Source organism: Petromyzon marinus, chromosome 9, assembly GCF_048934315.1.
Source record: "Petromyzon marinus isolate PM22_M1 ecotype Great Lakes invasive population chromosome 9, UKy_Petmar_22M1.pri1.0, whole genome shotgun sequence".
NCBI classification, from domain to species: domain Eukaryota; kingdom Metazoa; phylum Chordata; class Hyperoartia; order Petromyzontiformes; family Petromyzontidae; genus Petromyzon; species Petromyzon marinus.
Genome location: NC_133675.1, coordinates 9398968 through 9520863, shown reverse-complemented (window position 1 = coordinate 9520863; position 121896 = coordinate 9398968). Strand labels below are relative to the sequence as shown.

General features: G+C 44.2%; 1 protein-coding gene and 1 long non-coding RNA gene across 2 annotated transcripts; one reads left to right on the top strand and one right to left on the bottom strand.

Annotated features, from left to right (window-relative positions):
• Positions 1-3066: 3066 nt before the first annotated feature.
• On the bottom strand, positions 3067-21491 carry LOC142924152 (uncharacterized). The gene is made up of 3 exons (XR_012941316.1): positions 21416-21491; positions 6940-7142; positions 3067-5364 (listed from the first exon to the last, which is right to left on the bottom strand). It is a non-coding gene; the product is annotated as an uncharacterized LOC142924152 (long non-coding RNA).
• LOC116940569 (ventral anterior homeobox 1b-like) lies at positions 21150-99234 on the top strand. The gene is made up of 3 exons (XM_032950545.2): positions 21150-21505; positions 82261-82448; positions 97777-99234. The coding sequence occupies exons 1-3, from the start codon at positions 21274-21276 to the stop codon at positions 98170-98172; spliced, it is 816 nt and encodes a 271-aa protein (XP_032806436.1). The 5' UTR covers positions 21150-21273; the 3' UTR covers positions 98173-99234.
• Positions 99235-121896: the final 22662 nt, after the last annotated feature.

Below are 121896 nucleotides of genomic sequence, written 5' to 3'. Positions count from 1 at the left end.
ATCCCAAGAACCTGGAGTTGCCCGTGTGGTGCACCCACTGGGATTGGTGGTGCTTGTCCGCATGCGACATTTCAGCCGGAACAGTCCGGGTCGCTGTTCCTGGGATTATTTTGGCAATAGCGCATCCATGTCACCTTGTTTTGTGCTCACGAATACTGCACCTGTTTGTAGGATGCTAGGCATGCAGTATATGCTATTCGAATCTTGCGAATGGCAATATTATTCAGGAGCTGCATGCCAATGTCGAAGTTTGCTGCCAGCCACGAGAGGGATTCATGAGAGACTTCGTGTGGTTTTGCTATTCCTCCTCGATCAAAGGAGCGCAGACTGCAGTGGTTTAGAATACGGTCCACGGTATGGGTTGCATGGACACAATCGCACGACTCTGGCTGGTGTCTTTAATTGTCCATTCACGAAGGAGACGGTGCGGATCCGCCTGTTGATGTCCTGATGCGGTTGATGGCTCCACCATCGGTGGCTTCGACGAGGGGTATCAAAGCCAGGAGGTGCGATCAGGTTTGTGTCTCGAATGTGCTGCTCATTCTGGACGCGCCAGCGTTGTTCCACTCCGTCTCGCCAGCGTTCTTCCGGATCTGGGTGAGAGTCTAGGATGGTGACAGCCGCACGATCCCAGAAAGGGGGGATCGGGACGCGAGTAGGCGGTGGGGTACATTGTTGAGGTCTTGGTTGATGGGTAGGGTTGCTGGAGTTCGCAAGAAAACCGTCTGCATGTCTCTGCCGTTTTCAAATCTCTGCGGATATTTGGTGGCCGAATATTCGCCAGAACATCGGAGCCAGGGGATTGGCTTCGGTTTTAGTGTCCCGGTTATGATGCGCATTGCGTCAAATGTGAAACTACTGGGCAACTGTGAAAAAAGAGCTTTATAGCTCATCGGATTCCTCCAGTGTAAATACACATTCTGATTTCATTGTGCGTCTAGCAGCTTAGTGTACGAGATCCTGGACCAGGCTGAAGCGCAGTGACTCTGCGACCGAGGAGATCTGTGAGAGGGCGGCAGCGGGTGGGAGGAGGCATGACCCGTTCACACATCGCTCGCCGCTGGTGTTCGCCATCGTCTGTTGTCGAGCTTGGGCCAGCCGCCTTGATAGTCAAATGCGCCAACTGCGACGCGACTTCGCACACGGTCGGTGCTCGTCTAACATGCCGGTGTTTGGGGTTTTTTTTGGTAGATTCTCGTCTCTTGGTAGATTCTCGTCTCACGTTGACTTTCTCAAATTGCATATCATGGTTTACACCTTTTCTGATTTAATAAGGCGCACTTTTTTCCCTTTTTTTTGTTTGCAAAAGTTTGGAGCGGGGGGGGGGTGATCAGATTTGTATTGCTTTATTGACAACCGGCACACGATTGTTGTGCGTTTGCCCTCCTGCGGCGTTGCATGAGACAGAGAATGCCCGAACGTTGCTGAAAGGACACAAAGAGAAAAAAAAACGGTTCTGCAAATATCCCACGAACCTATCTAGGTGCTCTCTGAAATAACTTGTATTCAACATTCTAAAGCCCAACAGCGAGCTTTGTGTAGCTGCATGCGTGTGGGGAGCGGTATGGAAACGCAAACAAGACTTGCCCCGACAGTTTGTTAAGGCTATACGGGGGGTTTTGATCTTTGTGTTTGGGGAGCTATGCGAGCTGCCCTACAAAACCCGGCGTCTCGAGTTTGATTCCCGCTCACGGCTACCCCCAGTGATGGAATTATCTGAACCGGTCCTGTGCCTCCCCTCGGTCGACTCAGCCTAAAATGAGTACCCTTTGCAGTGCGGTAAACATCACCACTGGGGGAGGCAAAGGCGGTCGGGCGTGGTGCTAGCTCCATACCCCTCGTGTGCTGTGTAGGCCTTTATGTGTGCTCGCTAACAACACTTGCCCCAACAATCTGTTAAGGCCATAGGGGGATCTTTGTATTGTGTGCCTCATGATAATTACATACCTAAAGTACATAACATAGTAGATTAATGATGTAAAGGACATGAACATTTCCTTTGTTAAAATAAAATATAGCACAATCTCGAATAGTGGCAATCTTCCTTAGATTGCGTCCGCACTACCAATTTACACACACACACAAAACAATCTTTGCCCGTGATTGTTTGGGACTGGAAAATGTACTCACGTTATAATATATATTTTTTACATAGACACGAGAAATTGCACGGACTGAAAATCTGACAAAGACCCAGCAACTGCCGGTAAAAAAAATGTATATGAAGAAAAGTGATCGCTTTATATACGTGGGCAAAAGAGAAAAAGCACCCTGGGTACACGAATGTGACATTCGGTTGTAAAAAAAGAAAACCCAGAATAATCGCAAGGTCACACAAGTGATGTACAGAGTGATTCCACTCGAGAAAGGTGATTATGGTTTTCATTGTGTAAAAGTTAATGACTATGTCCGAGATGCATTGGCTGAATTTGGTGTATGCGCGTGTGTCCGTTTTTTTTCATTATAAAGTATCTACAATTCCAAGAAGAAAACGTTTCAAAATACATTTCGAGTGTATGAAAACAGGGAAGCTACGTGGCATGCAGAGACACACAATAGCACGAGAAATTGGGAGAAAAATGATCAAATCCCAAGTGGGTTAAAAAAAGATGAAGTTCTCTCCACTCAAATATGTTCTACGTTCACTCAGCCCCTTACACTCGGCCCGACTTCACGCTGACAAATGAACCCATCACCACCCATTGCAATTCTAGACAACTGATGCTTCTCTTCAATCGTTCCTCCACTCGTCAAGGCTCTCCTGCGTGGATATATTCACGCTAATGTATTCTCATTTGAAGGTATTTCACATTTAAGTTGTAGACCCATGGTGCAAAATACAGCAGACTATGCTGAAATTAGCTGCAAAGATTGGCTTTGTTGAGTGACTGTTGGTTTATTTGCGCGGTAAGCAGCTGATGTTGACGTGGAGAGGTGCTTCGTGCCTCTGCACGATGAAGCACGCTACCACGCCTCTATTTCTAACCACGCAAAACGTAATTGGCGAATTATGTGACCCGTTCCGAGTGCTCACTTCACCAACCCGCATTGACCAGCGTGCTGAAGTTTTGTCAAACACTCATGATTGATATTAAACTGTACAAAAAAAGACTGAACTAATTTTTTATTTTATAAGTTAAGGCCCACTGAGCTATATAGCTATTTTTCAGAAGCGACCTGACCATAAATTATAGCTCAGCGAAGTGGCTTATCCTCTGTGCAAATGTATAGCAGTAAAATACTCTAAACGCATGTTTATTCTAAAGTGTAGAGGGAAACCCGGAGGAACCGCGACCACGGGGAGAACATGAAAACTCCAAATATACAAGCGTCAAGGTTGGAGTCGCACTCACAACCCCTGTATACCAGGCGAGGCAGTTACCATTCACCACGGAGGCATGGGAAGGCCTCTATCCAGCAGTGTATTGATAGGCATGTTTACACTATTACCATTACTGAATATTGAAAGCGATTGTGCTTCATATGTGCGCTATGAAAGCGAGGTTCTATACTACAAAATTAAACCTGCATGCCAACTTTGTCGGTAAATGACAAACTTCTTGCATAGTACAGTAAATGAGCTAACATTTAATAATAAAAACATTCCATCGATGACAAAGCCATATATTGTGAAAAATAACTTCATGGGCAGTGCTTCGGTGGAATCACTCGGACATTGCATCCCTTGAATTGCTTGCTCATGTCATTCAACAAATTACAATATTCCATATGCCTTTGTCAATCCACTCTTGCATTGATGCATCTACCACAATGTCAGTCATGGGTGTGAGGGTGCTTTTAACCAAACTTTACCACAATCAACCATGTGCGTTGATGCAGGAGGGTTTGTGAATAGGTGCCACGGATTGAACTCGGATTGGCCGAGCGTGTAATGCAGTGCGCTAACCACCGTACCACCCCCACTCTAAGGCATAAAGCAAATCAACTTAAATGTATCAGACTGTTTAAGAACAGCACAGAATTCACATAGACTGCCTGACAGCTAATTCACTTTGTCTGACGTATGTATATATGTTGAACTTCTTTCGCACCGTACATAGGCAACCGTGCTAATCGGTTAAGGACAACAAAATAAACACAACACTGCCTACCAAATGCATTGATACTGCCTTAAATAACGTTGCAGTCTGACTGAAATACAGGCACGAGCAATTTGGATTTGCTGAAAATTCGGAAAAGTTTACCTGATGTTTTTGTTAAGTTGTTCCTTCATCTGCCATAAAATATATTTAGATTGTGGCTCACATATAGCCTTGAAGTCCGTATACAAACATTAAATATACTTGGCTGACCTCATCAAGGCGTTCATCAATTCTTTAAGAGTATTCCTCAGGTTTACGATGTAGGCATTCCTCGCGCCAGGAACGACCCTGCATGATTCTCTTAAACTCTTGATGACACCCCTTGCATCCAGTCAATCAATCAGCGGTGCAAAGAAATGAATAATCAGGCTCATTTAATTAACTCTGCAAGGTATGGCTTTTTTAATGGACTTCCCATAATGAATAAGCAACCGAACAATCAACGGCTCAATTGAGGTGGGGGCGGGGGGGGCATTGAATGGACGAGCGGGCTGCATGGTTTGACGCTGTCCAGGTGATGGTCATTTACTTTAATTTAGCGTCGCAATTGCTCGTCAATAGACCATTATGGTACACGTGTACACACAGAGCCTAATTTAAAAGACCACACAACAATTGACTCGATGCTTTGCTTTTTTATACGTCGCTATACTGCAGCTCAGCTTTCTATTGATGGACTGTCTATTCACACGCGGTTCATATATTAATATATATCAATACCGGTCCGCATGCATTTGTAATAATGCGAACGTCATGAATTGGTCTCGATAGACTTTCCGAAGCGCAAATTGTGGAAATGAAATGACGGTTGGCCTTTCTCCCTGTATGCACACCACACTGGGTCGCTTGCCATTGCACTCCCATTTAAAAGGCAAGACCTTCGCTCTCAGAACCGTAACGACCTTCGGGATGCATTCATTCATTTACCCGTGGGTGGAGATGGTTTTTTGTTGTTGTGTTTTTTTTTGCATTAACATTTGAATATAGGTCAATGTCAGATGAGGAGCACAAGAAATGCAGAAAACATACGTATACAGTATATATATATTTATTTTTTATGCAGTCACTTGAGCACGAGGGTGGTTGCGTGATGCCTGGAGGTATCTTCCTTGGCTTCGGGTTGTGGATGTTTGGGCTGAGCGAGAGAGCGCTGAGGCCGAGGTTTGCGCGAGGAATTCTCAGTTCCCCGACTTGGCGTCTCATCCCAAATACAGACGGTGCCTGGGAGCAGTGGCGCAGAATCGCCTGGTTGGCATCGTCCCTGGTGCAATCAATATACGGTGGCGAAATGTTAACTACCTCGCCTGGTACATATATATAGGAGATCGTGTGTTCGATGCCGACGTTGACGCCTGTATATTTGGAGTTTGCATGTGTCTCTGTCTCCCCGTGATCGCGTGGATTTTTATCTGGGTCCTCCGGATTTTCCCTCCACGTTTAGAAACATGCGCTTAGAGTATTTCCACGTGATAAGCCACTTCGTTGAGCTATCGTTTGTGGCCAGGATGCTTCTGAAAAAGAGCTACATAGCTCAGTGGGTCTTACCCGGTTAAATAAACAAAAAGTTTCATAGTTTAAAAACGGGACCATCCTGATCCAATTTCCTCCCCTCTTTGCAACCTGTCCCATGGTGCCCTCTGACCCTTGCGTCCCCACCGGTGCAGTTGCACTGCCTGCGCACTCGTTAGCACAAGATCCCAATCCCTTTGTGATATGAAAAGACGAGCTTACATGCCGAGGACACCAGCAATCTTTGGACGTGATCCTATTGAAGTGGCCAAGAGAATCGCCGGAGTTTCGTGCAGTTACATACACGTGGAGATGGAGCAGTTAAAGTAGCCTCTGTGCGGGCGCATGATGATATGTCACACACGTAATCACAGGATCAGCGTGGGGAGGTCTGTATCCAATAGTGGATAGACCACGGCTGCGAATTACAATCATGATGATGATACCGTGCACAGACTTATCTCTTGCTCTTTGCTCTATCCGGAGCAATGTCTGTTGGCGTGCGTGTTGGAGTGGGTGGTGGGGTGAGTGTTGGAATTGAGAAACTTGATAGATGGGGAAAACAATACGGCACCGCTGCGTGATGTGAATGTGCGTGATCCGCGCGCGTTATTCACACGCAGTGATCGTCTCTGCCGATGCAGTACCGGAATGAGACGTGTGGGTGGGTTAGTAATTCGCCGGAATTGTTAAGCATGTTCGAAAGATAGGAATATCATGGCAAGACAGGATAAGCAATGAGGAAATCTGGAAGAGAACACCATTGCGGGTTTAGTGTTTGTCAAAATAACAAGGCAAAAACGGCTGCGCAGGGTGGAACGTGTGTGTAGGATGGTGGAGGGTCGATGGTTCACACTAACATTGGAGTAGTCTCCACGAGTCCAGCAACAAAGAGGAAGAGCTGAAAGCAGATGGTGGCAGACTGCCAGGGCAAATCGTGGACGTTGCGTGCCTGTGCTGTGTGCTGAGGCAGCTAGGCTGGCGGCGAGGTGTGGCGATATCGACGGCTTCGGCCTATAATGACCTCTTGATCTTTATCCTTGAGATGTCTCCGTGTCTACACGTCTTCACCTCTTTTAAAACTAAACTATTTTATTCTAGCAGGCAAGGCCCACTGAGCTATATATATATATTCATCTCAGAAGCAGCCACAAATGATAGCTCAATGAAGTGGCTTATCACGTAGAGATTGAGCAGCCAAATACTCTTACGGTCCAAGTGTCTACGTCACTAGTCTGCAACAAATGAAAGAGTCATACTTTTTTTAGAAGCAGTAGCAATAACCAATAACTAGTATCGCATCTCAAGCGTTTTGCGCGGGTCTCACGTTTACATGGCGGTGGTCGTGATTTCCCATGCATTCCACGTGCGTGAGGTCCGAGAGTTGTTCAGCGTTGTTCCCTTTCGCTTCACGAGTGAGAGCGGGTGTGCAGGAGCTCTGGTGAGCCTCGTTCACAGGGAGGTGCACTTGTGACTTCCAGGAGGTTTTCAGCGGTTCTGAGAGCAGGTGTCTTGTCTCTGTGTCCGGTTCTGTTCAGTGGAGACTATCGCAGACAAAAAGAGAGAGACGGAGTGACAAAGGTGCATACAAATACCAGGAGAGTGAACCTGACCAAGGAGTGAACCCGGTTGTATTAAGGGGACGCGTGGTAGTGGTGCAGATCCCATCTCAGCAGCCTCCTAACAATGGCCCTGCGCTCAGCTAGAGTTGCCGTACGGTTTCCGACTTCGTTCAAGTAATCACCCCGCGGTGTTTCGAGAACGTAAGACAGCTACAGGAGCCTTGTGCGATTCGTCCATGAGCTGAGTCGCTAATGTAATGTTCACGTAAAACGGAAGTTCGCTGAATTGTCTGGAACGAATTGATAATTTAGTCAAACAGTGTTAAGATAACAAAAGGGGTTCCACAGGGTTCCATCCTCGGCCCCCTTTTGTTCTCTCTTTATATCAATGACTTTGGCACTGACCTGGATCATTCCAGGGTACATCTTTTTGCAGATGACACGATACTGATTACTGCTGGCCGCTCTCCGGAAGACGTGATTGCTAAGCTCCAGGGTGATTTCAACAAACTACAACATCAGCTAGTTGCTCTTAAACTAGTCTTGCATACCTCCAAAACCAAGGTGCTATGCTTCTCACCAGGACTAAAGCAGGAAGTTATTTTTCCCCAATTACATTCCTTAAATAATTATCAAATAGAGCAAGTCAAGATCTATAAGTATCTTGGGGTCATCCTGGATTCAAAACTGAATTTTGAAGATCACATTGATTATATTGGTAAAAAGACAAAAATTTAAATTGGTTTTCTGTATCGACACAAGCACTGCTTCCCCCCAATGTTCCGTTTGGAATTGATAAAAGCTACCATAATGCCTCTACTTGACTACTGTGACATCGTGTATAAATCAGCCCCAAGTACTGTACTGAAGAAGCTTGATTCCATCTATCACTCGGCCTTAAGATTTACATTGAACTCCCCATATAGGACTCACCACGGTGATATCTACATTGGGTCAAACTTAACATCTCTTAATGTTCGACGGCTTGTGCACCAGATCTTATTTATTCATGATGTACTTACAAAAAAACCCGCAGACTACCTGCTGGATCTCCTCTCTGTTTCAAAGAACAAATTTGACCTCAGGTCTTCGCTCATTTACCAGCTACACATTCCCTATTGCCGTACAAAAACTGGAGGAAGGGCCTTTGCTATTGATGCCCCCAGGGTCTGGAATTCTATTGCCAATAAACTGCAACTTGAATCGCTACCAATGAGATCTTCTCTCAAAACTGCTCTAGAGGAGTTGTACACCCCTAGCTGCCACTGCTATTCATTGGCGTAAAATCAAATCAAATGTTTCGCTCCGGATGACGCTGCAAAGTATTATCTGTATTTTGATTTAGCGTGCTGATCTTAAAGGTGCATTGGAAAATTTGATACTCCGACTGATGCTTCTGTTGTTGTGGAGTAACTCATGCAGTCAGCTATGGCTCTAGGATTTGGTGTTACATGTTATTTATGTAGTTTATGGTAAAAATTCGGTCACAGTCTCTGTGATCACTGTTACGTTGCAATGATGGCTTTATTTTTTGGTGATTTCGAAAAGTTTTTTGGTTTGGACATGTTTGTTTTGTTGTAGTACGGAGTTAGACTGATGGCCTTAATCTAAGTTTTCTTGTGGTTGTTGTTGGTGTTTGACTTGCATCCCACTGGGATTTTTTGCACACAGCGTTGGTGTACGGTGCTTTTTTCAGGAATATTTTGCTGTTTTTTTTCATGGATTTTCTGTTTGAACAGTCACATAGTCACTTTAAGATGTTTTTCTTGTTCGTGTTTTTGTTTTTTTTGTTTGTTGTGGTTGCACCCGATTCAAGAGCCGAATGGCTCACAGGGCTATACCAAAATCAATCAAACTGAAAAAAAACTGCGTGCGTGCGGCAAGAGTACGAGTCAAACTGGAGCTGCGAATGATCATGAATGACTTGTACCCACTGAACAGCTGATAATCTCGTGGGTGTTTATGTTGTCGATACTGCTGTGGGTTGCGTAGAAAGAGGATGCAACCTATATATAAATTAGGTAAAAAAAACTGTTTTTCAATGCACACTTTCATTTGCACACAAATGTAGAAAATACATTATTTGGACCCCAGATATAATATTTGCTTTCCATGCTTTGAGGATTTCTATCTCACAAACAAATAGCAAGGTTAAGCATAAAGTACGTATTTCAATTTTAAAAAATTCTGTAAATTTGAGATTTACTTATACAGATAAAGTAATAGTATCAAAACTATTTCAAAGCATTTTGAAAATGTAATAATATTACTATACTTCATGTTAGTTGGGCAATTCTCTTAGTTGAATCATCTCATCCAGTAACTTTTTGCTGCATACATTGCTTCCTGTAAGCTTGGTGCATTCCAATTCTTCAAGTTTCAATCCATCTAGTGATCGCACTCTGCTCAATGGCAACATACGCTTGACCAGCAGCAAACGCCTTTGAACCTAAATTGGCAATGGCATAGTTCATGCTAGATCCCTGCATTTTGTGCACCGTTGAAGCCCAACAGAGGATGAGTAGTAGCATGCGTCTTTCTGCGGTTCCAAATGTATATTTGGCAGGGAACCAGAAAGACATTGGCTCCATCCGGTGAACTCAAATCTCTGTGAAATATATCTTTACCGATGGAATGTCCTCTGCAGACAACTGTGCTGGACAAAAAAGAGGCCAGATGATGTCAGTCATATGTCCCATCGCTCCGTTGACGAGTCTTTTTCTAACATTGACATTGTAACAACAGCACCACTTTTGCGCCTGTAATCAGGGTCCGCTGTTTTGAAAGGCATGCGGTTTTGTTGGCATCCGATGGAACCCATCTTTCCAGATCAACTATTTCAGTGCTTCGTGATCAGTGAACAATATAATCCTGGGCTGTGATCACAGACATTTGGATATTTTGATTGTGATCATGCTGAAGGACTTTGTTGTTATGAGCATCTACTTGGTTGGTCGTTACATGGATATGCAGAGCCTTTTCAATGGCAAAAATTCTCCCGAGCTCTTGTCCTCCAATTTTTTTTTACACAAAAGGTTGATATGCTCACTTTTGATCAAATCATTCAGAAATTCGATACACGTGGAGTCTCCTTGTTAGCGCATGGTCTGCGTTAGCTCACAAAATGAGATCTCCTGGCACCAAAGGGTTGCTGGTTGCATCCTTTCTGCCTGCTCGAAGACTGCACTACCATGCACTGGAGGAAGCTGCGCGAGATCACCAAACAGGAGGACGTTGAGGCCTCCAAGGATAATAGGGTTATCCTTAAGCTCTTTCAGCCTCTGATCAATCATGCTGAGCATTTTGTAAGGCGCCATGGATATTTCTTCGATGATTATGAACTCGATGTCCTTCAACTGTAATCTCAGGCGTTCGAGGGTTCACCAACTTGCCATCCCTTTGCACCGGAAGTTTCACAAATGAATGCAGTGTGTGTCCATGAATCAATCTTGCTGCGACGCCAGTCAAGGCACAAACTTTAACAGCTACATTATCACCACTATAGCATCAGCGGATCTGCTCACTCCAGCGCTGTCCTCGAGACAGTCTGGTCCCTTCACCTGATGAAGGCCGCTTGTGTTGTGGCTGAAACGTCGTGATTTTTGTTGTTTTATTTTTTACCTACGTCACTTTAACGAATAGAACCAAAGAGTATTGAGTGTAAAGGTTTTGCCAGTGCCTGCTCCTCTGTTTATGAACAATTTTAATCTCTCCTATGATCCATCTTCCAATGAACCACGGATCTTACGGGTGATGAAATTGTATCGTAGCTTGCTTGGCTGTGTAAAAATAAGCATTTCCCATTGGGATGTCCTACATGTTGTCATTCATGCTCTCATTATCAGGTGGATCGTGATTTTTCAACTCTTCAAATGCATGCACTTGATTAAAATCATTTTCCAACTGACGATTCCATTGCCGTTGAATTACCATGTGAGCGTTGGACGTCTTCAACAATTCTTCTTTGGAAAGAAATGCTGCCTTAGCTGTTTCAAGCCCTCAAGACGTTCGTGTTCATTCCTGAAAGAAGAATATTGTGCAAGCAAGCTGTAGTAGTAGTTCTCTGGATCAGATGAGGATTTGAAGTAGGGAACTCTAACAAAAGCCGGACGAGTCCTAATTCGCATTTTGCCGCTATCTTGCAGTGTAATCAATTGAATGTTGATCTGTGCAGTCGGTTATTGATAAGCATCAGCATTTCCGTCATCCTGATCAACTTGATCTGCCCTCTTGGTATAATGGGGCTCGAAAAGCATGGCAAACTCTATCAGGGACATGTTGTTAAAGTCATAGTCGGGGTGCTTAAGTGGTCGCTTATCGTAACGATGAAAGATGATGGAACAAAATTCAGACACCTCGTCATCAAAGTTAAATGCAAGAACTTTGCAGCGTTGCTTAGGTTTGCGGCTGTTGAGAAACACATTTTTAATGAACTTTCTCCATTTTAACGTGGCACAATCGATAGACACATTCACAAGCATACACTTGGCATTGATTCCGCATCGACATGCAAATTTTACTAGCTTTTGAGATACATCTCCTTCTTCTCGGCAAATTTGGTTGCTCGCACATTATAGACTTTAATTATTTTCTGATGACTCGTTCTTGGAGATATGCTTTACAATGTAGAAAGTGGATCCACACGGTTGAATATACATGTTGGCCTTCCAGAGCTTCAATATATAAGCATTGTATTTCAACACGTATTGCTTTTGCGACCAATATCACCCATAATATTTATATTTTTTGGCTTAGAGCGCGTAAATATAAATATCGTTAAACCCGTGACAAACCTTACTAATTGGCTGTGTCGGGTGGTGGTGGGTTTAACGACACATTTATATTCACGTGTTCTAACCCCAAACCCTACATTATGGAGCATTGTATTTGTTGACAAATTCCTCTTCTTTGCACCGTTTCAATGTGCAAATCCTAGCGCCGTTTCTGATGAATTCATCGGATGAGTGAGCTTCAATTGTAGCCGAATCAGAAGCTTTGCGTGGGAAGTTGAATCTGCAAGATGTTGAAAAGTTCTTGTTGCATGTGTGAGTGTGACGATGAATTTGTAAGGTGTCCACTAGCTGCTCAATTACTGGATTCTATTGCATTTCACATATAATCAGTTCACCGATCCTATTGATGCCCTGTTCGGTGTCAAGATCAGGAGTATTCCCGACCCAAATAACCATGTGAAGATGGGGAGATCCTCGAACCTGGAACAATTCACCACTAGTAGTCAACAATATTTCCACCAAAGAGCTGATCACTTGATGTGATGTAGGAAATGAATGCATTCAATCGGATCATCAAATGGTGACTGCCAACAGTTGGATAATTCTCGACCAAATATTGCACATCATGTATTGTGAGCTTCGTCGGATGCCTTTCTTTGTTCCCATCAACTTTTAGCAGCGCCTTGATCATGTTTGTCCAGTGCAGATAATCGCAGCTCAAGGTGATGAAGTAGTGAGGTGGCCCCAAGCAGTGAATTTGAGCAATCAGGTTATTGAGGGCCCTGCTCCAATAAGCACCAGATCCATGCAAATTTTTGCACATGTAAATCTTTCTGCCACAAAACAAAATATTTCACTTGACCCTGTAGAACTCGTTCATGGAGTGCATAGAAGAGGTCATTGTTGCGCTGAAACCTGAGGTCGCTGTAAGTATTCGATATTAGAAATAGTCCAGTGGTATGGTATTTACCAAAACAGTTTTTTTTTCAATCCATTTTTGCCTTTTGAAACAGGCAAACTCTTCCATCTTTAGCTCGTGTGCCTCATTATCAATGTTATCCGTAGTTTTGAGCTTGATCTGGTTAAGGTTGGCATCACCTTGAGGAACTTCTTCCAGCACTGCATCTTCTCTAGGCTGATGACCATCTATTGGCATCAAAACGGAAGTCTTAACAGGCAAAGTATCAATAGCTGATCCTGTTCCGGCAGCGCTTGTCTCTTCATTGTGTCTGGTGTGAACTGTCTGGGCTTGAATTATGACATTTTTGGCCTGGACCTCAATGAAATTCAAAGCGCACGCTGAGTTAGTTGTAGCGTTTATGTTAAACTGTGTTTTATATATGGTGAGAGATTGTAAAAAAAATTACGTGTTAGTCCCATGTTAACTATTAAGAACAGCAAGAGTCTAAACATGAATGCCTATGAACAAATCACCCGAACTTGGAATGAGGCTGATCTGTTTGGACCTCGAAAGCCAAGCATATCTGAGCCTGGATAGTGGCTGGAGGGGTGCGCACCATGCACAAGCAGGTTGTCATAGGGCTGCAGGGCCACGTTGTGCTCATATGCTGTTGTACTATGTGTCTATGCTGCCCGCCTTTAGCAATTCGCAGTGACCAGCCGGAGGTGAAGTATGGTCGAACGGCCTCCACAACCAGCGTGGAGTGCGGAGGCCTTCATGCAGCAGTGGCATGACAAAAGGTCTCTATGCTCTCTACGGGCATTGTGCAGCGCCCATCTCCACCAGTGGCAATTCCTCATTCCCATGACAGGGGCCACCTTTAACAACCACTGATGACTGTGCCTGTGGAACCTATTTTATTAACTGTAGAGATGACAATGATAGCTTGGGTATGTCAACCGTTGACGCTACAATATATGAAAGCATGGCTTTTGTGTGACCTCATCTTTGAAGTGACCTATTGATGGACGAACGAGCACGCGGCCTCCCCAGTTTCGACGCGAAGCACAAGTGTGTTTGCGAGCACCTATTAAGGTCAACACGGCACACGAGCGGGTGGTGAAGCCAGCACCCCGAAGGGGGGGGGGGGAGTGGTCTTTGTCTCTCCAACGCTTAATTAATCACTCCACACCTCACTTAAGGCCGTGTCAACGTCGAAGAGGCCCATGCTATGTTCAGATGCCACTTGCTACTGATGTCCACGGCTTACCAATGGAATCTGGCATTTACCGGTATTTTTTTTTAATATATATAACAACCGCAGTTCGCCACTAAGTGGCGGTGACGTTACGACGGCACTTGTGCCATTCTAGGTGCACCTTGAGACCACGTGACGTGTGGATGGCTCGCTGCTGTTAGGTCACTGGACAGAGCCAGGTGCCGTTGGATGATTGGCTGAGATGACTCGCAGATGCACAACCTGTGCTCCCCTCCAGCACACACAAAGATCCCCCGTGTAGCCTACGCAGACTGTTGGGGCAAGTGCTGTGTTAACAAGTACGTATGAAGGCCAGCACGGCACACACCGGGGGTGGGTGGCCAACTTCGTGCAAGGCCGCCTTTGTCACTCTAGTGGTGAGGTTTACACACCGCACAAGATACATCTTTTTTTTTAAAGGCTGAGTCGACATACGGGAGACTCCAGAACCGGTCCAGATAATCGTCACTGGCGTTGGCCGTGAGCGGGAATTGAATTCGGGTAGCCGGGTCCATAGAGCATCGTGCTAACTGCTACACCACCGCTCCTTAACAACATATATACAGAGACACACAGACATACACACAGACTAGCATACATTACATATTGTTACACGTTGCTTTTAAAAGCAGCGATCATATCGGTATGTGTCAATAGACAAAGCATTGTGGACCTTCTAAGGTTAACAATGTTAGCAATTTCGAATTTCTAACACCAAGGTAACCCTAGCCTCATGCGTGCATCGGCACCCCTTTTAGATAAATGCTGTGAGTGGTCGAGGGGGGGGCATTGGGGTCTCGGCAACAGCCAACAGTTCCTGCGATTGAGACGAAGAGATTTTGGAGGCGGTCACTGTTCAGTGCGATTATTATCGCGATAATTATCGCACTGAACAGTGACATACTTTTCACCCAACTTTAATAAGTAATGATTTCAACTTGGAAAGAGCACAGTGTTCGCTCGCTCTCGAAGAGGTATAACGAACGACTCAGAGCTGCGAGGAGCCACAGGCAAGCAGGGAAGGCAGCCACGTGGTGATTTGGCGACAACGATTGCCCCAAGCTCTGCAGTCCTATCTATATATTAATGTGTAATCGGCCAATTCACGGGTGTTGACATGTGAGACCGAGAAACCGGAGAACCCAGAGGATACAACAGGTGGAGTTCACATTTTTCTGTACAGCATTCTCCTCGCAAGCCAGGGTATGTCACCTCCTCGACACCCACGGGAAGGGTGTTTCACAACCTTAGTGTGATCCACTAACCCTCACTGCTGTATTATAGGCGTGCATAGTCACCACCTCCCGGCTATCCGTCAAGCTACATTTTAATCCTTCACACACTAGAAGTCGCACTTTCCGACACACTGCAATGATATTTGCTCGCCAGGTGACAGTCAAATATTTTAGAATGTTATTTTCGGTGCGGTCAAATGTAATCCTGCTGAGACCATCAGCTCCACACACTTGAGACTCTAGTTTAATGACGGACATCTGCAACGGGGACGCGAACTCAGGTGCCCTGACCTCTGAGCTACTCAGCCACCTCCGATTATCTCGCCTTTTTCACTTCATATCTTCAGCCAATTCCAACATCTTTTTTCTCGCTCCCAACGTCCGATAAATACTTGTATCAGGCACGTGGATTACAACACGTCCTATTGTGTACACTTTGATTCGTTCATTTACGTAAAAAGCGCAGGCGATTGAAACAAACAAAAATCCGTAATGCGTTCTGCGTATTTAAAATTGACAACGATTGGTGGGACGTAGACCCCGACAATGCCAGATGCACAAACGCTCAAAATTTGTCCAAACAAGCACGGAGAGAGGAGAGAGATGAGAGATGCGTGCTCGAAATTGCCACTGAGAGATGGGAAGAGGTGCGCGCGGGGATCAAGGAACAAACGCAAACCAGGGACGTCGTGTTTTACCCTCAAAGACTGTCGACTAAGGGGAGGCCCGGACCTGGTTAAGGTATTCTCCACTGATGTTAGCCGTGAGTGGAAATCGTCATCGGAATGCCAGGTTCGCAGCGCGGTGCGCTCGCCACGCAAACCCCCGGACAAAGAACCCCTCCTGTACAGCCTTTAACATACTGTTGGGGCAAGTGCTGCTAGCGAGCAACACCTTTGAAGGCAGGCACGGAACACGAAGAAGGCGGTTGGCCAACACGGCGAGCTACACAGGATGATGATGATGGCCCAGTGGACGAGACGAGTGATGGATTGGCTGCCAATGGGGCGAACAGGGCGGAGAAGTCGAAGGGGTACGGCAGATGGCATCGGCTCACGCGCAGGAGCGAGATGAATTGCGGCATCGCGGCACCGTGAGGGATGACGACGGCGTGAAGAAGCCTTCATCGAGCGGTGGATAGAACGTGGTGCTGCCGATTGTGCTTGCTGATGCGTGGCTTAGCATGCGTCAGCCACATGTTAGAATGTGTTTCTACACTGCCCTCTGCTGCCCATAACAATAATAATAATACATTTTATTTGTGAGCGCTTTTTTGAATACTCATAGACACTTTACATAAAATCATAAAAGCAGCAAAAACAACATCAAATTGTAAAAACACTAAAAACACACCAAACTTAGCTAAACATTAAAAGCAATTTTAAAAAGGTGAGTTTTAGTCAATGATTTGAACGCTGGAAGGTCGGTGCAGTCACGGATTTGTTTTGGGAGAGAGTTCCAAAGTGAGGGGACAGCTATAGAGAAGTAGCCCAGCAGCAGCCTTACACAACTGATTTATCTTCGGCGGTGGCCAATCCAAATAAACTATTTGGGTCTTTCGGTAGTCACGTTGAAAGACCCAAAGAGTATGCATTCCTGCAGCCACGAAAGCTTTCCAGGCGTAAATCCGCTTAGCTTCCGAGATATGGCGAGATCGGGCGAATGTTTCGTGATTGGGAGGCACCGAGGGAATGTTGTCGCACCAGCGTGGCAGTAAGCAAAGCAGGAGGCTGCTCGTGAGACAATGAATATCGAGACCGGTGCAGAGTTTGGCTTCTATTGATACAAATGCTGATGAAAAAAGTCCACTCCCAGAAGACTGTTCAGGCGATGTGGATACGCAAAAAAGAAGCTGTAATAAAGTGTTTTTTTTTAATTTGGAGAAATAATGATTGGAAGGAGGCATTGTTATGTTTGAGTATTTATTTTGTATGAGATCGAGCGTTTCATTTGGGGCTGAAGCGTCTCGCTCGGCTCCCATGCTGATGTACATTGAGCACCGTGCGTGCCTTCGGGTAGCGAAGGATATCCGAGTGGACGCGCGCACACGGGGACGTAAAAGAGGGAGAAGACCACGTCAATCTGCCACTGTGGCACTTATTTAGTTTGCGGGAAGGATTTTGGTGTTTATCATTGGAGAAACGTTTGCGTAGCGTGCAATAGGCGCGGATGCACGACACTTTTCAATCTCGCCTTGCGCGTGATGGCAGGGGTATGTTCAGTCTCGCCTTGCGCGTGATGGCAGGGGTATGTTCAGCCTCGCCTTGCGCGTGATGGCAGGGGAATGTTCAGGAGATAAATGCCCAATGTCAAGTTCTGCCAGTCACGACGAGAGGGCTTCAGGAGAGAGTTCGTGTTGTGTTGCTATTTCTTCATTGAAGGAACGCAGACTGCAGTGTTTTACTATATTGCCCATTGACTTACATTGCCCGTAGACTAACACTGACCATAGACTAACATTGACCAGAGGCTAGTCTTATTCTTGCGGATAGCAACAATATATTGAGGAGCTAAATGCCAATGTGGAGGTCTGCTCACCACGACGAGAGGGCTTTAGGAGGGAGTGTCGTTTTGCTGTTCCTCCTCCTCCGCTGAAGGAACATAGACCACAGTGGTTTACTCTTTTGTTGTTCATATCGATGGGATATGGAATGGACGTTGTTGATTCGAATCCAGATGACGTCGTACGATTGATACAATTAACAACACAAATTAGAGTCTGCGCTGCTTTACATTTGCCTGGGCGAAAATTGGGCGACATTTTTTTTACCTAATCCTGGCGAGCTGGCTGAAAAACAACTTAATAAATAAACAATATCATAAATAGGCATCTCGGCTCGGAATACCATGCACGAGGTCGGTTCTAAAGTACGTTTAAGACTAAGTTATCACGACATACAACACTAGAAGGGACAGTGGATTGGGGAGACCATCCATTATCCGGCAGCGGATTGACCGTGGCTAATGATGACGAGGATGAGCATGTGTATGACTTTTTATTCAACGCTCGTTAGGTGATGGTGAGTTGTGTGAGTGTTGTAAAAAAAAAACACGAATACGCTAATAATGTTCTGGGCTATAGAGCTTAGATTCAACACAATCGTAACTAGACAAAATACAGAAACTATTGTTTTTTAGTGGGCCGTCCAAATATTACTTGCCGGTGAGTTGAATGTGTTTACTGCAAGGACGATCTGAGTCATCGATGAATCAAATATTTGATGGAAACGAAATATTGAATATATTCTATGAGCAATGAGTCGAATGTACACGTGTACGTGTGTGATGCTGTACATGTGTGAAGTTACGTGTGATTATGATTGTGATATTATTTGTTCCGGAGCGGTAGTGCAGCGGTTCTCGCGTTGTGGTTCCATCCCGGCGTCCCGAGTTCAATTCCCGCTCACGGCCAACACCAGTGACGATAAAGGGATAGAGTGGATGAAGGAGTGATAGCAAGATAGCGCTAGAGAGGGGTGGTGAGAGAGAGAGTGATAGTGAGAGCGTGAGTAAGAGTGAAAGTGTGATCGTGATAGGGTGAGTGAATACGAGAGAGACAGATAAAGTGAGGGAGTGAAAGAGTGAGAGTGGAAGGTAGAGAGGGTGAGTGAGAGAGATAGAGAGATAGTGAGATCGTGCGAGGGAGAGTGAAGGCAAGTTGGAGAATCGATTCGAGAGTGAGTGAGTGAGAGCGAACGAGAGAGTTACGGAATGAGAGTGAGTGAGAGTTACTTGGGAGATAGAGTGAGTGAGACAGGACGAAAGTGAGTGGGAGCTAGCGTGAGAGAGACAGTGCGATGAGTGTGTGAGAGAGCGTGTGAGATAGAGAGTGTGTGAGAGAGTGTCAGAGAGGGGAGCTTTTGTGTCGAGAGGCCGAACTTTCGGCTGTGTCCCGCGTTGTGACTGACAGATTGCCGGCCGGGCAGCGGGTCCGCTGGGTGTGACGCCTGTCACTCAACCTCGCCTCGACACGTGACCTTTCCCCCCCTCCCAGCTCCCTCCGGCACCATTCATCTCTGCCCAAGAGCCACACGCGGAGGGGCCTCGGGCCTCGTAATAACCCAATTAGGTAATGGTCGTTCACTCACGAAACCCGCCCCCGCAAAAAACCGCGGCACAAAGAAGAGAGCCGCGTGGCTCCCGCACCCGACGAGGAGTCGGGAATCCGAGCGACTCGAGCGAGAGCGAGGCGAGTCTCGTCGAGTTTATCTCGCTCTCGCTTCGTCCAAGCAAGCAGCCTTAGCTCCTATCCCCCCCCCTCCCCACTCACTCACTTGTCGGGACACTCTTCACTCGGTCTGCGTGTCTCTCTCTCTCTCTCTCGCCGGGGTTACCGGCAGAACCCGGGAGGACCAAACTGCACGCCTCACACCCGCCACGCTCGCTTGAATTGACGCATTGTGCGACCATCTCAATGGTCTTATGGGGGGGGGGTGATTGTCCGATCGGCGGAAAGAAAGGGGCGATGTTCTGACAATGGAATAACTGGCCCGAAACTCGCCCCTCCTTCCCTTGTGCGATCGCCTTAAACGCATTCATTGTTTTTTTTGAGTGGCCAAAGTCTATACATAATTAAATAACCGCGATTTACCGACGTGCCACAATTTGTTTTGTCTCGTGCGCCACTTTTGTAATGTTTATATAGGGTGCCTCTTGAGAAAAAAAAGCGTCTGACATGAACAAAGGGTCATTGCCCGAAACGTCGCATATTGTGCATTATATATTCATCTTAGTGCAGTGTTATTCACGGATGTGTTGAGTTTTAGGCGGCGGCGGGGCGGTGGTCTCGTGGTTTCCATTCACACGTGGCCGTGGAGTTTTCGCACCCGGAGCCTTCTGGGTAGTGGCCGTGGTTGTGAGAGAGACGCGCGCGCTGGCGAACTCTCCGAGTGAGTCGATCTCGCTGCGCGGTGCACGCGTCCACGTCTACCTGCCCCTGCTGCTGCTGCCCCTGCTGCTGCTGCTGCCCCTGCTGCTGCCCCTGCTGCTGCCCGGGCCTCTCCTCCACACAGTCGCTATTTGGGGGGGGGGGGGGACGGCGGGGGGAGGTGGAATCGCGGGAAGTGGAGCTCCCTTCGCGCGCGTAAGACAAAAAAAGCAGAAAGCGCCTTGAAATATTCGCCTCTATTTCCGATCTATAGTTTGTCACGCGGAGCGGACGCGCGGGGGGGTTAGGGGGATGGGTGGAGATGGGGGGCAGTGTTTGGGAGAGTGGGGGGGGGTCCGGGCAGTGTGGGGACGGGTGGTGGAGTGGAGGTGGGGGGGGGCTCGGGTAGGGAAGAGAGGGAGGGAGAAGGGCGGGATACTGGCTTGGCGCTAGGCGCTTGCTCTCGCAGAGTTGGCCTATTATTCAGTCAATCAAAAGGCGGATGATCATAGGAGCCGGCATCATCGCCGCTCGCACTCCTCCTGACCGCGCACAGCGGCCGCGCCGAGGCCTCGTCGCTCGCCACCGTTGCCTCGCCGCGCCGCGCGTGCAGCAGCAGCAGCAGAATCCACTGCACGGGTTGCCCGCCGTGCCCCCGACCGCATCGCACGCCAAGGCTGTACTGAGAGCGGTGTCGACCACGCTTCGGGGCCCGGCGAAGATTCCAAATCACCGCTGTCTCTCGCCGCTTTCTCTCTCTCTTACTGCTTGGCAGCGCCGGACCGCTCGCGCTGTGTCTGCCCTCTGTTTTCCATCACGACTAAACCCCGCTCTCAGCTCTCTCTCTCTCGCGCTTTAATTTATCCGCCTCTCTCATTCTTACTCTCTCGCTCGCTCTCTCCGCCAACTCTGCCCGCTCACGCTTGCCCGCTCTCTCACTCTCTCGCTCTCTTTGTCACGCGCACGCACAGCCCTCGTTATCTCCGTGTCTCGGGCTGCCTGCGATTTGGCTCACGGACCCGCGGGGAACTCGGCGAAATCTCATCGCAGCGAGCGAATCGACGGGCCCATGCCCCGTGAGTGAGGGGCGCCTGCGCGGTGGGACATGGAAGACGAAAGCGCCAAGGGGCAGGGACAACAGCAACATCAGCAGCAGCAGCAACATCAGCAACATCATCATCAGCAGCAGCAGCAGGGTCGGTCGAGCACTGCAGCTAAAGCAAGGCGAGAGGAGGCGGGACCCTCACCGGACCTGCCGCCTTCTGGCCAGGACTGCGCCAAGGACGGGTCTTCGGATCCCACCGGTCCCGACTACTGCCGCAGGATCCTTGTGCGAGGTACGGGGTTGGTTGTGGTGGTTGTGGTGGTGGTGGTAGGGGGTGGGAGGGGGATAGTGGGGGGGGGGGTGACTTCGCCTAGGCAGCAACGCGTTCCCTCCAGCACTTTAGTCGAATCTCAAGTTCAAACTGCAGCGTCTATTCATTCATTTCACACACACGCGCACACGCTCGCACAACAGCTGACGTGCGCCACTAAGTGGCGGTGACGTCATCGCGGCGCTTGTGCCAGGCTAGGTGCACCTTGAGGCCTTCACGTGAAATTTGGAAGTCTCGCTGCTGACAGGTCACGGAACAGACCCAGGTTGACTGACGCAAATCAGGGCTGCACACTGCGCCACCTTGCTGTGTCTTAGCCGCCTGGCACTACAAAGACAAAGATCCCCCGTATAGCATTGACAGATTTTTGAGGCTGTTAGCGAGCCCCTATGAATGCCGGCACGGCAAGAGATGGGTGGGGGGGCGGATATCCAACACCACGCCCGGCCACTGTTGTCTTCCCAGTGGCGATGTTTACACACCGCACCAGCTACTCATTTGAGGCCGAGTCCACCCAGGGGCGGCCCAGGACCGGTTGAGATAATCGTCACTGGTGTTGGCCTGAGCAGGGATCGAACTTTATGGCCATGTTCGCGGCGTTGCTCTCTCGCGGCAACCCACCATACTACAAGACGAGGAAAAGATCCCCCGTATAGCTTTGAATATATTCTTGGGAAAAAGAGCTGTTAGCGGGCACCAATAAAGTCCGGCGCGGCACAAAGACACACACAGACATTCGTAATGCGTTATTTTACGCGTTTTAAATAAATTTTAAGAATAATTTGAAATGTCTTAAGAAGCAAAACTGTTCGAGAAGAAGCTTCGCTTCGCTCGGGGGGGTTTGGATTTCCTCTACCGTTGTCAGAAACTTGGCAGCGGTTGTTCTGAACGCGTACACCTGTTCATTTGTTGTGATTGTTACCTGTGTATGTTTAGGTGTGTAGGTGTGTTTAGGTATGCTTGTTTGTGTGTAGGGGTGTATGTTTTTATCTGTAGGTGTGTATGTTCTGTCTGTAGGTGTGTATGTTATGTGTAGTAGGTGTATGTTGTGTGTGTGTTTTGTGTAGTATATAAGTTGTGTGTTTACGTGTATATATGTACACAGTTGTGTGTTTACGTGTATATGCGTATGCATCTCTGTGTAGGCTTACGTGCATGTTCACGTGTATACGCGTACGTGGATATGCGTGTGCATGTGTACGGCCTTAATATGCGCTCGCTAACAATATTTCAACCTGAAGTCTATAAATGTTACCCTAAGCCGTGTATTGTTGTTAATTGTATTTGTGCACAACGTGGGTATGTTGTTGTATACATGCTGATGTATACACCTACATGCGTATAGCCGTATATACAAGACAAATATCTCACGGCCATAACAGGCTTTATTTGAGCACCTATTTAAATTTAAGCCGACGAAATTCAACAATTTTTTTATCGGTGCGTATTCCACACTCGCCTACCGACAAGACTACAGGCCGATCGACCGAACGTGACCCAATCACGAAGATCGCGTGGGACGAACGATCATTGCAACGCGCAGTTGAACGCGTCCATTCACAGACACGCACGTACGGAAGACGCACAGCACTCGCCTCGCACACATCACACGCGGATCGCACACACACCACTCGCCTCTCACACAGCACGAACTCATCACACACCACTCGCCTCTCACACATCACGCACTCATCACACAGCACTCGCCTCTCACACATCACACGCGGATCGCACACACACCACTCGCCTCTCACACAGCACGAACTCATCACACACCACTCGCCTCTCACACATCACGCACTCATCACACACCACTCGCCTTTCACACAGCATGCACACATACACACGTGTCGCGTACAACACGATCGAATACATAGCCTTGTTCTGACAAGCAGTTCTTAGTTTCAAACCGGAACGGCCTCGTACTTGTTTAGTCATCGTGACACTTATTTTGTTCTCGTAAAATAACGTGAATATCGAGTAGAGTACAGTAATATAGTATTATGGTCAGGGGGTACCTTCGCATTGCAGTGGTAGTGCCTTACGCAGATAATCCAAGCCAGCCTAAGTTATCAGCGCTCCTCAACATATCGAGCGAGAATGATGAAGCCCTCAATACAAGCATCATGTCCCCCGTACCGCCGTACTTGCATCGCGTAAATAGGGTTAGTGACGGCCCATTCTCGCTGGCTGGAGTCGCTCTTGTATCTTTGGTGTTAATCGCCGCTGTTGTTTTGTAACCGTGTTCGCATTTTACGCCTTCGTGAGGATGAGAATAACTCGACGTCAACAGCGGACGACAGTGCTTGCGACGGGGGTGTGTGTGTGTGGGGGGGCGAGGGTAGGCCAGCCCAGAATTCTCCGGGCTCCGTGCTAGAGGGTAGAATGATGATGATGATGATGATAAATCGCACAGCAGCAGCATGGTTCAAGTGCTGGGCCCTCCTCCTGCTCCTCCTCTCTCGAGCCGGGCCGCGTGAGTGACGCGGGCCCCGCGCGCACGAACAAAGCCCACGCGCGCGCGTGATTGACGCCCGTGAATGAACTCGGCAGTTGTTTGCAAATCATTAGCAGTAATTATGAACTCAATCCACTCTCCCTCCCTCTCTCTCTCTCACACTCACTTTTGTTTTCTTCTTCTTCCAGCAGCATTTATTTATTTGTAGGGAAATAAGAAAAGGGGCTCCCACGCATAATACTTCGCTGCTGTATTGTGACAGCCGAGGCCCTGCCGAGATGTAGAAGGGTGCGAGCGAGCACTGAGCGTCCGTCTGTCGCTGCTTACAGACGAGTTGATGCGCCTGATCGTGTGAGTCGCTCGTCACAGCGTGGACGTAGCCCGCTCACTTTATTACGCTATAGCTCAAAACTACATCGGCTTAATTCGCAATTCGTTTTTTTAAGTTCGTTTATTTACTTTTGTTATAAACGTAAGAGTATTATTCTTTTTTTTTGGGGGGGGGAGGGTATTTCCGTAATTTTGCCATCTCTGTAAGTCCATGCGATGATTCGAAATCGAGCTGTTCGCTCGTCGCTTGGCTGAACGCATAGATGTCGACAGGCGTATAGTGCAGCACAACACACAGCGCGCCTCTTGCAAATCAAACTTTGTACGTGCACAACCGTGACCTGAAATAGACTGACATAAACTCCCGTGCTGTGCTAACCAAAATATGCCACGACGTATTCACACGCGTCCGTAATCGGTTTACGAGAGAAGAGATTTTTAAACATCGCGACGAAATAAAACAAAAAAAATAGTTCCGGCAATGTCCGTTTATTTCAACATGTTTGTGTTCCCGTGATACCGCCGTTGGGCAGTGGCCGCATACGCGCCGCTGTGCTAGGCCACTTCCCGAAACGTCGCGTACTAAACGAGCGTTTCCTTGCAGAGCAGGCGGGTGGTGTTCATTGACGAATCCGTTGCATTTTGCTTTGTCTGTTCCAAGTGCCGGTTGTAGTTACCATCACCTTCGCAGAGGATACCTGACCCGCACCGAACGCACTCGTCTCACTCGCGAAGAGCGCGCTCGTCGCTGCGTCAATGCGCACGCTCGTCCTGGATGATGCGATGGTTATGGATACGTGACGATGTCGCAGCAAACGTAAACAGCGTGACTACGCGCGATTAATTGTTCAGATCTCGTTCACTCGCCACGAATGAATTCCGGATATTATTTTTCATATTTCACAATTGAGGCTCAAACAAATAATCCGAACCGTTGGCAATATTATTTCGGACGTGCTAATTCGCAATGTGCGTACACATTGCCGATGTACGTAAGCGTTACCGCTTAGTAGCTGGCGGTGAACATTTGCAATGCAACGGTGAAGATTGGAAGAGCGCGCTAGATGGAAAGATATTTTTTGAAGGTTATTTTACAAACTATTTTACTACCGCACAATTAATTGCAGGTCCGTGCGCTCTCATCATACCGCTTGAAGTGTAATTATATCGGTTTGGCGAGAATTTATTAACGATAGTACGTGTGTATTTATTATTATGTTGTTTTACACGAAAAAAAATACGTTGTAATTAAAATTATCACACGTACAAGGAAATTAATAAGTGCTATTTCCACCGTAACTATCTAATCAGTTTCTCCGTAATGTGCATGTACAACATACGCTTTCACATTTTCGGTCGGGGGGTAATGTTTTATTATCACGCATGCATACAACATACGGGCAAATAATTTAAAGCCTAACGTGTGTAAAATATAAATGCGTGTGTGTGTGTGTACGCGCATACCAGATCTAAAACAGAATAATTATAACATTGTGATATAACACTTTCATCTCCGTTTCCCCATGTGTTTAAATGCTTCCATATTTTCGAATTAAATAATATTTAACGACACAACGTACTATTTGCATTGACGAATGGGTTCCGGATATTATTTTTCAAATTTCACAATTGAGACTCAAACAAATAATCAAGTATAAATAAATGTATATCACAATTCGAATTAATACTAATATACACACGAATTATAGTATCGATAAATATTTACAGACAATACTCATAACATAGGAATTGAATAGCCATGTACGCGTATATTCCTACCAGCAAATATTCGCCTTTGCTGATAAAAATAATATATTTCCCTTGATAGGTGCTCGTTTATAATAACTAGAACAATACTCACCCCTTACCACGCTTCTTGTAAACTACACACACGTGTACGGATTTACTCCGGTTGCAAGTAAGACAATAAAATGTTAACTCTTTAATCGTATTTTTGGGAGTGCATCTTTACCAGTGCTTACAGCGGGCACATCCAATTAATCGCGATACGCGTGTCACTGTTGTTGCAGGCGGTGAGATTGTTTTAATGTTATACATATATTGTACTAACTTGATTTAGCAGCGAACTCTAGATTATATCCTTTTCATTGCGAAAGTGACGTGTGTACGGTTAAGGGGCACCTGAACGTTTTATCGACAAATAATTTATGACAAAAAATTAATATCACAATCGATAATGCTCTTATTTGTTCAGTGTATCGTAATACAACTCGGAGAGAGGATTGTCACGAATATATTTACATCAGCTGTAATGTATTAACATCGCTGAATAGAGAGCTGTCGATAGATCGAATGATGAGCTGTAATTAATATCAAAATCGACGGAGAGAAATGCATTTCATTTGTAGCATAAAGGCGCGTTTGTTAATATAATCCTAACACGCAGTTCTCTAAACTTTTTGACCGCTACGGGCATTTGCGAATGCACATTTCTCATACGCTACACGTGTGCGCTTACGAGTACCGTATACCAAAGTATGTATTGCATCATCAGCAGCGGGTAGGGAAGGAGGCAGCAGTAGCCAAGGTCAATCCACTGCTGGATAAAGGCCTCCCCAAGTATCGTCGCCGCCACCACCTATTACGATCCTTGACGATAATCATCGTGTTTGTTTGCTACCAATTAAATTGACGTGCAAATTGAACCTGCACGCGTGAATTCATTGTATTCGTACACGCGCACAAAGGTCCCCCCTATAGCCTTAACAGGCTCTTGGGGCAAGTGCTGTTAGCGAGCAGCACCTATGAAGGTCAACACGGCACACGAGGGGGTGGGTGGCCAGCACCACACCCGGCCGCCTTTGTCATCCTCGTGCTTATTGTTTACACGTCTCACCAAGTAATAATGTGAGGCCGACTCGACCTAGGGGAGGCTCAGGACCGGTTCGGATATTTACAAATGATTTTTGGTGTTAGCCGTGTTGCGGGAATCGAACTCGGGACGTGTGATTCGTTGCGCGGTCCGCTAACCACTACACGTGCACACTACACACACGCACACACTAATATGCACGTGTGAATGATCACGTTTGTATTTTCACGCTTGTTTATTGATACGGCGCTGTAAAACGCTCGAGTTACACGGATTTCCGAGGGACTGTCTTTGCTAAAGCAACACCGATGGCCTTCCACATCACACGGCCGCCCTGTCCTCCCATCCTAACGCACGTGCTTGTTACAGTCTATACAACACGTGCATAGCCTGTGCCACAATCCGTATGCATCGTCCATGTGTACGAATGTACTTGTATACACAAACACACACACACAGATATTCATTGATTTATTTAATCACGAACGATAATTCGAAACTTTGCCCCAGACAGCTCCGACTGAAAATGAAGCCGTGTATACAAAACGTAGGTCCTACAAATACGTACACCGATGTAACATATTCACTCGCATGTGTCAATGCGAGGAACCTATGCAATGCGGTATAGGAATGTATGTATGCATGCATTGTCTATAAGTTGTACGCGTACGAATACAGAATCTGTAGCCCGCGCACATGTAGTATACATTACTTTTGTCAATCTACTGCTGGATAATGTCGTGTGGGTTATTAGACTACACTTCACCCCGGTTGGTGTACGGTGTATAGTGAATGCACGGGGAGCAGACGTGGGAGCATATACGTACAGTACAACAATGGATGTTTTGCTGTACTACCCTGTACTCCCCAACATTTAGAGCCTAGAGCACATTTTTGTACGTGCTAGTCGCCCATCCACGCACGATCCAGGCTCAACTGGGCTTAGCTTCCGCGAACGGCTACGATCGGGCGAATTCCGGGCGATTTAGCCATAGGTAACATGTGCATTATCATCATCAGCCCCATGTTCAATCCACTGCTGGATGAAGGCCTCCACAAGTCGCCGGAGCTTTTCACGAATCCTGCGATGCAACAATCCACCCGGTACCAGCGCACAAACTCACTGAATCGTTCCATCTCCCCGACGGTTCGAGGACATCCTCCCGGACACGTTCCATTCGTGCGTAATAACCGTGTAATTATAAACCAACGCAATGCGTTCATGGATAGACGCCTGTGTGGTAGATGTGTTGTATTATAGCGTAAAGTACTTGGTTCAACGGCATGTTTAGGCCCTATATGTCCACATTGCGTCAATATATCTCGTGCACAACATGTGCAGTACAGAGTGACTCTCTCTCTCTCTCTCACTATGTATGTGTGTGCACAATGTGTATGCCACCTCCGATGAGTGCACGGGAACGCGACCCATATATTGCACATCCCTCCTTACGGAACACGCACTGTACGCGCTCGCCACCGTGAGCATGCTGTGGGCCCCCCCACACTCACTCACTCCCAGCCGTCGCGCGAGACGGAAAGGGGGGTTGGGAGTTGCGGGGGGAAGCAATGTAGGGAGGGAGGGGAGGTGGGGGAGGGCCACGCCGCCACATCCTATCGGGAGGCGCGCTCATTAGCGAGCCCTGACCTGGTTTGAGAGCCCCAGGGAAGGGGAGGGGGCAATCTCGCTGGGGAGGTCATTCCTGGGTCAGCCGGGCGCTCCAGGTGCCGCACAAAAGACCGCGGAGGGCCGCTGCTACCGCCTGCACTTCGACTGGTTCTCCTGCCCGCCTGCCTCGCCTCACTGGCCGCGCGCCGGCTTACCAGCCCGCCTGCCCATTTTCCCGTGTACTATCACGCCCTCCAGCCCGTTTGCTTGCCATGCCTGCCCGTCTGCCAGCTCACTAGCCCGTCCGCCCACCTGCCCACTTAACAAGCCTTCCTGCGCGATTCGAGCCTGCCTGTTTACTCGCATTGCTGGCGAGTGAACCTCCTTGCCCGCGTGCTCGCCCGCACGCCATCTAACTCGCCTGAACATGTGCAAAACACGGACCCCATGAGTGGACAGCGGGGACATTCTGGCCAAAGGCAAATCATTCAGGGGGCCCAAGAATTGACCCAGCCAGGCGGTGGATGGTCCCGGTGTGCGTGGTCCGCATCTGCCTTGCAGCTCCAGTTGGCTCTCATATCTGTCTGTTCCGTGACCCTGCAGCCACGGACGCCAATCTCAATTTCTCGCCCGTCCACTACGGCGATACGTTAGACACGACAACCACGGCGTCGCGTGCCTTCGGATGGAGGTCGTTGCGCGCTCGCTGGAATCTTCAGAGGCGGGGTTCGGAAATGTGCCAATTCGTAGGATTGTTTGGACCCGATTGTATTTGCTCGCAGCATCGGTTGATGCTTTCTAATATCTGCATGGGGGGGGGGTGGTGGGTGGGTTTGGGCAAGCTAAGGTCTTCGTTTAATTAATTAATCATGGCTATAGATGAGGCGTGCATGTGGCTATAGAATCTGGTGACAGTAGATCACCGATTACGCATTAAAAAAAGGTTCAATACGCATCGCATTACTATATTACACTCTAACATTTTTTCCCCCATGCATCGCGTAAACGTTTAATTCTAATTTAAGAGTGTGTATGCTTTGGTAGGTTTAACAGATAATGCTCTCTATATTGTATTTATTTTGTACTGCCATATGGTGGTGCCTTCAGAAAATGGCACGTGCGAATGAAATATGAATGTCGCACACGTGACCTCGCGAACCCTTGGCGTAACGTCACGTGCACTGCAGTAGAGCGCGTGGTTTTCACCGTTCGCTCGGAGAGGGACAAAACGCGGGGAAGTATGACGATCTGTGCATTTTATTCGAGGTGTTCGCCACGCGATACACGGTATCGCCGATTCACGAGCGCACGTGCTAAATGACACCCACAAACGCACCGATATTATTATTGTTACACTATCGTATGTAAAATAATTACGGTCATCGGCATCATCACCGGCCACGGTCAATCCACTGTTGAATGAAGGCCGTAGCCAGGCCATCACCGCTACCAATCACGATCCCTGCGATATGACAAATCCACCCAGCAGCAACCCAGGCACATGAGTTGAGTTCATCATCGCTCCATCTCACTCGGTTGGACGTCCTGTCGGACGCGTTACGTCTCTTTGACGCATGTCCGTTGCTATTCTTGGGCTTCGCCAGGGCACGCTGATAAAGAAGGGACCGATGGTCAAGGATATAAAAAATATAATATGCATGTAAATGATCATATTTGCTCTGTCGTGTAATCTCTAGTATAAGTTGTATGATAATATATTTAAAGGTGTATTTATTTAAAGGTTAATAGCTAAACATGAATAGACAGTCGTATGTGTACGTGTTTGTTATTGTTTGCTTTCCTTGTGTGAGTTGAAGCGTGATCATAACAGTTACGTACACTGACTGCCTGGCCTCGGAATATCGTGCTAAATTATTGATGATCGGCACTCAAAGGACCGCTATAAATATCATAATTAATAACACTGTACCCCTCTCTGCAGTAACTCGTCTGTTTTTTGACAATTGCGCAATACTTTTTAAATGCAGTTTATTGTATTTTAAATACGAAAAGTTAAGGTGGGTGCGTGTGGGGAGACCAGATTTGGATCATTTTCTAATGACACCGGGCACGTGTTTGGGGGAACGCAACTCCATTGCACTGCCACCCCCATCGCGAGCTCCGGAATCCATAATGATCGATCGATGAATCGACGATGGCTTATTATCACCCCTCCACCGCCACCACCACTAACCATCACCACAACTCCGAGTAATAGCACGTACAGTAGACAGGCCCGCAAGGCTTCTCAATGCGCGCAGTTGAAACGCCACTGAAATATTCCCACCCACGTGCGCGTGCTATTACACTAAGTGAGGGGCGATGCTCTAACGTTTGCGTGCGGCAGACGCAGCGTGCATTTAAATGCCCGCACAAGGCCATTTTAAAGTAAATCTATCCTTTTGTTGATCGCGGGATGTGTGGTGCTAAGATAATGCGATGGCCTTAGTGCAACTGAGGTTTCAGGTTGTTTCATTTTTTTTATTTAATTTTTGTGGCAGGCGGAAGGCGCTCGGTGAGTTGGACGTGAGGGATACTGTGCTTTTGTGAAGTATCCAAGGACGTTGGTTGGAATCCCACTGCACGCATCTTTCTAATGCGATGTTTGCATATGCAGGCATCGTTAGCCGTTACCAATCGCCACAAAGCCGACGATATGTCACGGTGGAATAATCCACACCTCCCTTCTTCCTCAACACACGAGCTGATTTCATGGCTCCATCTTTCCCGATGGACGAGTCCTCTCCGTCGATCTCGTTCCATTCCTTGACTGCCGCTCCGTCATTTCTCTTCACCATGGCCCATCGACCCTTCTCGCCTTCCGCAGCGTTCCTGACCAAGCCTCCACGCCACTACCTTAATAGTTTGAATGATGCACTTGAGCAGCGTACGTTCTCTGATCCGTGTGCCTCTCTTCCTGTCTCTGAATGTCATATAGATAGAGACGGAAAATGTATTCTTGATGCAATGCGATGCGTAAGTCTTGCCGAAGCGCTGCAAGGGGGGAGGGGGGGGTCGTAGCTCTGATTTAGCATGGACACGAAGCAACGTGAGTCAACACGATGTACAGCGGTGCACAGTTGAATGCTACTGCCGTTCAATGCAGCGACCTGACACGCACGTGATGCGCATTGTGGTTGTCCTTAATCCATCTTCAACGTTACAACGTTTAAACGAATCACGCCGTAACAAAGGAAAACGAAAGAGGGGCTGGGGGGAGCTTGGGGGGGTGGAGGTGCAGAGGCCTTCATCCAGCAGTGGATTGATCAAGACAGATGATGAGATACAAACGTGTGGCGACGTTTACGATCGCGATGAGAATTTTCTTCGCAAAATCGCGCTTCCATCGCCGTCAATGGATGCGAGGGTTTGTGTCAGCTGTGGTCTGCATGAATCGCATCTCTGTTTTTTTTTCTTTGTCCGGTACTTTGCCTCAAATACCAAGTGCATTGCCTGGGACTAGACTCCATCACAGCCCCGAGTTGAGCTTAGCTCAGAGTTACCAGCAGCCTAGATGATGCGAGTGTGTCATCATCAACATCATCATCATCCCCAATCAGTCACGATCACTCCTCTCCTGAATGCTCCACCTCCCGATTGAGTCGTCACTCCTCGCGGCCTCGAGACGACGCAGCGATCCATCCAGTCGCTGCGTCGCTTTCATCGCTCCATCTCCGCGGTGGTGCACGCCAATCTCGGACCGTGCTACTTTCCTCCTTTGACTGCGACCCTTAGAGGCCGTGCTCGTAATCGTCATTTCGTCACGCTCTATCCACTGCTGCGCGAAGCCTTTCACCCAAACCTGCCGCCACCCCTGTCACGGCACCGTGCGACTACAACTGGAACCGAGCGAGCAGCCGCTACCGCGGCGGGCCGATGCAACCGCTGGGCATCCTTAACGGGAGGGTGTTTTCCTTCTTCGGCCAAAAGAGTTCATGGGCATAATGGGGCGATAGGTGCAAACGCAACGCTAACGTAACATGCAAATCGTGGAGTGTTGGGTACGGTGCCGCGTGTGATGCGATAAGAGGCTATTCGGACGCGATTAATGTCATTGAGTGGTACGACTCGAATGCAACACTTTACCAATACACACAAGCTAACGTGGTCATCAAGTGTGACAACACTGTTGTCAAATGTAAAGTCGTAACCCAGCGATCTGAAATACACCGATGTGTATAGCTCTTGTGACTGACAGACGTATATGAAAAGTGGGTACGATTAAACTAGTCTTTGTTTTTTAGCAATAAGAACACACGCGTCCAATGAACGCCTTTTAAAACAAATACTATTCGTATACAGTGAAGGCCCCCTCCCGTGGCTGCATCAGTAAAAGGGGGGTTGAAAGTTTCACCATACTTCACCACGCTGGTCAGTACGGGTTGGTGAAAGGGTGGGAGGGACCGTTTCGGATCTCGCTCGCAACTCACATGAACCCTGAGGGGCAATCCAACTCAAGAAATGCGAGTTGACAAGCCCAGAGCGATAACAAACGCGCCGCGTCTCTCCACCACGTGTATAGGAATACTATGATAACACACAATCAAAATCAGCCTTGGTCAATCCACTGCTGGATGAAGGCCTGCTCCAGCCGCAGTCACCTTTCACGATCATACGATGTGACAAGCAACCTAATAGGCACATAAAGATGTAACAATCTACCTGTACATGATGTAACAATCTACCAGTACATGATGTAACAATCTACCTGTACATGATGTAACAATCTACCTGTATATGATGGAACAATCTACCTGTATATGATGGAACAATCTACCTGTGCATGATGTAACAATCTACCTGTACATGATGGAACAATCTACCTGTGCATGATGTAACAATCTACCTGTATATGATATAACAATATACCTGTGCATGATGTGATAATCTACCGGTACAAGATATGATAATCTACCTGTACATTATGTAACAATCAACCTGTACATGATGTAACAATCTACCTGTAAATGATGTGATAATCAACCTGTACATGATGTAACAATCTACCTGTACATGATGTGATAATCTACCTGTACACGATGTGATAATCTACCTGTACAAGATGTTATAATCTCCCTGTACATGATATGACAATCTACCTGTACATGATGTGATAATCTACCTGTACACGATGTGATAATCTACCTGTACATGATGTGACAATCTACCTGTACACGATGTGATAATCTACCTGCACACGATGTAACAATCTACCTGTACATGATGTGACAATCTAACTGTACATGATGTGCTAATTTACCTGTACAAGATGTAACAATCTACCTGAACATGATGTAACAATCTACCTGTGCATGATGTAACAATCTATCTGTACAAGATGTGATAATATACCTGTACAAGATGTAACAATCTACCTGTACATGATGTAACAATCTACCTGTGCATGATGTAACAATCTACCTGTACATGATGTGATAATCTACATGTACAAGATGTGACAATCTACCTGTACATGATGTGATAATCTACCTGTACATGATGTGATAATCTACCTATACATGATGTGATAATCTACATGTACAAAATGTGATAATCTATCTGTACAAGATGTGATGATCTACATGTACAAGATGTGATAATCTATCTGTACAAGATGTGATGATCTACCTGTACATGAAGTGATAATCTACCTGTAGAAGATGTGATGATCTACCTGTAGAAGATGTGATAATCTACTTGTACAAGATGGGATGATCTACCTGTACATGATGTGATAATCTACCTGTACATGATGTGACAATCTACCTGTACATGATGTGATAATCTACCTGTATAAGATGTGATAATCTACCTGTACATGATGTGATAATCTACCTGTACAAGATGTGATAATCTACGTGTACAAGATGTGATAATCTACCTGTACATGATGTGATAATCTACCTGTACATGATGTAACAATCTACCTGTACATGATGTGATAATCTACCTGTACATGATGTAACAATCTACCTGTACATGATGTGATGATTTACCTGCACAAGATGTGATAATCTACCTGTACAAGATGTGATAATCTACCTGTACATGATGTGACAATCTACCTGTACAAGATGTGATAATCTACCTGTACACGATGTGATAATCTATCTGAACAAGGGATGTTATAATCTCCCTGTACATGATATGACAATCTACCTGTACATGATGTGATAATCTACCTGTACAAGATGTGATAATCTACCTGTACAAGATGTGATAATCTACCTGTACACGATGTGATAATCTAACTGTACAAGATGTGATAATCTATCTGTATAAGGGAGGTTGATAATCTCCCTGTACAACATGTGATAATCTACCTGTACAACATGTGATCATCTATCTGTACAAGATGTGATCATCTACCTGTACAAGATGTGATAATCTACTTGTACATGATGTGACAATCTACCTGTACATGATGTGACAATCTAACTGTTCACGATGTGATCATCTACCTGTACAAGATGTGATAATCTACTTGTACATGATGTGACAATCTACCTGTACATGATTTGATAGTCTACCTGTACACGATGTGATAATGTACCTGTACATGATGTGATAATCTACCTGTACAAGATGTGATAATCTACCTGTACAAGATGTGATAATCTACCTGTACACGATGTGATAATCTAACTGTACAAGATGTGATAATCTACCTGTACAAGATGTAATAATTTACCTGTACATGATGTGACAATCTACCTGTACATTATGTGATAATCTACCTGTACAAGGGATGTGATAATCTACCTGTACAAGACGTAATAATCTGCCTGTACAAGATGTGATAATCTACATGTAAATTAAATGATAATCTACCTGTACAATATGTAACAATCTACCTGTACATGATGTGTTAATCTGCCTGTACAAGATGTGATAATCTATCTGTATAAGGGATGTGATAATCTCCCCGTACATGATGTGATAATCTACCTGTACATGATGTAACAATCTACCTGTACATGATGTGATAATCTACCTGTACAAGATGTGACAATCTACCTGTACATGATGTGATAATCTACCTGTACACGATGTGACAATCTACCTCTACATGATGTGATAATCTACCTGTACACGATGAGATAATCTACCTGTACACGATGTGAAAATCTACCTGTGCAAGATGTGATAATCTACTGTAAATGATATGACAATCTACCTGTAAATGATGTGACAATCTACCTGTACACGGTGTGATAATCTATCTGTATAAAGGATGTGATAATCTACCTGTACATGATGTGATAATCTACCTGTACATGATGTGATAATCTACTTGTACAAGATGTGACAATCTACCTGTACATGATGTGATAATCTACCTGTACACGATGTGACAATCTACCTGTACATGATGTGATAATCTACATGTACAAGATGTGACAATCTACCTGTACATTATGTGATAATCTACCTGTACAAGGGATGTGATAATGTACCTTTACAAGATTTGATAATCTACCTGTACATGAAGTGATAATCTACCTGTACAAGATGTGATAATCTACCTGTACAAGATGGGATAATCTACCTGTACATGAAGTGATAATCTACCTGTACAAGATGTAACAATCTACCCGTACATGATGTGATAATCTACCAGTACAAGATGTGATAATCTATCTGTATAAGGGAGGTGATAATCTCCCTGTACAACATGTGATAATCTACCTGTACAACATGTGATCATCTATCTGTACAAGATGTGATCATCTACCTGTACAAGATGTGATAATCTACTTGTACATGATGTGACAATCTACCTGTACATGATGTGACAATCTATCTGGTCACGTTGTGACAATCTACCTGTACAAGATGTGACAATCTACTGTACATAATGTGATAATCTACCTGTACATGATGTGATAATCTACCTGTACAAGATGTGATAATCTACCTGTACATGAAGTGATAATCTACCTGTACAAGATGTAACAATCTAACTGTACATGATGTGATAATCTACCTGTACAAGATGTGATAATCTATCTGTATAAGGGAAGTGATAATCTCCCTGTACAACATGTGATAATCTACCTGTTAAACATGTGATCATCTATCTGTACAAGATGTGATCATCTACCTGTACAAGATGTGATAATCTACTTGTACATGATGTGACAATCTACCTGTACATGATGTGACAATCTATCTGTTCACGATGTGATCATCTACCTGTACAAGATGTGATAATCTACTTGTACATGATGTGACAATCTACCTGTACATGATGTGATAATCTACCTGTACATGATGTAACAATCTACCTGTACATGATGTGATAATCTACCTATACAAGTCGCGATAATCTACCTGTACAAGATTTGATAGTCTACCTGTACACGATGTGATAATGTACCTGTACATGATGTGATAATCTACCTGTACATCATGTGATAATCTACCTGTACATTATGTGATACTCTACCTATACAAGATGTGATAATCTGTCCGTACAAGAAGTGATAATCTACCTGTACATGATGTGATAATCTAACTGTACACGATGTGACATTCTACCCGTACAAGATGTGATAATCTACCTGTACACGATGTGATGATCTACCTGTACACGATGTGATAATCTACCTGTACGTGATGTTATAATCTACCTGTACAAGAAGTGATAATCTGCCTGTACAAGATGTGAAAATCCACCTGTACATGATGTGATAATCTAACTGTACACGATGTGACAATCTACTGTACATGATGTGATAATCTACCTGTACAAGATGTGATAATCTACCTGTACACGATGTGATAATCTAACTGTACACGATGTGACAATCTACTGTACATGATGTGATAATCAACCTGTACACGATGGGATAATCTACCTGTACACAATGTGATTATCTACCTGTATAAGATGTGATAATCTATCTGTAAATGATGTAACATTCTACCGGAACACGATGTGATAATCTACCTGTACATGATGTGATAATCTACCTGAACAAGATGTGATAATCTACCTCTACACGATGTGATAATCTACCTGTACAAGATGTGAAAATCTACCTGTACAAGATGTGATAATCTAACTATACACGATGTGATAATCTACCTGTACAAGATGTGATAATCTGCCTGTACAAGATGTGAAAATCTACCTGTACATGATGTATTACTCTGCCTGTACAAGATGGGATAATCTACCTGTACATGATGTGATAATCTACCTGTACATGATGTGATTATCTACCTGTACAAGTAGTGATAATCTACCTGTACACGATGTGATAATCTACCTGTTCAAGATGTGATAATCTACCTTTACAAGATGTGACAATCTACCTGTACATGATGTGATCATCTACCTGTACAAGATGTGATAATCTACCTGTACAAGGTGCGATAATCTACCTGTACATCACGTAACAATCTACCTGTACATGATGTGATAATCTACCTGTACATCATGTAACAATCTACCTGTACACGATGTGATAATCTACCCGCACATAATGTGATAGTCTACCTGTACACGATGTGATAATCTACCTGTACAAGATGTGATAATCTACCTGTACATTATGTGATAATCTAACTGTACATGATGTAGCAATCTACCTGTACACGATGTGATAATCTACCTTTACACGATTTGATAATCTGCCTGTACAAGATGTGATAATTTACCTGTACATTATGTGATAATCTACCTGTACACGATGTGATAATCTACCTGTACATGATGTGATTATCTACCTGTACAAGTAGTGATAATCAACCTGTACCCGAAGTGATAATCTATCTGTACAAGATGGGATAATCTACCTGTACAAGATGTGACAATCTACCTGTCCATTATGTGATCATCTACCTGTACAAGATGTGATAATCTACCTGTACACGATGTGATAATCTACCTGTACACGATGTGATAATCTAACCGTACACGATTTGATAATCTACCTGTTCATGATGTGATAATCTACCTGTACAAGATGTGATAATCTACCTGTACATGATGTGATAATCTGCCTGTACAAGATGTGATAATCTAACTGTACACCATGTGATAATCTACCTGTACACGATGTGAAAATCTACCTGTGCAAGATGTGATAATCTACTGTAAATGATATGACAATCTACCTGTAAATGATGTGACAATCTACCTGTACACGGTGTGATAATCTATCTGTATAAAGGATGTGATAATCTACCTGTACATGATGTGATAATCTACCTGTACATGATGTGATAATCTACTTGTACAAGATGTGACAATCTACCTGTACATGATGTGATAATCTACCTGTACACGATGTGACAATCTACCTGTACATGATGTGATAATCTACATGTACAAGATGTGACAATCTACCTGTACATTATGTGATAATCTACCTGTACAAGGATGTGATAATGTACCTTTACAAGATTTGATAATCTACCTGTACATGAAGTGATAATCTACCTGTACAAGATGTGATAATCTACCTGTACAAGATGGGATAATCTACCTGTACATGAAGTGATAATCTACCTGTACAAGATGTAACAATCTACCCGTACATGATGTGATAATCTACCAGTACAAGATGTGATAATCTATCTGTATAAGGGAGGTGATAATCTCCCTGTACAACATGTGATAATCTACCTGTACAACATGTGATCATCTATCTGTACAAGATGTGATCATCTACCTGTACAAGATGTGATAATCTACTTGTACATGATGTGACAATCTACCTGTACATGATGTGACAATCTATCTGGTCACGATGTGATAATCTACCTGTACATGATGTGATAATCTACCTGTACATGATGTAACAATCTACCTGTACACGTTGTGACAATCTACCTGTACAAGATGTGACAATCTACTGTACATAATGTGATAATCTACCTGTACATGATGTGATAATCTACCTGTACAAGATGTGATAATCTACCTGTACATGAAGTGATAATCTACCTGTACAAGATGTAACAATCTAACTGTACATGATGTGATAATCTACCTGTACAAGATGTGATAATCTATCTGTATAAGGGAAGTGATAATCTCCCTGTACAACATGTGATAATCTACCTGTTAAACATGTGATCATCTATCTGTACAAGATGTGATCATCTACCTGTACAAGATGTGATAATCTACTTGTACATGATGTGACAATCTACCTGTACATGATGTGACAATCTATCTGTTCACGATGTGATCATCTACCTGTACAAGATGTGATAATCTACTTGTACATGATGTGACAATCTACCTGTACATGATGTGATAATCTACCTGTACATGATGTAACAATCTACCTTTACATGATGTGATAATCTACCTATACAAGTCGCGATAATCTACCTGTACAAGATTTGATAGTCTACCTGTACACGATGTGATAATGTACCTGTACATGATGTGATAATCTACCTGTACATCATGTGATAATCTACCTGTACATTATGTGATACTCTACCTATACAAGATGTGATAATCTGTCTGTACAAGAAGTGATAATCTACCTGTACATGATGTGATAATCTAACTGTACACGATGTGACATTCTACCCGTACAAGATGTGATAATCTACCTGTACACGATGTGATGATCTACCTGTACACGATGTGATAATCTACCTGTACGTGATGTTATAATCTACCTGTACAAGAAGTGATAATCTGCCTGTACAAGATGTGAAAATCCACCTGTACATGATGTGATAATCTAACTGTACACGATGTGACAATCTACTGTACATGATGTGATAATCTACCTGTACAAGATGTGATAATCTACCTGTACACGATGTGATAATCTAACTGTACACGATGTGACAATCTACTGTACATGATGTGATAATCAACCTGTACACGATGGGATAATCTACCTGTACACAATGTGATTATCTACCTGTATAAGATGTGATAATCTATCTGTAAATGATGTAACATTCTACCGGAACACGATGTGATAATCTACCTGTACATGATGTGATAATCTACCTGAACAAGATGTGATAATCTACCTCTACACGATGTGATAATCTACCTGTACAAGATGTGAAAATCTACCTGTACAAGATGTGATAATCTAACTATACACGATGTGATAATCTACCTGTACAAGATGTGATAATCTGCCTGTACAAGATGTGAAAATCTACCTGTACATGATGTATTACTCTGCCTGTACAAGATGGGATAATCTACCTGTACATGATGTGATAATCTACCTGTACATGATGTGATTATCTACCTGTACAAGTAGTGATAATCTACCTGTACACGATGTGATAATCTACCTGTTCAAGATGTGATAATCTACCTTTACAAGATGTGACAATCTACCTGTACATGATGTGATCATCTACCTGTACAAGATGTGATAATCTACCTGTACAAGGTGCGATAATCTACCTGTACATCACGTAACAATCTACCTGTACATGATGTGATAATCTACCTGTACATCATGTAACAATCTACCTGTACACGATGTGATAATCTACCCGCACATAATGTGATAGTCTACCTGTACACGATGTGATAATCTACCTGTACAAGATGTGATAATCTACCTGTACATTATGTGATAATCTAACTGTACATGATGTAGCAATCTACCTGTACACGATGTGATAATCTACCTTTACACGATTTGATAATCTGCCTGTACAAGATGTGATAATTTACCTGTACATTATGTGATAATCTACCTGTACACGATGTGATAATCTACCTGTACATGATGTGATTATCTACCTGTACAAGTAGTGATAATCAACCTGTACCCGAAGTGATAATCTATCTGTACAAGATGGGATAATCTACCTGTACAAGATGTGACAATCTACCTGTCCATTATGTGATCATCTACCTGTACAAGATGTGATAATCTACCTGTACACGATGTGATAATCTACCTGTACACGATGTGATAATCTAACCGTACACGATTTGATAATCTACCTGTTCATGATGTGATAATCTACCTGTACAAGATGTGATAATCTACCTGTACATGATGTGATAATCTGCCTGTACAAGATGTGATAATCTAACTGTACACTATGTGATAATCTACCTGTACAAGATGTGATCATCTAACTGTACACGTTGTGATAATCTAACTGTACATGATGTGATAATATACCTGTACACGATGTGATAATCTACCTGTACAAGATGTGATAATCTACCTGTACAAGTAGTGATAATCCACCTGTACATGACGTGATATTCTCCCTGTAGAAGATGTGATAATCTACCTGTACAAGATGTTACAATCTACCTGTACATGATGTGATCATCTACCTGTACACGATGTGATAATCTACCTGTACAAGATGTGACAATCTACCTGTACAAGATGGGATAATTTACCTGTACAAGATGTGATGATCTACCTGTACAAGATGTGATAATCTACTTGTACATGATGTGTCAATCTACCTGTACACGATGTGATCATCTGCCTGTACAAGATGTGATAATCTATCTGTACAAGATGTGACAATCAACCTGTACATTATGTGATAATCTACCTGTACAAGGGATGTGATAATCTACCTGTACAAGATGTGATAATCTACCTGTACATGATGTGATAATCTGCCTGTACAAGATGGGATAATCTACCTGGAAAAGATGTGATAATCTACCTGTACGTGATGTGATAATCTGCCTGTACAAGATGTGATAATCTGCCTGTAAAGATGTGATAATCTGCCTGTACATGATGTGATAATCTGCCTGTACCAGATGTGATAATCTACCTGTACAAGATGTGATAATCTACCTGTAAAAGATGTGACAATCTACCTGTACATTATGTGATCATCTACCTGTACAAGATGTAATAATCTAGCTGTACACGATGTGATAATCTACCTGTACACGATGTGATCATCTACCTGTGCAAGATGTGATAATCTACCTGCACAAGATGTGATAATCTAACTGTACACGATGTGATAATGTACCTGTGCAAGATGTGATAATCTACCTGTACATGATGTGATAATCTACCTGTACACGATGTGATAATCTACCTGTACAAGATGTGATAATCTACCTGTACATGATGTAACAATCTACCTGTACACGATGTGATTATCTACCTGTACACGATGTGACAATCTACCCTTACAATATGTGATAATCTACCTGTACAAGATGTGATAATCTACCTGTACATGATGTGATAATCTACCTGTACACGATGTGACAATCTACCTGTACATGATGTGATAATATACCTGTACACGATGTAATAATCTACCTGTACACGATGTGATAATCTACCTGTACAAGATGTGATTATCTACCTGTACACGATGTGATAATCTACCTTTACACGATTTGATAATCTGCCTGTACAAGATGTGATAATCTACCTGTACATTACGTGATAATCTGCCTGTACAAGATGTGATAATCGACCTGGACAAGATGTGATAATCTACCTGAACATGATGTGATAATCTGCCTGTACAATAAATGATAATCTGCCTGTACAAGATGTGATAATCTTCCTGTACACAATGTGATAATCTACCTGTACAAGATGTGATAATCTACCTGTACAAGATGTGATAATCTACCTTTACATGATGTGATAATCTACCCGTTCATGATGTGATAATCTACTTGTACAAGATGTGATAATCTACCTGTACAAAATGTGATAACCTTTCTGTACAAGGGATGTGATAATCTACCTGTACAAGAAGTGATAATCTACCTGTACAAGCTGTGATAATCTATCTGTACATGAAGTGATAATCTGCCTGTGCAAAATGTAACAATCTACCTGTACATGATGTGATAATCTACCTGTTCATGATGTGATAATTTACCTGTAGATGATGTGACAATTTACCTGTACACGATGTGACAATCTACCTGTACATGATGTCATAATCTAACTGTACACGATGTGATAATCTACCTGTACAAGATGTGATAATCTATCTGTACATGATGTAACAGTCTACCTGTACATGATGCGATAATCTACATGTACATGATGTGATAATCTACCTGTACATTATGTGATAATCTACCTGTACAAGATGTGATAATCTACCTGTACAAGATGTAACGATCTACCTATACATGATGTGACAATCTACCTGTCCATGATGTAGCAATCTACCTGTACAAGATGTGATAATCTACCTGTGCACGATGTGATAATCTACCTGTACAAGATGTGATAATCTACCTGTAGAAGATGTGATAATCTATCTGTACAAGGGATGTGATAATCTACCTGTACAAGATGTGATAATCTACCTGTACAAGATGTGATAATCTACCTGTACAAGATGTGATAATCTACCTGTACATGAAGTGATAATTTACCTGTACCAAATGTGACAATCTACCTGTACATGATGTGATAATTTACCTGTAAATGATGTGACAAGCTACCTGTACACGATGTGATAATCTACCTGTACAGATGTGATAATATACCTGTACAAGATGTAACAATCTACCTATACATGATGTCACAATCTACCTCTACATGATGTGATAATCTACCTGTACAAGATGTGATAATCTACCTGTACATGATCTAACAATCTACCAGTACATGATGTAACAAACTACCTGTTCACAATGTGATAATCTACCTGTACAAGATGTGACAATCTAACTCTACAAGATGTGATAATCTACCTGTACATGATGTAACATTCTACCAGTACATGATGTAACAATCTACCTGTACACGATGTGATAATCTACTTGTACAAGATGTGATAATCTACCTGTTCAAGATGTGATGATCTACCTGTACAAAATGTAACAATCTACCTGTACATGATGTGATAATCTACCTGCACAAAATGTGATAATCTACCTGTACATGATGTGATAATCTGCCTGTACAAAATGTGATGATCTACCTGTAGAAGATGTGATAATGTACCTGTGCAAGATGTTATAATCTACCTCTACAAGATGTGATGATCGACCTGTACTAGATGTGATAATCTATCTGTATAAGGGATGTGACATTCTACCTCTACATGATGTGATAATCTACCTGTACACAATGTGATAATCTACCTGTACATGATGTGATAATCTACCTGTACATGATGTGACAATCTACCTGTACATCATATAACAATCTACCTGTACATGCTGTAACAATCTACATGTACATGATGTGACAATCTACCTTTACATGATGAGATAATCTACCTTTACATTATGTGATAATCTACCTCTACAAGATGTGATAATCTGCCTGTACAAGATGTCATAATCTACCTGTATAAGATGTGATAATCTACCCGTACAAGATGTGATAATCTACCTGTACACGATGTGATAATCTACCTGTACATGATGTGATAATCTGCCTGTACAAGACGTGATAATCTACCTGTACATTGTGTGATATGCTGCCTGTACACGATGTGATAATCTACCTGTGCAAGATGTGATAATCTGCATGTACAAGATGTGATAATCTATCTGTACATGAAGTGATAATCTACCTGTACAAGATGTAACAATCTACCTGTACATGATGTGATAATCTACCTGTACAAGATGTGATAATCTATCTGTATAAGGGGTGTGATAATCTACCTGTACAAGATGTGATAATCTACCTGTGCAAGATGTGATAATCTACCTGTACAAGATGTGATAATCTATCTGTACATGAAGTGATAATCTACCTGTACAAGATGTAACAATCTACCTGTACGTGATGTGATAATCTACCTGTACAAGACGTGATAATCTACCTGTACATGATGTGATAATCTGCCTGTACAAGATGTGATAATCTGCCTGTTCAAGATGTGATAATCTACCTGTACATGATGTGATTATCTACCTGTACAAGATGTGATAATATACCTGTACAAGATGTGACAATCTACCTGTACATGATATGATAATCTACCTGTACAATATGTGATAATCTACCTGTGCAAGATGTGATAATCTACCTGTACAAGATGTCATAATCTACCAGAACAAGATGTGATAATCTATCTGTATAAGGGATGTGATAATCTACCTGTACAAAATGTGATAATCTACCTGTACAAGATGGGATAACCTACCTGTACATGATGTAACAATCTACGTGTACAAGATGTGACAATCTACCTGTACATGATGTGATAATCTACCTGTACAATATGTGATAATCTACCTGTACACGATGTGATAATCTACCTGTACAAGATGTGATAATCTACCTGTGCAAGATGTGATAATCTATCTGTATAAGGGATGTGATAATCTACCTGTACAAGATGTGATAATCTACCTGTACAAGATGTGATAACCTACCTGCACAAGATGTGATATTCTACCTGTACATGATGTGATAATCTGCCTGTACAAGATCTGATAATCTACCTGCACAAGATGTGATATTCTACCTGTACATGATGTGATAATCTGCCTGTACAAGATGTGATAATCTGCCTGTACAAGATGTGATAATCAACATGTACATGATGTGATTATCTACCTGTACAAGATGTGATAATCTACCTGTACAAGATGTGATAATCTACCTGTACAAAATGTGATAATCTATCTGTACAAGGGATGTGATAATCTACCTGTACAAGATGTGATAATCTACCTGTGCAAGATGTGATAATCTGCCTGTACAAGATGTGATAATCTGCCTGTACAAGATGTGATAATCTACCTGTACATGATGTGATATTCTACCTGTACAAGATGTGACAATCTACCTGTACATGATATGATAATCTACCTGTACAATATGTGATAATCTACCTGTACACGATGTGATAATATACCTGTACAAGATGTCATAATCTACCAGAACAAGATGTGATAATCTATCTGTATAAGGGATGTGATCATCTACCTGTACAAGATGTGATAATCTACCTGTACAAGATGGGATAACCTACCTGTACATGATGTAACAAACTACGTGTACAAGATGTGACAATCTACCTGTACATGATGTGATAATCTACCTGTACAATATGTGATAATCTACCTGTACACGATGTGATAATCTACCTGTGCAAGATGTGATAATCTACCTGTACAAGATGTGAAAATCTACCTGTGCAAGATGTGATAATCTATCTGTATAAGGGATGTGATAATCTACCTGTACAAGATGTGATAATCTACCTGTACAAGATGTGATAACCTACCTGCACAAGATGTGATATTCTATCTGTACATGATGTGATAATCTGCCTGTACAAGATCTGATAATCTACCTGCACAAGATGTGATATTCTACCTGTACATGATGTGATTATCTACCTGTACAAGATGTGATAATCTACCTGTACAAGATGTGATAATCTACCTGTACAAAATGTGATAATCTATCTGTACAAGGGATGTGATAATCTACCTGTACAAGATGTGATAATCTACCTGTGCAATATGTGATAATCTGCCTGTACAAGATGTGATAATCTGCCTGTACAAGATGTGATAATCTACCTGAACATGATGTGATATTCTACCTGTACAAGATGTGTCAATCTACCTGTACATGATATGATAATCTACCTGTACAATATGTGATAATCTACCTGTACATGATGTGATAATATACCTGTGCAATATGTGATAATCTACCTGTACAAGATGTCATAATCTACCAGAACAAGATGTGATAATCTATCTGTATAAGGGATGTGATCATCTACCTGTACAAGATGTGATAATCTACCTGTACAAGATGTGATAACCTACCTGTACATGATGTAACAATCTACGTGTACAACATGTGACAATCTACCTGTACATGATGTGATAATCTACCTGTACAATATGTGATAATCTACCTGTACACGATGTGATAATCTACCTGTGCAAGATGTGATAATCTACCTGTACAAGATGTGATAATCTACCTGTGCAAGATGTGATAATCTATCTGTATAAGGGATGTGATAATCTACCTGTACAAGATGTGATAATCTACCTGTACAAGATGTGATAACCTACCTGTACATGATGTAACAATCTACCTGTACAAGATGTGATAATCTACCTGTACATAATGTAACAATCTACCTGACATAATGTGACAATCTACCTGTACATGATGTGAGAATCTACCTGTTCAAGATGTGATAATCTACCTGGACATGATGTAACAATGTACCAGTACATGATGTAACAATCTACCTGTATATGATGTGATAATATACCTGTACACGATGTGATAATCTACCTGTACATGATGTGATCATCTATATGTACAAGATGTAACAATCTACCTGTACAAGATGTGATAATCTACCTGTACACGATGTGATAATCTACCTGTTCAAGATGTGATAATCTACCTGCACAAGATGTGATATTCTACCTGTACATGATGTGATAATCTGCGTGTACAAGATCTGATAATCTACCTGCACAAGATGTGATATTCTACCTGTACATGATGTGATAATCTGCCTGTACAAGATGTGATAATCTGCCTGTACAAGATGTGATAATCAACATGTACATGATGTGATTATCTACCTGTACAAGATGTGATAATATACCTGTACAAGATGTGATAATCTACCTGTACAAAATGTGATAATCTATCTGTACAAGGGATGTGATAATCTACCTGTACAAGATGTGATAATCTGCCTGTACAAGATGTGATAATCTGCCTGTACAAGATGTGATAATCTACCTTTACATGATGTGAATATCTACCTGTACAAGATGTGATAATCTACCTGTACAAGATGTGACAATCTACCTGTACATGATATGATAATCTACCTGTACAATATGTGATAATCTACCTGTACACGATGTGATAATCTACCTGTGCAAGATGTGATAATCTACCTGTACAAGATGTGATAATCTACCAGAACAAGATGTCATAATCTATCTGTTTAAGGGATGTGATCATCTACCTGTACAAGATGTGATAATCTACCTGTACAAGATGTGATAACCTACCTGTACATGATGTAACAATCTACGTGTACAAGATGTGACAATCTACCTGTACATGATGTGATAATCTACCTGTTCAATATGTGATAATCTAACTGTACACGATGTGATAATGTACCTGTGCAAGATGTGATAATCTACCTGTACAAGATGTGATAATCTGCCTGTACAAGATGTGATAATCAACATGTACATGATGTGATTATCTACCTGTACAAGATGTGATAATATACCTGTACAAGATGTGATAATCTACCTGTACAAAATGTGATAATCTATCTGTACAAGGGATGTGATAATCTACCTGTACAAGATGTGATAATCTGCCTGTACAAGATGTGATAATCTGCCTGTACAAGATGTGATAATCTACCTTTACATGATGTGAATATCTACCTGTACAAGATGTGATAATCTACCTGTACAAGATGTGACAATCTACCTGTACATGATATGATAATCTACCTGTACAATATGTGATAATCTACCTGTACACGATGTGATAATCTACCTGTGCAAGATGTGATAATCTACCTGTACAAGATGTGATAATCTACCAGAACAAGATGTCATAATCTATCTGTTTAAGGGATGTGATCATCTACCTGTACAAGATGTGATAATCTACCTGTACAAGATGTGATAACCTACCTGTACATGATGTAACAATCTACGTGTACAAGATGTGACAATCTACCTGTACATGATGTGATAATCTACCTGTTCAATATGTGATAATCTAACTGTACACGATGTGATAATGTACCTGTGCAAGATGTGATAATCTACCTGTACAAGATGTGATAATCTACCTGTACAAGATGTGATAATCTATCTGTATAAGGGATGTGATAATCTACCTGTACAAGATGTGATAATCTACCTGTACAAGATGTGATAACTTACCTGTACATGATGTAACAATCTACGTGTACAAGATGTGATAATTTACCTGTACATGATTTGACAATCTACCTGTACACGATGTGATAATCTACCTGTACAAGATGTGATAATCTACCTGTACATAATGTAACAATCTACCTGACATGATGTGACAATCTACCTGTACATGATGTGAGAATCTACCTGTTCAAGATGTGATAATCTACCTGGACATGATGTAACAATCTACCAGTACATGATGTAACAATCTACCTGTATATGATGTGATAATCTACCTGTACACGATGTGATAATCTACCTGTACATAATGTAACAATCTACCTGACATGATGTGACAATCTACCTGTACATGATGTGATAATCTACCTGTACATAATGTAACAATCTACCTGACATGATGTGACAATATACCTGTACATGATGTGATAATCTACCTGTACACGATGTGATAATCTACCTTTACAAGATGTGATAATCTACCTGTACAAGATGTGATGATCTACCTGTACATGAAGTGATAATCTACCTGTACAAGATGTGACAATCTACCTGTACATGATGTGATAATCTACCTGTACACGATGTTATAATCTACCTGTACAAGATGTGATAATCTACCTGTACAAGATGTGATAATCGAACTGTGCAAGATGTGATAATCTACCTGCACAAGATGTGATATTCTACCTGTACATGATGTGATAATCTGCCTGTACAATATGTGATAATCTACCTGCACAAGATGTGATATTCTACCTGTACATGATGTGATAATCTGCCTGTACAAGATGTCATAATCTGCCTGTACAAGATGTGATAATTTACCTGTACATGATGTGATAATCTACCTGTACAAGATGTGATAATCTACCTGTACAAAATGTGATAATCTATCTGTACAAGGGATGTGATAATCTACCTGTACAAGATGTGATAATCTACCTGTACAAGCTGTGATAATCTATCTGTACATGAAGTGATAATCTACCTGTAAAAAATGTAACAATCTACCTGTAAATGATGTGACAATCTACCTGTACATGATGTGACAATTTACTTGTCCACGATGTGATAATCTACCTGTACAAGATGTGATAATCTACCTGTACAAGATGTAACAATCTACCTGTAAATGATGTGACAATCTACCTGTACATGATGTGATAATCTACCTGTACACGGTGTGATAATCTACCTGTACAAGATGTGATAATCTGCCTGTACAAGATGTGACAATCTACCTGTACATGATGTGATAATCTACCTGTACACGATGTGATAATCTACCGTTACAAGATGTGATCATCTGCCTGTACAAGATGTGATAATCTATCTGTACTTGAAGTGATAATATACCTGTACAAGATGTAACAATCTACCTGGACATGATGTGATAATCTACCTGTACAAGATGTGATAATCTATCTGTATAAGGGATGTGATATTCTACCTGTGCAAGATGTGATAATCTACCTGTACATGATGTGATTATGTACCTGTACAAGATGTGATATTCTACCTGTACAAGATGTGATCATCTGCCTGTACAAGATGTGATAATCTATCTGTACTTGAAGTGATAATCTAACTGTACAAGATGTAACAATCTACCTGTACATGATGTGATAATATACCTGTACAAGATGTGACAATCTACCTTTACATGATGTGATAATCTACCTGTACATGATGTGATAATCTGCTTGCACAAGATGTGATAATCTATATGTACAAGGGATGTGATAATCTACCTGTACAAGATGTGATAATCTACCTGTACATGAAGTGATAATCTACCTGTACAAAATGTAACAATCTACCTGTACATGATGTGACAATCTACCTGTACATGATGTGATAATCTACATGTACAAGATGTGATAATCTACCTGTACAAAATGTGATAATCTACCTATACAAGATGTAACAATCTACCTGTAAATGTTATGACAATCTACCTGTACATAATGTGATAATCTACCTGTACACGATGTGATAATCTACCTGTATAAGATGTAACAATCTACCTGTAAATGATGTGACAATCTACCTGTACATGATGTGATAATCTACCTGTACACGTTGTGATAATCCACCTGTGCAAGATGTGATCATCTGCCTGTACAAGATGTGATAATCTATCTTCACTTGAAGTGATAATATACCTGTACAAGATGTAACAATCTACCTGTACATGATGTGATAATCTACCTGTACAAGATGTGATAATCTATCTGTATAAGGGATGTGATATTCTACCTGTGCAAGATGTGATAATCTACCTGTACATGATGTGATTATCTACCTGTACAAGATGTGATAATCTACCTGTACAAGATGTGATCATCTGCCTGTACAAGATGTGATAATCTATCTGTACTTGAAGTGATAATCTACCTGTACAAGATGTAACAATCTACCTGTACATGATGTGATTATCTACCTGTACAAGATGTGACAATCTACCTTTATATGATGTGATAATCTACCTGTACAAGATGTGATAATCTACCTGTACAAAATGTGATAATCTTTCTGTACAAGGGATGTGATAATCTACCTGTACAAGATGTGATAATCTACCTGTACAAGCTGTGATAATCTATCTGTACATGAAGTGATAATCTACCTGTGCAAAATGTAACAATCTACCTGTACATGATGTGACAATCTACCTGTTCATGATGTGATAATTTACCTGTAGATGATGTGACAATTTACCTGTACACGATGTGACAATCTACCTGTACATGATGTCATAATCTACCTGTACACGATGTGATAATCTACCTGTACAAGATGTGATAATCTACCTGTACAAGATGTGACAATCTACCTGTACATGATGTGATAATCTACCTGTACACGATGTGATAATCTACCTGTACAAGATGTGATAATCTACCTGTACAAGATGTGACATTCTACCTGTACATGATGTTATAATCTACCTGTACACGATGTGATAATCTACCTGTACAAGATGTGATCATCTGCCTGTACAAGATGTGATAATCTTTCTATACTTGAAGTGATAATCTACCTGTACAAGATGTAACAATCTACCTGTACATGATGTGATAATCTACCCGTACAAGATGTGATAATCTATCTGTATAAGGGATGTGATAATCTACCTGTACGACGTGTGATATTCTACCTGTGCAAGATGTGATAATCTACCTGTACATGATGTGATTATCTACCTGTTCAAGATGCGATAATCTACCTGTACAATATGTGATCATCTGCCTGTACAAGATGTGATAATCTATCTGTACTCGAAGTGATAATCTACCTGTACAAGACGTAACAATCTACTTGTACATGATGTGATAATCTACCTGTACAAGATGTGATAATCTATCTGTGTAAGGGATGTGATAATCTACCCGTACAAGATGTCATATTCTGCCTGTACACGATGTGATAATGTACCTGTACATGATGTGATTATCTACCTGTACAAGATGTGATAATCTACCTGTACAAGATGTGACAATCTACCTGTACATGATGTGATTATGTACCTGTACAAGATGTGATAATCTACCTGTACAAGATGTGATAATCTACCTGTACAAGATGTAACAATCTACCTGTGCATGATGTGACAATCTACCTGTACATGATGTAACAATCTACCTGTACATGATGTAACAATCTACCTGTACACGATGTGACAATCTACCTTTACATGATGTGATAATCTACCTGCACATGATGTGATAATCTACCTGTGCATGATGTGACAATCTACCTGTACATGATGTAACAATCTACTTGTACATGATGTAACAATCTACGTGTACATGATGTGACAATCTAACTTTACATGATGTGATAATCTACTTGTACATGATGTGATAATCTACTTGTACAAGATGTGATAATCTACCCGTTCAAAATGTGATAATCTATCTGTACAAGGGATGTGATCATCTACCTGTAAAAAATGTGATAATCTACCTGTACATGATGTGATAATATACCTGTACAAGATGTGATAATCTACCTGTACAAGATGTGATCATCTGCCTGTACAAGATGTGATAATCTATCTGTGTAAGGGATGTGATAATCTACCCGTACAAGATGTCATATTCTGCCTGTACACGATGTGATAATGTACCTGTACATGATGTGATTATCTACCTGTACAAGATGTGATAATCTACCTGTACAAGATGTGACAATCTACCTGTACATGATGTGATTATGTACCTGTACAAGATGTGATAATCTACCTGTACAAGATGTGATAATCTACCTGTACAAGATGTAACAATCTACCTGTGCATGATGTGACAATCTACCTGTACATGATGTAACAATCTACCTGTACATGATGTAACAATCTACCTGTACACGATGTGACAATCTACCTTTACATGATGTGATAATCTACCTGCACATGATGTGATAATCTACCTGTGCATGATGTGACAATCTACCTGTACATGATGTAACAATCTACTTGTACATGATGTAACAATCTACGTGTACATGATGTGACAATCTAACTTTACATGATGTGATAATCTACTTGTACATGATGTGATAATCTACTTGTACAAGATGTGATAATCTACCCGTTCAAAATGTGATAATCTATCTGTACAAGGGATGTGATCATCTACCTGTACAAAATGTGATAATCTACCTGTACATGATGTGATAATATACCTGTACAAGATGTGATAATCTACCTGTACAAGATGTGATCATCTGCCTGTACAAGATGTGATAATCTTTCTGTACTTGAAGTGATAATCTACCTGTACAAGATGTAACAATCTACCTGTACATGATGTGATAATCTACCTGCACAAGATGTGATAATCTATCTGTATAAGGGATGTGATAATCTACATTTACATGATGTGATAATCTACCTGTACAAGATGTGATAATCTACCTTTACAAGATGTGATCATCTGCCTGTACAAGATGTGATAATCTTTCTGTACTTGAAGTGATAATCTACCTGTAAAAGATGTGACAATCTACCTGTACATGATGTGATTATCTACCTGTACAAGATGTGATAATCTACCTGTACAAGATGTAACAATCTACCTGTGCATGATGTGACAATCTACCTGTACATGATGTAACAATCTTCCTGTACATGATGTAACAATCTACCTGTACATGATGTGACAATCTACCTTTACATGATGTGATAATCTACCTGTACATGATGTGACAATCTACCTTTACATGATGTGATAATCTACCTGTACATGATGTGATAATCTACTTGTACAAGATGTGATAATCTACCCGTACAAAATGTGATAATCTATCTGTACAAGGGATGTGATAATCTACCTGTACAAAATGTGATAATCTACCTGTACATGATGTGATAATCTACCTGTACATGATGTGATAATCTACTTGTACAAGATGTGATAATCTAACTGTACAAAATGTGATAATCTATCTGTACAAGGGATGTGATAATCTACCCGTACAAGATGTGATAATCTACCTGTACAAGTTGTGATAATCTCTCTGTACATGAAGTGATAATCTACCTCTACAAAATGTAATAATCTACCTGTACATGATGTGACAATCTACCTGTACATGAGGCGATAATGTACCTGTAGATGATGTGACAATTTACCTGTACACGATGTGATAATCTACCTGTACAAGATGTGGTAATCTACCTGTACAATATGTAACAATCTACCTGTAAATGATGTGACAATCTACCTGTACACGATGTGATAATCTACCTGTACAAGATGTGACAATCTACCTGTGCAAGATGTGACAATCTTCCTGTACATGATGTGATAATCTACCTGTACACGATGTGATTATCTACGTGTACAAGATGTGATCATCTGCCTGTACAAGATGTGATAATCTATCTGTACTTGAAGTGATAATCTACCTGTACAAGATGTAACAATCTACATTTGCATGATGTGACAATCTACCTGTACATTATGTAACAATCTACCTGTACGTGATGTAACAATCTACCTGTACATGATGTGACAATCTACCTTTACATGATGTGATAATCTACCTGTACATGATGTGATAATCTACTTGTACAAGATGTGATAATCTACCTGTATAAAATGTGATAATCTATCCGTATAAAGGATGTGATAATCTCTCTGTACAATATGTGATAATCTACTTGTACAAGATGTGATAATCTACCTGTACAAAATGTGATAATCTATCTGTACAAGGGACGTGATAGTCTACCTGTACAAGATGTGATAATCTACCTGTACAAGATGTGATAATCTACCTGTACATGATGTGACAATCTACCTGTACATGATGTGATAATTTACCTGTACATGATGTGACGATCTACCTGTACACGATGTGATAATCTACCTGTACAAGATGTGATAATCTACCTGTACACGATGTGACAATCTACCTGTACAAGATGTGGTCATCTTCATGTACAAGATGTGATCATTTATCTGTACTTGAAGTGATAATCTACCTGTACAAGATGTAACAATCTACCTGTACATGATGTGATAATCTACCCTGTACAAGATGTGATAATATATCTGTATAAGGGATGTGATAATCTACCTGTACAAGATGTGATATTCTACCTGTGCAAGATGTGATAATATACCTGTACAAGATGTGATAATCTGCCTGTATAAGATGTGATAATCTACCTGTACAATATGTGATTATCTACCTGTACAAGATGTGACAATCTTCCTGTACATGATGTGATAATATACCTGTACAAGTTGAGATAATCTACCTGTACACGATGTGATAATCTACCTGTACAAGATGTGATAATCTTCCTGTACAGATGTGATAATCTACTTGTACAAGATGTGATAATCTACCTGAATATGATGTGATAATCTACCTATACATGATTTGACAATCTACCTGTACACGATGTGATAACCTACCTGTACACGATTTGATAATCTACCTGTACATGATGTGATAATCTACCTGTACATGATGTGATAATCTACCTGTACAAGATGTGATGATCTACCTATACAAGATGTAACAATCTACCTGTACATGATGTGACAATCTACCTGCACATGATGTAACAATCTACATGTACATGATGTGACAAACTACCTTTGCATGATGTGATAATCTACCTGTACATGATGTGATTATCTACCTGTACAAGATGTGATAATCTAACTGTACAAGATGTAACAATCTACCTGTGCATGATGTGACAATCTAACTGGACATGATGTAACAATCTACCTGTACATGATGTGATAATCTACTTGTACAAGATGTGATAATCTACCTGTATAAAATGTGATAATCTATCTGTATAAAGGATGTGATAATCTCTCTGTACAATATGTGATAATCTACTTGTACAAGATGTGATAATCTACCTGTACAAAATGTGATAATCTATTTGTACAAGGGACGTGATAGTCTACCTGTACAAGATGTGATAATCTACCTGTACAAGATGTGATAATCTACCTGTACATGATGTGACAATCTACCTGTGCATGATGTGATAATTTACCTGTACATGATGTGACGATCTACCTGTACACGATGTGATAATCTACCTGTACAAGATGTGATAATCTACCTGTACACGATGTGATAATCTACCTGTACAAGATGTGGTCATCTGCATGTACAAGATGTGATAATTTATCTGTACTTCAAGTGATAATTTACCTGTACAAGATGTAACAATCTACCTGTACACGATGTCATAATCTACCTGTACAAGATGTGATAATATATCTGTATAAGGGATGTGATAATCTACCTGTACAAGATGTGATATTCTACCTGTGCAAGATGTGATAATCTACCTCTACAAGATGTGATAATCTGCCTGTATAAGATGTGATAATCTACCTGTACAAGATGTGATTATCTACCTATACAAGATGTGATAATTTACCTGTACAAGATGTGACAATCTTCCTGTACATCATGTGATAATATACCTGTACAAGTTGAGATAATCTACCTGTACACGATGTGATAATTTACCTGTACAAGATGTGATAATCTACCTGTACAAGATGTGATAATCACCCTGTACAAGATGTGATAATCTACATGAACTTGATGTGATAATCTACCTATACATGATTTGACAATCTACCTGTACACGATGTGATAACCTACCTGTACACGATGTGATAATCTACCTGTACATGATGTGATAATCTACCTGTATATGATGTGATAATCTACCTGTACAAGATGTGATGATCTACCTGTACAAGATGTAACAATCTACCTGTGCATGATGTGACAATCTACCTGTACATGATGTAACAATCTACCTGTACATGATGTAACAATCTACCTGTACATGATGTGACAATCTACCTTTACATGATGTGATAATCTACCTGTACATGATGTGATTATCTACCTGTACAAGATGTGATAATCTACCTGTACAAGATGTAACAATCTAACTGTGCATGATGTGACAATCTAACTGTACATGATGTAACAATCTACCTGTACATGATGTGATAATCTACTTGTACAAGATGTGATAATCTACCTGTAAAAAATGTGATAATCTATCTGTACAAGGTATGTGATAATCTCCCTGTACAAGATGTGATAATCTACTTGTACAAGATGTGATAATCTACCTGTACAAAATGTGATAATCTATCTGTACAAGGGATGTGATGATCTACCTGTACAAGATGTGATAATCTACTTGTATGAGATGTGATAATCTATCTGTACAAGGGATGTGATAATCTACCTGTACATGATGTGATAATCTACTTGTACAAGATGTGATAATCTACCTGTAAAAAATGTGATAATCTATCTGTACAAGGTATGTGATAATCTCCCTGTACAAGATGTGATAATCTACCTGTACAAGTTGTGATAATCTCTCTGTACATGAAGTGATAATCTACCTGTACAAAATGTAACAATCTACCTGTACATGATGTGACAATCTACCTGTACATGAGGCGATAATGTACCTGTAGATGATGTGACAATTTACCTGTACACGATGTGATAATCTACCTGTACATGATGTGGTAATCTACCTGTACAAGATGTAACAATCTACCTGTAAATGATGTGACAATCTACCTGTACATGATGTGATAATCTACCTGTACACGATGTGATAATCTACTGTACAATATGTGACAATCTACCTGTGCAAGATGTGACAATCTACCTGTACATGATGTGATAATCTACCTGTACACGATGTGATTATCTACGTGTACAAGATGTGATCATCTGCCTGTACAAGATGTGATAATCTATCTGTACTTGAAGTGATAATCTATCTGTACAAGATGTAACAATCTACATTTGCATGATGTGACAATTTACCTGTACATTATGTAACAATCTACCTGTACGTGATGTAACAATCTACCTGTACATGATGTGACAATCTACCTTTACATGATGTGATAATCTACCTGTACAAGATGTGATAATCTACCTGTATAAAATGTGATAATCTATCTGTACAAGGGATGTGATAATCTCTCTGTACAAGATGTGATAATCTACTTGTACAAGATGTGATAATCTACCTGTACAAAATGTGATAATCTATCTGTACAAGGGATGTGATAATCTACCTGTACATGATGTGATAATCTACTTGTACAAGATGTGATAATCTACATGTAAAAAATGTGATAATCTATCTGTACAAGGTATGTGATAATCTCCCTGTACAAGATGTGATAATCTACCTGTACAAGTTGTGATAATCTCTCTGTACATGAAGTGATAATCTACCTGTACAAAATGTAACAATCTACCTGTACATGATGTGACAATCTACCTGTACATGAGGCGATAATGTACCTGTAGATGATGTGACAATTTACCTGTACACGATGTGATAATCTACCTGTACAAGATGTGGTAATCTACCTGTACAAGATGTAACAATCTACCTGTAAATGATGTGACAATCTACCTGTACATGATGTGATAATCTACCTGTACACGATGTGATAATCTACTGTACAATATGTGACATTCTACCTGTGCAAGATGTGACAATCTACCTGTACATGATGTGATAATCTACCTGTACACGATGTGATTATCTACGTGTACAAGATGTGATCATCTGCCTGTACAAGATGTGATAATCTATCTGTACTTGAAGTGATAATCTACCTGTACAAGATGTAACAATCTACATTTGCATGATGTGACAATCTACCTGTACATTATGTAACAATCTACCTGTACGTGATGTAACAATCTACTTGTACATGATGTGACAATCTACCTTTACATGATGTGATAATCTACCTGTACATGATGTGATAATCTACTTGTACAAGATGTGATAATCTACCTGTATAAAATGTGATAATCTATCTGTACAAGGGATGTGATAATCTCTCTGTACAAGATGTGATAATCTACCTGTACAAAATGTGATAATCTATCTGTACAAGGGACGTGATAGTCTACCTGTTCAAGATGTGATAATCTACCTGTACAAGATGTGATAATCTACCTGTACATGATGTGACAATCTACCTGTACATGATGTGATAATTTACCTGTACATGATGTGACGATCTACCTGTACACGATGTGATAATCTACCTGTACAAGATGTGATAATCTACCTGTACACGATGTGACAATCTACCTGTACAAGATGTGGTCATCTGCATGTACAAGATGTGATAATTTATCTGTACTTGAAGTGATAATCTACCTGTACAAGATGTGATAATCTATCTGTATAAGGGATGTGATAATCTACCTGTACAAGATGTGATATTCTACCTGTGCAAGATGTGATAATATACCTGTACAAGATGTGTTAATCTGCCTGTATAAGATGTGATAATCTACCTGTACAAGATGTGATTATCTACCTGTACAAGATGTGATAATCTACCTGTACAAGATGTGACAATCTTCCTGTACATGATGTGATGATCTACCTGTACAAGATGTAACAATCTACCTGTGCATGATGTGACAATCTACCTGTACATGATGTAACAATCTACCTGTACATGATGTGACAAACTACCTTTACATGATGTGATAATCTACCTGTACATGATGTGATTATCAACCTGTACAAGATGTGATAATCTAACTGTACAAGATGTAACAATCTACCTGTGCATGATGTGACAATCTACCTGTACATGATGTGACAATCTACCTTTACATGATGTGATAATCTATTTGTACAAGATGTGATAATCTACCTGTATAAAATGTGATAATCTATCTGTATAAAGGATGTGATAATCTCTCTGTACAATATGTGATAATCTACTTGTACAAGATGTGATAATCTACCTGTACAAAATGTGATAATCTATCTGTACAAGGGACGTGATAGCCTACCTGTACAAGATGTGATATTCTACCTGTACAAGATGTGATAATCTACCTGTACATGATGTGACAATCTACCTGTACATGATGTGATAATTTACCTGTACATGATGTGACGATCTACCTGTACACGATGTGATAATCTACCTGTACAAGATGTGATAATCTACCTGTACACGATGTGACAATCTACCTGTACAAGATGTGGTCATCTGCATGTACAAGATGTGATAATTTATCTGTACTTGAAGTGATAATCTACCTGTACAAGATGTAACAATCTACCTGTACATGATGTGATAATCTACCTGTACAAGATGTGATAATCTATCTGTATAAGGGATGTGATAATCTACCTGTACAAGATGTGATATTCTACCTGTGCAAGATGTGATAATATACCTGTACAAGATGTGACAATCTTCCTGTATAAGATGTGATAATCTACCTGTACAAGATGTGATTATCTACCTGTACAAGATGTGACAATCTACCTGCACATGATGTAACAATCTACCTGTACATGATGTGACAAACTACCTTTACATGATGTGATAATCTACCTGTACATGATGTGACAATCTACCTGTACATGATGTGATAATTTACCTGTACATGATGTGACGATCTACCTGTACACGATGTGATAATCTACCTGTACAAGATGTGATAATCTACCTGTACACGATGTGACAATCTACCTGTACAAGATGTGGTCATCTGCATGTACAAGATGTGATAATTTATCTGTACTTGAAGTGATAATCTACCTGTACAAGATGTGATAATCTATCTGTATAAGGGATGTGATAATCTACCTGTACAAGATGTGATATTCTACCTGTGCAAGATGTGATAATATACCTGTACAAGATGTGTTAATCTGCCTGTATAAGATGTGATAATCTACCTGTACAAGATGTGATTATCTACCTGTACAAGATGTGATAATCTACCTGTACAAGATGTGACAATCTTCCTGTACATGATGTGATGATCTACCTGTACAAGATGTAACAATCTACCTGTGCATGATGTGACAATCTACCTGTACATGATGTAACAATCTACCTGTACATGATGTGACAAACTACCTTTACATGATGTGATAATCTACCTGTACATGATGTGATTATCAACCTGTACAAGATGTGATAATCTAACTGTACAAGATGTAACAATCTACCTGTGCATGATGTGACAATCTACCTGTACATGATGTGACAATCTACCTTTACATGATGTGATAATCTATTTGTACAAGATGTGATAATCTACCTGTATAAAATGTGATAATCTATCTGTATAAAGGATGTGATAATCTCTCTGTACAATATGTGATAATCTACTTGTACAAGATGTGATAATCTACCTGTACAAAATGTGATAATCTATCTGTACAAGGGACGTGATAGCCTACCTGTACAAGATGTGATATTCTACCTGTACAAGATGTGATAATCTACCTGTACATGATGTGACAATCTACCTGTACATGATGTGATAATTTACCTGTACATGATGTGACGATCTACCTGTACACGATGTGATAATCTACCTGTACAAGATGTGATAATCTACCTGTACACGATGTGACAATCTACCTGTACAAGATGTGGTCATCTGCATGTACAAGATGTGATAATTTATCTGTACTTGAAGTGATAATCTACCTGTACAAGATGTAACAATCTACCTGTACATGATGTGATAATCTACCTGTACAAGATGTGATAATCTATCTGTATAAGGGATGTGATAATCTACCTGTACAAGATGTGATATTCTACCTGTGCAAGATGTGATAATATACCTGTACAAGATGTGACAATCTTCCTGTATAAGATGTGATAATCTACCTGTACAAGATGTGATTATCTACCTGTACAAGATGTGACAATCTACCTGCACATGATGTAACAATCTACCTGTACATGATGTGACAAACTACCTTTACATGATGTGATAATCTACCTGTACATGATGTGATTATCTACCTGTACAAGATGTGATAATCTAACTGTACAATATGTAACAATCTACCTGTGCATGATGTGACAATCTAACTGTACATGATGTAACAATCTACCTGTACATGATGTGATAATCTACTTGTACACGATGTGATAATCTACCTGTATAAAATGTGATAATCTATCTGTACAAGGTATGTGATAATCTCCCTGTACAAGATGTGATAATCTACTTGTACAAGATGTGATAATCTACCTGTACAAAATGTGATAATCTATCTGTACAAGGGATGTGATAATCTACCTGTACAAGATGTGATAATCTACTTGTACAAGATGTGATAATCTATCTGTACAAGGGATGTGATAATCTACCTGTACAAGATGTGATAATCTACCTATACAAGATGTGATAATCTCCCTGTACAAGATGTGATCATCTACCTGTACAAGATGTGGTCATCTGCCTGTACAAGATGTGATAATCTATCTGTACTTGAAGTGATAATCTACCTGTACAAGATGTAACATTCTACATTTGCATGATGTGACAATCTACCTGTACTTATGTAACAATCTACCTGTACGTGATGTACCAATCTACCTGTACATGATGTGACAATCTACCTTTACATGATGTGATAATCTACTTGTACAAGATGTGATAATCTACCTGTATAAAATGTGATAATCTATCTGTATAAAGGATGTGATAATCTCTCTGTACAATATGTGATAATCTACTTGTACAAGATGTGATAATCTACCTGTACAAAATGTGATAATCTATCTGTACAAGGGACGTGATAGCCGACCTGTACAAGATGTGATAATCTACCTGTACAAGATGTGATAATCTACCTGTACATGATGTGACGATCTACCTGTACACGATGTGATAATCTACCTGTACAAGATGTGATAATCTACCTGTACACGATGTGATAATCTACCTGTACAAGATGTGGTCATCTGCATGTACAAGATGTGATAATTTATCTGTACTTGAAGTGATAATTTACCTGTACAAGATGTAACAATCTACCTGTACATGATGTGATAATCTACCTGTACAAGATGTGATAATCTATCTGTATGAGGGATGTGATAATCTACCTGTACAAGATGTGATATTCTACCTGTGCAAGATGTGATAATCTACCTCTACAATATGTGATAATCTGCCTGTATAAGATGTGATATTCTACCTGTGCAAGATGTGATAATATACCTGTACAAGATGTGTTAATCTGCCTGTATAAGATGTGATAATCTACCTGTACAAGATGTGATTATCTACCTGTACAAGATGTGATAATCTACCTGTACAAGATGTGACAATCTTCCTGTACATGATGTGATAATATACCTGTTCAAGTTGAGATAATCTACCTGTACACGATGTGATAATCTACCTGTACAAGATGTGATAATCTACCTGTACAAGATGTGATAATCTACCTGTACAAGATGTGATAATCTACATTAACTTGATGTGATAATCTACCTATACATGGTTTGACAATCTACCTGTACACGATGTGATAACCTACCTGTACACGATGTGATAATCTACCTGTACATGATGTGATAATCTACCTGTACATGATGTGATAATCTACCTGTACAAGATGTGATGATCTACCTGTACAAGATGTAACAATCTACCTGTGCATGATGTGACAATCTACCTGTACATGATGTAACAATCTACCTGTACATGATGTAACAATCTACCTGTACATGATGTGACAATCTAACTTTACATGATGTGATAATCTACCTGTACATGATGTGATTATCTACCTGTACAAGATGTGATGATCTACCTGTACAAGATGTAACAATCTACCTGTGCATGATGTGACAATCTAACTGTACATGATGTAACAATCTACCTGTACATGATGGGATAATCTACTTGTACAAGATGTGATAATCTACCTGTTAAAAAATGTGATAATCTATCTGTACAAGGTATGTGATAATCTCCCAGTACAAGATGTGTTAATCTACTTGTACAAGATGTGATAATCTACCTGTACAAAATGTGATAATCTATCTGTACAAGGGATGTGATAATCTACCTGTACAAGATGTGATAATCTACTTGTACAAGATGTGATAATCTATCTGTACAAGGGATGTGATAATCTACCTGTACATGATGTGATAATCTACTTGTACAAGATGTGATAATCTACCTGTAAAAAATGTGATAATCTATCTGTACAAGGTATGTGATAATCTCCCTCTACAAGATGTGATAATCTACTTGTACAAGATGTGATAATCTACCTGTACAAAATGTGATAATCTATCTGTACAAGGGATGTGATAATCTACCTGTACAAGATGTGATAATCTACTTGTACAAGATGTGATAATCTATCTGTACAAGGGATGTGATAATCTCCCTGTACAAGATGTGATAATCTACTTGTACAAGATGTGACGATCTACCTGTACACGATGTGATAATCTACCTGTACAAGATGTGATAATCTACCTGTACAAGATGTGATAATCTCCCTGTACAAGATGTGATCATCTACCTGTATAAGATGTGGTCATCTGCCTGTACAAGATGTGATAATCTATCTGTACTTGAAGTGATAATCTACCTTTACAAGATGTAACATTCTACATTTGCATGATGTGACAATCTACCTGTACATTATGTAACAATCTACCTGTACGTGATGTAACAATCTACCTGTACATGATGTGACAATCTACCTTTACATGATGTGATAATCTACCTGTACATGATGTGATAATCTACTTGTACATGATGTGATAATCTACCTGTATAAAATGTGATAATCTATCTGTATAACGGATGTGATAATCTCTCTGTACAAGATGTGATAATCTACTTGTACAAGATGTGATAATCTACCTGTACAAAATGTGATAATCTATCTGTACAAGGGACGTGATAGTCTACCTGTACAAGATGTGATAATCTACCTGTACAAGATGTGATAATCTACCTGTACATGATGTGACAATCTACCTGTACATGATGTGATAATCTACCTGTACAAGATGTGATAATCTACCTGTATAAAATGTGATAATCTATCTGTATAAAGGATGTGATAATCTCTCCGTACAATATGTGATAATCTACTTGTACAAGATGTGATAATCTACCTGTACAAAATGTGATAATCTATCTGTACAAGGGACGTGATAGTCTACCTGTACAAGATGTGATAATCTACCTGTACAAGATGTGATAATCTACCTGTACATGATGTGACAATCTACCTGTACATGATGTGATAATTTACCTGTACATGATGTGACGATCTACCTGTACACGATGTGATAATCTACCTGTACAAGATGTGATAATCTACCTGTACACGATGTGATAGTCTACCTGTACAAGATGTGGTCATCTGCATGTACAAGATGTGATAATTTATCTGTACTTGAAGTGATAATTTACCTGTACAAGATGTAACAATCTACCTGTACATGATGTGATAATCTACCTGTACAAGATGTGATAATCTATCTGTATAAGGGATGTGATAATCTACCTGTACAAGATGTGATATTCTACCTGTGCAAGATGTGATAATCTACCTCTACAAGATGTGATAATCTGCCTGTATAAGATGTGATAATCTACCTGTACAAGATGTGATTATCTACCTGTACAAGATGTGATAATCTACCTGTACAAGATGTGACAATCTTCCTGTACATGATGTGATAATATACCTGTTCAAGTTGAGATAATCTACCTGTACACGATGTGATAATCTACCTGTACAAGATGTGATAATCTACCTGTACAAGATGTGATAATCTACCTGTACATGATGTGATAATCTACCTGTACATGATGTGATAATCTACCTGTACAGGATGTGATGATCTACCTGTACAAGATGTAACAATCTACCTGTGCATGATGTGACAATCTACCTGTACATGATGTAACAATCTACCTGTACATGATGTAACAATCTACCTGTACATGATGTGACAAACTACCTTTACATGATGTGATAATCTACCTGTACATGATGTGATTATCTACCTGTACAAGATGTGATGATCTACCTGTACAAGATGTAACAATCTACCTGTGCATGATGTGACAATCTAACTGTACATGATGTAACAATCTACCTGTACATGATGTGATAATCTACTTGTACAAGATGTGATAATCTACCTGTAAAAAATGTGATAATCTATCTGTACAAGGTATGTGATAATCTCCCTGTACAAGATGTGTTAATCTACTTGTACAAGATGTGATAATCTACCTGTAAAAAATGTGATAATCTATCTGTACAAGGTATGTGATAATCTCCCTGTACAAGATGTGTTAATCTACTTGTACAAGATGTGATAATCTACTTGTACAAGATGTGATAATCTATCTGTACAAGGGATGTGATAATCTCCCTGTACAAGATGTGATAATCTACTTGTACAAGATGTGACGATCTACCTGTACACGATGTGATAATCTACCTGTACAAGATGTGATAATCTACCTGTACAAGATGTGATAATCTCCCTGTACAAGATGTGATCATCTACCTGTATAAGATGTGGTCATCTGCCTGTACAAGATGTGATAATCTATCTGTACTTGAAGTGATAATCTACCTTTACAAGATGTAACATTCTACATTTGCATGATGTGACAATCTACCTGTACATTATGTAACAATCTACCTGTACATGATGTGACAATCTACCTTTACATGATGTGATAATCTACCTGTACATGACGTGATAATCTACTTGTACATGATGTGATAATCTACCTGTATAAAATGTGATAATCTATCTGTATAAGGGATGTGATAATCTCTCTGTACAAGATGTGATAATCTACTTGTACAAGATGTGATAATCTACCTGTACAAAATGTGATAATCTATCTGTACAAGGGACGTGAAAGTCTACCTGTACAAGATGTGATAATCTACCTGTACAAGATGTGATAATCTACCTGTACATGATGTGACAATCTACCTGTACATGATGTGATAATCTACCTGTACAAGATGTGATAATCTACCTGTACACGATGTGATAATCTACCTGTACAAGATGTGGTCATCTGCATGTACAAGATGTGATAATTTATCTGTACTTGAAGTGATAATCTACCTGTACAATATTTAACAATCTACCTGTACATGATGTGATAATCTACCTGTACAAGATGTGATAATCTATCTGTATAAGGGATGTGATAATCTACCTGTACAAGATGTGATATTCTACCTGTGCAAGATGTGATAATCTACCTGTACAAGATGTGATAATCTGCCTGTATAAGATGTGATAATCTACCTGTTCAAGATGTGATTATCTACCTGTACAAGATGTGATAATCTACCTGTACAAGATGTGACAATGTTCCTGTACATGATGTGATAATATACCTGTACAAGTTGAGATAATCTACCTGTACACGATGTGATAATCTACCTGTACAAGATGTGATAATCTACCTGTACAAGATGTGATAATCTACCTGTACAAGATGTGATAATCTACCTGAACATGATGTGATAATCTACCTATACATGATTTGACAATCTACCTGTACACGATGTGATAACCTACCTGTACACGATGTGATAATCTACCTGTACATGATGTGATAATCTACCTGTACATCATGTGATAATCTACCTGTACAAGATGTGATGAACTTCCTGTACAAGATGTAACAATCTACCTGTACATGATGTGACAATCTACCTGTACATGATGTAACAATCTACCTGTACATGATGTAACAATCTACCTGTACATTATGTGACAATCTACCTTTACATGATGTGATAATCTAACTGTACCTGATGTGATTATCTACCTGTACAAGATGTAACAATCTACCTGTGCATGATGTGATAATCTACTTGTACAAGATGTGATAATCTACCTGTATAAAATGTGATAATCTATCTGTACAAGGTATGTGATAATCTCCCTGTACAAGATGTGATAATCTACTTGTACAAGATGTGATAATCTACTTGTACAAAATGTGATAATCTATCTGTACAAGGGATGTGATAATCTACCTGTACAAGATGTGATAATCTACTTGTACAAGATGTGATAATCTATCTGTACAAGGGATTTGATAATCTCCCTGTACAAGATGTGACGATCTACCTGTACACGATGTGATAATCTACCTGTACAAGATGTGATAATCTACCTGTACAAGATGTGATAATCTCCCTGTACAAGATGTGATCATCTACCTGTACAAGATGTGGTCATCTGCCTGTACAAGATGTGATAATCGATCTGTATTTGAAGTGATAATCTACTTGTACAAGATGTAACAATCTACCTGTACATGATGTGATAATCTACCTGTACAAGATGTGATATTCTACCTGTGCAAGATGTGATAATCTACCTGTACATGATGTGATTATCTACCTGTTCAAGATGAGATAATCTACCTGTACACGATGTGATAATCTACCTGTACAAGATGTGATAATCTACCTGTATAAGATGTGATAATCTACCTGTACAAGATGTGATAATCTACCTGTACATGATGTGATAATCTACCTGTACAAGATGTGATGATCTACCTGTACAAGATGTAACAATCTACCTGTACATGATGTGACAATCTACCTGTACATGATGTAACAATCTACCTGTACATGATGTAACAATCTACCTGTACATGATGTGACAATCTACCTGTACATGATGTAACAATCTACCTGTACATGATGTAACAATCTACCTGTACATGATGTGACAATCTACCTTTACATGATGTGATAATCTACCTTTACATGATGTGATAATCTACCTGTACAAGATGTGATAATCTACCTGTACACGATGTAACAATCTACCTGTACATGATGTGATAATCTACCTGTACAAGATTTGATAATCTACCTGTCCACGATGTGACAATCTACCTGTACATGATGTGATAATCTACCTGTACATGATGTGACAATCTACCTGTACAAGCTGTGATAATCTACCTGTACACGATGTGATAATCTACTCGTATAAGATGTGATAATCTACCTGTATAAGATGTGATAATCTATCTGTACAAGGGATGTGATAATCTACCTGTACAAGATGTGATAATCTACCTGTACAAGGTGTGATAATCTATCTGTATAAGGGATGTGATAATCTACCTATACAAGATGTGATAATCTTCCTGTACAAGATGTGATAATCTACCTGTACATCATGTAACAATCTACCTGTACAAGATGTGATAATCTACCTGTACATGATGTGATAATCTACCTCTACACGATGTGATAATCTACCTGTACAAGATGTGATAATCTACCTGTTCAAGATGTGATAATCTACCTGTACATGATGTGATTATCTACCTGTACAAGATGTAACAATTTACCTGTACATGATGTGACAATCTACCTGTACAAGATGTGATAATCTACCTGTACAAGATGTGATAATCTACCTGTACATGATGTGATAATGTACCTGTACACGATGTGATAATCTACCTGTACAAGATGTGGTCATCTGCATGTACAAGATGTGATAATTTATCTGTACTTGAAGTGATAATCTACCTGTACAAGATGTGATAATCTACCTGTACATGATATGATAATCTACCTGTACACGATGTGATAATCTACCTGTACAAGATGTGATAATCTACCTGTACATGATGTAACAATCTACCTGTACACGATGTGATTATCAACCTGTACACGATGTGACAATCTACCCTTACAAGATGTGATAATCTACCTGTACAAGATGTGATAATCTACCTGTACATGATGTGATAATCTACCTGTACACGATGTGACAATCTACCTGTACATGATGCGATAGTATACCTGTACACGATGTAACAATCTACCTGTACACGATGTGATAATCTACCTGTACAAGATGTGATAATCTACCTGTACATCATGTGATAATCTACCTGTACACGATGTGACAATCTACCTGCCCGTTCGTCGATCAGGTGGCTCGGTCAGTAGAGTGACCCTCTCGGCAGTATTGTTGGCGGTGCGAGGCGATGACTCGGCCTATCGTTCATCTGGGGCCGATAAAGTGGAACATCCACCACTGGCTCAGGGCTGTGAAATGGCAGGAAGAGCACCATGTCGGTGCTCATTTGAGACGGCAAAGCACTTTGTATTTACAGTTAAAATGCAATGATCTATGTCCAAGAGAATTGGACATTGATCGTCATTTCAGGCTATAACGGATGGCCGAGGTCGTTGCTGCGGTAAGTTGCATGGACGACGTTTTACCATTTCCCGGTATGTGACTGGAGTCGATGGGCCCCGTGTCTCACTGCGCTTAAGTTGATTTCCCCTTCGGGGCATTAGCGCGGCTACTTTTAATTTCGATAGCGGAATCAGATGACGCTCGCAAGTGGGGTGAGAAATCTCAGGCACGTCTGTCGCCGTCGCCACTAACTATTATCGCAAAACGAGCATTATTATAATAACAACAGCAACACACAGTCCCGTATCAATCCACTGCTCCGGACGAAGGACCTCACGCTGTGTCGATCGTGGGGGTTTCTCGAGCCAATTTCAGTGCCCGGCCGATGAAGGGAGGCAGTGAACCGGATCGGATCACGTGTTGACGATGCCTGGCCGTAGTCGGGGATCGAAAAGCAGTTCGCTTACCATTGAGCCACATCCATACATTAAAAATAAAACAATTTAGTTACCATGGAAAGACTCTTTTTTTTGTTTTCAAGAGGGTGCTGCTACATTGGGATGTAGGGACAAATTCCATCGTGGGTGGTCGGGGGAGGAAACCACACGACCCTCCGCACAGCTTGATTCAAGAATGCATTGACGTAGTGCAATCTCCAAGCCGCCTTCTAGCCTGACCCTACACCACCTGGTATTCCCATACAGTCTACCGTCAAAGTACTAACCAGGTTCCAACCTGCTGCTTACCATCCGAGATGCGATGAGGCCGAGCGCATTCCGGCTGCTGTGTCACGGGCGCGTCGATCAACCAGACCTTTTGTGTACAGCATACACATGTCGTGTGTGCGAGTCTGTGTTCGTCTGTGTGTGTGTTTGTGTAGGGAGCGGTGGCGCAGTGGTTAGCGCAGTGCTGCAAACTCGGTGACCCTACTCACGGCCAACACCTGTGACAATTATCTTAACCGATCCTGGGGCTCCTCTAGGTCGATTTAGCGTTAAATGAGTACCTGGTGTTATGTAGGTAGGGGGTGGTGCTGGCCACACACCCCCTCGTATGCCATTCCGGCCTTCATCGGTGCTCGCTACCAGCACTTGCCCCCTGCGGTCGAGCAAGGTCACGCGGGTGGGGTGGGGGTCTGTGTGTCCTGTGTTCACAATGGCTCGATAGCTGGATAGGGAGCGGCAGTGTAGTGGTTAGCGCGCTGCGCTACGAACCCGGCCAACCTGAGTTTGATTCCCGCTCACGGCCATCACTCAGTGAACGATTACGTGAACATGGTCCTGTGCCGCATCACCGAGGTCGACTCAGCCTCAAATCAGTACCTGGTGCGGTGTGTAAACATCGCCACTGGGTAGACAAAGGCGGCCAGGCGTGGTGCTGGCCACCCCATCGCCCTCGTGTGCATTGGCCGGACTTCATAGGTGCTGCTCGCTAACAGCACTTGCTCCAAAAGTCTGCGAAGGCTGTACGGGGGATCTTTGTATTTGATAGATGCATGGGCATGGTTCGCTGATGAGACTGTGTGAGGGTGAAACCCGCGCCCATGTCTAACATTCTACCGGCGATGTCTTTATCTGGGCAGATTATTGACGGGGCGTTCGCACTCGATCTCACATCGTATACGTCGTTGGGTGTGTGAACTGTTGCGCACGATGTTCAGCGTAATGACGTAATCATATAATCCCGAATATGTTTATTCCTCAAAGCGTTTTACGTGTATTCAGGTCATCACGTGTTCTGATACAATCATGAATAATGCATGTATAGAGTAGCACAAATTACAGTTTACTGCGAAATAGTTATATATGGCTAATTTGCATCTAACCTTTTACATGCTGAGTGTTCAACGCAGTTTCCAAAGATTTTCCAAATATTCATTGTAATAAAAATGCATGTTAAAATATTAATTTGTATAATTATTGCGTTCATGTTTTGTATAATATTATACGAGGACTTTACACCAATAACAAACGGTCATGTTTGAAATAAAACACACGTAGATTGATATGTATAGGAGCGATCCATTTATAGATACCCCGTTAAAATAATATAGACAGATGATAGAGAAGCCTACATTTTAATTTCCAAGCCTCTCCACGTCTCCTTGCTCCGCCAATATCAATGCACGCGTCAAACCAAGGAACAAGTCTCCCCAGTAGGGTACCGAGAAACGGCGTGCACAAAGTTTAGCCACCTGTTGAGAATAAAGTGGGGTCATAATAACGCAGTGTGGTATATATTAATGGATCACCATCAATATGTATATTTGCATAATGCACACACAGTATGAAAAAAAATAAGAAGAGGTTTTAACCGTTCTGGCAAGAAAACAATTATTACAATGTTCAAATACCAAATAGATACCTTTTGCGAGGAATCAAGTCTCCTTTAATCACACGTTCTTGTGGTGAACATGCTCTGATAATATATATATAAACATTGCCTGTGAATGGACCCATGACACACACACACACAGATTGTGCCGGCTATCTTCTTCGGTGGTAATAATTCAACTTAGCATCGGTAGAATTTAAATGCCAGGGAAATGTAACAACGTAACAATATTCTTGACTTGAAGCTTTCGTGACTGCAGGAATTAATACTCTTTGGTTCTTTCCGTAAAGTCACGTGGGTAGAAATAAAATAATAATAATAGATCAAGACGTTTCGATCGCAACAACAAGCGACCGTCTTCAGGTGAAAGGTCGTGATCCCACCCCCTCGTGTGCCGTTCCAGCCTTAATAGGCGCTCGCTAACAGCACTCGCCCCAACAGTCGGTTAAGGCTCTACGGGGGATATTTGTGTCTGTATAGCTCACGATAATTAGTTGACAGCCCCTCGTCAATCCACTGCTGGATGAAGGCCTCCACGTGCCACGTTGATCCGTGCAGGGGATGTCTTGAGCTACAGCGCCACGCTGGTCAATGCGCGTTGTTAAAGGTGAGGAGAGGGTGGAAGGTTGTAAGATCGTTTCGATATAACTCACCAAAGATGTTGGCCATCGCTAGCAATGTAACTCGCGTGCTAACCTGGTCTAGTTATGCGCATTGTGCATTGCGTAACGTATGGATGTAACGGTAACATTGTGAAGATCGTCACGTGGAGATCACGGTACATTACGAAGATTACCGGTACGTTCCCACTAATCCCAAACGTGAACGTATACGCCCGTGCGGTTACGGTGGTTAGCGAGCGCATTGTGTGAAGATTACGCGGCTTTCACAATGAACTCGAAAGTCTCTGTCGCAGGTGCCTCTGCATTCGCGATATTTCACCGACAGTACACGCGCACAGTCTATACATATTGTATCGCGCGGGGTGGAGCGGTGGTGTAGTGGTTGGCGCACCGACCTAAGGAACCTGGTAACTTCAGCTCGAATCCCGACCACGGCGAACATCAGTGGCGAGTGATTATGTTTGTGTCGTCTGAACTGTTCCTGGCAACGCTATACCCGCTTCTCCAACACGCACTGACCGTTGTGGGGAAGTATGGTCAAACACCCCCCCCCCCGCTCACACGACCGATACGGCGTGGGGGGGGCCTTCATCTAGCATCGCGTTGAACAAATTCCTGCACATTACTAACGGTAATAGCTATTAAAAATCACTATTATAGAAAATATTTCTAGGCGATTACATTTGTGAACGTCCTTACATTTTGCTTTCATAATGTATTCGTAAGGCGGTGTTGTTTTCAAACCTATGAATACGTAAACGCTAATACGCATTCGTCACTTTGATTTCAACGCTGAAGGCACATTGTTATATTAGCTTAGGTATAACTAACATCATATTATGATTTAGACAATGCACAACTTGTTACCTATCTGGTCTATATCATAACAGAATACTAAAAATAAAGCGGTGTTTTTTTTTTAGCCGCTTACGAGATGAAGAGAAAATCCCGACGTTTCTGCCTAGTGGCCCTTTTCAGGAAGAAAAAAGACCCGTGTAGAAATATGTATGCCCCCCTCCCCCCCGCATGAGAGAGATGGAAGCGATGAAATGAACTGGTGAGCAGGAGAATGATTATATAATGATTATTGAATCGCGAGACCGTGAGCGGTGACATCGACTTGTGTGGGGGGGGGGGGGGTGTGATTATTGCTATGTATACAAACATGTGCGCGTTTGTATGTATCCACGTGTCATGTGCGTGGGTGTGTGCATGTGTTGTTTGCAGTGTAGTGGTTAGCGCACGACGCGACGAATCCGGTGACCACTGGGGAGACAAAGGCGGCCGGGCGTGTTGTTGCCCACCAACACCACCAGCGCAACCCCCCCCCCCGCCCCAACCTCGTGTACCTTTAACAGTACTTGCCCCAGAAGCCTGTGTGGGCTACACAAAGAACCTTTGTCTTTGTATATGTTACGTACGTATATATATAAAGTGTGTAGTGTTGTCTGTGTAGTGTGTGTATGCGTGTGCTTTGTGTGTGCTGTGTCCTGAGTATTATCAAGTGCGAGTACTGTTGTGTGTATTTGTTTATTGTTAATATATCGAGGTTGTGTTTTGTGTTTGTATTTACGTGTGTAAATTATATTCACGTGGTTGTGTGTAAGTGTTTTTTTGTTGGGTGTGTATATGTGTTTGGTTTGTGGGTGTGTGAATGTGTGTATACATGTTTTTATACTTTGTGTGTTTTGTGTGCATTGTCCTTGTGCTGTGCGTTTCTGTATGCATGCATACGAATGTGCTCTGACAGTATTTAAGAGGTGTATTGTGTGTGTATTTTTATGTATATATGTTAAGCGTATATGTGTGCGCTTTGTAAGTATATTTGTATGTGTACATGTATAGTGTGTGTTTCGTGTCTGTATTCACGTCTCTGAATTGTATTTATGTGGCTATTGTGCCTATGCGTCTGTGTTAGGTGTGTGTGTATATAATAGGTGTGTTGTGTGTGGGGGGAGTTGTTGTGTAACTGTTAGCGGGCTGCGCTACAAACCCGGCCCCTGAGTTCGATTCCAGCTCACGGCCAACAACCAGTGGCGATTATCTGAACCGGTACTGGCCCCCCTCCAAGTCGACACGGCCTTCATAGGTGCTTGCCAACATCACTTGTCCCAAACGTCTACTAAGGCTATACGGGGAATCTTTGTCTTAGTTGTGTGTAATCCATGTGAATGTGGGTTTGTGTGTGTTTTGTAGTTTGTAGCATGTATGTAGTGCAACGTTGAGTGGTGACCAGAGTTGGAATCTCGAAAAGTATTATACACCAGCCTGACTGCCGATGATATCCAAATAGTTTGAAACTCGTCCAGAGTAGCATCAACAAAAAAAATCTGCTGCCTGAATAAATAAGCATCTATGCCATTAAATATGCATCTGGACTAACATATTTGGTTTCATACGTGGAGACACTAAACGGAGTTTAACCATAACTCATGAGTTTGTACTCAGACGCATAGGTATGTACATCATCATTCAGGCGATCTGATCAATAGACCTTGTTAGATCAGCGTGTGTGTGTGCAGCACGCTCAACTGACACATACAGCCTGAGCAGACTTAGTTGCTATTCGCGAGCACCTATGAAGGCCTGCAGACGACACGTACACACACACACACAGAACTAACGTCGCTTGTTTAGCCCTGTTTATACTCTGCTGTTAGCGGGCACCCATGTCACACACTGCCACACGTAACTCTTTCACGCGCATATGGCCCACTTTTACAAACACGTTCTACCTCTTACACTTACACGCCCCAATACGTACCGCCAACGCACTCTTACAAAAAGAAACATCCTGACAGACACAAACCTAGAGAGAATGATACGTATCGCCCGTAACAGACCGTTGGGGCAAGTTCTGTGAGCGAGAATATACGAAGGCCGACACGACACACGCCAGACCGCCTTGTCTCCCCCTGGGTCGAGATATTTACCGAGGGGAGGCGCGTGACCGGTTCGAATATTCGCCACTATTATTGGTCGTGAGCTGGAATCGAACTCGTGTCGCCGGCTTTGTAGCGCCACAAACGCTACACTACTGCTCCCCACATACAACAACAACACCTTAGTGGCGGTGACGTCAACACGGCGCTTGTGCCAGGCTACGTGCACGTTGAGGCCGGCAAGAGGTCACGGGGCAGACCCAGGTCGCCATGGGTGGACTGATTGAGATGACTGGCTCGTTGCACCACCTGTGCCCCCTACGTTACCCACATACACTCACCTACACTCATACACATCCACACCCTCACTCGGACACGCCCTCATGTTTACACAAGCAGACCCCCCCCCCCCCCCTTTACCACACATACACACTCAACACTAACACTTCTTCGCTCACACTCACATCACAACAGCAGCTGTCATTCGCCACTAAGTGGCGACGAAGTCACCACGGCGCGTGTGCCAGGCTAGGTGCGCTTTAAGGCCACGTGAAATGTCGAGTGCTCGATGGCAGGAGGTCACGGGCCAGACCCTAGGTGCCATGGGTCGGCTGACTGAGATGACTTATATGTGCACCAACTGTACTCCCCACTGTGCGAACTCGCGATATCTAGCCGCACGGCCCTCCGCTCGTTGTTGTGAGTGCCACTTCTCTACCCTCCGCTATTGTTGGAGGGTGACTGCCTCTAACTGACCAGTAATGTCCTTCACGAAGCCTCCTCGATAGAAGCCGATTTTTACACCGCTGATACCAGTCATCGGCAGGTCTAATCAGCTCCACATCCTCCTGTACACATCAATCAATCTCTTCTCCAGCCCGTGCCGCGCCCGTTTAGCACCCTCTATCTGGCCAAACATAAGCTGCTTGGGTATACAGTGGCTGGGCATGCGGACAACATGACCCAGCCAACGCAGCCTCTCTTGCCGGAGCAGCTCACTGATGGGACAATGTCCAAGGATTTGTAAGCTCCTCACACAATCCGGCCTGTTTAAAGCCAGGATGGATCGTCGGCAGGCCAGCCTGAATGTTTAAAACTGGCACGTTTTGCAAGCATATAGATAGGAGGGCATAACTGTGACCAAGTAGACCCAAAACTTTGCGTGAAGCAATAGGCCAGGTAGTTTCCACGCTGAGTTACGAAGCTGATGCAAACATAATGCTGCTCAACTGATTCGGAGTACGATCTCTGCTGCCAAACAAGAGCTAGTCAAAAGGACACTGCCCAGGTAAGGACACTTGTCCACTCTCTCCACAACTGTTCCATAACTCATTGGGAGTTGAAAGAGTGGAGCATTTGATGACACAAAATATCCACGCAGGTGCTTCGTGTTGGTGGGGTTGATATTAAAGCCCCATCTCTTCGTGACTCGCTCCAGGTTTAGCAGCAGAGCCTCCAACTAATTCTCAGAGTGAGCAGCAATCACCAGATCATCAGCATACATAACATGGTTGACCAATAGGGAACCATCCCTGGACTGCACCCGGGCATCGATCAGCCTCCCACTATGTCTGTACCAAATAAAATAAAAAGTCCTCTGCTACAGCCATGGAATGTTTCTCGAACTACGTGGTTGAAAAATGTATTAATTAGTTTAGGAGCCTGATGACATCCCTGTCGCACCCCAAGGTAAACAGGGAATGTGTGGGACTCCCAGCCAACCAGCTTTACTGGGTCTGCTCGCATCATAAAGTTTTTTATTGATTGTGAGCAGAATCATGGACCCTGAAAGCACGCAGAACAACCCACAGCCATGGCATATTGATCGTAGCATACGCCTTGACCAGATCAATAAAGCAGAGATGTAGGCCCCATTGTAATTCCCTATAGCTCTGCTGTAGCAGACGGACAGAAAATATGGCATCCATACAGGACTGCCCAGGCCTAAAATCCCACTGGGGCTCTGCACGCCTCTCCTGAGCATGTCTGGGAGATGCTCCAGTAGTTGTTACAATCAGTACGGTCCCCCTCTTTAAGAAGGAGGACATCCTTCCAATCCTGCATAGCCTGTCCTGTGGTGAAGACTGGTGTAATGATGTCATATAGGGCACTCTGCAAACAAACGCCACCCTCTCTCAGCATTTCGCTTGGGAGGTCATCTCTGCCTGGCGATGTTCCTGGTCTCAAACACTGGCTCGCTCCTGGTACTTCCTGAACAGATGACACCTCAGCCAGCTATTTATTCCAATATTTGAGACACTGCAGCCCCAGCAGGGACATCCCCACCTTAACGCGTGATGTTATCTGAGCTTAGGGGTTTGCCCTACCCCAAGATCTCACATAAATACTCATAAAACCTGCAGAGTTGTTCCTGGGGGTCGGAGATCATATCACTATTATTTCCCTTAAGCATGGTAATAGGGATGGCGCTGCAAGTTACTTTTAGATGTCATTAAAGAGTTAATCGTTGTCGTGATCTACTGAAGCATTTACCACCTCCTCTTGTAAACCACCACCACTCATCCTCGCAGAGCCGGACGGCTCTACGAAACTCTGAGCCAAGGCTGTCATAAGCCTCCTCATTCTTCGACGTGGGATGATGTAATCGGTGGGAGCTAACCGGAACACCTCCATCTTTCACGGTTTCTGTGGAACTCTGGGCTGCATGAACCATAGTTCTAAACTTAAAGCTTTCGTGACTGCAGGAATTCATATTCTTTGGGTCTTTCCGTAAAGTTATCTTTCGAAGCTAACCCCCCTTTTCCTGATGACGACCGCTTGTGTTGTGATCGAAACGTCGTCGTTTTTTGTTATATTTTTTGTTATTTTCTTTAAACCTATCTTCATGACTTTACCGAAAGACCCGAAGAATACATAGTTCTAAACCTCACCCATTTGCTCTAAGCATCAGGAGAAGGGGTGGGGGGCGATGCCAACCCCAGCTGAATACTCACTTGCAACTTTCATCAACTAGTTGAGACCAGGCCACAGTGGGTTTGAATGGGGTCCTAGGTGGACACCACAGTAGAAGAATGGCAGGTGCATCTTACAGATGACAAGCCGATGATGACTGGGCTAACCAGCTCCACGGGAGGTTCTGGTATCAAGGACAAGGGCCTGCATCCGTTGTTCGATCACTATGTAGTCAAGCAGATGTTCTTGCTTGGACGAGGCGTGCATCTATGATGGTGTGTGGACGGCATATTGATGATTACAAGCCCATGGCCTGTACAGAAGACTAGCAGTGTCCTACTATTATTGAGCTGATCTGGCCCATGCCTTCCAATCACTCCAGCCCAGGTGGCTATTTTATGACCTGCTTGGACATTAAAGTCATCCAATATGATAACTCCACCCTGTGGGGTCACTTTAGCTAGCACCTGTGTCAGGAGGCTATTCATCAGCCAGACGTCATGGACGCCTGTCCTCCTCGGGCCTCTACACAAGCTTAGTTTGATATTTAATTCGTGGTTTTCTGTATAGAGGCTTACTGCGCCAGGAAGGTCCTTTCACCCAATAGCAATGCTCACAGCCACCACAGCGTTACCGATCTGCAGCCACTGAGGAGGCCGAGGTTGTTTTGCCACCCCTTACACGTAAAGGCAAAGATTCTCCATATAACCTGTAACAGACTGTTGGGGCAAGTGCTGTTAGCGAGCACCTATGAAGGCCGGAACGATACACGAGGGGGTGGGTGGCAAGAACCACGCCCGATCGCCTTTGTCTCCCCAGTGGCGATGTTAACACACCGCACCAGGTACTCATTTGAGGCTGAGTCGACCTAGGGGAGGCCCAGGACCGGTTCAGATAATCGTCATTGGTGTTAGCCGTGAGCGGGAATCGAACCAGGGTCGCCAGGTTCGTAGCGCAGCGCGCTAACCGCTACACTACCGCTCCCCACACACACACACACAAGCACCCACACACACACGCACCCACACACACACGCACCCACACACACACGCACCCACACACACACGCGCCTACACACACACGCGCCTACACACGCGCGCGCCTACACACACGCACCCACACACACACGCACCTACCCACACGCGCACCCACACACACACGCACCCACACACACACGCACCCACACACACACGCACCCACACACACACGCACCCACACACACACACACCCACACACACACGCACCCACACACACACACACACCCACACACACACGCACCCACACACACACGCACCCACACACACACGCACCTACACACACGCGCACCTACACACACACGCGCCCACACACACACGCACCTACACACACACGCGCCCACACACACACGCACCCACACACACACGCACCCACACACACACGCACCCACACACACACGCGCCCACACACACACGCACCTACACACACACGCGCCCACACACACACGCACCCACACACACACGCACCCACACACACACGCACCCACACACACACGCACCCACACACGCCCCCACACACACACGCCCCCACACACACACGCACCCACACACACACGCACCCACACACACACACACCCACACACACACACACACCCACACACACACACACCCACACACACACACACGTGAGCACGCACCCACACACACCCCCACACACACACACACACCACACGCACCCACACACACACGCCCCCACACACACACGCACCCACACACACACACACCCAAACACACACACACCCACACACACACACACCCACACACACACCCACACACACACACACCCACACACACACACACCCACACACACACACACCCACACACACACACACACACGTGAGCACGCACCCACACACACACCCACACACACACACCACACGCACCCACACACACACGCCCCCACACACACACGCACCCACACACACACACACCCACACACACACACACCCACACACACACACACCCACACACACACACACCCACACACACACACACCCACACACACACACACCCACACACACACACACACGTGAGCACGCACCCACACACACACACCACACGCACCCACACACACACGCCCCCACACACACACGCACCCACACACACACACACCCACACACACACACACCCACACACACACACACACCCACACACACACACACCCACACACACACACACCCACACACACACACACCCACACACACGTGAGCACGCACTGCTGCCCCTGACGCGCGCTCTTCTCTCGCCGCCGCGTCGCCGTGGCGCACGCGGGGGCGGCACTGCAGACGCCAAGGGCGCCATCCGCGAACTCGTGCTGCCCAAGGGGTTGGACCTGGAGCGGCCCAAGAGGACCCGCACATCCTTCACGGCCGAGCAGCTCTATCGACTCGAGTGCGAGTTCCAGCGCTGCCAGTACCTGGTGGGCAGGGAGCGCACGGAGCTAGCGCGCCAGCTCAACCTGTCCGAGACTCAGGTGCGTGCTCCGCTTCTTCGCACCCACCGAGAAACGGGAATTATTGCGGCGTGTGGCTGGGGTTGTGGACCACGTGTGTGTGTGTGTGGTACGTGGGGAGCGGTAGTGTATCGGTTAGCGCGCTGCGCTACGGACCTGGAAACCCCTGTTCGATTGCCGCTCACGGCCAACACCAGTGACGATTATCTGAACCGGTCCTGGGCCTCCTCCACTACGTCGACTCAACCTCAAATTAGTACCTGGTGCGGTGCGTAAACGTCTCCACTAGGGATACAACGGCGGCCGGGCGTGGTGCTGGCTACCCACAATTCTAGCCTTTAAAGGTGCTCGCTAACAGCACTTGCCCAACAGTCGGTTAAGGCTATACTGGGGGATCTTTGTCTTTTGGTATGAGGATAATAGTAATGTAATAATCGTCACCATTGTTGCCATTATTGTGGTCGTCGCCATAATCAAAACCATAATCACCGTCGCAAGCTCCATGAACACAAACATTATTCATAATAAAGGTTTTTGGGTTAGATCGCGTTTATTTATAAATGTGTCGTAACCCTCCACCACCCCACACGGCCAATCAGCAAAAAAAGTGTCACGTTGACAAAAGACAAATAATTCACTCTTCAACACACCGGTGGGCTAAAGTAGTGAATTATTTGTCTTTTGTCAACGTGACACTTTTTTGCTGATTGGCCGTGTCGGGTGGTGGAGGGTTACGACACATTTATAAATAAACGCGATCTAACCCAAAAACCTTTATTATCAATAATATTGGTCGCGAAAGCCTACGTGTTAAACTGACAAACATTATTATAATAATTACTCATTTATCCAGCCACACTGAGCCTTGTGACTCTTTTTTTGTTCAGTTGTGTTCCTGCATTGGGGTTTTATTCGAAGATGTCTGTCAATTAATGACGCGTGTTTATACGTGCGGGAGGAAACCGGAGCACTCGGAGGAAATTCACACGCGCGAGGGGGCAACGCTCTATCCACCCTTCTCCCCGTAACGATGGAAAAAGATGGCGATTAGTCCACTTGCTGCACTGCGTTCTCCTGGCAAGCCAGGGTGTGGCACTTCATCGACGCCCACGGGAAAAGGAGTTTCACAACGTTAGTGTGATCCTCCAATCTTTACTGCTTCCAAGTGCTGGATTATAGACCACTTGCATAGCCACCACCGCCCAGCATTATGGTCATCATCATCATCATCCAAAAAAATCAACATCATCACCGTCATCGCCATGACCACCATCGCCAAATATCATTGCCATCATCGCCACCATCACATGGATCATCAACGTGTACATGAAAGTCGGATCGGGGGACAATGACGTAGTCTGCCGTGTTCTGTGGTATGAGTGTCAAATACGGCATGGACTGTGAGTTAGTCCTCGAATTAAGTTGCGTGTAGTCTCAGGCAGTGATTCTCAACCGGGGGTACGCAGACCTCTCGGGATACGTGGCAATGTTCCAGTGGGTACGTGAGGTGACTTATAAATGCGTGAAATGGTATCGTACGTGAGAGTCATTGGTGAATAATCACGTATGAATCTGCCAATATAAATGACTTCGATAACACTTAAATCCATATGGTAACATCGAACAATGTAAAAGGCCTTTCTAGCCTCATTGATCGTAAACAATGTGGTTTCCAAGAGTAACCAGCGAGCACGAACAAATTACGCGACACAGTTACAATACGTTAAAATGTTGATGTTCACTATGCATACATGTATTCCTCAGAACCACGTTGAGTCAGGCAAGGGGGGGGGGGGGGGTACTCGGTTCAAACAAAATTCAACAAGGAGGTACAGCAGCCAACAAATGTTGAGAGCCACTGATCTAAGGGGTCACCAGTTCAATCAAACAGGAATTGGGAGGGAGATTCGGACCGTAGGGGTAGCAGAGGAGAAGAAGCGACCACCAGCCAGCACGTATCGGCAACGTGGGGGTGGGCGGGTGGCAGTGTGCGGGTTGTAGGCAGAGGTTCGGGCCTGGTTGAGGCGGGGCGAAGATAGGCGCATTTGTAACAAAGACAAATAATCACAACTGCTTTCCTTCACTCGCGCAACATGTGGGCTATTAGCTCTCGAGTCTCTTTGTACAGATTGTTTGGTGCTGCTGCTGCTGCTGCTGCAGCGTTGGCGGTGGTGCACAAGCTCAATTAACAACACAAACAACTCAACACATTCGTCAATTACACTGTCAAAAAAACATATCGCCGGCAACATTTTGGACAATGGCCCTACTTCATAGCAAATATGAAATGGGGCCTTTGGGTCTTCTATGACAAATGGTCATTGCCCATAAGGTCACCTCGTGTATATATGTTTTTATTTATTTTACGGCAGTGTTAATGACGAATATGTTGGGCTTTTAAGGATATAGGTGTCAATCAATTATATTATGTTGCTGTATCTGTGAACTACTTTGAAACTGCTGCATAAAATACATGGTTAATGAATAACAATATACTAATTGTCAAAAATGTCAACGTTTAGGCCTCCTGGTCCTTTTCAGAAAACATTGAGTTTTACATGTAGAGAGAATACTCTTTGGTTCTATTGGGTAAAGTCACGTAGGTAAAAAATAAAATAACAAAAATCACGACGTTTCGGCCACAACACAAGCGGCCTTCATCAGGTGAAGGGACGAGACTCTCTGGAGGACAGCGCTGTCCTCAGCGCTGTCCTCAGCGCTGTCCTCCAGACAGTCTCGTCCCTTCACCTGATGAAGGCCGCTTGTGTTGTGGTCGAAACGTCGTGATTTTTGTTATTTTATTTTTTACCTACGTGACTTTACTCAATAGAACCAAAGAGTATGGATCCTTGCAGTCACGAAAGCTTTAAATCTAGAAATGTAGAGAGAATGTTAAAGAGTTCTGGTAAGTCTCAATATGTTTTTGAACAAAGCCAGTCGGCAGAAACGTCGAGATCCTATACTCTGCTCCCAGAGATAGTATAAAAACGCACATTATCGTTTCACTGATCTGTTATTTTAATATCAATTACTACCAGAGTGAGTCAGATATCAGCCATAACGTGGTGGGTACCTGTTATATATTGTTTATCTCTATCCATTCCGTACCCTCGTTTTGTAGATGTCAAACTTTTACTTCAAACGCTTAGGCTTTCAAAAAAATCCCTGTCAGAGGCCACGGACCATTCACATTAATTATGTAGGGTTAGAGGTTAGATTTAGGGTTAACATTAGGGCTGGGGTCATGTCAGTTATATTCCATTATACACGAAAAAAACGTATTAACCAGCTGGGTGCTGTTTGCTTTTATGTCTTGTGCGGAAAGAAGGCGTTTAGGGATTGTTGTTGTTGCAGCTTGCACAAAAGACTTGACGGTACATTGTCTCATTGGCAACTCGCTCTTAAAAAATGCACGTGTCTGTGGTTAACCAATGTACTGCGAGAACTGTGCTCAACAGCGTGTGGCGTTGTCGTGGCCTTTCCTGCCAACAGTCCCTCCGATGCTTTGTTCGCCCCATTTCCTACACCCTCCTCTTGTCAATCCACTGTTGGATGAGAGCTTTCCCGCGCTGTTATTAGACCATATTTGACCACGCTCGTCAGTAAATGTTGATGGAGTGACCGCAGCCCCCCCACCGCCCCCCCCCCATCGTTACAATTACTAATAATATATTTCTGCAACTAACGCTTACAAATGCGTGGTGGATTTTAGTTGTATCTGGGTTACTCTGTGTTTCCTCGCACATGAAGCCATACGCTCCATTAAAACGCGAAGTGGCCAATAATCCCAATGGGGCAGGTACCCTCCGGAAACATCGTCTCTCGAATCAGCGATGCTTTGCTGGATACACAGAGGCCAAATATCACTACGATTATTATCACGCAACGCACTTCGATATCAATTACGTCCAAAGTCTGCAGAGCATTTACATGATGTCCTGGAGATCCCGTGTCGAATGGAACAAAACACATTTCCCTTTGTCCATCCACCTCTCGATGAAGGCCTCCCACCCACGTCATGCCGGTCCAATCTTTCGTTTGACCATACTTCACCACCAATCCTGATCAGTGCGGGCGCCGGTAAATGACCGGGATGCCATGACCGGAGTTTCAGATTACAAACTACTGATCTTAGCGAAATCACGTATCTCGTCCAGCTGGGCTCATGAGCTCAACGCGCTAACAGGCGCGCAACTGCCGCCTTTCAATTGCAGCTCTTTATTGCTATATCCGCAGCTGGATGACGGTTGTGATGGTGATAGGAGTGGGTGGATGGGTGATGCGGCGTTTGGGTGTTTCACTTCGTGAAACAATGAAGCCACCTGCATACCAGACAGAGCCGTTGCGCCAATCCGCGCAGGTCGTTAACTCTGAGCGCGCGCGCGCGCGACAGTGATAGGAGGTAGCTCCGCGCCTCTCCCCCAGTGCCAGGGCGAGTCAATGCGCTTACTCGCCGTGTCCACTCAAGCGCAGGGCACCTCGATTCCTTTGTCACCTCCAGCAGCCACAGTGGCTCAAGCTCACGAGCGAGCGACGCAGAGAGCCAGCTTACGACAAATAATAACGTCGGCAGCGCTTTGTCCATACACTGTTGGCCCCCGATGGATGGAGGCCTCCCTCGCTCCCTTTGACCGCGTGACAGTCATGCGGGGTTGTTTGACCATACTTCACCATGCTGGTGAAGAACGTGCGGTGGGGGTGGGTTTGAGAATGGGGGGGGGGACACCTGGTTCATTGATCACTCGCCACTGATGTTGAGCCGCGCCTTGGAATCGAACTCAGTGAGCACGACACTTCGCTACCAACCCCTTCGAGTCCGTAAGCGTCATGTGTGCCTGTGTATGTCCGCGTGTGTCCGTGCCTTTACTTTTGCGGGGGGCGAGGAAGGTGGCGGTAGATGTGCTGCAATGGTTAGCACAATGTGAACCTTGCAACCTAAGCCACGACTTATCACATCAGTGGCGATTTATCTGAACCGGTCCAAGGCATACGCCTAGGTACGAATCAGTCTTTAAAACAGTACCCGATGCGATGTGTAAACATCGGCACTGGCGAGACAAAGGCGGGCGGGCTGGCGTGGTTCGAGCCACACCACCTCGCTTGTTCGCTTTGCTGACCTTTCGAGGTGCTCGCCGATAGCACTTGCCCCAGCATCCTGCTATCGGGAGGATTTTGGTGATTTTTGTTTAACTATGCATGCGCGAGGAATTGCGTGGGATGATGCAAGCGGAAGTCCCGTTAAAAGCCTCATTGTGAAGAATAATTCCTAGAAAATCTGCACAGTGATCGACACCCGAATGAGCACGGCCTCGGGTATTGCAAAGCAGCAGCAGCAGCGGCGGCGACCTGCACAACGCGCCCGTCCATTATATTGTGTCTCTGTGTGTTCTCTGAAGGGTGTATGTCTGTGTGTGTTTGAAGGTTCGCGCGTGTTTAAAGGGTGTGTGTGTGTGTTTTGGGGGTGTGTGTATTTTGAGCGGGGTGTGTGTGCCTGTGTGTGTTTAGGCAGGGGGAGGAACGGCAGTGTAGCGGTGAGCGCGCTGCGCGACTAACCTGGTGAGCCGAGTTCGTCCCCGCTCACGGCCCACCAACACTAGGGACGATTCTCTCAAACTATCATGGGCCTCCCCTAGGTCGACTCAGCCTCGAATGAGTACCTAGTGCGGCGCGTAAATATCACCACTGGGGAGACAAAGGCGGCCGGACGTGGTGCTGGCCACCCACCCCCCTCGTGTGTCGTGTCGGTCTTCATAGGTGCTTGCTAACAGCACTTGCCCCAACAGTCTGTGAAGGCTATAGGGGAGGGATCTTTGTCTTTGTGCGTTTGAATCTGTATCATGACGGGGGTGTTTAGGGTGTTGTGTTTTGCGAAAGGGGGGTGGACGGTATGTGTGTGCGCGTGTGTGTATATGTGTGTGTGTGTGAGTGTGTGTGTGGGGAGCGGTAGTGTAGCGGTTAGCACGCTGCGCTATGAACCTGGCGAGCCGGGTTCGATTCCTGCTCTCAGCCAACACCAGTGACAATTATGTGAACCTGTCCTGGGCCTCTACTAGTTCGACTCTGCCTAAAGTGAGTACCTGGTGCGATGTGTAAACATTGCCACTGTGGAGACAAAGGCGGCCGGACGTGGTGTTGGCCACCCACCCCCTCGTGTGCTGTTCCGGTCTTCATAGCTGCTCGCTAACAGCACTTGCCCCTACAGTCTGTTAAGACTATACGGGGGATTTTTGTCTTTGTTAGAAGGGTGAACATGTTTGTCTATATTTCCTACGATTTTTTTGGTGATTGGGGGCGTGGAGTGGGTGGCGTTTGGAGCCGTGGTGCGGCTCTATGAGCCCGGCGACCTAAGTTCGATTCCAGGTCATGGTTATCATTCGTGGCAAGTGGCAGCTGAAGCGGTTGCGACCCTCCCGATGCGTTCTGGGGCTTCATATTAACTTCAACAGTGGGGAGATGAAGGCGGTCCGGGCGTGGTGCTAGCCATACCACCCGCATGTGCGCCCCATCCAAACCTTAATAGGTGCTCGCTGAACAGCGCTTGTCCCAGCGGTCTACAATGCTATGCGTCGTTTCTATGCGTATAGGGTGTAGAGGTAGGGTAGTGGTTACTGCACGGCACTCATGTCCCAGCGATCCGGGCTCAATTCCAGGGACTGACCCACCATCATCATCAGTTGTCCAGAACCTCCCCAAGGTTGACTTAGCCTAAAACCAATTACTCGTGTGGTGAATATAAACATCGGTACTGGGAAGACAAAGGCGATAGGGCGTGTTTATGGTTCGGTTGATTCTATGTTTGGCTCATGTTGATAATCAGGATTTTACGTTGGAGGAAACCAGTATACCGAAGAAATCCCACTCATGCATTCGAGGGGGTAACGCCCCAAAGCTCCGCACAGATAGATTTACGAATCTATTGCTGCACTCTAACTTAATGGCCACCTCGCAGTTCATGCCTACATCACTTGATTTCCCCCAGGCAGTCTCTCTGACCGAGCAGTGCACAGACTCAAACCCGCTTAGCTTGGGCCATCTGACGGGAGCTGTCGAATCCAGGGGTGGTGCGGTAAAACGGCGGATACTATTGGATGCAGTGCAAACGTGATGTTCGGTATGCACGGCGTGCACATCACCAGCAAGCCGCGTCGTGTGTGTGTGCATGCGTGCGTAAAGCGACCCGAGTTTTCTTCCCGTGTTCCCTTGCCGCTCACGGCCAAAACCGGTGGCGAATATTTGAACCGGTCTTGGGCCTCCGCTAGGTCGACTCAGCCTCAAATGGGTACCTGGCGCGGTGCGTAAACACCCCCACTGGGGAGACAAAGGCGGACGGGCGTGGCGTTGGCTACGCAGCCCCTCGTGTGCCGTGCCGGCCATCGTAGGTGCTCGCTAACAGCGCTTGCTCCAACAGCCTGTTAAGGCTAAACGGGGGATCTTTGTCTTTGTGTGAAGCAGCATGCATTCCGCTATTTCTGCTACGTGTGCACACAACGTGTGCTATGAGGACACACGGCATTACCATCATGATCATCATCTGCTGCAGCAGCAGCAGCTACGGTCTCTTCGTTGCTGGTTGAAGGCCAACACACGGCAAGCCGCGATCGTCTCTCTCGCGATCTTGCGATGCAACATTCCCTCAAGCTGCTGCACGATGCTACGAATATACTGTACTGTCGATGCGATGGTGTAAGGCTGCCATTCAGCTGTTCCTCGCAACCATTTGCGGGCCAAACGAGCACGCTTGCATTTGACGTTGCACGCTGCGTACGCGCCTGCGCTTGCACGTGAGATGGTGCAGATTAATCGCAGTGGATATTCGCGACGCATCATCACGATGATCGCATGTTGAATCGAGAGCCCGTTGGGTGTTGACTGTCGCGCGTTGCAGGAGGTTGTCGTGAAACGATGCCTTATATGGAAATATTACGGTGCCTTTCCGCTGGTCGCAATGAATTGCCGTTACATATACCATTCGCGTTACAGTATGTATTGTGTTGCATCGCCGTTACACATTGTATCGCCGTTACACATTGTATTGTCGTTACATATTGCATCGCCGTTATATATTGCATCGCCGTTACATATTGCATCGTCGTTATATATTGCATTGCCGTTACACTTTGTATTGCCGTTATACTTTGCATTGTCATTACATATTGCATCACCGTTACATTTTATATTGCCGTTTCACTTTGTATTGCCGTTACACATTGCCCCGCCGCTATTTGGGTGGAGCGGTGTCTCGTTACCGGTTCAGCGCACTAGCGCTACAAACCGGTCCACTTGAGTTCGATTCCCAGCCACGGACACCCTTCCCCAATCCCGCACTGCCCAGCCTGGTGAAGTTGCCCTGTATCCGCCACGACGACCCTGCCCGTGACAGACACTGCAATGGGCAGGGGGGGAGGGGGCTTCAATCCAGCAGTGGATTGACAAAGGAACCGTACAAGTACATTTTTCATTAATATTATTCTTATTTATGGAGCGCTCAGCCACGGCCACGGTGGTGTCGCTGATGCTGTATACGATGCAATAAAATCATCACCGCGATCATGCATCGACCGAGCACGCATACACGTGCTCGGTGCATCATTGACATCGCAGGCTCGTGATGAGATGAATGGCGGTTTGGAGAGAGGCCTTCAAACCCAGCAGTGCGTTGACAGAGGGCAGCAAATGCTGCTAAATGATGATGATGTTGATGATTGTTATTCGTATTATTATTATTATACATGGCAGCCGTCGGCGATGTAGGCCGTCGTCTGGCGTGTCTGCATCGTGTTGCTTGGGTGGGGGAGAGAGCGTCGAGTGAAGAATGATGGAACGGTCCCAAGCAGCGTTAGCAGCAAAGCGCTCTCGGGCGGGTTTGGAGCGCCTCGTTCCGTGATGGTGCGGGCCGCAGACCCCATTAACCGTAAATTAAACATCGCTATGTGTGGTCGCATAGCACGTTCGGCGGTCTATATAATGCGACGACAGGTGTGGGAGTTGTGGTTGCGTGCGTCTCACTGCAATGCCTTTACAGTCGTTAGTTTAAGATACAGCGATTAATATAAATGATGATTATTATGCACGGGCTTTCATCAATCCACTTCTAGATGAAGGCACTCCCCCGTGCTGTGTTGGTGGTCACGGGAGGTGGTGGCTCCCGGGCTTGTTGCGCGTGGGGGTGAAGTGGGGACAAGTCTAAGACCGGCTGAGATGGCACTCGCCACTGATGTTATCCGTGGCCGGGAATGGAACCCGGGTCGCTCGCAGTGCAGCCGCGCTTACCGCTGGGCCACCACCGCTATGAATGTTATGTACGCATTGGAAAGGAGTTTTTGGTTAAATGTTTTCGGTTATCGGATTTTACACCTAATTTAAACAATTCCTCTTTTCGGATATTAAAAATATGAATCTTTAAGATAACGTCATTGTTTATTCTCTGAATTGAATAATTGTAACAATGGTAAACATTAAGCTTTGCATATGTTATGAAGTTCAATCGAGTAAAATACAAATTTCACGTGAAAATGTTTCGATTGAAATGTGATCGATCGTGACGTCACACATGGTTAAATGCCGTCACGTGACAGCATGTTTTGTTACCGCGAAGTATACGAAGTTGACGAAATATTTTCGGATCATTCCGAAACTTCCAATCCGATGCCGGTTTTCGGATATTTTCGAATTGTTCCGAAAATCTGGGGACCACATCCATTGTGTGCATGCAGGCATGCGGTTAGTGTACGTAGTTGACGCGGTTGTAGAGTGCGGTTCTCAGCCACGGCGAACACCACCGGTGATGACAGAAGCTTACCTGGGCGCCTTCACTTGATTTGACTGAGTTTCACATGAATACTCGGTGGGGTGTGTAAACATCAGCACGGGGAAGACAAAGGCGGTCGGGTGTGGTGCTGGTCACACGACCCCTGATCTTGTGCCGATCGGGCCGCAATAGGTGCTCGTTAACGGCACTTGCCTCAATGGTCCGCGTAGGTTGTATGGGGGAAATCTGTCTTTTTGTAGCTGAAATGGGTAATTCCCCGAAACGTTAGCTTATACAGTAGTAATAATTCTAAAGTAGTGTTAATTTACAACGCTGGTGAATGTGTCTAAGCTGGTTCACCACTGCCAACGCAATCCCTTAATTATACAAATTATGCATAATGTGTCTTGTTTACCTATAATAATGCACCTCTGTGTGTGTTTATGTCTTTGTGTTATGCGTTGTGTATGGACGCAATACAATCGTCGGGCCCGAAAGCATTGGGAAGCCATGTTGAGATTTTCCATCGATGCATTTTGCATAGGAGCGGTGGCGCAGTGGTTAGCGTACTCTTCTGCGAACCCGGCCACGTACATTTGATTCCCAACCACGACAAAAATCACAACATTCCGAACTGGTCCTGTTTTTTACCCCCCACCCCACCCACTTCACCAGCACGCAGTGACCAGCGTGGTGAAGTATAGTCAAACAACGCCCCCCGTGACCATCACGATGTTGGGGATCGATGTCTTCTTGCCCGCTGTGAATTAGACAATTCGCTAAACATAAAATTTGACTAAATTATATTTAACAGAAGAGCTCACGTTGCTCATTTATGTACGAGAGAGATTGTACGTCCACGCGTGTAGGAGATTGTATAGAATGTTTGGGAAGCGGAGGCGCATCGATTACCGCTCACGGCCAACACCGGTGACGATTATATGAACCGGTCCTGGGCCTCGCCCGCGGTCGACTCAGCCTCAAATTGGTACCTGGTGCGGTTTTGGGAACACCGCCATGAGGGAGACAAAGGCGGTCGGGCGTGGTGCTAGCCACACCACCACCTCGTGTACCGCGTCGGCCTCCATAGGTGCTCGCTAACAGCGCGTGCCCCAACGGTCTTGTTTAGGCTATACGGGGCACCTTTGTATAGAATGTATACTGTATGTGCACACGTACAGAGGGACTGTATGTGCACGGGTGCAGACGAGAAGGCGTAGGGGAGCGAGACGCTCGAGCCAAGCTCGTGGGCTTATCAGCGATAAAAGCAACTGACATCTTTGCGGGACTAATTAGACGACGTATCATACTCGAGGGGTCTCTTTCTCTGCGAGCCTCATCTTGCTTTGGCACGATTGCAGACCCGACATACTACCACTACCGTCATCATCAGCATCATTAACCATGATCAATCAATCCACTGCTGGATGAAAGGCCGTCCCAAGTCGTCGCCGTCTCTCTCGGCCATGCGATGTTCGCGGCAATTCACGTCGCACGTGCACGCGAGCTGATTTGATTTGCTCCATCTCCGTGGTAGCTTCGGGCGCGTCCCCTCCCTTAGGCTGTCACTCCGGCGTTAGTCTCGACCGCTGTTTGCTTACGATTCGTACTTCTGGCTCAGACTCGATCTTGTTGTCAGCATAAGCAGCGCGGTTGGATTTTCACTTAATGATGGACACAATGTACCGTGTCAATGGTATATATTGCGAAGCAACGCCAGACTGCTTTAACGTGCCAATCACAATGCACAACGTGGGTATTCGTAAATACGAGACGCGGCGACGTTTCGGCGTCACCCTATCGTGCCGAGCACGCGCGTGCCTTTGTGTCCTAATTGACGGTGATTTTAATAAATTGACGTCAACGTGCCGTTTGAAGTTTTTACATACTGGTTCCCGATTCAATATAAATGTTTAAATATATGCGCTTCGTATTTTGAGCGTTTGTCTATACTGTATATACTGCAGGTTTCCCTCGCTTCATGCCGGTACGGTTTGTGCAATTTCACTTACATGCGGCTAACCTTTTTCCCCCCGAAATTTGTTATATGCGGTTTTAATTAACTCATATCCAGCTATGCTGTCGGACTTGGGGCAACAATGTGTGTATGTGGACTGTATGAGCTCCTCCGCAGGCAGCTGTCTCGTGCGGTGTATATTTTGTATTAATCTACGCGATTTCGCTTTGTGCGCCTTTTTTTGCAACGCATCTACTACCGCATACAGCGAGGGAAGTCTGTACAGTCTAAATGGGCATGGGTCTCTGACTTACATTATCGGTCAATATGCTCAGCGCATTGCATTTAGCGTGTTGAGAACATGCGAGATATTATATATCATTAGGTCACATTGAAGAAAGATGTTTATTCGTTTTAAAAGTTATTTAAATGTACTAACTCTACGTCAATAAACTACTGAATAACATTACGTTAATGAGTGACTTTACACTTAATGTGGCAAGCGACACGTCCAATGACCGCTTGGTTGAATGTTTGATGGTTTAATACATAAGTATATATCTATACACACAAACATGAGCCAAGAATTATCTGTGATAAAATATGAAACAAAATACTTTCAGGCCTTCAAAGTTAAACCTGACAGATGCGTCACACGCAACTTTAATTCTCGTTTCGTGCTTTTTTCACTCATCAGCACGTCACACATTTGTTAGATAACTTTTAAAAGTTTATACCTGTTCATTACATAGTTATATATATATATGCATATGTATGTAAGTGGGAACGGTGGCATAGCGATTTACGCGCTGCGCTACGAACCCGGCGACCCGGGCTCGGTTGCCGCTCACGGCCAACACCAGTGACGATTATCTGAACCGGTCCTGGGCCTCCCCTAGGTTGACTCAGCCTCATATGAGTACCTAGTGCGGTGCGTAAACATCGCCACGTGGGGAGACAAAGGCGGTCGGGCGTGGTGCTGTCCACACACCCACTCGCGTACCGTTCCGGCCTTCATAGGTCCTCGCTAACAGCACTTGCACCAACATTATGTTAATGCTATACGGGGGATCTTTGTCTTTGTACGTATGTAACTGGCAGAGAGCGGTCATGTTAGCGGTCAGTGCACTTCGCTACGAACTCGGCTACCTTCGATCAAATTCCGATTCACGGCCAACATCAGCGGCTAAATTTCAAACCGATCCTGCGCCTCTTCGTAGTCGACTCAACAATCCTTAAACGAGTCCTTTTGGGCGTTGTGTAAACACCGAACACCGGGAAGACAAATGCGGCCGCCCCGGATAACATCACTTTAACCCGAACAGTCAGTGTGGCCTACACGGGGGATCTTTGTCTGTCACGTGCGAGCGCGCGCCGTTAGCTCGCGTTAATATATATTTTTTAAAATCATCAAACGCGAACACAAAATAACGCAACGTTTAACTGACGAGTCGACGTCTCGCGTTCAGGGTTCCCGGTGTTCAACGCACGCGGCTCTACGCCGCACGCGCTGCTCATGCGCGCATTCTCCACGGGGGTTTTGCGCGTGACCAATGCAGCCCCGTATAGCAATGCACGCCGTGACTCGTGAGCCGGTCGTAACAGCAACTCCACCGCGGGTAACTTGAGGGGACTTGCACCGCTGAACGCTCATATGTTACGGAATAGCTTGCACGTGTGCACCGTGCAACGTGAGACGGTGGCGTTCGTCAAACTGCCCCGTGAATGTCATTCAACATACCCTGTGTCACGATTAGCCATGGTCGACCCACTGTCGGATAAAAAAAAAAATCCTCCCCGTGTGGGCCATCGGTTTGGTTGTTTGACCATACTTCGCCACGCTGGTCGACGTGGGTTGGTGGGGGGGGGGGGGGGTGGGGGAAGCCCTGAACCGGTTCAGGTTCCGGTTCAGGGCCTCCTCGCCGCACGTGTTATTAGCCGTGTCCGGGAATTGAACTCTGGTTTCGGGATTCATAGTGCAAGTGAGCGAATCGTTCTTGCTTTTATTCTGTAGCTTTTATTCGAGGATTCTTGCTTGCGGTGTAAGGATCCGGATTAGTATCGACTCAGACCTTAAATGCATCCTGCAATATGGGCGTATATAGACCTATGGGGGAGATACTGTATATACTGCAGCCGTCATTGCCAGTAGGCATTGATGCTCGTAACAATTGCTGTACGGCTTGTATACTGTTGAGTAGAATTATGATAATTGAACTTCAATATAATTGGTCATGTTTTTTTTTTAATCGAGACAATAATACAAACGGGACGTCATCAATCTATGCCAGACTTACCTGTGGTTAAGTATAATAGGCGGTTAGAGAGTGCAAACATTGAAGTTGTCTCTATCAAGGGGAAAGTTTAAGTCGGACGGCTGAAAGGTTGGGTCTTAACGTTTACTACAAGTACATTACAACAAATATCAACGCTTTCGTGATTAACACAAAATATAACGTTTCTGGCAATAGCCTTCAGCTCAACCTATTTGAGTTGTGAAATAATTAACGTATGTAAATGTCCATCGACTATTTTACATTGTTGCTAATGGGGCAAACACAACCGCACTAATGAAACGGGGATAAGGCAAAATATGCGACGGAGACGTTAACTTTTAAAAGGGGGAAATAATCGATGGAATCGTGGTAATGCATTATTTTGTTATGGATCGGAGTGCATCGTGACAGGTTAGAGGGTTAATGGTTACTATTAGAATCCGTAGTTTTATGTTCACCGCAATAGGTGGATTAACGATGAATGGCGTGCAATCCCCACTCTCCCTGTCTCCGCCGTAATCCAAGCACGCACACGCCCACCCACTCTCTGCTATTCGCTCAATTCCCATTGCTTTGCGATTCGCAGATGGCAGTGAGGCGGTGACCGCCGAACTCTTGGTATTCACCGTTAAACGTGTTTGCCCACTCTCCAGGTCAGGCCACGCCCACCCAAAACAAACTTACATTTGGGGAAGGTTGTTACAGCAGATTGTTGCTAAAATACTGTAATAAACATTGACGCATGTATGTTGAACTTCTTTCGCACCCTACGTAGCCAACCGTGCTAATCGGAGGTGCGGGCGAAGGACACCAAGCCTAAACACAAAAAAAGCATTTCTAAAGAAATTAGTCTTCAAGGAGTGACAATCAATAGACAGTGGTTTTGTATTTCAGTGGATCGATCGTAGTCGAGTGATGATCAATTACATTGAGAGACAGAAAGTGGAACAAATTGCCTAGAGAACATATGCAGGTTAAGAAACACAAGAGGGCTATTGGGCAGGACACGTTGCTCAAACGGATTATGGTCCATAGTCACGAACAGTGACGTGTCCGAGAGGACGTCGTCCGAGGAGATGGAGCGATTAACTCCTCTGCTCGGTGGATTGTTTGCATCATGGAACGGCGAATCATGGTTTTCATCTAGCAGTAGATGGATTATGACTGACGACGATGATGCAATGCAATGGCACCACTTTATCAACTTGTACAACGATTGCATCAACTCAATCGCACTGTCCTGTCGCTCACGAAGTCCCCGTTTCTCGACTCCAACCACCCGCGTTTTCTCCCTATTCCTCCCACGATCTCCCCTCATCTCTCTGCATCTCCCTCCTTCCATCTCCTCTCCTCCCTGCCACGCCTCAGGTGAAAGTGTGGTTCCAGAATCGGCGCACGAAGCACAAGAAAGACCAGACCAAGGACAGCGCCGAGGGCCGCTCTCCAAGCTCAGAGTCCGCGGCCACGTGCAGCGTCCTGCGTCTCTTAGAGCAGGGCCGACTCCTGCAGCCCACTGGGCCCTCGTCTGCTCACGGGACTGGACACGGCCCACGGCCAGGCCCGCCGGCCTTCCTCACCGCCCCGGGTTGCCCCGGCCTTCCCGGAGGGCCCGTGTTCCCTCTGTCCATGCCGTCGCTGCCCATCCACGTGGGCCTTCCGCTCGAGTTGGCTGTGCGGCCCCTCCACGGGACATCGGCCTTTGAGCCATACTCGCGCAACGGCAAGAGCGACGCGAGCGTCAATCACAAGAAGGGGCATTCCTAACCGGGTGTTACCGTTGTACACTTCTCGACCCGTGTGTGTCTCCCGTCCCGAACGACTGACTGACTTCCCTGTCTGGCCCCTTACAAGGAAGGGGCAGCACTCGCAAAGGTGCAAGCGCGGGCTGCGTGATGCTGGCCGGTCGAACCATGGGCCAGGAGCGCACGCACGCACGCACGCACCCAAGGCTCGTTTTTATTTGGCGGACAGTTTAATGTTGTATCCCGTACATTGTTATAGCCAATAATCGGAAACATTAATCGATGTTGTATATTGGTGTCGTCTTTCTTAGAGGTGTGGTGTGTGGGTGTTCGTTTGGGGTGGGGGCGAGGAAGGGGAGGGGCGGGAGTGACCGTGTGGGGTAGGATGTTCATACAAGTCGAAGAAAACACAATAAAATATGAATCGGTAAATTGGCTGAGGTTCGAGACAAAGCATACTTTTCGTTTTGCTGTGGTTCGTGTATGGTGTGTAATTCAAATTTGTCGAACAAAAAAACTAAAACAAAAATTTGATTACTTATAAAAGTGCGCGCACTCCTTCGGATGTCCATGCATTGTTTACAGAAACTTGCGTTAAGTAGCCTATGTAATTGTATATTTCTTGCCGTTTGTGTCCAAGTTGCGAGCTCAGGTATAATATCAGATGCATCATGTAGCTGCATCCCATGCAGAACCCGTCATACACATGAATGTATTGCTATAATTTATGTCATGAAAAACTGGTGCGTTCTGTGTTTATAATTTCGTTTTTGTTTTATATATATTTTTTTTCTTGACGCAAGCGCGTGCGTTCTCTTCTGTACGCCTCATATAATATAATTGAAAAAAAATACTGTACATATTATAATGTATATCTCGATGGCATTTAATGAATAGACAAACGCGGCGGGGGGAATAAGAGATAATATAATGTAGGCAGACTTACATCACAACAGCCGTGCCCTGTGGCTAACGCATTGGTTTGGTGAATATGTGATCAGTGAAAAATGGTGTCTATATACGTTCACGTCGTGTTTTTTCTTTTTTGTGATTTTTATTCATTGAAATAAAATGATTTATTGTATCTTTGTCGATGTTAATATCCCACAGGGCAAATTGTGTTGTCTGCGTGTTTAAACTTAAAAACTAGAATTACGCAATGTTTCGGCCTGCCGACTCTTTATCAATTGCCATAATTTACCCACTGCCTCTGCAGGTTTTTAAAGATTAATGCCATGGCATTGCTCACTAAGTGAACATTACGTTCTGATATCTTAAAAAAAGATGCTCCCCCCCTCTCCCCCGTATAGTCTCAATAGAATGTTGGGGCAGATGCTGTTAGCGAGGATATATGAAAGGCCGGCAGGGTACACGAGGGGGTGGGTGGCCAGCACCTCGCCCGGCCGCCTTTGTCTCCCCAGTGGCGATGTTTGCACATCTTGAAGCACACACGCTCACATGCATTTGCACGTTGTAATATACATGCATATACGGTACACATATACATGTCTATGTAGTACCGAACATGTGCAAAAGTGCAGTATACCTTATAGAACTACAGATACAGTACGGTTGTATACATTATTATATGGAGGCAAGTTTGTAGATGTTTAAATTAGAAATGACTCTACACCTTTATGCAAATCCACTGCCGGATGAAGGCAATCATTCCCACTGGTCGTGCTGGACGTGATGTGGGGGTTTATTTTGGCCATACTTCACCACAATGATCAGCCCGTGTTGGTGGAGTGGCCAGGCTCATCGCGCAGTGCGCAAATCACTGCGCCACCGCTCCACCTGTGTAGGCATAAACACACACACACACACATATATTGTGTGTATCCGTGTGTGTAGTCGTATATGTCTGTGTGTATTATATTGTTGCATGCTCACGTGTATCGACGTATGTGTACAGGATATGATTGTTTGGTGATGCTGCGTTGGCAATGGTGCGCTAGGCAGAGTTAATAAAACTAAACTTTAACACATTCGTCAGTAACGCTACGTGTGGCCTTACAATATGTAATAGGCGACGTTTCGGGCGATGGCCCTGCTTCGTGGCTACATAGTGCGTACTCACGTGTGGATGTGTGCGTGTGTGTGTGTGAGCGCGCTTGTACATGCAATGTCTCTGTGTGTGGAGTGTGTCCATACGTATGTTTTAATATATATGGTGTATATTGTATGTACACAGTGTCTGTATGTGTATATATGGGGTGTGTATGTGTTCGTATATTTTGTGGAGTTGCGCAGTGTATTTATGTGCACTTTATGTGTGTTTTGCGTGTAATGTATTTGTTTACGCAATGTGTAGGCTGTGCGGCATGCGGGTAGTATACGCACGTGTGTAGGGTGTACAGTATATGTGTGTGTACATATTTAGATACATAGGGAGTATCTGTCTGTGTATATGTGTAGTGTATATGTATAGTCTATGTGCGTATGTATGCGTTTGTAAATTGGGGAGCGGTGGCGTAGTGGTTAGCGCGATGCGCTACGAACCCGGCCCCTCGAGTTCGATACCTGGCCGTGTTTATGATCAGTGATGAGTCTTTGAACCGGACCCCCGGCCATCTATAGTTAGACTCAGCTTTACATGAGTACATGTAGACGCTGCTAGGAGACAAAGGCGGCCGGGCGTGGCTCCGGCCACATCGCCCCATCGTGCGCCGCGACGGCCTTAATAGGTGCTCGCTAACACAACTTGTTCCAATAAACTACATGTCGAGGCTGTATAAGTTGGTAGTGTTTATGCAGAGTGGAGGTGCGGGGGGTACGAACCCGGCACGTAGCCCAGCATTCTATGTCGACTGTGCAGGGGTCGGGGTATTAGCAGTGCATACAGGGTGGCCCACAAGTCAGGACACATAGGACTGTTATTTTTATTTTAACAAATCACGTCGGGTTATTAAGTTTATTTTAACACATTTTCAGACTGGCTTCCATTAACATTCATGCGTCGTGCATGGATTCTCTTTTGAAATGAATTTATTACTTTAAAAAAAACAACTACAGGCGTAATATTTGAACATTCATCATCAACTGTGTTTTGTTGTCTCAATTCATTCGCAGGCTTTCTTGGTCGAGTTTTGTAAACGACGGATTGGAGGGAACCACCACGGGCAGAAGTAAAATAGATGTTTGCAATGAGAATAGATACAGATGTTAACTTTAATAATAAACAATTGAAATGTTTTATTGCCAATGTTAAAATAAATTAAATGACCCCAACGTGTCCTGGCTTTTGGGCCACTCTGTATATGTGGTGAAAATGTGAAATGCACACGGCAAAAAAAGCGCTCGCACCCCACACACACACACACGGACCAACACCTCTCGACCCGTGTGGGAACACGTCTGAGAAGTCGCCCCACCGGAGAGATGGAGCGATTAATTAAGCTCCATTGCAGGCATTCAGTGGAATTATTATTACATCCCAGGATCGTGGAATATGACGGCTGCTTTTGGAAGGAGGTCACCATCCAGCGACGGATTGATCATGACCGCTGCTACTGATCAGGATAGTGTGTGCGTGTGCAATTCACGGATTGGGGAGGCCTTCATCCAGCAGTGGATTGACCACGGCTGCTGTTGATTGATGATTATGATTGATGTGTATGCATGAAGTTAGCAGCGAATGCAGGCCTCCATCCAGCAGTGGATTGATCACGACTGCCGTTGATTGATGATTATTATTAAAATGACGATGGGGTACGCGTGAAGCTATCATCTTGGGGAGGCCTCCATCCAGCAGTGCATTGAACATCGGTAGATGATCATGGTGGTGTGCGTTCGTGTGTGCGTGTGAAGTTAACGATGGCTACAGCTGCTGTCGTCGCATGGCTGAGCGGAAACCGCGGTGCCTCACGACTTTAATAAAAAAAAGGAATCACGGGAGCTGCCAATCATGAGATCATGAGCATGGGGCTTAGGGGTGAAGAGTTCACGGGGGGAGGTGGGGGGGCCGAGTCAGGTAAAGTCGGCGATCGCTGCGGTGGCGGCTCCAGGTGCACAGAAGTTGGATAACATTTCTTTTTTAAACCCTCCCAAACAAGAGCACACGTGGGTCGGTTTAGAGGGGTGTTAACTTATTATTAAGGGAATTCGTAATCTCCTTAATGTGTAAAGCAGTCCTGGAAGACGTGCGTGTGTGTGTGTCGTGTGTGTTCAGTGTCGTGTGTGTTGCGTGTCGTGTGTGTTGCGTGTCGTGTGTGTTGTGTATGTGTTGCGTGCCGTGTGTGTTGTGTGTGTTGCGTGCCGTGTGTGTTGCGTGTCGTGTGTGTTGCGTGTCGTGTGTGTTGTGTATGTGTTGCTTGTCGTGTGTGTTGTGTATGTGTTGTGTGTGTGTTGTGTAAGTGTTGCGTGTCGTGTGTGTTGTGTGTGTGTTGTGTGTGTTGTGTGTGTTGTGTGTGTTGCGTGTCGTGTGTGTTGTGTGTGTGTTGTGTGTGTTGTGTGTGTTGCGTGTCGTGTGTGTTGCGTGCCGTGTGTGTTGCGTGTCGTGTGTGTTGTGTATGTGTTGCGTGTCGTGGGTGTTGTGTATGTGTTGTGTGTGTGTTGTGTATGTGTTGCGTGTCGTGTGTGTTGCGTGTCGTGTGTGTTGTGTATGTTGTGTGTGTGTTGTGTGTGTTGCGTGTCGTGTGTGTTGTGTGTGTGTTGCGTGTCGTGTGTGTTGTGTATGTTGTGTGTGTGTGTGTTGCGTGTCGTGTGTGTTGTGTGTGTTGTGTGTGTGTTGCGTGTTGTGTGTGTTGTGTGGTGTGTGTGTGTCGTGTGTGTGTTGCGTGTCGTGTGTGTTGTGTGTGTGTGTTGCGTGTTGTGTCTGTTGTGTGTGTGTGGTGTGTGTGTTGTGTGTGTGTTGCGTGTCGTGTGTGTTGCGTGTCGTGTGTGTTGCGTGTCGTGTGTGTTGTGTGTGTGTTGCGTGTCGTGTGTGTTGCGTGTCGTGTCTGTTGTGTGTCGTGTATGTTGTGTGTGTCGTGTGTGTTGCGTGTCGTGTCTGTTGTGTGTGTTGTGTGTGTGTGTTGCGTGTCGTACGTGGGGAGCGGTAGTGTAGCGGTTAGCGCGCTGCGCTACGAACCCGGCGACCCGAGTTCGATTCCCGCTCGCGACCAACACCAGTGACGATTATATGGCTGAGTCCCCCTACGGTCAATTCAGCCAATAAAATAGTACCTGGTACGGTGTGTAAACATCGCCACTAGGGAGACAAAGGTGGCTGGGCGTGGTGTTGGCCGTCGTGTGCGGTGCCGGCCTTCATATGTGCTCGCTCACAGCACTTCCCCCAATATCTATGAAGGCTATGAGGGGGATCTTTGTATTTAGCTTTGTGTGTACGCAATGGTTGGTGATAGATGTATCCGGGTAGACGGATAAATGTACGGAGAGGTGGTGCGCATCGCGCTATGAACCCTCCAAATACTCCGGCCGCGGCTAACATCAGTGGCGCAAGATATCCAAAACGGTCACGTGTCATCCACGCCTGAAGCTCATCAACCTGCACTGGGCAGCGTGGTGAAGTATGGACAAAGAGCGCGGCTTAGGAGTAGTGGTGAGATGAATCCAAGCAGTGGAAGTCCGTTATTGAGTAGGAACAGGTATTGTATAACTGTTCGCAAATGTCCTGTATGTATGAAGGGCTCGAACATGCGTACACATACGGTAGCTGATAGCTGTAGACTTTCACAGAGAGATAACGTAACGTTGAAACGTACTCTATATGAGATGATGATGATCGGTATTGGGCTTTGCCTGCTTTCTATCGACTTTAGCGTCACACTCCACGATGGGCTAATGACTAATTATGGGAGACCGTATATTTGAAAAAGTGTATTTATTACAATTAAAGCAATTAAGGACTTTGGGCTGGCCCAAAGTTATCAAAAGTAAAAAAAACTTGAGCATATAATAATAATGTATACAACCATACTGTATCTGTAGTTCTATAAAGTATACTGCACTTTTGCACATGTTCGGTACTACATAGACATGTATATGTGTACCGTATATGCATGTATATTACAACATGCAATGCAAGTGAGCGTGTGTGCTTCAAGATGTGCAAACATCGCCACTGGGGAGACAAAGGCGGCCGGGCGAGGTGCTGGCCACCCACCCCCTCGTGTACCCTGCCGGCCTTTCATATATCCTCGCTAACAGCATCTGCCTCAACATTCTGTTGAGACTATACGGGTGAGAGAGGGTGGGGGCATCTTTGTAAGATATCAGAACGTAATGTTCACTTAGTGAGCAATGCCATGGCATTAATCTTCAAAACCTGCAGAGGCAGTGGGTAAATTATGGCAATTGATAAAGAGTCGGCAGGCCGAACATATATATTAAGCTAACGTTTCAGCCAATGGGCCATCTTCATAAGAGCACTAATATAAAACGCATCGTGTATGCACCGAATATTGTATGTATTCGGTATGTTTAGATACAGTGTGCTATGCACTGCATGTGTTATGTCATGGGTGGGGAGCGGTGGTGCAGTGGTTAGCTCGCCGCTCTACGAACCGGGCGACCCCAGTTCGATACTTGCTCACGGCCAACAACCAGTGGCGATTATCTGAACCGGTACTGGCCCCCCTCCAAGTCGACACGGCCTCAAATGAGCACCTGGCGCAATGTGTAAACATCGCCACTCGGGAGACAAAGGTGGTCGGGCGTGGTGCTGGCACACCCACCCCGTCGCGCGCCGTGCGTGCAGACATGCATAGGTATATTACTCGCAAAGGATACTTGCCCCAACAGTATGTTGAGGCTATCCGGGTGATATCTGTCTTTGTGTGGCTGAATAACAGTTTCTGATTCTGTACGAGTGTGTGAGTATGCGTGGCTGTGCGTGTCTGTTTACGTGTATGCGCGTGTGCGCGTGTATGTGTTTGTCAGAGTATATGTTACGTGTGGATGTGTGGGTGGGTGGGTGGTTGGTTGGGCCACCGTCTGTGCATGACCCTGGAGGTGGAAGCTAAAAATACGACTCCGGAACGGCGTGAATGTTTGAACTCTGCGAGCTCGGGCACAAGGCAAACTTTGGCGGCATGGAAACGAACGGCGATAGAGAGAGAGAGGGAGATTAATAATTCACGTCATGACCAGTGGCTTGCACTTGAAGCCACGTTTTTGAAAAATGCACACATGCCCACAAATACAAAGCTTCCCGGTGTAGGCTCTCACAGGCTGCCGAGGCAAGTGCTGTGAGCGCGCATTTATGGGGCACGGCAACGTGACGGTGTCTTGTGGTGCGTCGCTATCCCCCGCGCACGCCCGTCTTTGTCTCCCCAACGCTGATGTTTACTCACCGCACCAGGTACTCATTTAAGTGTTGAGTCCGATCTGGGGCAGGACCGGTTCAGATATATATTCGTCGCTTGAAGTTCACCATGGCCTGGAATCGAACATAGGTTGACAGGTTCGTAGGGCAGTGCGCCACTAACCAGCACATATACATACTTCTCACGCACTCTCACACATATGCACACGTATAAAAAGACACAAAACTCTCAAATAGCCTTAACAGACTGTTGGGGCAAGTGCTGTTAGCGAGCACCGATGAAGACCGGAACAGCACACGAGGGGGTGGGTGGCCAACACAACGCCCGGCCGCATTTGTCTCCCCAGTGGCGATGTTTACACATCGCACCAGGTACTCACTTGAGGCTGAGTCGACCTAGGGCCCAGGACCGGTTCACTGATAATCGTCGCTGATGTTGTACGTGAGCGAGAATTGAACTCGAGTCCCCAGGTTCGTAACGTAGCCGACGAGCAGCCAAATTACCGCTACACTACCGCCCCCCCCCCCCCCCCCCCCCCACATAGACAAAGACAAACATCCCCCAAATAGCCTTAACGGACTGTTGGGACACAACGTGCACACGAAAACGGGCACATGTCCACGCACGCACGCACGTAGACACACAACCACGCAACCGTGAGCACACAGACACACGGACGGACGGTTGTATCTTTCTAAACGGCTTGGTAATGCATAGCGGTCATCTCACCGCACTAATCCATTTTAAACGGAAAACTGGACATTCAATATATGTAATAATAATAATAGGCAACCTTTCGGTCAATGTACATAGCACGCCATGGGACCTCCCTTGCCAGGATAAGAAGAGGGTTTACACTTTCTGGCAATAAAACAGGAGGTGTTAGGATGTTAAAACACCAAACTGAAACCTTTTTTCAAGGAATCATGTCTGCATTAGCTACATATACTTGTGGTGGACACGCAAAAAAATGCTCTGGAAGTAGATGATGATGCATTGTCTTTGAAACGTATTGGTCCACACAAAGGACAGCTTTTTTTATAGAGCCTCGTCTCAAACAGTGTTAGACCAGAGGACGCCAAAAAACGAACAAAAATCGACACATTAGTCTAAATATTCGTCTACATAACGCTGCTTCTCAAGAGAAAACAACAAACACATAATGGGAGACGTTTCGGCCAACGATCCTTCTTCATAACCTCCAAACGAATTAACATAATCCGCTGACATTTATTTAAAAAAACCGCATATCCAAATATAAGCACGGCACGCTTTTAGTAGGTATGTATATACATTATATGTGATAAACGGGACGGCTCTAAGGCAAATGAAATGCCTCCCTTCCCCCATCAGTACAAGAGATAGACTTTAAATGAGATGGCTCTGTAACTCTCCGTGCATGTAATTTAGTGCATTTTAGATCTCAAAGCGTGCGGTTTAAAGGCAGGGCGTCGACGGCGCTGCGTCACAATGGAATCCGCGCGATATGCGCGCGTCTAAGTGGCTGCAGGTCGCCCCTAACTACCGTCGACTCCCAAAGTAGCGACTGCAATTTAAAACGCATTTAGTCCCCCCCCCCCACCACCCCATGTGTTTTACGTGGACCGTCAGGAAGGCGGCGAGTGAGTGGTGATGGGGGTGCGAGAGGTGCCGAATGTGGGTGGGTGGTGGTGCTAGTGGTGGTGGTGGTGCTAGTGGTGGTGGTGATGGTGGGGGTGGGTGGGGTGCGGGATGTGGGTGGGTGGTATTGCTAGTGGTGGCGGTGGTATTGCTAGTGGTGGTGGTGGGGATGATGATGATGATGGTGGGGAGGGAGCGGAGAAAGGAAGGGATCTTTTGGGTAGAAAAAAAGGCAGTGATGTCGTGGGAGACCGGGGGGAGATGGGGAGAGTGGGGCAGGAGGTTGGCGGAATTTGTGGAGAAATGACTAATGCACGGCCTTTTGGAATAATTTGCTCCATTTTCATATGAAAGAGACGTGCGGTCTGTGCTTTAGGAAGAGTCGTGCTCACAAATCAACCGTGCACTTCGCGCGCCCTCCGTCCCATCTCCTCCCCTCCCTCCCTCCCTCACCGGAGCGCGCAATTATAGGGCGACGTGGGCCCCCAAAGGCCGTCTTGCGGTGGAATTATCCTGCACAGGAGACGCGTCAACGCGTTTTGCTGTTTTGTCAAATTTTTTCCCCGCTTCTCTAAACTTTCCCTTTAATCCAAGGGGTCCTATCCGCGTCAATTCTCAGTTTACTTATCCGGGATAGCAACGCCGCCACACTCATGCATCGTTGGTTCACTGATGACTCCTGTGACAAGGATTTAAAAAACAAAAAAAGCTACGGCATGCAAATCAGCCGCCGTTGTCGTCATTATGAACACGTGCTCCTCTTCCTGTGTATCCACGTGGACTAGAGAACGTACACGCATCACGTCGGCGTCACCTGGACTGTTCAGGGGGACGTCGTCGTGAGCTCGTGCAGGGAACGTCGCGAGGAGAATGCCTGCGGCGTGGTCGAGACGAACGAGGGGGTGGGTGGAAGTCGCAAAAGGTTTCATTTGTCTTCACTATTTATTTAGATTGTACAAAATGCGAACGGGGACGTCGGGTTAACTTGAGCGAACGAGGCGGGACGAATATGGTGGCAACACACGAGACAGTCTAACGATACGAGAGAGTAAAGATGGTTCAATAATATTATTGTGAAGCAATTCGTGATTTGTTGCTGCATCATTAGTCCGCATGCTGCTGTTTATTGGATTCGCAAACTTAAACGAAATGTAGGGAACTATTTAACTCTGCAATACCACTTGTATTTCATAGATATCGCATAACCGGGAAGGCATCTCGTGCACGCCGCACATACACATTAGTGGGCGTGTTCAGTTTGTCGAGAGGCAGTCGTCAACTCGAGAGTTTACCAGCCAGTCGCTATATTTGTTGGACTCGACCAGGGGCAGGGAGTCGGCAGCACGAACGGCTGTATTTATTAAATGTTCCTGTAAACGAAAAGTTACGCGTGTTTTTTTTCTTCTGGTTTACAGGATGCACAGGCAGCCACTGAACACATCCTATAAAGCACACACCACCAATTAAAATCGACATTTATATTTTAAACATCCAAAAAGTTGTATCTGGTGGCCTTGAAATATTACATCGCAGAATCGTGAGAGACGGCGACGACTTTGTGGAGGGTGCAGGGGGGGAGGTGCTCATCCAGCAGTGGATTGATCATGGCCGATCATTAAGATGACAATTGTGATGGCCGTATAGGTTACGTGGTTATACATGCGCTCTGAATGGCTTTCAGAATATTCATTTAGACTGAAGCATTTTTTCACAGATTTCCAGTAAGGGCGGGTCAGAAAGTTACAACACAAACAAAACAAAAACCGATATGGAGGCCTAAACCTAATCACGTTCATAAAATCAACCATGATCAATCCACTGCTGGATGAAGACCTACCCCCCGCCCCACCCCCCAGAATTTTTCACGCGAGCTGATTCCATCGCTCCATGTCTTCCTCCTTCCATATTAGCGTCTGTATTTTTTTAATACCAGTAAAGCTGTTATTAACTTACTCTTTGGTTCTTTCGGTAAAGTCACGTAGGTAGAAAAATAATAAAATAAATCAAAACATCTATTGTATTATTCTGGGGGGGGGGGGGGGGAGGTCTTCATCCAGCAGTTATTTAACTACGTGACTTTACCAAAAGAACCAAAGAGTATGGATTCCTGCAGTCACGAAAGCTTCAAATCAAGATTGTAATTAACTTATGAAATAAAAATTCGACAAACATATAACGTAATTTGTATAAATTTAGCGGGATTAAACTGTAGGATATGTATATATCTGTGTGTATGCGGAGTGGAGTGGTGGCGCACACCAATAACCACTCCGCACTATATGTGTAGCTATTCGCTAAAAAATGACGTAAAATAACTTTCACGTCTTTCTACATCCACTGCTAGATGAAGGCCTCCCCATGCAGTGTCGGTCGCGAGGAGTCGCTTGACCATACCTCTCCGCCCTGGTCAGTACGGGTTGTTAAAGTGGGAATCGAACTCAGGTAGCCGCCGAGTTAATATCGCAGTGCGCTAACAATTGCGCGACCGCTCCCCGCCCTCCAGGGCCCATGCTTCATTCACGACGCCTAAGTTGCTAAGCGCTTAATCGGCATTAACGCTGCTACTTTCATCACGTGGCCCCGAATCGAACTCAGGTGGCTGTGTTTATAGTGCAGTGTGCAAATCGCTATTGTAAAACAAAGAGATTTAATGCTCAAATGGACATTGATGAGGTTCTCGTTTCCCGTTTACAGCCCTTATACCAGCTGTGGAAATTCCATATTCCTATGGCGGGAGTAATTCTACCTATAAGACAAACAATTGCTGACCCGACCACAAATTGGTACTGATTTTATCTACCCTGAAGAAATATGATGTGCGGTATAAACTCCCAACCCATTCTCTTCCCTCCCCTCGACCATTCACTCCCTCCCGACCCTCCCCGATCCTTTCGTGATCTCCAAGCCCCCTCCCCATCCCAGTCACTCATTCCTCAATCCTTACACGCCCATTGCCATCTAAATCATTATATTCTATCACCATTTTTATAACTTGTATCAAGCACCTTTGAGTGAAAGCGCTCTATGAATTTAAAATTATATTCTATTTGAAGTCTTAAATCCGATTTGCTATTCGCTCACTCTGCCGCTTAAGCCTGAAGCAAAGAATAATGAGAACACGCATAAAATACACGATCACGTTTTTCAGTGCCAAACTCTTATTCATGCACAATGTAATACTCTCACTCATCAGGAAAGGTTTATCTACCCTCAATGTATTATTCAGCAGAATCTTGGGGAAATGAGACGAATACATTTCAATGACCATTGCGCCTATAGGTATACTATGGACTATGGTGTAGGTAGACTATGGAAAGGCATTGGACTCCGAAAAAATTGTGCAGTTCACACAGCGCATTAGCACGGTTGGCGAAAGAAGTTCAACATCATAGAGGACGCATCCAGTAAACACAAAAAACAAGGAACTGCACCGGCAGTGGTGCGCAAGCAAAAATCAGGGGCCAACGTTTCAGGCAATGACCCTTCATCAGAGTAAACAGCGAGGAGAGAGAGTGTGCGTGCAAGAAAATCCCACTCAAGCAGCGACCGCAATTGAATTGCTGCACAGGCCGCGTTAACGATGCGCGACCCAAGTTTGTTGCAAAATTCGACGCGCGACTCTTTAAATCGGTGTCAAGCAAGGGGGGAGAAGTTCGCATAAGGTGTTGATTCAACTGGCCACAGGACTCAGAAAGATCGGGGGATCAGAGGGCACGGAGCGGTGAGCAGGGGCCTTGGGGTGTTGGGGGGACGTTAAACGGTGTGGAGTGGGGGGGGGGGCAGCCACGTGGTTAATTAAAGGGGGAGCCCCCCCCCCTCACCAGTAAGAGAGTCACCGCTGGGTCGGTGCGAGGTGCGTGGAGAGGGCACCGGTACGTACGAGCCGTCTGCGTGTTGCGCATGCGCCTCGCTCCTGGTGGGTGCATCACCATCACCACCGGCATCACCACCGGCATCACCACCACCGCGCCTGCTGTGGTGGAGGCACGGGGAGGTTCGCGCGCAGTTTGCGCGGCGCGCGTTACGCGGAGCACCGCGCGCTGCAGCGGCGGCTTGGCCGCGTGAGGGATTTTGTCTGTGAGTGGTTGTGTACCGTGAGTCGGCGGTGTCGGCCTTCGTAGGTGCTCGCTAACAGAACTTACCCCAACAGCCTGTTACAGGCTATAAGCGGGGGGGTCTTTGTGAGTGAGTGTGATCGAGTGGTTGTGCGCGTGATTCGGGACACCCACTTCCTCGTGTGCCGTGCCGGCCTTCATAGGTGCTCGCTAATATCACTTGCACCGACAGTCTGTTAAGGGTATTCGATGGATACGGTATTTGTCTTTGTGCTGTGCACACACGCGCGTGTGCATGCGTGGGAGGGCTTGAGTGCACGCGTCCGTGAGTGTATGCGCATGTATGCGTGAGTGGGAGTGTTTGAGTGCGTATGTGTATTTGTGTATGCGTGCGTGTGGGGAGCGGTGGCGCAGCGATTAGCGCGCCGCGCTACGAACCCGGCGTCACAGACAAAGGCGGTCGGGCGTGGCGCTGGCCACTCACTCTTTCGTGTACCGTGCCGGCCCACATAGGCGCTCGATAACTACACTTAATAGTATGTTAAAGACCATAAGTCGGTTAAAGGCTATCTGGGGGATCTTTGTCTTTGTATCTTTGCGCGTGCGTGCGAGTGTTTGTGTGCACGCGTGCGTAAATCTCTGTATACGTGAGCGTGAGTGTTTGAGTGCGTGTGTGCAAACAAGTTTTGGCCTGACATTCAACATTCACGTGGCTAAAAAAAGTTGTGCAAGTCCAGAAGTCATCAATGTGCAGCTCGCGGGGCGTTTTATTTGATTTTGGTGACCGGGTTGCGGTTTTCGGGGTCTTTTTTTTACAACCTCTTCCGCGTTGTTGAATTTATTTTCAACGTGGGTCGATTCTTGGAAACGTTTGCAAATGCGTAATGTTACTGAAATGTAAACGCGTTATTAAGGTGATACATCGATAGTGTTTAATACCCAAAACACTGAACGTGTAATGTTTAATATCAAAATCAAATTGTAGATATAAACAGAAGATACAACAGGCATTAATCATTGTGGATCTTTCACGACAAGGCAACGTTAGTTTTATTTTACAATTGTGATAACGACGCAGGTGCACGTGTTCTACACATTGACATTAAACAATCTAAGACATTTACATTTAATTACAAAAAATGAATACAATAAAAAATCGTTAGACCAATTTACACATGTTGCATCAATATTTAATATCATGATTTGTCTTATCTTCACGCGGATGTGATTATAACTGTAACCAACGTCCATTATATTATGGGATCTCTGATTGCGTCAAACGAGGTCTCCTATATATTATTATATGGAGTTCTCTTGCCAATAACATCCGATTATCCAGCGGCATCCGTTCAACGGGCCTGACTGCTGATGACACCCAAGAACGTCAAGACCCGGTCCGCAGTTTTCTAGCTTCAACACAATACAGCGGCTTGATGATAACTGGCCTGCAAAACACAACAGACAGGTGGACTGTTTCACACACACAGTATTCTACTTACTGTGGCGACAGAACTGTAGTTCTGCATCTGTGTGCTTTTACACACACACACATATGTGTGTGTAAAAATTGTGGCAGCCAGAGAGACAGACGCCCTGTATTTATGGCGAGGGATATTTACGCACGGTACTAATTGGTTCCGTCTGCTGACCATGCTGACCATGTACAACTATTGTAGGAACAAACCTGTCGGGACGACAGAGCTATTGTAGCTCTATCGTCCCGACAGGTTTGTTAATTTCACCTGAAGAAGGCCACTTGTGTTGTGGCCGAAACGTCGTGAGAATTTTATTGTTTTATGTTATTATTTTATTCTCATTCTACGTGACTTTACCGAAAAAACCAAAGAAGACGAACCCTTGCAGTCACGAAAGCTTTAAATCGGAACATCATTTTGTTGCGTTTCCAACTGCATACTGCTTGCGTTGCGCTTATTATTGCGCAATGTGTATAATGTATGGTTTCTTTTCTATATTGGTTAATGTTCAGGTGACGTGTAGTTGCAGTGTGCCCATATTACATCACGTGTCGAACGTGTCACGTGTGTACCTCGCCTCTCCCTTGCAAGAGATCATTTCAGTCCAGACGAAGCCTACTGTCACCTGATTTTAAATATACGCATATATGTATGTACTTTATGTATGCACTGCATATTAATTTCACCTCTATTATTAAAGTTGATGCACTATTTATGTGAATGACATAACTCAGCTGTAAAGAAAAATGGCACACTTCGCGTGACGGGATGACGGCGCGATGGGCCAAGGTTACATATGGCGTGGCAGGAAAAGAATGGAACAAAGACAAAGATCCCCCGTATAGCCTTAACATATTTATGGGGCAAGTGCAGTAAGCGAGCACCTATAAAGGCCAACACGGCACAAGAGGGGGTGAGTGGCCAACACCACGCCCGGCCCCCTTTGTCTCTCCAGTGGCGATATTTACACACCGCAACAGGTACTCATTTGAGGCTGAATCGACCTAGGGGAGTTCTCGGACCAGTTCAGACAATAGTCACTGGTGTTGGCCGTGAGCTGGAATCGAGCTCGGGTCGTCGGGTTCGTAGCGCAGCGTAGCGCTCGCCAACCGCTACACCGCCGTGTCCGAATGCACCCACACCGAGGCGATGGAGCGGTGCCAGGTGGATTACAGACTCGCGTGGTGGGGGGGTTGTGAGAGGTGGCGATGGCGACAGAGTTTCGATGGCCTTCATCCAGCAGTGGATCGACTCCTGGACGAATGCAATTTTCACGAGTCCCCGTCTCAAGTCGACGGGACCGTCGCGCAAAACCCCGTCCAGAGTATGCTTGTCTTGACTTTAAATGCCGCTGACATTATGGACTGCCACGCGGAAGGAGGCAGTCGCGGCTAATGGGTTGTGTAAGAAACATTTGTATTATTTATGGGGAGAGACGGATACGTAAAGGAGACATATCGTCCGCTTATTTTCTCTGTGCAGGGACCCCAGGCAATTTCAGACGTCCAGTCTAAAGGTGCAGCCCGCTTGTGCTTGCATGGGCAAACACCGCTTGCTCACAGCCAGAGACAGGGCGCACGCAGCCTCATCGTCCTTCGCCGCCTTGCAAGCCACTCGCTCTGGCCGCGATGAAGGTGGAGAATTTTTGAAAGGGCCTCGGAATGACCTTTGTGGGGGGAGGAGGGGGGGGGGAAGTAACCCACGAAGCGCTTTTAAGTGCGCTCGCATTTTCAGCCCCCCCCCCCCCCCTCCTGCTCGTCAGTGTCATGCGTAATGCAACTTATCGAGGTCGGGTTTTCTTTTTTGGTGTTGCCAAAGTTGAAAATGTTCCTCGCATGCAATTGGAAGTGAACCCTGATTTGTAGATTGTTGCGGTTTTGTTGTTGTTGTTGTTAAATCTGCTGGAAAGGTTACACTTGGGCACGAGTGTTGTCGATGTTACCAGATAAATCAACAGAGTGCGAAATCCGTTGTCTTTAACGTTGGCGCAATTTTTTTTTTCACTGAACGAGATGTTATGCGTATGTGTGTGACCGGACCTGGGCCTCCCCGAGGTTGACTCAGCCTTAAATGAGTACCTGATGTGCGGCGCGTAAACATCAGCAGTGGGGAGACAAAGACGGCCGTGAGTGGTGCCGGCCACCCCCCCCCCCTTGTATGCCCTGCCGGCCTTTATAGGTGCTCGCTAAAGGCACCTGGTGCAACAGTCTTTGTATATCTACATGGGAAGCGTTGTCCTTGTGTGTGACGGTGTGCAGCGCAGACGTGCGCCGACTACACCCATGGAGACAATACGGAGAGTGTTTAGTGAATTGGCGTTTCCACGTGAGTGGTTCGCGGCCTGCGAACCACTCACGTGGAACACTTCACGTGACCTCAAAGCACACCTAGCCTGGCATAATAGCCGTGGTGACGTCATAGCGGTTCAGATATTACTCGCTACTGATGTTAGCCTTGACCGCTTACTTTAAACAGTTCTTATTATGCGGGTCGAATCCACGTCCATATTACCGCTCGTCGCCTTTGTAACGTAATGTATTATCTGTTTAATATGTAAATATATGTTGTCACATTGAACAGCACCTTTGTTAACGCACTGCGGAATGGACGCCTCGGTCATGAAGGATGTCGACCTTACTTAACCCTGCCAGCTGGTCAGTGCACAGTGTCAAAGTGTGTGTCGGGGGGGCGGGGGCGAGTGGGGGGCATGCCATGTCCAGGTGCCACTCGCCACTGATGTTATCCGGGAATCCAACTCACGTAGCCGGGTTCATTGCGCCGTGCGCTAACCACTGCGCCACCACTCTCACCAATTAACGTTCCAAAAAAATCACATGCCCCGAACATTTAAAGAAAATCCGAAGTGGGTAGAAGAATAAGATTCGATGTCTGTAGATGTGCGATCAAGTGTACGGATATACTTGGTTCCAGTAGGGTCGATCAAACGAGCACCGCATTGTGGGAAGTCAGAATTGGTAGTCTTATGGTGTGACTCACACCGTCCATAGGAATGCGGAGTTTCTGCCGCTGGCTCAAGAGTATAAGTACTCGGTATGTTCGGTACGTAAATAACAATACTACGGTGCTCATAGATGTATGCATTGCACGTGCGTGTTCTGTATGCCAAACCAGAACTCTATAGTGAAATGGATCTATCAAATACATACAATATAGATGGTGGTGACTGTTTTAACTTCTCGTGATGTTCGAGAAGGGCTATACAGCTGAAACTGGGCACAGACATTGTCGGAGTATATGTGCTTAAAACCAAGAAAATCAGGAAACCAGAGCCGGGGGCCTCCACAAATACTGCCCAGAGGTTAATTGGTTTCACTCATAAGGGTCAGGGTCAACTTAGAGTCATATGCGGCACTAAGTCTCGCCCTAAACACTTACATCAGCCAACCAAGTAATTACCCCCCCCCCCCCCCCACTGCGGGGTGTGACGTTAACGCCGATAGAAAGACGGCGAAACTCACCACTCGTGCTCTTTGCTTCTTTCGGTAAAGTCACGTAGGTAGAAATAAAATAATATAAAACAAATCACTACGTTTCGATCGCAACACAAGCCAATCTTCATCAGGTGGGAACACCACAGCAAGATAAATGCATTTTTTCTGACGATCGAAACGTCGTGATTTGTTTTATTTTACATGATTTTATTTCTACCTACGTGACTTTACCGAAAAAAAACCAAATAGTTATGGATTCCTGCAGTCACGAAACCTTCAAATCAAGATTCACCACTCAAAGGTTCGTCGTGAGAAAAAAAGGTCCCTCTTTACCCAGGGGAAGCCTCACCGAGCCTCGAGAAGACGCCTTATCAGGAGCGTCTCGTCACGCCAATCCCCACTAAGGCATGAGGAGAGCGGAGAAAACCCCCACCACGCATGCAAAGTGACGCCAATCGACGCTCCGCACGGAGAGTTTGTGCGTGGATCCGCTCGCTCTTCTGCCTATTGCCTGGCCACCACCGCGGCGCAAGACGGCAACACTTCGTACGGTGTCCACGGACAGTCCCGCTGGACGATTGTCTCCCCACGCCGTGCAAGCCTGCGATGGTTATTTGGCCATACTTCACCACGTTGGCCAGTGCGGGTTGGCGACGGTTGGGAGAATGCACAACGGCAATGTATGTTTTCTTTACTGCCCTCTAAACTGCCCGCGACGCCTACGATACATCCGTGTCAGTCGCATTGTTCACCCGCGCGAGCGACTCCATCCAGTCGCATGGTTTGGTCCAAAAACGTACGACGACAAGAGCACGCGTTTACAGTGCCATCACATCGCTCCTATGCCAAAGGGGGGAAGCGACTCGTCAAGGACTCCCGCCCGGCACACACAGTGGTCCAAAACATCTTAGCTCATGACGCAGCGAGCTTTGGCAGATTACGCCTTAGGGCAGGGTTTTGAGAGTGATTCAATTCGCATCAATCTGCAGGCGGGGGGCAGCCGCGCTTACTTGCATGGCAGGGTGACGCAGTAGTAACACCCATGGCAAGATGGGCCTCGGTTCGATTCTCAGAATTTGGTATGGTCTGTCGACTTTGTTGTCCCTCCCCCGCACCTCCGATTAGTGAGGTTGGCTACGTACGGTGCGAAGGAAGTTTCAACATGCATGTTATACAAGGCCTTCTGGGAGTGCACGCTATCAGCAGCGTTGGTCCAGTGCAAGAAAACAATGGACTGGTTTCCACATCCTGTGTTTCAACATCAGGTAGACGTGGTCAATTGCCCTATGTTTATGGGCAAAGATGAAAAACATACATTCATACATATTTTACTTGGATAATCCCTTGATATGGAACTTCTCGTTTACAAGGGTATTTAGGGTGTCAAGTGCAACACACATGAGATGGGCCCTGGTTGGATACAAAACCGTGTACAGTGTAGACGAATACATAAATATGTAGTGATCAGTTCAATACGTAGGCCTTCGCGACGAATATTACCGATGACGCTAGTTGTAATTACCCGCGAAACGTCGTAATTGAATTGTAAATGTTGTGGGTTTACTCTCCAACACACCGGTGTGCTGAACTTTTAACTAATTGGCATGTCTTGTTTACGTAACAAATCTTACTAATTGGCTGTATCGGGTTGTAGCGGGTTTCACGACACATTTATATTTACGGGATCTAACCCAAACCACCTCGATTATGGAAGGAGTAATCATTAAGCGTCGTTTGTTATTAACCTTCTCCACAACGACCCTTCATTATAATTCCGTGTCGTGCATTATCTATTTCGCTAAACACGGTTGGCGACGTACGGTACGAAAGAAGTTCAACATACATACCTACATCTGAAAGAACTCGGTTAGAGGCCACGGAGGCGTCATCGTTTTGGCTCCGTTCAGCGTCACCTCCTTCAGAATCTTTAGCGTAACGAGGCCTGCCCAGAGGGCCTCGCGTGACATTCCACCACGGGGCCTCCTCCAGGACCCTCTGGACTGTTCTGTCGAGTGGCTACGTAAAATGAGAAATGATTTCCCTGCGCAAAACGCACGCGGGCTATGCATAAAGTACGAGTAATATACAGACAGCAGGGACGAATGACAACGTCGCTCCTTGAAAACGCATTCCAGCGCTAAGCAGCTGATTACTCATTTATTTCACAGGTTTCTGCCGATGGGTTAAGGCCTCGTCCACACGTCGAGTTCGCCACGGGGCTTGTTCTCAACATTCTTCATCACGCTTCTCAAATATCACTCGCCAATGATATGAGCCATGACCGGGAACCACTGCGCCACCACTTCACCAAATTATCTATTTACTTTACATTTCTCAACAAAGACGGTCACTGCATCACGCGCTTTCAGATGCGCTTCTGCGGCCGTCTGGGACGCTCTTCCGTCCGATATTAGGAAGCCACTGGAACTATGCTCTTTTAAATTGATGTAGATTGAAAATGCATTTCTCTGGAACTGCTTCTTGTGTTCAGTTTCTTGTCCTTCCCCCGCACACCCGATTAGCACGGTTGACTACGTACGGTGCGAAAGAAGTTCAACACACATACGCACAAAGAAAACAGCCCACCCCCCGCACCGACCCCTCGCCCCCGTGCCCCCCACCCCCCATTTAGCATTCTAAATTGGATCGGTAAATGATGTCAGCGAGAAACTATTACGCCGGGCTGGTCACACGGGCATTGGTTGCGTGTTGGTGACCCCGACCTCCATAGGCGCACAAACCACGTGTCGAGGGGGCGGGGGGAGGCTATTCTATTTTTTTGTTTTCACTTTTATCGGGCAAACACAGCGTTGTTATTGGCGAACGAAGTTGAGTGCTGCGCACGCACAAATAGCTCATCACACGGCCTTAGTCGCCACAGGCGGCAGGTTGCGAGACGTCATCATTGGCCCTGCAGTGGGGACCGCCGCACGACAGCGAGCTTTCTCCGCCACGACTGGGACAATGAAGCCTGCAAACTTGCGAATCCATCCACATCCACAACCTCCTCGCTCGCTCTGCTGCGTGAAGCCGCCAGACCTTCACGAGTGTCGGCTACGAGATGCAAACATCGACGCTCCCGTTGGTTCGTTCGTTCGTTTGTTCGCTCTCGAGCCGAGTGCGAAAAGAACAGCCGTTAAAGCTCATCTCTCCACCGCGAAGAAGGCGCATTCCCGAAACCTCGCATACATATGCCTTATTTGAAGGGCAGCATTATTGATAAATTCGTGTGCATGTTTTTTTGTTACAATATGCCGCGGCTCCATTGCATTGCTTAGTGGTAGCATCGTGGTTACCGCGGCTTATACGGTAAAGCGATTGGTCCCACGACGAACATCAGTGGCAAGCGATGTTAGAACCGGTCCGGTCTCCTCCCCCTTCCCCACCCCGCACTGACCAGCCTGGTGAATTATGGTGAAAAAAAAACCTACCCTAGTAACTGACTTGGCGCAGGGAGGTCTTCATCCATTGGTGGATTCCTCTTAAACTTGATCAGTTATACAGTGAAGTAGGATTCTTTAAAGTTCGCAATTTGCAATGTGAACATTTCGGTCGAATATTTTTCTTTCTAATATGACAAGTCAATTTAAAAGGGGGGCGAACAAAGTTTACGTAAGAAATATATTGTTCTAGTTATATACTGTGGTTATATTAAATTTCGATTCAAAGCTTTCGTGACTGCAGGGATACATCTTCTTGGTTATTTCGGTAAAGTCACGTAGAATGGAAATAAAATAATAAAAATAAAACATGATAAAATATAATTCTTACGACGTTTTGGCCACAACACAAGTAGCCTTCTTCAGGTGAAGGAACAGAACTGTCGGGACGACAGCGCTTCAATGAACACTGCTAAGCTTGGCAGCGTCTTTTAAGCTGGGTGGGAGGAATAGAGCGCCTTGACAAAGGAGTTTACATATCAACAGAATAATTTAGCATTGCTTACTTAAAACCGGATTCCCACCACCATCTATGCCAGAAGAATTCCCTCATCAAGACTCTATACCGTAGAGCCCAATGCATTTCCGACCAGGAACACATTGCCAGTGAACTCAAGCACGTACACCAAGCTCTCAAGGCTAATGGTTACTCCGACTACACAATCCGCAAAGCCATCACTCCAACCATGAAGAAGGATCCTCTTGAGGAGCCATTCACACCATCACCTTACCCTACATTGCGGGGGTCACAAAAAAGATCTCCAAAGTCCCGAATAAACACAAGATCCAGGTCCGATTCAACACAGTACATAAAATCCGTGATCTAGTTTCGTCTGTAAAAGATGTGGTTCCAGACATACAGTACCCGGGCGTCTACAAACGAAGTTGCCTCTGTGGTAGCAGCTACATTGGAGAAACAAAACAACATATCTCGGACCGTATCCGTGAACATAATGCAGACTTGAAACACGGTAGGACGAACACCTCAGCCGTGGCAGATCACTGTTATAATTCAGTGGGCTCACATGACATTGACTTTTCCAAGACGGAGGTTCTCTGCAAGCCATCCAGCTACCATGAGAAATTCGTTTATGAGGCCATCCACATATACAAACACAGAGACAATTTCAACCGAGAAGATTGATTCTGGCTTAGTAACCATTGGAAAGACGATATAAACTATTTCGGTTCTTGATTGATTGTATTTTACGATGACTTTCAGACCGCAGTCCATTCGCTGGCACTGCCTCTTAATACCTTTCACACGACGGTCAATGGTATGGTTTATAGCATGTTGTATAATAATAAATAGTATAACAGTGTAATGTGTAACATAATTCATAAGGTAATATATAGTATCGTAATTGTATAGTGAATATACAGCAGTGTGGTATACACTCCCTTTAAGATTGTGCTCCTAATCTCAGCTCGTTACCTGTATAAAAAACACCTGGGAGCCAGAAATGTTTCTGATTGAGAGGGGGTCAAATATGTATTTCCCTCATTAAAATGCAAATCAATTTATAACATTTTTGACATGCATTTTTTCTGGATTTTGTTGTTATTTTGTCTCTCACTGTTCAAATAAACCTACCATTAAAATTATAGACTGATAATTTCTTTGTCAGTGGGCAAACGTACAGAATCAGAAGGGGATCAAATACTTATTTCCCTCACTGTACAGTAGGGTTGGTAGAATAATACATAGTGTAATAGTACAAGTCTAATATTTTATAGTCTAAAGTATAGGGTAGTGTATAGTAACGCATTGTATAATTCAAGGGTGGGGTTTGTCTATGGCAGTGTATATTACGGTGTATAGTCGTGTAATGTAGAAAAAAGTTTAGTTGGAGACATATCAATGTAATGCATAATGTTAGAGCTTACATTGGGCTGTGTATACGATATTACACAATGTAGTTTAGATTGGACGGTATAACATTGTAATGTATGGTCGTCTAGTGTATGGCATCGTTGTAACGCAACACAGGACAGAGCAGCGCATCGTGGCTGTTTCTCTCTCCTCCCTCCTCCGTTCCGAGCATAGATGGACTCGTCCGTCTGAACAAAGCTCGTCGCTTTCTGTGGTGCTAACGTTGAAAAGAAAAAAAGAAACCGCCACTTTTTTCGACATAGAATTGTAATGTGTAACGACTTATTGTTAGTAGCTCAGCTGATTGGAGAGTACATTAAGTTTATTGATAACATTGATGTAGTTTATATTTTAGTTTTTTTCAGTTTACTATATGGTATTCATTATATAGTGTAGTGTATACCCAGTTACTTTATGTTAATAGCTCAGCTTATTGAAGAATATATTGAGTACATTTATTGTATTGACGTAGTTTATACTCAGTTCTTTCTCATCGGCTTATTGTATGATAGTTGGGTAGTTGCAGTTCTTTAGCGTCAATATACTAAATGCCTCTATTGATA

Bases quoted from the DNA above. Each gene is read 5' to 3' on its own strand.
- LOC116940569 (XM_032950545.2), top strand. From the start codon at position 21,274: ATGGAAGACGAAAGCGCCAAGGGGCAGGGACAACAGCAACATCAGCAG. The intron at 21,506-82,260 runs GTACGGGGTTGG...GCGGCACTGCAG, and splicing joins CCGCAGGATCCTTGTGCGAG to ACGCCAAGGGCGCCATCCGC. The intron at 82,449-97,776 runs GTGCGTGCTCCG...GCCACGCCTCAG, and splicing joins TCAACCTGTCCGAGACTCAG to GTGAAAGTGTGGTTCCAGAA.